The 133,852-nt window shown below is 55.0% G+C and overlaps 8 protein-coding genes across 15 annotated transcripts in view; 4 read left to right on the top strand and 4 right to left on the bottom strand.

Annotated features, from left to right (window-relative positions):
• The window catches only part of VPS52 (VPS52 subunit of GARP complex), a 13,552-nt gene extending 2,706 nt beyond the window's left edge, over nucleotides 1–10,846 (top strand). Inside the window, exons 6-20 of the mRNA XM_062185938.1 lie at nucleotides 1–120; nucleotides 757–907; nucleotides 1,135–1,235; nucleotides 1,343–1,475; nucleotides 1,604–1,661; nucleotides 2,036–2,169; nucleotides 2,621–2,776; nucleotides 3,206–3,324; nucleotides 3,573–3,696; nucleotides 3,952–4,047; nucleotides 4,134–4,241; nucleotides 4,396–4,461; nucleotides 9,627–9,738; nucleotides 9,930–10,048; nucleotides 10,223–10,846. The exon at nucleotides 1–120 is cut by the window's left edge and continues 56 nt beyond it. Coding sequence (XP_062041922.1) covers nucleotides 1–120; nucleotides 757–907; nucleotides 1,135–1,235; nucleotides 1,343–1,475; nucleotides 1,604–1,661; nucleotides 2,036–2,169; nucleotides 2,621–2,776; nucleotides 3,206–3,324; nucleotides 3,573–3,696; nucleotides 3,952–4,047; nucleotides 4,134–4,241; nucleotides 4,396–4,461; nucleotides 9,627–9,738; nucleotides 9,930–10,048; nucleotides 10,223–10,369 — 1,744 coding nt within the window. The 3' untranslated portion in view covers nucleotides 10,370–10,846. The remainder of the gene's footprint in view (nucleotides 121–756; nucleotides 908–1,134; nucleotides 1,236–1,342; nucleotides 1,476–1,603; nucleotides 1,662–2,035; nucleotides 2,170–2,620; nucleotides 2,777–3,205; nucleotides 3,325–3,572; nucleotides 3,697–3,951; nucleotides 4,048–4,133; nucleotides 4,242–4,395; nucleotides 4,462–9,626; nucleotides 9,739–9,929; nucleotides 10,049–10,222) is intronic.
• A 30,328-nt stretch (nucleotides 10,847–41,174) lies between these two features.
• Nucleotides 41,175–45,626, bottom strand: RING1 (ring finger protein 1). Its single transcript, XM_062185936.1, has 7 exons — nucleotides 45,489–45,626; nucleotides 45,249–45,378; nucleotides 43,997–44,157; nucleotides 43,696–43,911; nucleotides 42,256–42,645; nucleotides 41,815–42,088; nucleotides 41,175–41,555 (listed from the first exon to the last, which is right to left on the bottom strand). The coding sequence occupies exons 2-7, from the start codon at nucleotides 45,324–45,326 to the stop codon at nucleotides 41,454–41,456; spliced, it is 1,221 nt and encodes a 406-aa protein (XP_062041920.1). The 5' UTR covers nucleotides 45,327–45,378; nucleotides 45,489–45,626; the 3' UTR covers nucleotides 41,175–41,453.
• A 1,649-nt stretch (nucleotides 45,627–47,275) lies between these two features.
• Nucleotides 47,276–49,398, bottom strand: HSD17B8 (hydroxysteroid 17-beta dehydrogenase 8). Its single transcript, XM_062187439.1, has 9 exons — nucleotides 49,325–49,398; nucleotides 48,936–49,153; nucleotides 48,720–48,836; nucleotides 48,536–48,628; nucleotides 48,347–48,432; nucleotides 48,150–48,234; nucleotides 47,906–47,948; nucleotides 47,652–47,726; nucleotides 47,276–47,468 (listed from the first exon to the last, which is right to left on the bottom strand). The coding sequence occupies exons 1-9, from the start codon at nucleotides 49,368–49,370 to the stop codon at nucleotides 47,452–47,454; spliced, it is 780 nt and encodes a 259-aa protein (XP_062043423.1). The 5' UTR covers nucleotides 49,371–49,398; the 3' UTR covers nucleotides 47,276–47,451.
• Nucleotides 49,399–49,601: 203 nt separating this feature from the next.
• SLC39A7 (solute carrier family 39 member 7) lies at nucleotides 49,602–53,194 on the bottom strand. 2 transcript variants are annotated; one of them, XM_062185934.1, is made up of 8 exons: nucleotides 53,063–53,194; nucleotides 52,341–52,767; nucleotides 52,083–52,251; nucleotides 51,882–51,935; nucleotides 51,603–51,761; nucleotides 51,344–51,484; nucleotides 50,894–51,090; nucleotides 49,602–50,457 (listed from the first exon to the last, which is right to left on the bottom strand). In XM_062185934.1, the coding sequence occupies exons 2-8, from the start codon at nucleotides 52,761–52,763 to the stop codon at nucleotides 50,185–50,187; spliced, it is 1,416 nt and encodes a 471-aa protein (XP_062041918.1). In that variant the 5' UTR covers nucleotides 52,764–52,767; nucleotides 53,063–53,194; the 3' UTR covers nucleotides 49,602–50,184. The 2 variants fall into 2 exon arrangements, with proteins under 2 accessions (XP_062041918.1, XP_062041919.1); XM_062185935.1 differs by lacking the exon at nucleotides 53,063–53,194 and having other exon boundaries at nucleotides 52,083–52,235; nucleotides 52,621–52,672.
• A 115-nt stretch (nucleotides 53,195–53,309) lies between these two features.
• Nucleotides 53,310–59,401, top strand: RXRB (retinoid X receptor beta). Of its 3 annotated transcripts, none has more exons than XM_062185931.1 (10): nucleotides 53,310–53,756; nucleotides 54,365–54,612; nucleotides 55,071–55,227; nucleotides 55,517–55,696; nucleotides 56,627–56,799; nucleotides 57,142–57,271; nucleotides 57,454–57,586; nucleotides 57,690–57,793; nucleotides 58,093–58,198; nucleotides 58,291–59,401. In XM_062185931.1, the coding sequence occupies exons 1-10, from the start codon at nucleotides 53,525–53,527 to the stop codon at nucleotides 58,436–58,438; spliced, it is 1,611 nt and encodes a 536-aa protein (XP_062041915.1). In that variant the 5' UTR covers nucleotides 53,310–53,524; the 3' UTR covers nucleotides 58,439–59,401. The 3 variants fall into 3 exon arrangements, with proteins under 3 accessions (XP_062041915.1, XP_062041916.1, XP_062041917.1); XM_062185932.1 differs by having other exon boundaries at nucleotides 53,311–53,756; nucleotides 57,702–57,793; XM_062185933.1 differs by lacking the exon at nucleotides 53,310–53,756 and adding an exon at nucleotides 54,054–54,133.
• A 1,190-nt stretch (nucleotides 59,402–60,591) lies between these two features.
• COL11A2 (collagen type XI alpha 2 chain) lies at nucleotides 60,592–87,627 on the top strand. The gene is made up of 66 exons (XM_062185930.1): nucleotides 60,592–60,819; nucleotides 63,271–63,420; nucleotides 63,538–63,748; nucleotides 64,574–64,736; nucleotides 66,694–66,876; nucleotides 67,729–67,806; nucleotides 68,410–68,472; nucleotides 69,111–69,290; nucleotides 71,182–71,241; nucleotides 71,348–71,389; nucleotides 71,577–71,639; nucleotides 71,969–72,043; nucleotides 72,543–72,629; nucleotides 72,880–72,936; nucleotides 73,088–73,141; nucleotides 73,228–73,281; nucleotides 73,388–73,441; nucleotides 73,627–73,680; nucleotides 73,825–73,878; nucleotides 73,960–74,004; nucleotides 74,120–74,173; nucleotides 74,542–74,586; nucleotides 74,761–74,814; nucleotides 75,006–75,050; nucleotides 75,179–75,232; nucleotides 75,394–75,438; nucleotides 75,656–75,709; nucleotides 75,837–75,881; nucleotides 76,034–76,087; nucleotides 76,383–76,490; nucleotides 77,335–77,388; nucleotides 77,670–77,723; nucleotides 77,831–77,875; nucleotides 77,967–78,020; nucleotides 78,139–78,183; nucleotides 78,289–78,342; nucleotides 78,445–78,498; nucleotides 78,691–78,744; nucleotides 79,122–79,229; nucleotides 79,338–79,427; nucleotides 79,567–79,620; nucleotides 79,786–79,893; nucleotides 80,009–80,116; nucleotides 80,211–80,264; nucleotides 80,367–80,420; nucleotides 80,555–80,662; nucleotides 80,831–80,884; nucleotides 81,091–81,144; nucleotides 81,322–81,375; nucleotides 81,533–81,586; nucleotides 81,871–81,978; nucleotides 82,254–82,307; nucleotides 82,475–82,528; nucleotides 82,628–82,681; nucleotides 83,150–83,203; nucleotides 83,441–83,548; nucleotides 83,634–83,687; nucleotides 83,811–83,864; nucleotides 84,016–84,123; nucleotides 84,230–84,283; nucleotides 84,563–84,598; nucleotides 84,766–84,819; nucleotides 84,921–85,188; nucleotides 85,697–85,809; nucleotides 86,175–86,381; nucleotides 86,641–87,627. The coding sequence occupies exons 1-66, from the start codon at nucleotides 60,738–60,740 to the stop codon at nucleotides 86,779–86,781; spliced, it is 5,202 nt and encodes a 1,733-aa protein (XP_062041914.1). The 5' UTR covers nucleotides 60,592–60,737; the 3' UTR covers nucleotides 86,782–87,627.
• A 25,120-nt stretch (nucleotides 87,628–112,747) lies between these two features.
• LOC133756838 (RLA class II histocompatibility antigen, DP beta chain) lies at nucleotides 112,748–120,963 on the bottom strand. 2 transcript variants are annotated; one of them, XM_062187438.1, is made up of 5 exons: nucleotides 120,836–120,963; nucleotides 118,577–118,834; nucleotides 115,711–115,992; nucleotides 114,212–114,322; nucleotides 112,748–113,291 (listed from the first exon to the last, which is right to left on the bottom strand). In XM_062187438.1, the coding sequence occupies exons 1-5, from the start codon at nucleotides 120,924–120,926 to the stop codon at nucleotides 113,284–113,286; spliced, it is 750 nt and encodes a 249-aa protein (XP_062043422.1). In that variant the 5' UTR covers nucleotides 120,927–120,963; the 3' UTR covers nucleotides 112,748–113,283. The 2 variants fall into 2 exon arrangements, with proteins under 2 accessions (XP_062043422.1, XP_062043421.1); XM_062187437.1 differs by lacking the exon at nucleotides 112,748–113,291 and adding an exon at nucleotides 113,879–113,917.
• Nucleotides 120,964–124,690: 3,727 nt separating this feature from the next.
• The window catches only part of LOC133756837 (RLA class II histocompatibility antigen, DP alpha-1 chain), a 12,745-nt gene continuing 3,583 nt past the window's right edge, over nucleotides 124,691–133,852 (top strand). For 2 of the 4 annotated variants that reach the window (XM_062187433.1, XM_062187435.1), the window contains exons 1-4: nucleotides 124,691–124,812; nucleotides 130,966–131,211; nucleotides 131,519–131,800; nucleotides 132,017–132,183. In XM_062187433.1, coding sequence (XP_062043417.1) covers nucleotides 124,731–124,812; nucleotides 130,966–131,211; nucleotides 131,519–131,800; nucleotides 132,017–132,171 — 765 coding nt within the window. In that variant the 5' untranslated portion in view covers nucleotides 124,691–124,730 and the 3' untranslated portion in view covers nucleotides 132,172–132,183. Of the gene's footprint in view, nucleotides 124,813–130,965; nucleotides 131,212–131,518; nucleotides 131,801–132,016; nucleotides 132,184–132,448; nucleotides 132,674–133,852 lie in introns of those variants that run through there. The other 2 variants (XM_062187436.1, XM_062187434.1) reach the window with 2 other exon arrangements.

The following is a 133,852-nucleotide window of genomic DNA, read 5'->3' as shown; positions in this document are numbered from 1 at the left end:
GATTCGGACACTGCAGGAACAGTCAGGAGCCATGAACATTCGCCTTCGTAACCGCCAGGCAGTGCGGGGGAAGCTCGGGGAGCTGGTGGATGGGCTGGTGGTGCCCTCTGCTCTGGTCACGTGAGTCACTGGTTGGAAGGGTTACAATGTCCCCAGCAGGTGGACGGCTGGGTGACCTACCCTGTTTACCTCGTGGGTCTCCTGGCTCCAGGTCATCTGGAGTGGGTGGGTTGACAGCCATTTTCTTTCTTTTTTTTGATAGGCAGAAAGACAGAAGAGACAGAAATACAGACAGAGAGATCTTGTGTCTACTGGTTTATGTCCCAAGTGCCTGCAACAGCAGAGGCTGTTCCAGGCTGGAGCCACAAACTCCATGTGGGTCTCCCACATGGGTGTTGGGGACCCAAGCACTTGAGCCATCATCTGCTGCCTCCCAGGGTGTTCATTAGCAAGAAGTTAGACTTGGAAGTGGAACCAGGACTTGAACCCAGGATGTGGGCGTTCCGAGAGGCATCTTAGCTGTTGCATCAAATACCCGCTCTGTTGACAGCTGTTCTAACCTTGGTGTATGCTTCAGGTATCCCAGGTTAGGTACCTAGGAAGGGGATCTAGGACTAGAAGCTGTACGTACGTCCTGACTGAATGGTGCAGGGTAAGGAGGTAGAGGTGACAGGCCAGAGGTAAGGGCTGTGGTTCGGGTCGGGTTTAGGGATGTCGGTCTCGCTTCTAATCCAGCCCGCACCTGCCTGCTAACAGGGCGATTCTGGAGGCTCCAGTGACGGAGCCCAGGTTCCTAGAGCAGCTGCAGGAGTTGGATGCCAAGGCAGCCGCAGTCCGAGAGCAGGAGGCCAGAGGCACCGCAGCCTGTGCAGACGTCAGAGGCGTGCTTGACCGGCTCCGGGTCAAGGTAGGCAGAAGTGGGGGTGGAGACCCTGGAGACCCCTGGAGCTGGCCTTTCTAGAATCTTCCCTCTGGACTTTCCTGGCAGGTCTCATTGCAGCCTGTCTCCAGGAACCTCACCCCTGCCCCCTCCTGGCAGGGCTCAGCCCTGTTCTCGAGCTTCGCTGAAAATCTTAAGGAAAACTGGAGAGCTGCTCTCTACCCTTCCTCCTGCGCTTGCTTCCCCACATCTAGGCAGTGACGAAGATCCGAGAGTTCATCCTGCAGAAGATTTATTCCTTCAGAAAACCGATGACCAACTATCAGATCCCTCAGACGGCACTGCTGAAGTACAGGTCACCTTCGCGAGGAAGGGGATGGTGCCCTAGGCTTCAGAACAGCGCGCAGTGAGTGGCTTGTTTCTTGGCAGTCAGGAGGACTGACTTATCCTCGGCTCCTCCAGGTTCTTCTATCAGTTCCTGCTGGGTAACGAGCGAGCGACAGCAAAGGAGATCAGGGATGAATATGTGGAGACGCTGAGCAAGATCTACCTTTCTTACTACCGCTCTTACTTGGGGCGGCTCATGAAGGTGCAGGTGAGGCCAAGGACAGAGGCGTTCCTGGGCCCGTGGAGCAGGGGACAACCCCGGGCAAGGAAGGAGTGGGATTTTCTGTTGTGCTGTGGGAAGAGATGGCCACCAGTTCTCTTTTCTCTTTTCCCTAGTATGAGGAAGTTGCTGAGAAGGATGACCTAATGGGTGTGGAAGATACAGCGAAGAAAGATATCCTGGAGCGGGGGGACCCTCAAGCCAGGCCTTCAGAGTGGGGGACCCCTGGTGCCAGTCTCTAAGGTCCTGCTTCTTACCTCTTTCTGTCTCCAAGATCTACTTCTTGCCTTTTTCTGTCCCCAAAACTTTGGAGAATGCGGTGAAAGCTGTGGACCCTCTTCCCAGATAAAGGCTCATGTCATCTAAACATGGTTTGTCACATGATCTCCTGGAGTATGGACTCCCTAGTGCCCATTCACAGATGTCAGGTGAAGTGGGGCCCTGTCATTAGAAAGAGCGATAGTCCCGAGGTGCTAAGTCCCCCGAGGTGCTAAGTCCCCGGGTCCAGTTGTGTTCTCATTGGTTTCCCTGACTTGGGCCGTTCCCACGATTCTTCTCGAAGCCGTCGCTCCGCAGCAGGAACACCATCTTCACCCTGGGGACCCGTGGCTCTGTCATCTCCCCCACTGAACTTGAGGCCCCCATCTTGGTGCCTCACACAGCCCAGCGGGGAGAGCAAAGGGTACGTATGAAGAAGAAGATGCTCTGTCGCTGTGGGACTCCAAGTGTGGGGCAGGAGGGAGAGATCACTGGGCAGTTTCCCAGCTTGCAGGCTCCAGCATCAGTACCCTGAGCCTTGGGAGCGCCTTCTGCACTCGCTGCAGCCTGCCATGATGTGATGGGGCTGGGAACCAGTGAACGAAGGGCATGCCGAGGGGAGGGGAGGGGAGGTGGGCTGGTGTTGCGGTGGGTGCAGGAGTGCAACCCTGGCTGGGGGATAGGCTCTTCCTCTCGGGCCCCTCGTGCTCCCCCACTTTTTCAGTGCCAATTCAGGGTGCTCTTTTAGCCTGGACTGAGATGGTATGGGAAGGGTCTGCCGAGCTCTTGTTACCGGGGTTGCTGGTTTTCCAGTCATATGCACGGAGGGGTCAGTGTGGGGGCCACCCCTTTGCCTCTCTTTACTCCTCCTCTAGTATCCATTTGAGGCCCTGTTCCGCAGCCAGCACTATGCCCTCCTGGACAATTCCTGCCGTGAATATCTTTTCATCTGTGAATTTTTTGTCGTGTCTGGCCCAGCCGCCCACGACCTATTCCACGCTGTCATGGGCCGTACACTCACCATGACCCTGGTAAGATCCCTGTGCTCAGTCCTAATGCGCACCACAGCAGGGCCATAACTCCTGCAGTACTGCACTAGGACCTGCCTCCCCTGCATTCTAGAATGCCTGAGCCTCGAGCTCGCGGTACGACTCCCCAAGAAACCCTCAAGACCTGAGGTCCACAGAGACTGCTCCTGTTTCTGATTCTCAAACCAGGCAGTAGCTCCTGAAGACTGAGGGACCCCTAAACCTTGGCACTGCAGCTCAGCCCTGAATTCCGCTGGGATAGAGCCTGCTGGGCAGGGCACTCGAGCGGCCAGTGCCCAGGGAAGAGGGGCATTTCCCTTCTACATATCGTCCTTCCCTGCTGCCTCATCCCCAGAGGAGCCCATGCACTTATCCGGAGGCACTGGGATGCCAGACTAACGCTCTTGCCATCTGCGTGTTCCCAAATCACAGAAACATCTGGAGTCTTACCTAGCTGACTGCTACGATGCCATTGCCGTTTTCCTCTGTATCCACATCGTTCTCCGGTTCCGCAACATCGCAGCGAAGAGGGATGTTCCTGCCCTGGACAGGTCACTGAGTTCTGGTCCTTGATGCCCTGCAGGCCTTGGATTCTTGGTCTTAACGCAACTCTACCCTCATCAGAAGGGGCCCCTGCTGACCTGACAGCTTTGGCCCTTCCTCCCTGTCACCTGTTCAGAGGCCAGCTCACCCTTCATACACCCCTACCCTCGGTCAGCCATCAGCCAGTAACCTCAGGTCGGCCGCCCCCGCTCCCCATTCCTTGCCAGCCGACCTCCGATTCTGATTGAGCCCACAGGTACTGGGAGCAGGTGCTCGCCCTTCTGTGGCCGCGGTTTGAGATGATCCTGGAGATGAACGTCCAGAGCGTCCGAAGCACTGACCCTCAGCGCCTGGGCGGGCTGGACACTCGGCCCCACTACGTGAGGAGGGGCAGGGGTAACCAAGGGCTTCCTGAAGGCAGGGCTCCCAGCTGCACCGAGGGGCTGGCCAAGGTCACACTTGTGTTTTGGGCCCCACTGTGAGGGGCAGTCTAGGTGTGTGGTAAAACTCATCCTGGGTTGGTCGGAGAGAGTAAAGGCGGGAGTCGCGTGGAGGGTGGTTGGCCAAAGGAGTTGGGAGTGGCGTTGATTGGACCAGGAGGGTGGTGTGATTTTCTTCCTGCCTCTTGCTCCTAGATCACACGCCGGTATGCTGAGTTCTCCTCTGCTCTTGTCAGCATCAACCAGACAATTCCCAATGAGCGGACCATGCAGCTGCTGGGACAGCTACAGGTGAGGGCAGGCCTGCTGCAGGCGGCCGTGAGGAGGGGCGGGGGCCCTTGCTTCCCCTTGTCACCGCCTCCTGTCCGTGCTTGCAGGTGGAGGTGGAGAATTTTGTCCTGCGGGTGGCAGCTGAGTTCTCGTCAAGGAAGGAGCAGCTGGTGTTTCTGATCAACAACTACGACATGATGCTGGGCGTGCTGATGGTAACAGACGCGGTTTCCCCGGGGCGCTCTGTCAGTTCCGCGAGGGCAGAGTTTTGTTCAGTGTTAACTTTTGAGTCAGGCAGAGCCTGGCCGTGTCCAGTAAGTAGAGGACTGCTGTGCCCTGACGTGGTGTTCCGCGCCTGCCTTCCCTCAGGAGCGGGCTGCAGACGACAGCAAGGAGGTGGAGAGCTTCCAGCAGCTGCTCAGTGCGCGGACTCAGGTAGGAGGGGCGGGGCGGGGGTGTGGGCTTGTGTCACCGGGGCGTGAGGGGCCTCCTGGACACAGCTCTTAGTTCACAACATGCTGTCGTTGGTATATTAGTTTTTATTTTATTTTATTTTATTTATTTATTTATTTATTTATTTATTTATTTTGACAGGCAGAGTGGACAGTGAGAGAGAGAGAGACAGAGAGAAAGGTCTTCCTTTTTGCCATTGGTTCACCCTCCAATGGCCGCCGCGGTTGGCGCGCTGCAGCCAGCGCACCGCGCTGATCCGATGGCAGGAGCCAGGTGCTTCTCCTGGTCTCCCATGGGGTGCAGGACCCAAGCACCTGGGCCATCCTCCACTGCACTCCCTGGCCACAGCAGAGAGCTGGCCTGGAAGAGGGGCAACCGGGACAGAATCCGGTGCCCCGACCGGGACTAGAACCCGGTGTGCCGGCGCTACAAGGCGGAGGATTAGCCTGTTGAGCCGTGGTGCCGGCCGGTATATTAGTTTTTTTAAAAAATGTCTGGTTTTTTTTGAAAGTCAGAGTTGTAGAGAGAGGGTGAGATAGAGGCAGAGAGAGAGAGAGATCTTCCGTCTGCTGGCTCACTCTCCAGATGGCTACAGTTCCCAGGGACAGGCAGGCCAAACCTAGGAGCCAGGAGCTTCTTCCAGGTCTCCCACAAGGTCGGCAGAGGCTCAAGGACTTGGCCATCTTCTGCTGCTTTCCCAGGCCATAGCAGGGAGTTGGATCAGAAGGGAGCAGCCAGAATTTAACTGGAACCTGTATGGAATGGTGGCTTAACCCACCTGCCACAACACCAGCCCAATTAATTTTTAAGTGATATGAACACCTATGGTCCTACTGTACAAGCCAAGAACTAGCATCTTGACAAAAACCAACATCAAACTGTGAAGTCCTCCCCGGCCACTGTGTCCCTCATGCACCAGCACTGATTGACCTAAATGTTATGTTTATCATGTTCTTGCTTTCCAGAATTTAAGTATGCCAAAACCATGATTGGTTCTGTTTTCAGTGTTGTAAAAACAGAATCATAGGATTTTTTTCATATATAATTTGTGTAATATTGTCACAATACCGCATGTGGGCTCTAGCTCACTCTCTGTCATTGCCATGTCATCTTACATGTGTGAACATGAATATTCCCCGTAAGTGGATGTTAGGATTGCTTCCAGTTGTTTGTTCTGAGAACATTGTTTTATGAACAATCTTAGATATTGATAAGCTTTATTAGAAGTTTCTCTTGGAGACAGCGTTTGGCTTAGTAGTTAAGACGATGGTTAAGAGGCCTCCGTCCCACACTGGAGTACTGGGCTGAGTTCTCGGTTCCTGCTAATGTCGCTCTCAGGAAGCAGCAGTGATGGCACAGGTAATTGGCTTCTTACCATCCACCTGCAAGACCTGAGCCAGGTTCCTGGCTCCCAGTGCTGGCCTAGCAACAGTGTTGCAGGCATTTGGGGTGTGAACCAACGAATGGAAGCTTGCTCTCTGTCTCTCTATATCTGCCTCTCAAACTAATTAAATTTTTAAAGATTTATTTATTTGAAAGGCAGAGCAACAGAGACAGGACGGGGGTCTTCCATCTGCTGGCTCACTTTCCAAATGACTGCAACAGCCGAGTGTGGGCCAGGCCAAAGCCAGGAGCCAGGAACTCAACCGTAGTCTCTCACATAGGCGGCAGGGGTGAGGTCCTTGGGTCGTCATCTGCTGCCCTCCCAGGGGTATCAACAGGGAGCTGACCGGAAATGGAGCATCAGGGACTGAAATCGGCACGCTGGGACGGGACATCAGTGTCACGCAGCAGCGTAACCCTCTGTGCCACAGTGCTGTTCCCCTTTTTTGGTTTCTTCATTTTTAATTTTCCTCTTCTTTTTTTAAAATTTTATTATTTTTCTTTGAAAATTCTAATTAAATTTTTTTTCAATTTTCATTGTATTTGAAGGGCAAAGAGAGAGAGGCCCAGACAGAGCTCTCCCATCTGCGAGTTCACTCCCCAAATGCCCACAGTAGCCTGGGTTGAGTCAAAGACAGGGGTGCGGAGCTCAATCTGGGCTTCCCACATGGCTGGCAGGGACCCCAGTACTAGAGCCACCTCCTGCCACCCCCCCAGTCTGTGTTAGCAGGGAGGTGGAATCTGGGCCTCAAACCCCAGGCGCTCCCAGTATGGGATTCGGGTGTCACAAGCCTGTCTGAAATGCTGAGCCAAACATCTGCCCCAAATTCAACTTTTTATTGTGGAAAATTTCAAATTGGGTGAGCCCAAGGTACCATCACTGATCTCCTCACCAGTAACAATGTACAATTTTGTTTTGTGTGCAGCGTTACTCATTCTCTTCCCAGAACAACCCCCCCCCCCAGTTATTCTGAATGAAATCTTACGCATCATTATCACTACAGCTGAATCTGTGTTTTATAAAACACAATACATTATCAGACTTTATAATTTTTAATTTTCTCATTTCAAATAGCTAATAGGCAAATGTCTTCAGTTACCTCGTGTTATATGGTTCAAATGAGGATTGATATAGGGTCCATACGTGTCTTTTTACAAAAGATTGGTTTATTTGAAAAGCAGAGTGACAGGTACAGAGAGAGAGAGCACTGCCATCCACTGGTTCACTCTTCAAAAGGCCACCAGGGGCTGTGCTGTGCTGCAGTAGGTTAATCCTCCTGTGGCGCTGGCATCCCATATGGTCGCGAGTTTTAGTCTCGGCTGCTCCTCTTCTGACCCAGCTCTCTACTGTGGCCTGGGAAAGTCCTTGAAGATGGCCCCTGTACCCGCATGGGAGACCCAGAAGAAGCTCCTGGCTCCTGGCTTTGGATTAGTGCAGCTTTGGTCATTGCAGCCATTTAGAGAGTGAACCAGCGGATGGAAGATCTTTCTCTCTGTCTCTCCCTCTCACTGTATGTAACTCTACCTCTCATATAAATAAAATTCTTAAAAAAAAAAAAAAAAGCCACCAAAAGATAGGGCTGGGCCAGACTGAAGTGAGGAACTTCATCTGGATCTCCTACATGAGTTGCAGGGACCCACATACTTGTGCCCTCCTCTGCTGCCTTCCCGGGTGCATTAGCAGGGGGGAGCTTGATCAGAAGTGGAGCAGCCAGGACACGAACCGGCACCCATATGGGATGCCGGCACCGCAGGTGTGGCTTTAACCACCCAGCGCAGCTCTGGCCCCCACATATCTTTTTTAAATCTGCAGGCTTTCTTTCCTTCTTTCCCCCACTACTCTGCAATTTGTCAGAGAAACTGAGTCATTGAGTCATTTGTCAGGCAGAATGATGGACAGTCTAGGTCTTGCTCATTGTAATTGCATGGTGTGGCTAAACTGTTCCTGTCTAGAGTATTTCCCATGAATGTCTAGTAAGATGGAAAGACTTGATCAATTTCTAACTAGATTTTTTTTAACTAACTAGATTTTAAGAATAGGGGCCTGCGCCGTGGCTCACTTGGTTAATCCTCCGCCTACGGCACCAGCATCCCATATGGGTGCTGGGTTCTAGTCCCGGTTGCTCCTCTTCCAGTCTAGCTCTCTGCTGTGGCCCGGGAGGGCAATGGAGGATGGCCCAAGTGCTTGGGCCCCTGCACCCGCATGGGAGACCAGGAAGAAGCACCTGGCTCCTTGCTTCGGATCCACACAGCGCCAGCCGTAGCAGCCATTTGGGGAGTGAACTAACGGAAGGAAGACCTTTCTCTCTGTCTCTCTCCCTCACTGTCTATAACTCTACCTGTCAAATGAATTTAAAAAAAATTAAAAATAGGCCGGCGCCGTGGCTCACTAGGCTAATCCTCCGCCTTGCAGCGCCGGCACACCGGGTTCTAGTCCCGGTCGAGGCACCGATCCTGTCCCGGTTGCCCCTCTTCCAGGCCAGCTCTCTGCTGTGGCCAGGGAGTGCAGTGGAGGATGGCCCAAGTCCTTGGGCCCTGCACCCCATGAGAGACCAGGAGAAGCACCTGGCTCCTGCCATCACATCAGCGCGGTGTGCCGGCCACAGCGCGCCAACCGCGGCGGCCATTGGAGGGTGAACCAACGGCAAAAGGAAGACCTTTCTCTCTGTCTGTCTCTCACTGTCCACTCTGCCTGTCAAAAAAAAAAAATTAAAAATAAATAAAAATAAACCTTAAAAAAAGAGTAATTAATTTGAAAGGGAGAGAAAGAGAGCTGCCATCCACTGTGCACGCCCAAATACCCACCACAACCCATGCTAGGCTGAGCTAACCTGGGAGCCAGGAGCTCAGTCCAGGTCTCCCACGTGGGTGGCAGGGACCCAGCCACCTGAATCATCACTTTCTGCCTTCTAGGGGGCACATCAGCAGGAAGCTGGTATCAGAGCCAGAACCAGGGGGGCTGGTGCTGTGACGTAGTGGGTAAAGTGCTGGCATCCCATTTGGGTGCCAGTTTGAGTCCCGGCTGCTCCACTTCCAATCCAGCTCTCTGCAACAGCCTGGGAAAGCAGTGGAAGATGACCTAAGTGCTTGGGCCCCTGCACCCACGTGGGAAACCCAGAAGAAGCTCCTGGCTTCAGATTGGCCCACTCTGGCCATTTCAGCCATTTGGATAGTGAGCCAGCAGATGGAAGATATCTCTCTCTGCCTCTGCCTCTCTAACTTTGCCTTTCAAATAAATAAATATATCTTTAAAAGAAAAAAAAAAAAAGAACCATGACACAAACCCAGGCACTCTGATAATGAGATATTAGCATCCCAACCAGTGTTTTTTAATTACTAGGCCAAATATTCACCCCTACATTGGTGCCTCTTTGAGGCTCTCAGAAGACACCGAGCCTTGGTTTCTCCACCCAAGACGGGCATCAGACTCAGTTTCGAGATATCAGAGTTGTCAAGTTATTTGCCTTGGTAGCCCTGCTGCTCCCACCCCCTGGGCTCCAGCTCTGATCCCAATTCCCTGTTTCTGTGCTCCCAGCTCAAGTGTAGTTTTTTTGTTTTGAAAGAGGGAGATCCTTGGAGATTTCTGCTATCTGTTATGAAACCAGCGATGCCTTAAAGTGTATATGACCTTCTCAGAGATGCGCTGTTCTGCTGTGGGCGTGTACTGAGCACCTACCTGGTCAGTCACGACGGCAGAATTGCGGAAGTCTGCTGACTGGGACACTTGCCCGTGTGTGTGTGTGTGTGTGCGCGCTTCTCTCCAGGAATTTATTGAAGAGTTGCTGTCTCCCCCTTTTGGGGGTCTGGTGGCATTTGTGAAGGAGGCCGAAGCTTTGATCGAGCGTGGACAGGCTGAGCGACTCCGAGGGGAAGAAGGTGTGGACGCAGTGTGGTAATGGGGTGAATGGAAAAGAAAAATGACAGGACGCAGGTTACTTGGGGAGGAGGTGAGGCAGGAAAGACGGGCTTGATAGGGCGGATGGCTGTGCCTTGGGGAGGGCTTAGTGGGCTCCGTGGTCACCTGACCTAGTCCCTTTTTGTTACTCTCCTTTTCCTCCTGCTGCCAGCCCGGGTGACTCAGCTGATCCGCGGTTTTGGCAGTTCCTGGAAGTCATCAGTGGAGTCTCTGAGTCAGGACGTAATGCGGAGTTTCACCAACTTCAGAAATGGAACCAGTATCATCCAGGTGACCTGCGGCTCCCGTGTGTCCCCATGGCTGCTTACTGCCCTTTCCCCTGGGCTCGGCGTCAGCCCAGCGACCCTCGCTCTTCACCACCAGCGGTGCTGGACGATTCCTAATCATCCTCCCTAGCACCACCCCACTCCCCAGTCTGACCCCTCGGTGGCTTTCTCTGACCAGGGGGCGTTGACCCAGCTGATCCAGCTCTACCATCGCTTCCACCGGGTGCTGTCCCAGCCCCAGCTCCGCGCCCTCCCTGCCCGGGCTGAGCTCATCAACATTCACCACCTCATGGTGGAGCTCAAGAAGCACAAACCCAACTTCTGAGGCGCCGGGACCTCTCCAGGGACTCCGCACCCCAGCTCCTGCCCTTCTCCTGGGTGTCCCCTTCCTGTTGGCCCCGGCCCCCCAGGCCTTTGATATGCCTCAGTCTGCCCTCGCTCCCGGGACCCTGCCTCTGCAGGGTGAGCTGGAGCCCCTGGCCTGTGAATCTCCCAGTGTCTTCAGGCTGCCCAGGACTCCTGGGTTTTCCAAATGACCTTTCTCTTCTTCCCAATTTTGTCAGCCTCTTCCTCTGCCCCCACACACCCCAGGCTCTCCCCCAGTGAAAACCTTTGCTGCCTCGGTCTCTCACTCAGCTCTTGGCGGGGGAGACTGCCTCCAGCAAAGTGATGCGTTTCCGGGAGCTTCCTGACCTGAGATCTCAGCAGTGTGGACACTAACCCATTCCCTCCTGGCTGGAGGATCAGGCCAAGGCCAGTCTGCAGAAAACAATAAATATTTAATACGACTTGATACTCTTCACCCACTTCCTTGCTCCTGCCTCCTGGGGCCTCCAAGCGGCCATCTCATCTCCAGAGTCCGTTCCTTCTCTGACCACTTCCTGGGCTCACAGCCTTTTGGGGGCTATCTCTAAGGAGGGGGCAGGGGTAGTAACGTCTGACCTCTAGTGGCCTCAGGGAGGAGACTAGTTCGTGAGTAACCAAGCTACTGGAGGATGGCGGCTTCTGGTTAAAACGGCAGATGTGGGCAGGCACTGTGGCACAGCAGGTTAAGTTTCCATGTAAGATGCCCATGTCCCACATGAGAGTTCTGACTTCAGTCTCAGCTGCTCTCTCCTTATTCCAGCTTCCTCTAATGCCTGGGAGGCAGCAGGTGGTGGCCCAGTACCTGGGTCCCTGCCACTCACCTGGGAGACCAATGTAGTTCCTGGCTCCTGGCTTTGGCCTGGATCAGCCCTGGCTGCTTAGAGTATTTGGGGAATGAACCAGAAGATAGAAGACCTGTCTGTCTCTGCCATTCTGCCTTTTGAATAATTTTTTAAAGATATTTATTTATTGGCCGGCGCCTTGGCTCAACAGGCTAATCCTCCGCCTAGTGGCGCCGGCACACTGGGTTCTAGTCCCGGTTGGGGCGCCGGATTCTGTCCCGGTTGCCACTCTTCCAGGCCAGCTCTCTGCTGTGGCCCAGGAGTGCAGTGGAGGATGGCCCAAGTGGTTGGGTCCTGCACCCCATGGGAGACCAGGATAAGCAACTGGCTCCTGCCTTCGGAACAGCGCGGTGCGCCGGCCGCAGCGCACCAGCGGTGGCGGCCATTTGAGGGTGAACCAATGGCAAAAGGAAGACCTTTCTCTCTGCCTCTCTCTCTCACTAGCCACTCTGCCTGTCAAAAAGTTTAAAAAAAAAATTATTTATTTGAAAGCATCACAGAGAGAGCTTTCATCTGCTGGTTCACTCCTCAAATGGCTGCAACGGCTGGAACTCGGCTGATCTGAAGTCTAGAGCCAGGAGCTTCTTCCAGTCTCCCCACATGGGTGCAGGGGCCCAAGCACTTGGGTCGCCTTCCACTGCTTTCCCAAGAGCATTAGCAGGGCGCTAGATCGGAAGTGGAGCACCCAGGTCTCAACCCGGTGCCCATACAAGATGCTGGCAACGCAGGTTACCCGCTACACAACAGCACTGGAAATGCTTTTCAAATGAATTGTTTAAAACATACATAACATATATTTAAATGGCAGGTACCTCTGTGCGCGAGGCACAGCTGTGCAGCCCCAGCACTGTCCCTAGTTACCTGTGATGATTCGATTGTCTCCCTGACTCCCCTAGCGGCAGACACAGCCTCTAGCTGGAAGTGTAGCACCCACGCGCACCCTGTAGCGTGCGGCAGGGCCGGAGCAGCTTCCCGATTTGTCTCATCCGTTTGTGTGTTTGACGTGGAGCCTGCTTGCTGCCTTCCCTCCCCCCACACACCTCATTGGAACCGAGGCTCTCGCTGGAGAGACGCAGGGGCGCCTCTACGTGCTCAGGGGAAGGGAAAGTGGGAATTCAGGGATGTTTCCTCCATTCCTATGGCCTAGCCTCCCTCCCAGGGTCCCGGGCGAGTGGGGGAGGAAGGCGGTTTCTGCTCTTCCCTTGGCCCCCGGGTTGCGGGCGGCCGAGCCGCTGGGACGGGAGGCCTGAGCCGCGGAGTCCCGGGCGTGGCAGCGCGACAGTACTCCGCTCCCGCCTTCCAGGGCTCCGGCCCATCTCCGAGTGAAGCTCTCTGATTGGCTTTGGAAACAGCGTTTCGGCCTATCCGCTTTGAGAGTCTGAGGCCGAATCGCAGAGGAGGGCGGGGACCTGGCGGCTCCCGACTGGTCCGAGTCATCGGGGGGCGGGGTCACGGTTGTCTTTCACCGATCTCGCCCCGCCCACGGCCACTTTCCCCGCCCCTTGGCGTAGTTCCAGCTCTCACGCTGAACGCTCCCCACACACGTTCCTTTGGGCCTCCTGGTGCTGCGTTAGGCTTTGCGGGCCCACGAGCTTTCCCCAGACGCCGGGCCCGGGGATCCTCGGTCTCTACTCTTCCTGCTCTCACTCTTCGCCCTACTCCACTCCCCTTTCCATGACTAACCAGACGTTCAGCGCCAGGAGGACGGCGCAAGACCAAGGTTTGGGATTCGGGACTGGAGAGGCGTAAGCTGTTTTGACAGAGGGTGGGTTCCAATAGAAAGTGCTCCCGGATACCCTTTGGGAGGCGTGCAGGTGGCTCGTGGCTCGCCACAACTCTGATCTTTCCTTCCCCTGCCATGCAGTCCGGACCGGTAATTGCATGCCTCTGCAGACCTCACTGAGGGACAGTGCTGGAATGACAGCCGTGGGGCTAAGGGATAGCTGTGGAGGCTCTGGTTCTGGAAGCCGGTGGAGCACACAGTTTTCGGAGACATCTAACTCCCGCGGGGGTCCTCAGATCCCTGGTCCAGAACTGGGAACCTGGAAAGCACGGCGCGAAGAGAAGCCGCGACTCACACACTGACCTGCAGGGGGCAGCACGCACCGGGGCTGGAGCTCTTTGACGGCTCGCATCCCCAGCGGTCCACTGTGGTCCACCGTGGTCCACCTGCTCACCCGGGCGGCGAGCCTCTCAGGGGCTTTTCCATCAGCTCTCCCAATATCTATTCTGTGGCTTAGATAGGACCTTGTGACCCTTAGGCGGAACATCACACCCCTCAAATTTCTCCCTCCCTTCTTTCGCTGACCGAAAACACAATGGCCTCCCGGATCCCACATCTGGGGTCACTGTGTCCGACAGAGCCGTGTGAATTTGCTGCTTCTCTCTAATCCCTGAGGCCAGTATCTGGTACAGAGGGCCCTAGTGTCATCCAAGAGGGGCCCCATCACTGTTCCTGGACCCCTGTCCTGTGAAGAGGCACCATTTCCCCTGGGTTTCCCTACTTTGTGCCTCACATTGCCCTGCTGCTTTGCTGCGCTCCCTGGGAAATGTTGACTCTGTTTTCCACAGCGCTGTCTCCACATAAGGGGGACGCCCACCTTGGCTCAGTTTCAGAGCTGTTGAATGTGGACATGTGCCTTGAGGACCAGAAGAAAGTGGGAGGACATTCCCCTGTCTTCTCAGTCAATAAATAGGGAACCTCACAAGAATGGTAGATTTTTTTATTTTCTGGCACTATGGGGGAGAAGACAAATTGGCTGAGTTCCAAAGTAAACTAGATTTGTTATAACGACTCAAGGAAAGAAAGGCAAAGCAAGACCAGGATATAACTGAGACGGAGAAGTCAGCTCTCTCCTGCCAGGCATAGTGGACACAGCCATCCATGTCACCTGCTAGACAAATCACGCGTTTTTGGATGCAATAGTCATAAAGCCAGCACATTTACTGATGCCCTTTCTGGGCTCTGTGACAGACATGTGGGTTCAGCAGAGAGTGAATCGAATCCCTAATCTCACAGAGGACATATTTCATCTCTCTGAGTGTAGGGACCAGTCCTGTGAGGTCTTTTGCCTGTTTCACGTAATGAAATTGAATTTCAAATAATGAGCTCAAAATCATACAGCCATGTACTGGGTGGAAACTTCTGTGTCCACATTCACCTCTCTCCTGAGTCCATAGGGAGTCATGGGACGGAGGACGCAGCCAGTGATAGAGAAGCAATAGATTAAGAGGTAAAAGTGAATGATTGGAAGGATGTTTGTGGGACTGAAGGGAAGCTGGACCGGAGTCTTTGGAGAGGAAAGGAGTCAGGAGACTCTGGCATGCAGGCGGCCAGGGTCAGAGCTCCTGCCCGGCTCCACGGAGAGCACTCTGGGTTGGCTGAGTCGGGGGCCTTGGCTGAGGGCTGCAGGGTCCTTTGATTAACAGTGCCGCCAGACTGTTCCATGAGGGGGAGCAGTGGCCCCGAAGCAAAACTGGGAGCCCGCTAGGGAATAGATGCTAGGTGGCCAAATCCAACAGATGTCCCTTTGTTCAAATACTGATTCCAGCATCACAGACATGCATCCCTCGAGTGCCCGTTAGATGACTGTCAGATCTCTTTTCCCCTCACCACTGGTACACACAGTAGTCACCATTCCTCTTCACCCTGTCTCCCCACGAGATTCGTAAGATCAAGCAGGTTTTTTTTTTTTTTGACAGGCAGGGTTAGACAGTGAGAGAAAGAGACAGAGAGAAAGGTCTTCCTTCCATTGGTTCACCCCCCAAATGGCTGCTACGGCCGGTACTGCGCCGATCTGAAGCCAAGAGCCAGGTGCTTCCTCCTGGTCTCCCATGCGGGTGCAGGGCCCAAGCACTTGGGCCATCCTCCACTGCCCTCCCAGGCCACAGCAGAGAGCTGGACTGGAAGAGGAGCAACTGGGACAGAACCAGCGCCCCAACTGGGACTAGAACCTGGAGTGCCGGCACCATAGGCGGAGGATTAGCCTAGTGAGCCGCGGCGCCTGCCAAGATCAAGCAGTTTTTAATAAAAGAATGAAAGCAGAGGGGCTGGCCCTGTGGCATAGCCAGTAATGCTGCCTCCTGCAGTGCCGGCATCCCATATGAGTGCCGGTTCAAGTTCCGGCTGCTCCACTTCCAATCCAGCTGTCTGCTATGACCTGGGAAAGCAGTGGAAGATGGCCCAAGCCCGAAAGAAGCCCCTGACTCCTGATCAGTACAGCTCCAGACATTGCAGCCATCAGGAGAGTGAACCATCGGATGGAAGATTTCTCTCTCTCTCTCTCTCTCTCTCTCTCTCTCTCTCTCTCTCTCTCTGCCTCACCTCTTTCTGTGTGACTCTTTCAATAAATAAATATTTTTAAAAAAGAATAAAAGCAGAACTATTTATTGTCTTAGCCAATTCAAATGTACACTAGTAATGGTAAGTGTAACTCAAAGAGGGTTCATTGGAGAAGGACCAAGAGCAACTTGGAAGGAGCAGCACTCAACGCTGTGTATCTGATGGAGAAAGTGTTTGTTCTGGCCCAGGTACAAGTCATGTCCAAGCCTCCCTCAACAGAAGCTCACCTCCATCTCCTTTGGAAGAAGTTTATTTAAAATGCTGCTTTAGGGACCAGCACTGTGGCATAGCTCATAGCTGGTAAAGTTGCCTCCTGCGATGCCGGCATCACATATGGGTGCAAGAGACCTGGCTGCTCCACTTCCAATCCAACTCCCTGCTAATGCGCCTGGGAAAGTGGTGGAAGATGGCCCAAGTGCTTGGGTCCCTGCACCCATGTGGGAGACCTGGAAGAAGCTCCTGGCTTTGGATCTGTGCAGCTCTGGCTATTGTGGCTATCTGAGGAGTGAACCAATGGATGGAAAACTTCTCTCTGTGTGTGTATGTGTGTGTGTTCCTGTGTGTGTCTCTCTCTGTAATCTTTTCAAATAAATAAATAAATAATCTTTTTAAAAAATAAATAAAATAAGGGGCCAGCACTGTGGCTCAGTGGGTTAATGCCCTGGCCTGAAGCGCCGGCATTTCATATGGGTGCCCGTTCTAGTCACGGCTGCTCCTCTTCCGATCCAGCTCTCTGCTATGGCCTGGGAAAAAAGTGGAAGATGGCCCGGATCCTTGGGGCCCTGCACCCACGTGGGAGACCTGGGGGAGGCTCCTGCCTCCTGGCTTCAGATTGGCTCAGTTCTGGCCATTGAGGCCATCTGGGGAGTGAACCAGCGGATGGAAGACCTCTCTCTCTGTCTCTACCTCTCTCTGTAACTCTGCCTGTCAAATAAATAAAATAAATATTTAAATAAATAAATAAATAAAATTAAAATAAATAAAAGGCTGCTTTAGGGGTCAGTGCTGTGGTGTTGCAGGTCAAGCCACTGCCTGCAACTCTGCATCCCTTATGGGCACCAATTCATGTCCCAGGTGCTTCACTTCTGCCCTGGAAAAGCAGTGGAAGATGGCCCAGGTATTTGGGACCCTGCCACCCATGTGGAGACCCAGAAGAAGCTCCTGACTCCTGGCTTCAAATTGACTGGGCCCTGGCCACTGGGCCATTTGGGGAGAGAACCAGCTTATGGAAGGTCTCTCTCTCTCTCTCTCTCTCTCTCTCTCTCTCTCCCTCTCTCTGGAACTGACTTTTAAATAAATAATCTTTAAAAAATGAAAAGAAAGCAAAACAAAGCACGTGCTTTATGAAGGAATAGTGATGATGAATATGAGATCCAAAATGTGCTGGGCTCTGGTACAAAGCAGATCCTTGGGAAGTGTTAGTTCGCCAGGAGCTTCCGCTGGGTCTCCCATGCGAGTGCAGGGGCTACTGCTTTCCCAGGTCATAGCAGAGAGCTGCATCAAGAGTGGAGCAGCTGGGACTTGAACCGGCACCCATATGGGATGCTGGCACTGTAGGCGGCAGCTTTACCCATATGCCACAGCCCTAGTCTCCATTATCTCCCTCTCTTTTTTTTTTTTTAAGATTTATTTTATTTACTTGAAAGACAGAATTACAGAAAGAGGTAGAGCCAGAGAGAGAGAGAGAGAGAGGTCTTCCATTCCTATGGTTCACTCCCCAAATGACAGCAATGGCCGGAGCTGCACCGATCCGAAGCCAGGAGCCAGGAGCTTCCTCCAGTTCTCCCACACAGGTGCAGGGACCCAAAGACTTGGGCTATCTTCTGCTGCTTTCCCAGGCCATAGCAGAGAGCTGGATTGGAAGTGGAGCAACAGGGCTCAAATCAGCACCCATATGGGATGCCAGCATTGCAGGCTGGGGCTTTAACCTGCTGCACCACAACTCTGGCCTCCGGATATTTTTATATCAGCTTCTGGTTGATAAAAAAATTTCAGAACTGTCGTGCATGCTCATCGTCACTATGCAGATGATAATAGTTGTTAGATCCACAACCAGTTCTTATTAGTAGAATTTTTAATTTTAATAACTGCTTCAATATTGTCATTCTCCTTTGTCGTCCCATTGTTTCATTGTACGCCGCTGAAGGCTAATCTGATGCTCCCTGCTTCGCCAGGCTGCCAAGGCAGGTCTGAGGCATGCAGTTAAGAAGCCCCAGATGTCTAATGAGATGGTGTAGTTTCCTGTTTTTCATCACTTTACGACCATGGTGCTTGGGAAGTCTTCTTCGTGTTTATACTAAATGCTTCTGTAATTTCTCCTCCTATTTTCTTGGCTCCATTTTTACTCAAATCCATTATTGATTAATTCACCAAATATTTAGAAAGCAACTCTCTTACACAAAACCATGGTCCCATGGACAACATAAACGCCACTCACACGCGGGCCCTTGCTGCCCAATCTGGGTGAGGAGCCGGCCTCTGCTCACACAGCCACTCAGGCTGCAGCGCACCGGCGAGGGCACGGGAGGAGGGCTGCCCCGGATGTGGTGAGGAGAGGCTGTGCTGCTTGTAGAGAATTTTTTTTTTTTTGACAGGCAGAGTGGACAGTGAGAGAGAGAGACAGAGAGAAAGGTCTTCCTTTGCCATTGGTTCACCCTCCAATGGCCGCTGCGGCCAGCGCACCGCGCTGATCCAATGGCAGGAGCCAGGTGCTTCTCCTGGTCTCCCATGGGGTGCAGGGCCCAAGCACTTGGGCCATCCTCCACTGCACTCCCTGGCCACAGCAGAGAGCTGGCCTGGAAGAGGGGCAACCGGGACAGGATCGGTGCCCCGACCGGGACTAGAACCCGGTGTGCCGGCGCCGCAAGGCGGAGGATTAGCCTAGTGAGCCACGGCGCTGGCCTGGAATTTAAGACTAATTCTAAAACCAACTTTGTATTGTTCCCATGCACTGGCAATGACTAAGAAATGGTAACAAAATAGTTCTCCCTGCCGCCCAGCCTCCCCCTCCCACCGTGCCTGGTGTGCCACTACCCATGGGCAAGCTTAACCAGTTCTCTCTTTCTCACACACACATGTACACACATACGGACACATGCACGACACGCACGTGCACACACACACACGCAGCCTTCGGAGGCTTCCTTTCCCCCTTGCTCTCTCCTCCAGACCAGTTCTCACCTCTCTCTGTTCAGGGTGCGATGTGCAGAGCTGCTGGGCCGTCTGCCCGACGTGAGGCTCCGAGGCCCCAGCGGTAGCCCCTTGGCCTTGGGTGTCCTGATTCAGCGGTAGCCCAGTGTAGTCCTGCACACCGCTCTCCACTCTTCGTCACACCCCTGTGCTGCATGCGACAGCTCAGATTCCTGTTCTCACTCTGCAAGCAAACGCTGGCTTTCCCAGTCGCCGCTGGGCTTAACCAGCTGGCCTGTAGGTGGCTCTGGTCTCTAGGACTTCTGGGAGTTGGGAGTTTTACTTGGAAGTGTCACTGATTCCTGCACTTTCTGCAGTTCTTTTTTTTTTTTTTTCCCCTGCAGGCCCAGCACCTTCTCCAGGCCTGCAGAGAGCTGACGCTGAGTGGATCCGATTGAGGCAAGGAGGCCCCTGAGAATAGAAATGTTTTCTCCTCTCCGGCCACTACTAAAGGCCTTGAGCACCAGGTGGGTCAGACCTTCCCCCAAGCAATCTCCCTTTGGATGAAGTAAAAATGAACCAATTTGTGTCTGCAAAATCCCTTCCTGGCAGCAGCTGGACTAAGACATGATTGTCAGAGAGGGTGTGTTAGCCAGGAGCCAGGGGCTCGATCCCATCAGTCCCTGCGCCCCACACTCCCAACTGCAAGACGTCAAGTTGTGAAGGTCCTGCCGAGGAGCTCTCCTTCCACGTTCATCACCGGCGTTGATGTAAATGAATCCAGCCATGTCCTTTGCAGCTGGCGTCTGAGGAGCGTGGCTGTGGCTCGGGCGCAGTGGTCTGAATGGAGGCTCAGTCCTGTCTCTGTTGCTGTGACCAAACACCTGTAGCTGGTACTTAGCAGGAGAAGGAGGTTACGTAGCTCTCAGTTTTGGGAGCTGAGGGCCCAAGACTGAGTGGCCCCGTCTGTTCTCGCGAGGGCCCCTTGGCCTTGTGGCAGAGAATCTGGAAATGGAATGTGAGCAGAAGGGACTGAGGGTGAGTGTGGGGGTGGGGAGCACTCACTTTACGACAACCACTGTCTTGGGAGCTAACTCAGTGAGGCCAGCCTTAGACCCTCCCAAGACTTAATGGCTTTGCACCAGGCCCTACTTCTCTGGGGTTCCGGCCCCTCCCAGTGTGGCCACACTGAGGACCCGGCCTCCCGCGCATGAGCTCTGGGGGTGCTGGAAGAGACCAGGTGTCAGCTGGTTGAGGGTGAAGAGGTAACCAACGGCTTGTCCTTTCCTCTCAGCCTTGCTCCCCTTCTCCTGCAGCCTCCTCAACCTGCTGGTCTATAACCCCACCCCCCACCCCAGCCCCACCATGCCTGGGCCACCAAACCACCTTCCGTGGAGGATTTGAACACAACAGTCTGGGGCACAGCCTCCATGCTGTCTCCACGCCCTTTTAAAGACAAGAGTCCTCACTTGTTCCCACTTTTTTTTGAGTGTTCAATATTTTTTTTTTTTTTTTATTTTTGACAGGCAGAGTGGACAGTGAGAGAGAGACAGAGAGAAAGGTCTTCCTTTTGCCGTTGGTTCACCCTCCAATGGCCGCCGCGGTAGCGCGCTGCGGCCGGCGCACCGTGCTGATCCGATGGCAGGAGCCAGGTGCTTCTCCTGGTCTCCCATGGGGTGCAGGGCCCAAGCACTTGGGCCATCCTCCACTGCACTCCCTGGCCACAGCAGAGAGCTGGCCTGGAAGAGGGGCAACCGGGACAGGATCCGTGCCCCGACCGGGACTAGAACCCGGTGTGCCGGCGCCGCAAGGCGGAGGATTAGCCTAGTGAGCCGCGGCGCCGGCGAGTGTTCAATATTTTAAAAATATTTATTTAGCTATTCGAAAGTCAGAGTTACACAGAAAGAGAAGGAGAGGCTGAGAGAGAGAGAGGTCTTCCATCCGTTATTCTCTCCCCAGTTGGCCGCAGTGGCTGGAGCTGTGCCAATCCAGAGCCAGGAGCCTCCTCCAGGTCTCCCATGAAGATGCAGGGGCCCAAGCACTTGGGCCATCTTTCACTGCTTTCCCAGGCCATAGCAGAGAGCTAGATTGGAAGAGGAGCAGCCAGGACTCGAACCAGCGCCCATAAGGAATGCTGGCACTACAGGCAGCGGCTTTATCCATTATGTCACAGTGCTGGCCCCTTAATACTTTTTTTTTGGAAAAGAAGATTTACTTACTTATTTGAAAGGCAGTGTTACAAAGAGGGAGGGGCAGAGAGAGAGAGAGAGAGAGAGAGAGAGAGAGAGAGAGAGAGAGTCTTCCATCCGATGCTTCACTTCCCAAATGGCTGCATTGCCTGGGGCTGGGAGTCAGAAGCCAGGAGCCAGGAACTTCTTCCGGGTCTCCTACATGGGGGCAGGGGCCCAGGGACTTGAGCCATTTTTCTCTTCTTTCTCAGGTGCATTAGCAGAGAGCTGGATCAGAAGTGGAGCAGCCAGGACTTGAACCTGTGTCCATATGGGATGCCGGTGTCTCAGGCAGCAGCTTACCCCACTGTGCCACAACAGTGACCCCCCTGTTTCCACTTTAAACATTCAACTCAGAGGTTGTCTCTGACCTCATTTATCACCCATGGTTATCTTTAAAATCACAGGATGGAGCATTTTTTGTGACTATAACTTGCTCATGTCACATTGTGGATGGCCCAGCTCTTTTCTCAGGTCTCCAATCAAATGACTTTTTTTTTTTTAAGAGATAGGGATGTGGATTTGGATTCCAGCCTGCTACTTCCCAGAGTTCTTTCCATCTGCTTATTTTTTTAAGATTTACTTTTTTTTTTTTTTTTTGGACAGGCAGAGTGGATAGTGAGAGAGAGAGAGAGAAAGGTCTTCCTTTTTGCCGCTGGTTCACCCTCCAATGGTCGCTGCGGCTGGCTCATCGCGCTGATCCGAAGCCAGGAGCCAGGTGCTTCTCCTGGTCTCCCATGCGGGTGCAGGGCCCAAGCACCTGGGCCATCCTCCACTGGCTTCCCGGGCCACAGCAGAGAGCTGGCCTGGAAGAGGGGCAACTGGGACAGAATCCGGCGCCCCAACCGGGACTAGAACCCGGTGTGCCGGCGCCACAAGGCGGAGGATTAGCCTGTTAAGCCACGGCGCCAGCTGATTTACTTTATTTATTTATTTGAAAAGCCAAGAGTTACAGAGAGGCAGAGGCAGAGAGAGAGACATCTTCCATCCACATTCCATTCAGTCTCCAGATGGCCAGAATGGCCGGAGCTGCACCAGTCCAGAACCAGGAGCTTCTTCCAGGTCTCCCACATGGGTACAGGGGCCCAAGTACTTGGGCCACCATCCACGGCTTTCCCAGACCCATTATCAGGGAGCTGGGTGGATCGGTAGTGGAGCAGACAGGACTCAAACTGGCATTCTGGTATGGGATGCTGGTGTCACAAGCAGCAGGTTCATTGGCCCCAAAAGCAAACCTTTCTGTCCAGACCCCAGTTTCAGGGGGTGTCAGCCCTCTGTTACCTGAAAGAATCCATTTTTTCTCCCCACAGGGGCATTCCTGAATGTCACTATCCTTGACATCTCCATGTGCAATCACAAGTCAATCACACATCACTTAATGGTGGGGATATATTCTGAGAAACGGGTTGCTAGGCCATTTCAATGTTATGCAAACATCATAGAATGTACTAACTCAAATCAAGATACTAGAAGCTGCTGTATGCACAGACTACACGGCATATATATAGCTGTGTGGTGTGCTTATGGTGTGATACATAAAGGCCTCAGTAAGCATGAGATGGAAGGGGCTGTGGCCAATGTAACAGGAGGTATCATTTCAAAAGAAAGTTCATTATAAGTTGAAGGTGCATACTCTATTGAAAAAAGTATAGTGTAGTGAATATATAAACCAGTAACAGTCTTTTTTTTTAAAGATGTATTTATTTATTTGAAAGGCAGAGCTACAGAGAGGCAGAGGCAGAGAGAGAGAGAGAGAGAGAGAGGTCTTCCATCCACTAGTTCATTCCCCAGATGGCCCCAATGGCCAGAGCTGTGGTGATCCTAAGCCAGGAGCCAGAAGTTTCCTCTGGGTCCCCCATGATGGTACAGGGGCCCAAGGACTTGGGCCATCTTCTACTGCTTTCCCAGGCCATAGCAGAGAGCTGGATCGGAAGTGGAGCAGCCGGGTCTCGAACAAGTGCCTATATGGGATGCAGGCACTGCAGGTAGCAGCTTTACCCACTACACCACAGAGCCAGCCCCTAACAGTCTTTTATTATCACTATCAAGTGTCATGTGCTGTATGTAATTGTATGTCTGTGCTGTTATAGGCCCAGTGGTGATATTGGAATAGGCCCCCTAAAATATGATATTGGAATATGACCTTCTAAGAGTCTCCCAAAGGTCCCATCTGGGTTGCCATAGGAAATCGGAATATGGGTGCCATAGGATATCACCTTATGCTTATTAATAAATTCCCAATATTAATAAGCCCGTGTGGGTTCTTGCCTAATATTCAGAGAATACTGGCATAAATGAATGAGGCAGCATGATATGTTTTAAGCTTTTATTCAGCAGAAAAGATGCATAGGAGAGGGAGGGCCCTGTCTAAAGGAGAGAGGTAAATCTGGGTTCATCCTGAGTACCAGGAGCCAGCCACGTGGAGCATCTAGGCCAGGAAATATGGGGGGGGTGGCCCATAGGCCACATGCCCTGGAGGCGCAGGGCCACAGGAAACCCAGCACTGGCAAAAGGCCAAATAAAAGAAAGGGGTGAGCCAAGGTGTCCCAGGCTTTTAATCCACTTCCAAAGGGGAGTGGTTAATTAACCTGATTGGCTGGTGGGTGCACAAGGTGTGGCCAGGTAGGGGCATGAGGTCACACAGGGGCGTGGTGAAGGCATGGTCTTCCAGCTCACAAACCTAATCAATGTTAACCTGAATGCCTGCCTATAACAGTGGTCCAGCATGCTCGTTTACATCAGCACCACTACAGACACCTTTTGCTACATATAATGCACCTAGGCCGCCCATTGTCAACTGCAAGGCTGTACTTTTTCTTTTTAAGATTTATTTGAAGCCGGCACCGCGGCTCACTAGGCTAATCCTCTGCCTTGGGGCACCGGCACACCAGGTTCTAGTCCTGGTCGGGGCACCGATCCTGTCCCGGTTGCCCCTCTTCCAGGCCAGCTCTCTGCTGTGGCCAGGGAGTGCAGTGGAGGATGGCCCAAATGCTTGGGCCCTGCACCCCATGGGAGACCAGGAGAAGCAGCTGGCTCCTGCCTTCGGATCAGTGCAGTGTGCTGGCTGCAGCGTGCCGGCCGTGCCGGCCATTGGAGGGTGAACCAACGGCAAAGGAAGACCTTTCTCTCTGTCTCTGTCTCACTGTCCACTCTGCCTGTCAAAAATAAAAAATAAAAAAATAAAAAAAAAAGATTTATTTGAAAGGCAGAGTAACAGGGAGGCAGAGGCAGAGAGCGAGAGAGACAAAGAGAGAGAGAAAGAGAGAAAGAGAGAGAGAGAGAGAGAGAGGTCTTCCATCCGCTAGCTCACTCCCCAGATGGCCCCAAGGGCCAGAGTTGTGCCAGGAGCCAGGAGCTCTTCCAGGTCTCCCACGTGGGTGCAGGGGCCCAAGGACTTGGGCCATCTTCTACTGCTTTCCCAGGCCATAGTAGAGAGCTGAATTGGAAGTGGAGCAGCCAGGACTCGAACGACGAACGGCGCCCATATGGGATGCCGCTGGCACTGCAGGCAATGGCTTTACGGGCTATGCCACAGCTGCCCCAGGACTGTAAATCTTGAATTCACACCTGCTCGTCAAGTTTGTTGTTCCTGTTCAAATTGTTGCTGCTCCTGTTTCTTACCTTGTCAAAGGTAGGTGCCAGGTAAACAAGGAGACTGCACTGCCAGACCTGGGTGCACCTCCCTCCACCTCCCACTGGGGTATTTAACATGCAAGGTCTTTGAATCGCCACAGCGCCCCTAGGAGGCGGATACTATTGTCATCCCCACTTCACAAAAGGGGACACTGAGGTCTCAAGACTTGTCTAAGGCCTAAGCCTCAGCAAGGCTGCGATTTAGATCTGGGTGGGGCTGCTTTGGCGGCCACAGCCTTAACTGCCACTTTCTCCGAGACCACCGGGTGGCGTCCCGCCTGCCTCCCATCCTTGTTTTTAGCTCTGGATATTGAACACGTGAGCTCCCCTGCCCTCTCCATTGCACCGCTGTCTGCACCGTTCTCTCTACCGCTCTCTCTCTGCATCTTCTGGCTGCAGCCTGGCTCTCCCCTTGCCCCCTCCCTAACCTGCCCTCCTCGCTAGGGTACTGCAGCCCTTCCATACCCTTCACGTCTCAGGGCGTTCCCTGCGCTTCCTGGCTCTAGCTGAAATTTCACTCTCCCTCGAGATCACTGCCTCCTCTGCCGCCTTCTGAAAGGAGAGCTGTTTATGTCTCGAGGGTGAGGGTGCTTTCCCCGCTCCGCGCGCTGCCTCCAGACTACCCAGACGACTCCTCCTCCAGCCTCCAGTTCCAGTTTAAAATAATGGCTGCCTCTGAGGCTCAGCCAGTGTGCTAATCTGCCCTCTGCCACTTGGCGGACCCCTCTACCTGCCCCACCCCCACCCCCGGAATGCTGGTCCCCGACTGTGTCTTCCCACTGAGTCTTCCCCTGGGGGACTTCATCGTCCACAGGGAAGGGCCAAAGGAGCTTCTCCACTCCACAGAGCCACTCATTCTCACCATCACCCCCGGACCTTGTCACCGGAAGCAGCCCCTCGCTGGGAGTCACTCCAGCTGCCTGCTTTCGGCCCCAGCGCCCACCCTTCCTTTCGTCAGCTTTCGCCCCCTCTCGTCCCAGCGTCCTGGACCCTCCAGGTCAAGGGTGGCTCCCTTCCTCCGACTTCCCAGCCTCAGCTCCAGCGCCCTTCGTTCCAACAACTCTCAGTGACAGCCTCAATTCCCTCGCCCCTCTATGTTTCCATGCTTCGCACCAACCTGGAAAAAGCCCGGTCCTGGATGAATCCCCTGTTTCTGTCAGGACTTGATGCTGGTAGTTAAAAAGTGCTGAGAGAAACCCCACAGCCAGGAAATGGTCACCGGTCCTCAACCACATCATCACGGCTAAGGAGGTGGCCAGCATCACTTTGGTGAGGTGATCCTCACTCCGATCACTGGCTGCTTTCAACCTGGTCTTGAACCTGTGAAGCTTTGCTCTCTGTCTCTCATCTCACTCCCCCTGGATGATCTTGGGTTTTTTGTACAATTTTATTTTAAAGTGGGGAGGGGAAAAGAGAGAGAGAGAGAGGTATCTTCCATCCACTGAGTCACTCCCCAAATGGCCACAACAGCCAGGGCTGGGCCAAGCTGAAGCCAGGAGCCAGGAGCTTTTTCCGGGTCTCTCATGTGGAGGCAGGGGCCCAAGGACTTAAGCCAGCCTCTGCTGTTTTTCCAGGCATGTTAGCAGGAAACTGTATTGGAAGTGGAACAGCTGGGACACCCATATGGAATGCCAGTATCATTGGCAGTGGCTTTACCTGTTATACCAAAATGCCAGCCCTGATTTGATTTCTATATTATTAATAAGGTTGAAGTTCTTTTCATATGTTTATTGGCCTTTTGGGTTTTCTGTTTTATGACTTGCCTGTTCCTGGCTTTTACTCATTTTCTCTTGCTTTTTCTTTTGCTTATTGATCTGCAAGAGTCCTTTATAAATCCTGAATATAAGTCCTTTGTAAATCCTTGGTTGGTTATTTTGTAAACATTCTCCAAATCTGTGGCTTATCTTTTTACCTTATTAATATGTCCCTGGGCCGGCGCCGTGGCTCAACAGGCTAATCCTCCGCCTTGCGGCGCCGGCACACCGGGTTCTAGTCCCGGTTGGGGCGCCGGATTCTGTCTCAGTTGCCACTCTTCCAGGCCAGCTCTCTGCTGTGGCCCAGGAGTGCAGTGGAGGATGGCCCAAGTGGTTGGGTCCTGCACCCCATGGGAGACCAGGATAAGCACTTGGCTCCTGCCTTTGGAACAGCGCGGTGCGCCGGCCACAGTGCGCCAGCCGCAGCGGCCATTGGAGGGTGAACCAATGGCAAAAGGAAGACCTTTCTCTCTGCCTCTCTCTCTCACTAGCCACACTCTGCCTGTCAAAAAGTAAAAAAATAAAAATAAATAAAATAAAAATGTCCCTGGGCTTATCCAAGGTACCAAAATGTTTAATGTGGACATAGTGTTAGATCTTTATTCTAGTGTTAATACTTTTTAAGAAGAGTTAGTTATTTGAAAGGCAGAGTTACAGAGAGGCAGAGGCAGAAGCAGAGAGAGGTCTCCTATCTGCTGGTTCATGCCCCAAATGGCAGCAGTGGCCAGAGATGGGCTGATCTGAAGCCAGGAGCTTTTTCTGGGTCTCCCACATGAATTCAGGGGCCTAGCCTCTTGGGCCATCCTCTACTGCTTTCCCAGGCCACAGCAGAGAGCTGGCTCAGAAGTGGAACAGCTGGGACTCAAACTGGTGCCCATATGGGATGTCAGCACTGCAAGTATGGCTTTACCCGCTATGCCACAGTGCTGGCCACTATTGTTTATACTTTTTAAAAAAATTATTTTTATTTTTGTTTATTTGAAAAACAGAGTTACAGAGAAAGAAGGAGAGAGAGAGAGAGAGAGATCTTCCATCTGCTTGTTCAGTTCCTAAATGGCTGCAATGACCAGGGCTGGGCCAGGAGCCTGGAATTCCATCTAGGTCTCCCACATTGGCCCTTGTATTTTTATTTATTTGTTTATAATTGACAAATAAGAGTTATATATGTTTGTGGCATACAACATAATATTTTGATAAATGTATATATTGTGGAATGATTAAATAAAAATAAATTGCATATCCATTTCTTCACATACTTAAAACTCTAAGTGTGACAGCATATAAAATATACCCCCTCCTCAATTTTCTTTTCCTTTTATTATTTTCATTTTTAAAGGGATTCATTTATTTCCTTTGAAAGAATTACAGAGAGGAGAGGGAGGGAGGGAGGCAGGGAGAGAGAGAGAGAGAGGGAGAGAGAGAGATCTATCCTCCATTCACTGGTTCACTCCTCAGATGGCTGCAACGGCCAGGACTGGGTCAGGCTGAAGCCAGCAGCTTCATCCATGTCTCCAGTGTGGGTGGTAGGGGCCCAGATACTTGGATCATCTGCTGCTTTCCCAGACTGTTAGCAGGGAACTGGATTGGAAGTGGAGCAGTCACTTAGGATGTGGCTCCTGCTATGGCACAACGCTGGCCCCTTCTTTTAAAAAAAAGTTTATTTATTTGAAAGGCAGAGTAACAGAGAGAGGGAGAGATAGATAGATAGATAGATAGATAGATAGATAGAGATAGGTAGACCTATTTGCTCATTCACTCCCCAATTAGCCATGCTGGTGGAGGCTGGGCCAGGCTGAAGGCAGAAGCCTGGAACTCCATCTGAATCTCCCTTGTGGGTGCAGGGGCCCAAGCACTGCTGCTTTCCCAATCTCGTAGCCAGGAGTGACATGAGAAGTGGAGCAGCCGGGACTCTAACCAGCGCTCACAGGGGATGCTGGTGTTGCAAAGGGCAGTTTCACCTGCTGGGCCACAACCTGTCCTTCACAATTTTCAGGATTAGAGTTAATACATTGTTGTTAACTCTGGCCACTATGTTACACAATAGAGCTCCTGAGTTTTTCTACTTGTCTAAATGAAAGTTTGTTTCCTGTGACTAACATCTCCCCAGCTGCCTCCCCCAGCCCCTGGTAACAAACACTCTTTTGCCTGTGTGAGTTCCACTTCTTAGATTCTACATGTAAATGGTATCATGCAGCACTATTGTTTCTGTGCCTAGCTCATGTCATTTGGCATAATGTCCTCCGGATTCATCCACGTTGTCAGGAGTGACAGGATATGGACTGGTGTTGTGGCACAGCAGGTTAAGCTGCCACCTGCAATATTGGCAACCCAAGTGGGTGCATTGCTAATGCACCTGGGAAAGCAGCAGGAAGATGGCTCAAGGTCTTGGGCCCCTGCACCCATGTGGAAGACCTGGAAGAAGCTCCTGTTCCTGGTTTCAGGATGACCCAGGCCCAGCTGCAGCCGTTTGGTTGTGAACCAGCAGAAGGAAGATCCCTATGTATCTCTCCTTCTCTCTCTCAATAACTCTGTCTTTCAAACAAATACATAAAATCTTAAAAATTAAATTTAAAATTAAAATGACAAGACATCTTTCTTTTTAGTGTTCAAATTGTATTCCATTATGAATACAGCATATACAATACTGCTTAAGAAGATTTATTTATTTATTTATTTATTTAAAAGGAATAAGAGAGAGAGAGCACTCTTCTATCCCTGGTTCACTCTCTAAATGACCACAATAGCCAGGGCTGGGCCAGGCCAAATCCAGGAGCCTGGATCTCCATCCTGGTCTCCCATGTGGGTACCAGAGGCCCAAGCACTTGGGCCATCCTCCACTTCCTTCCCAGGTACATTAACAGAGAGCTCGATCTGAAGAGGAGCAGCCAGAACTCAAACTGGCACCCATATGGGATGCTGGTGCTGCAGGCCAGGGCTCTAACCTGCTGTACCACAGCACCAACCCCTCAGATCTTGATTGAAGCCTTTATTCAATTTAGAGTTAATTTTTGGACATAAGGGTTCAATCTAATTCTTCTCCATGTGGGTATCCAGCTTATTTTTTTTTAAAAGATTTATTAATTTATTTGAAAGACACAATTACAGAGAGGCAGAGGCAGAGAGAGAGAGAGAGAGAGAGAGGTCTTCCATCTGCGGGTTCACTCCCCAAAATGGCTACAACAGCCAGAGCTGAGTCAATCTGAAGCCAGGAGCCAGGAGCTTCTTCTGGGTCTCCCCCATGGGTGCAGGGGCCTAAAGGCTTAAGCCATCTTCTACTGCTTTCCCAGGCCATAGCAGAGAGCTGGATCGGAAGTGGAGCGGCAGGGACTCAAACCAGCACCCACATGGGATGCTGGTGCCACAGATAGAAGCTTAGCTTAGCCACACTGCCTGCCAACATACTTCGGGTTTACTTTGTAATCACAGGCTCAGTGTGCCTCTAAACACCGTGAGCTACAAGTAAAAGGTAGACAGAGCACTGTCCCACAGGTGGATAGACAAGGGTTATATACAACAATCACATCATAAGATGTCAGTTTAGCTTGATAAACCTCTTTTTATGCTATGCATTAGCTACAACCTCTCAGAGAAAATATATTTTATTTGTCTTTTTGGGTCTGGCTTATTTTACTTAATATAATGGTCTCCAGTTGTGTCCATTTTGTGGCCAAAGGCAGGACTTCATTTTTTATGGCTGAGTAGTATTCCATAGTGCATATATTCCACATAGTCTTTATCCAGTCGTCACTTGATGGGCATCTGGGTTGATTCCATATCTTAGCAATTGTGAATTGAGCTTCTGTAAACGTGGGAGTACAGGGAATTGCTTTCTTGATTTTTTTCTGTTAATTCATTATTTTTTTAAACTTTTTTTGTTTGTTTGACAGATAGAGTTAGACAGTGAGAGAGACAGAGAGAAAGGTCTTCCTTCCATTGGTTCACTCCCCTAATGGCTGCTATGGCCAGAACTACGCCGATCTGAAGCCAGGAGCCAGGTGCTTCCTCCTGGTCTCCCATGTGGGTGCAGGGCCCAAGCACTTGGGCCATCCTCCACTGCCCTCCCAGGCCACAGCAGAGAGCTGGACTGGAAGAGGAGCAACTGGGACAGAATCCGGCACCCCAACTGGACTAGAACCTGGTGTGCCGCAGGCAGAGGATTAACCAAGTGAGCCATGGCGCCGGCCCTGTTAATTCATTATTAGTACATAGAAGAAACACTTTTGGGTTTTGTTTCTTGATTTTGTATCCTGCAACTTTATTGAATTTGTTTATTAGTTCCAAAATTGTTTTGATAGAGTCTCTTTTTTAAAGATTTATTCATTTGAAAGGCAGAACATGCACAAGAGAAAGAGAGGAGAGAGAGGGAGAGAGAGAGAGAAAGGAGAGGAGCTCTTCCATCTGCTGGCTCACTTCACAAATGCCTCAGCAGCCAGGTCTGAGCCAGGCTGAAGCCAGGTGCCAAGAGCCAGGAACTCCATCCTCGTGGCCCAGGGGGTGGCAGGGGCCCAAGTTCTTGGGGGCCATCTTCCAGTGCTTTCCCAGGTGCATTAGCAGGGAGCTGGGTCAGAAGGAGTGCAGCTGGCAATCCAATGTACGACGCTGGCCTTACAAACAGTAGCTTAGCTCCCTGCATCACAGGCTGGCTTCTTGGCAGGGCTTTGGGGTTTTGTATTTTTAAGACCATGTTGTCTACAAACTGTGACAATTTAACTTCTTCATTTCCAATTTGGATGCTTTTTTCCCCCTTTTCTTACTTCCTCTGACTAGGGCTTCTGGGACTTTGTTGAAAAGAAACAGGGAGCAAGCATGTCCTTGTCCCATTTCTTTTTTTTTTTTTTTTTTTTTACAGGCAGAGTGGACAGTGAGAGAGAGAGAGACAGAGAGAAAGGTCTTCCTTTTTGCCGCTGGTTCACCCTCCAATGGCCGCCGCGGTAGCGCGCTGCGGCCGGCGCACCGCGCTGATCCGATGGCAGGAGCCAGGTGCTTCTCCTGGTCTCCCATGGGGTGCAGGGCCCAAGCACTTGGGCCATCCTCCACTGCACTCCCTGGCCACAGCAGAGAGCTGGCCTGGAAGAGGGGCAACCGGGACAGGATCCGTGCCCCGACCGGGACTAGAACCCGGTGTGCCGGCGCCGCAAGGCGGAGGATTAGCCTGTTGAGCCACGGCGCCGGCCCTTGTCCCATTTCTAATCCTGGAGCAAGAGCTTCCCACTTTCTCCACCAGCGTGACACTGACCGTGAGCTTGTGGATGGCTCACATTGTGCTGAGGCGTAGGTACATAGTCTTTCCACATCTCACTTCCTGAGAACTTTTATCATGGAAGATGCAGAATTTCATTTCTTGTGCCTCTATTGATAGTCATATGGTTTGTGTCCTTTTGTTTGTGAATTGTTTTATTTATTTAAGATTTATTTATTTGCTTGAAAGGCAGAGTTAGAGAGAGGCAGGGGCAGAGACAGAGAGAGAGAGAGAGAGAGAGAGAGAGAGAGAGGTCTTCCATCCACTGGTTCATTCCCTAGATGGCCACAACAGCCGGAGCTGAGCCAATCCAAAGCCAGGAGCCAGGAGCTTCTTCCAGGTCTCCCATGCAGGTGCAGGGGCCCAAGCACTTGGGCCATCTTCTACTGCTTTCCCAGGCCATAGCAGAGAGCTGGGTCAGAAGTGGAGCAGCCAGGACTCGAACTGGTGCCCATATGGGATGTTGGCCTTACCCCCTTCAACACAGTGCCAGCCCTGAATTGTTTATTCTTATTTTGTATCTTGTTTAAGAAATTCTTCCCTACTCTGATATCAGAAACCTTATATTTTCTTTGAAAAGTTTTAAGTCTTGCTTTTCTCATATTTAAGCTATCTGAAATTTGTTCCATTGGTTTATGTCATTTTTATCATACATCAAGTCTCCTGGCTCCTAGCTTCTGATCCGCCCAGCCCTGGCCATTGTGGCCATTTGTGGAGTGAACCAGTGGATGGAAGATCTCTCTCTGTCTCTCTCCCTCCCTCTCTTTTTTTGTAATTCTGCCTTTCAAATAAATAAATAAATCTTTTCTTTAAAAATTAATTTATTAGTGGTAACTTTATCCAATGGGTTCTCCATACCTACTGATACATTCATATCTTTTTCCTTTTTCTTTTTTTAAGATTTAATTTATTGACTATGACCCTATCGGAATAAGATCAAAGTCAGCGAACTCTAAAGGCTTCCATAGCCCTGGCAACTCATGACTAGAGCCTAGGGAGATTACTGACGCCATGAACAGGTGTGTCAAATTGTTAAGTCAGCAACAGAAGTCACTGTGTACTTACATCCCATGTGGGATCTGTCCTTAATGTGTTGTCTAATGTGCAGTGATGCTATGACTGGTACGGAAACAGTATTTTTACACTTTGTGTTTCTGCGTGGGTGCAAACTGATGAGATCTTTACTAATTATGTGCTGAATCGATCTTCTGTATATAAAGATAATTGGAAATGAAAAACAAACCAAAAAAAAGATTTAATTTATTTATTTGAAAGACAGAATTACAGAGAGAGGTAGAGCTGAGCCAGAGGCCTGAGCTGAGCCAATCCAAAGTCAGGAACCAGGAGCTTCTTCCAGGTCTCCCCTGTGGGTACAGAGGCCCAAGGACTTGAGCCATCTTCTACTGCTTTCCCAGGTGCATCAGCACGTCAGAAGTGGAGCAGCCCATCCTTGAACCAGTGTCCATTCAGGATGCTGGTGCTACAGGCTGGAGCTTTAATGCACTACACCACAGAGTCTTCCCCTCCTTGTTTCTTTTTTAAAGAGTTATTTATTTGAAAGGCAAATTTACAGGAGGGAGGGGGAGAGAGAGAGACAGAGAGAGAGAGAAGGGGAGGGAAAGGAAGGGAAAAGGAAGGGAAAGAAGAGGAGAGGAGGAGAGGAAAGCAGAGGGGAGGGGAGGGAAGGGGACAGGAGGGGAGGGAAGGGATGGGGAGGGAAGGGAAGGAAAGCAGAGGGGAGAGGAGGGGAGAGAAGAGGACAGGAGGGGAGGGGAGGAAAGCAGAGGGGAGAGAAGGGGACAGGAGGGGAGAGAAGGGGACAGGAGGGGAGGGAAGGGATGGGGAGAGAAGGGGAGGGAAAGGGAAGGGAGGGAAGGGAAGGGAAGGGAAGGGAGATCTTTCATCCGCTGGTTCACTCCTCAAATGGCCACAGTGACCAGGGCTGCGCCAGGCCAAAGCCAAAAGCCAGTGGCTTCTTCTAGGTCTCCTACATGGGTGCAGGGGCCCAAATACTTGAGACATCCTCCACTGCTTTCCCAGACAAATTAGCAGGGAACTAAATCAGAAGTGGAGCAGTCAAGACTCAAACCGGTGCCCATATAAGATGCTAGCGCTGCAGACAGCAGCTTAACCTGCTATACCACAGTGCCGGCCCTATCTTTTTTTCCTTTTAACATGTCAATGTTGTAAATATTATTAATAGATTTTAAAGTAGGATATCCTTGTGCTCTTAGAATAAACTCTGCTTGGTCATTCACTAAATATAGACATACATAAACATATTATATAAACTCCCCTGGATTCAATTTGTTATTTTATTCAGGATCTTTAAGCTTGTTTCGTTGCCTTTTTTTCCCTGCCTGTTGTCTGAAACAGTTTATATAAATAAATAACAGGGTTTTTTTTTTTAGAATTATTTTATTTATTTGAAAGAGTTACAGAGAGAGGTAGAGCCAGAGAGAGAGAGAGGTCCTCCATTCCGCTGTTTCACTCTCCAAATGACTGTAATGGCCAGAGCTGAGCGGAAGCCAGGAGTCAGGAGCTTCCTCTGGGTCCCCCATGCAGTCCCGGAGGCCCAAGGACTTGGGCCATCTTCCACTGCTTTTCCAGGACATTGCAGAGAGCTGGATCGGAAGTGGAGCAGCCAGGACTTGAACCAGAACCAATATGGGATGCTGGTGCTGCAGGCTGGGGCTTTAACCTGTTGCACCACAGCGCCAGCCCGTTTTTTTTTTTGTTTTTGTTTTTTAACTATTTGAGAATACATATGTAGAACCATCTGAATACTGATGTGGCTTTTTTTTTTTTAAGTTTATTTGTTTATTTGAAAGGTGGGGTGGGGGGAGAGGGAGAGGGAGAGAAAGAGGGAGAGGGAGAGAGAGAGAGAGAGATCTTCCACTCATTGGTTGACTCCACAAATACATGCAACAGCTAGAGCTGGGCTAGACTGAAGCCAGGAGCCAGAACTGCATCCAGGTCTCCCACAGGGGTGGCAGAGACCCAAATACCAAAGCCATCACCTGCATTAGCAGGAAACTGGAATGGAGAGTGGAACCAGGACTTGAACTCAAGCCCTCAGATATGGGTGCACGCGTCCCAGGCAGGGGCATAGCCACTGTGCCAAATGCCCCTTGCTGCTTCTTTGCATCAGCTCTGGCCAGCTGTGCTCTGGTTTCTTCACTGCTTCTGGACCAGACCCTCCTCCCCTGCTCGTGGGCAGCCGGCAACAATCAAGCCCTTGGTTCCCAGAACCCGTTCCCCCATCCATCTCAGCCCAGGGCTTTTGGTTTTCACTCTGCTGCTAGTATCTGGGGTTTTCCTTTCCTGCTAAGAACTCAATCATATGCTTGTTTTTTTCTTATTTTGTTCAGTATTTCCACATGATGGAGGAGGAGTGCTTGGAGATGTTCTAATGATCCCATCATTTTTGATTCTGAAGTTCTTCCCATTTTCAGACAGGAAAGTCAGGGTCCAGATCGGTTTAATACCCTACTGGACCGTCATCAATACCTTTAACATAATTACTGAGCCAGATTTTCTGGTTCTGAATCCTGTACTGTGACCACCTTAGTTCATGTGGCAGAACCAGAAAGGGCACCAAAAGTTCAAGGGGAAGGGGACCTCAAGGCAAGATGCAAGAGGACCAGCATGAAGACAGGGCTGTGGAACCAGGTGATGCTAGGCACAGCATGGAAGTGACGGTGTTAAGGAAATGGCAGGTGTGTGGCACCCCTGGGCTGCAGCTGCTGGAGGGAAAGTGATGGCACCTGGAGTCCTCAAGTACCCAGCCCCTTGCTCCAGCTTCTGCCGCACAGGCAAACAATCCAACCAATGCCGGGCGTCGACTGCTGGGTGCAGGGAAGAGCGAGCAGCACGAGCCTCTGCAGCCCAGGTCCCTGCCCTCGCAGAGCTCACATTCCGGGGGATTGAGCTCGATCAGATAATCACCAACACAGCAGGACTCCAACAGTGCCAGTGTCTCCCTGGGAAGGTGCAGCGCTCAGAAGGGACCTGAGGGGAAGGTGCGGGAAACTTCCCTGGGGATACAGACAGGGAGGAGGGAGGAGCGTTGAGGCAGAGGGTCTCGCCCACCCAAAGTTCTCAGCAGGAGGAAGCAAGATGCGGTCAGAAATTGGCACCGACGAAGGGAGGCGAGGCGGAGAGTGCGGGGTGGGAGATGAGGCTGGAGAGGCGGGACTGCACCTGTCCGGGCCTCAGAGGTCGGGTTAACAACTCGGGTCTTTAACCTAAGATTAATGGGAACCATTGAAAGAGCTGAAGCTGGGTCACCCAAACAATCTAATTTGCATTTGAACAAGTTCCTGCCAGTCCCCGCTGTGGCTCTGAGGCTACTCCAAAACACTCAGGGAAAATGGAATTAAAAGGTCTGTTTGGCTCATAGGTTAAAACCCGGGTTAGGCTGCCAGGATGTGATGCCACCTCTGACTCCTGGCTCCAGCTTCCAACTAACGCAGACCCTGGGAGGCAGTGGTGACGGTGATTGGGTTCCTGCCACCACAAGAGAGACTGGCTTCTGGCTTTAGACTCCCCACCCCCACCCACTCTGGCCATTGTGGGTATTTGGGGAGTGAACCAGTAAGATGGGATCTCTCTCTCTCTCTCTCTCCCCTTTAAAAAAAAAAAAAAAAGCATTGAAAAATAGCTAAGTTTACTTTGGTGCAAAAAAAATGACATCCATGCACTGTTTTCATAATACACATTTTCCACAAACTTTTTGATGTACTTCATATCACCGTGACTCAGAGCGGAGCTCAATGGTCTAGACAGCGGCAGGACCGGGGAGGTGGAGGGATGGAGGCCCGGGCAGACTCAGACATAGTACCACTGATAGAGCTGCCAGGACCAGACGCGGGGTTCAGCACTGAGATGTTCACCCCACAGCCCCTAGGTTAAAACTTCTGAAGGAAGAGGGCTACCTCCTGTGCCGGTCTGTGATTTCCAGATCCCTCCACGGTCCCTCACACTTGGTACAGTCCATGCACGTTTCCTGAAAGGGTGGAACTGCTTTTAGCAGTCTGCCAAGTGATCCTTTTATCTGTAGGGGATAATCTGTCAATCAACTTCTCCCACACATCATAGGGAGAAATGTTGCCAAGTCCAAAAAGTAGACTTGGGGCAATTAGTACAAGAATCAAGACCTCACCTAGGCTGGGACAGTACACTTGCTCCAAGCGTGGCCCAAGACAGTAACTCCCCCAAAGGAACCTTCCATAAGGGTAAAGGCAGCTCAGCACTGGGCTGGTGGAGGGCTGTCTGTGTCGCTCTGGAGGGGTCACTTCCCTGGGACTCCTGGCTGAGGCTTTGTCCAGAACCAGTTGCCTAGCACACGAAGAGAAGTTTGTAAAAGTACAGATGGCAGGGTCCATGGTGTTTGTGGTGGTAGTTGTCTTGGCGGTGCTGGGGGAAAGATGGACAGTAAAGAGGAGGATGGCTGGATGGAGAAAGGTGTCTCTAAGTCTTTGTGAGATGTTTTCTGTCGCACACAGCCTTGTCTTCCCTTCTCCCTCTGTCCCCCAACCTCTCCCGGCTCCTTCCTCTGTTTGCTCTCCCCGCCACTTCCCTGCCTTCTTTCCTTGGATGGTTGTGCTTTTGTCCGTGTTCACCTGTCAGTAAGAGGCCATCTACGCAGTTGGAAAAGGCAGTCTCCAGCTGGGAACTCTTCTTAGTGTTAGGCACAACAAAGGTTTTAGGGAGTCCTAGGGTCCTGGGAACAGGGCCTGGTGAGGCCAGGAGTGGGCACTAGGAAGTGGTGCTGGGTGTAGCTCTAGCACCTGCGGCAAGAGGGGCCCAGCAGCCTCCTGGGGAATTGGTGCAGTTGGGTGGGATTCATGGGGGAGAGGCTGGGATTGGATGGTGGGAGCTGTCTGGGGACCCTGTCATCTCTTTAAAATGATCCCAGCAGGAAAGTGTTAGGAATCCAATCCATCCGTGGCAACAGCAATTTAACAGCCTGGTTAAATTTCTTGGGTGAGGGACCAGAGAGGGGGAAGTGCCCAGGCATTATCTATGCATGTAGTTATTTTAACTGCAAAGTCTTGGGCTCCCTCAGAGATCTCCCTGTGGACCTCACCATTCCAGCTTCAACTCTGACCACCCCCGTGATGACTGAAGGTGGAGTGGGAGCTGTGCTGGTCCCACGGGTCACCAAGGCCTCTGCCCTCCCTGAACGTAACAGCATTGAGGGGATGGCACTGCCACAGGGGCCCTGGCCCCTGGCCCTTCTCACTCTGTGTGGCCTGGGTGCTCAGGGTGAAGCCACAGCCCAGAGAACAGAGCAGCAGAGCCTGTTCCCAACATGGCCTGGGGGTGCTATATGAACCTCATGCCTGCAGTTGCACCCCTGCTGGCTCACGGCACTGCGGCGTCCCCCTCTGTGTGGGCCACGGTGGTCCTGCCGCCGGCGTTGCAGCTTGAGTAGTGGTGAGGCTGCCACCACACACGGGGTACAGGAAAGGCTTCTCACTGTGTGCCAGGCTACACTGCAGGGAGCCAGTGCCAGCACCTGAAGGCAGAACAGACCAGAGTCGTAGCACATGTGGCTGATGGGGATTGCCGGGAAGCAGTGGGGTGGACACGCTGGTGGATCCCGAGCCTGTCACCACACAGGCGGGGCACCCCTCCTGTGGGAACGCATAGTGGCCAGGCCACGTTGGCATTCTGGGTAAAGTGGGGGTGCTGAGTGGTCCTTTCTGTGGTGAATGAGGCCAGAGTGGCACCTACAACCCCACCCACAGGTGGCACAGGTGTAAGGCTGCTCACCAGTGTGTACGGTGGCACCGCAGCAGGCTGGAGCTCATAGGAGAAGCCCTTGCCACGCTGGCTGCCGTGAACAAGACTTGGGCAGGCATGTGCCGTGGCATGCTCGCTTCAGGAGCAGGGCTGTCCCCAAGCTGTGCTGGGAGAGGTGGGAGCAGTGGGAGGAGGCTCCCCATGCCAGGCAGAAAATAGGCTTTCTGGGTAGATGGGAGCCTGGTAGGAAGAGGGGGGAGGGCAGGGCGATGGCTGAGGAGTTGGGGGCTGCCGCAGTAGGCAGGGGTAGGCAGCCTGCTCTGCCTCCTCCTCCTGTGGCAGAGGGGACACAGCACGGGGAGGGGCGGAGCAGAGCATAGAGGTGGGTGGGCAGAAGCTAAGTGCCGCTCTCTCCTCAATGGAAGACAGAAGGGACTGGGGGCTTTGATGACTCTGCCCTCCTCCCAGAGCTCAAGGCCACAGCAAGCAGCTCATCAGGGTTTGCTGGCTACCAGGCAGGGCCAGGGCCTCAGAGCCAGGACTCACCTGGGTCTCCCAGAGAGCGCTTTAGCTCTGCTTGGCTGTGGGAACTGAGAGAGGTAAGATGTTGGGGTTGGGGGTGGTGGTAAGGGAGGCCCCATCACAGAAAGCTTGCTGTGTTCTGTTCCCCTCCCCAGCCCAGTCCCCCGGGACCTCCTCCATGAGGTCCTTCCTGACCACCCCGCCGCCCGAGTAATCACCCTGCTCCAGAGTAGAGCCCCTCCCTCACAGAATATTTGCTGGCTGCATTGCACTGGGCATCTCCCTGTGCCTTCGCTGTCATGGTCTCGCGTGCACATCGGAGCCCCAGGGAGCAGGGCCCGCCCCCAGAGTTTCCAAAACTGCGGGTCTGGGGTGGGCACTCTACATCCTGGTGTCCCTTGTCCACCTTGACACTCTGACAAGCCTTCCCTGCCATTGTGCCTGCTTGGGGAGCCCCATCCCTGCCGCACACTTCCTGCGTGTGCCTGGCAGGGAATGCACCACCTCACTTCCCAACGTGGCCCTCTCCACGAGCTCCTGGTGCCCCTTGTCCCCACAGACCCCTAGGGTTCATGGGGGAAGGGCTTCTGGGGGCTCCCCGTGTCATAAACGAATACGGTTTCTCCCTCACAAGAAAGGAAGATCTGCGTTAAACTTTTTAACCAGCTCGCGGGTAACTCTGGCTGTGGGTGCAGGATCCACGCAGATGGCTCCCTGTCCCTGTGGCACCTGCTAAGTCCTCACAGCAACCTGTTACTCTGCTCAGTTTGTAAGGGGCAGCGGGAAGGCGCGAACCCGGGCGTGCATCCATCTCCACTCTCCTTTGCTCGGTTAAGCTATTCTGCAGGAGGATCTTAGTCCTCAACAAAATCCTCAAGCTCTCTTTAGTAAACTCTGTATCTCTCACCTTGCCTAACCCCGTGCCCAGTGTGGCAGGCCTGAGGGGCTGAAGCACCGCCAGGAGGCTCCCCAGGGGAACCCACGCGCAGGTCTCCTCTGGCCCTGGCCAAGGAGGCTGCCGGCCAGGCAGGGGGATTTTATCCTTGGGGACTGGCATGGAGACTTGCCTGGGGCCCGCGTTCTCCTGTGTTTCCCCCATGTCACAGAGACGTGGAGGATGAGTGCGACATTGCACAAGGGGAAATTCGAGAAGGGGCGAGCGGAGGGAGAGGGGGCGACTGGCTGTTCCAGGGAAGCGGAGAGGGAGGGCAGCGTCTGCAACCAGAAGAGAAGCCGGGTTTCCATTCCACCTCGGAGTCTCAGTCGGCTTCTCCCTGATTCTCCACCTGGACGTTCCAGGAGCAACGCCCACCTGCCTCCCGCCCCCACATCCAGGGAGCGCACCCCCCACCTCCAACCCCGGGTCCTCCGGATCTCGGGTTCCAGGAAAGCAGGTCTCCCAAGGGGCCCGACGAGGGAGAAGTGGGTGCTGCCTGTTTTGCAGGCGAGGGTTCCCCGGGGTGGGGAGTGGGGAGCACAGGCCACCAGTGTGCGGTTCTGATGCCCACCTGCGTGTGCAGGGCCGAGGCGGAATAGGATACCATCGGGCCGGTGCGCAGGCTGCTTCTGCGGAACCGGGAAGGCAAAGCAGGCTTTACCACGTGCTTGGCTCCTCCGCCAGACAGACCTGAGCGAGTGGGCGTGCCCGGGACAGAGGAAACGGGAAGTGAGGGGCCGAGAGGCGGGGGCGGGCTTGCGGTGGAGGGAGCATTGGTCCCTCGAGAGGCAGCTGGTCACACACGGACCCGGTGTGCCCTGGACCCGGCGCGTGCTCCTGCACCTCGGTTCCTCCGCCTCAGGCTTGGGGCCCCGCCCTTGGAACCCCCTTCACGCCCCTCCCCATCTGCCCTCTGCGGGCCGGAGGCCCTCCCTCGGCTCAGCGCCGCCGCGTGGCCGGCCGGGCTGCACTGCAAGCTCTTGGGAACTGTAGTCCCCAGCTCTGCCCGCCCTTTCGGGATGTGGAGCGAGGAACTTCTGGCAGTTCTCCCCGCTTTCTTTCCAGCGAGAGAAACCAGCTGCTCGCAACTCTCAAGACTTGTTTCCCTTCCAAACCATCCCGCTCTGTCCGAGCCGCAGCCCGGCTTTCCCTCTGTGCTTCCGCCTGGGCGAGTCAGGTTTCAGGGGGCAAGCCTGGGGTCTGAGCTCAGGCCTCTCCCGCATCACAGCTCTTCCCTGCTTCCCACATATTTGCCGACTGGGAGGTTTAGGAGAAGGGGAATCACACCCGGAAGCAGCTCCGCTGAGCCCATTCCATTTCGGAGGCTGAACGGACATGTCTAGGCATCCCTCCCCAGACACCGAGAAAGACACACCACTGCAGGTTTCAAAGAGAAAAAAAGCAAATTTGTTGTGGGTCAGAGGGTATGAAGGGGAGGGTTCTTCACCTGCCCCATCATCTTGACTAATGGGAAGTGGGAAGGCATAGAAAAGGCAGTAGATGGGGGCGCATGCCCCGCTCTGAACAATAGAGAATCTGATATAGATACTTTGTATAAAAGCCACTTGTCCTCATTTGTGTCCTCTTGCTGGCTGCGCGGCATTGGGAGCAAAGAAGCTAGGGTGGTGGGCCACGACACGGGGGCTCTCCCTGGCTACCCCGTAGAGTCACTTTGGATCCTTGGTGGGGGCATAGCAGAGCTCTAGTGGCCGGGACACCTTCCAGAACTTCTCATTGACCAGCTCCAGGGTCAGCGAACCATTCAGCGTCTAGGGAGGGGTAGCAGAGAGAGGCGGGGGGAGGGGGAGAGAGGGGGAGAGGAGGGACAAGGAGATGAGTGAGCGGTGACAGGTGAGCCGGGAGCAGGAGAGCGAGCAGGAGGAGGAGGAGAGGGATGAGGGGAGCAGCAGCACAGGCAGTGACAGGAAGAGGGGAGAGGAGAGGGCCGTGGGTTGGGAGGTCAGGCCAGGGCTCCATGTGGCTCCAGGCCCCCCCCCACCCTGGACCACGGCCCTCGGGGGCTCTCACCGTGAATGCTCCACCTCCGGGCGCAATGTAGATGGTGTACTGCTTTTCACTGACACCCTCCAGGCTGGGCAAGGCAGGCTCCTCAGGACTGTCACCTCCTCCGGCACCCCCACCCTCCCCACCACCCCCATCAGGTCCCCCAGTGTCAGATGAACCCCCTCCGGGCCCTCCTGGCTCCCCAGCCTCTTGCTGCTGCCTCCGTTCTAGGGCAATGCGCAGGGCCAAGTACTTGGAGAGATGGTCCACTGTGGCATTCCCAGTTGTCTTCACATACCTGGAGCGGGAAAGAGTGTGGGGTTAGGGCCCTCGAAGACTCAACTGCGGGAGGGATCTTTCCAGAGGGCCTCAGGGTTAGGGTTTCTTTTTGGGGTTGGGCAGAGGCGACTTCTGATGGAAATCTGCAGGATTTCCAGTGGTCTGGGGAAAGACAGGGCTCCTCACCTAGTCTGGCAGTATTCTCCCTTCTCCACGAGCAGGGGGTGGGGCCGGAACACGAGTTCAATTTCTCCACCTGGCTCTGGCGGACTGGGAGCCCCAGGAGGGCTTGGGGGCCCCAGAGTCCCCCCTCCCAAGGTGCCTCCCCGGTCACCAGAGTCCTCAGAACCGGCACCCCCACCTACCCCACCAGTTCCGCCTCCCCCTGTCCCCACACTGCTCCCCCCTGCGCCCCCTCCACGGGGTCGCTTGGGAGCAGGGCCTGGGGCAGAGTCAGGAGCGGAGTCTGAGCTCACGTCCTCTCCGTCCCCTTCCCCCTCCCCAGGCTCTCCTTCCCCCCCACTCATCGTTGTGGTCTGGTCTGACCCCGGCATCGGCCGCCTCACACGCTGGGCCCTGTGGAAGCAAGTGGCTGGGGTTAGAAAGCACCGGGGACAGAGGGCTTAGAGTTTACACTTCAGAGAACTAAGAGGGCAGGGAACTCTTACTGGTGACGCCTAATGTGTGCGAAATGCTGTGAGCCAAGCCCCCTACCAAGCATTCCTCTTGCTCTTATGCCTGGGGAAACAGAAACAGGCTCAGAGCGGTTTAGCAGCCTGTTAGAGACCACAGGCCGGCACCTGTCTGCGGTCCAAGAATCAGTAGCTCCACATCACCTGGGAGCTTGTAGGACGCAGACTCAGGTCCAACTCTGGACCTACTGACCCAGAGTTCTGCAGTTTTAACAACTCGCGGGTCATCTGTGTCCACAACAAAGGCCGAGGCGAGCCCCGGCGCAGGTGGGGATTCCATCCCTGAAGCTTGAATCTGAAGCTGTGCTCGAGGCCGCCCTACTGTCCTAGTGTCTGGAAAACCCGCTTTCTAAGGAACAGCAGTTCCAGCTGTACAGTAGGAAACTGCAATGTAACCCATGATTTCTAGGCCTCCCAGGCTGCGGTCAGCTCTCAGGATGCGAAGGTTAGAAGCTGGCAGGCAGCAAAGACAGCATCAGGAGTCTGACCCGGGCACCCACCCCACCGGCCCTGCTGCAGCCCCTCTCTCACCCTCTCTCTCCCTCCCCTCCCCCCACCTGGGCAAGGCCTGCATGTGCAGCCCCCCTCCTCCCATACCTGTGCATGGCTACATACGTAGCCCCTCTCTCTCTCCCTCCCCCCACCTGTGCAAGGCCTGCATGTGCAACCCCTCTCCCCCCCCACCTGTGCATGGCCTGCATGCACAGCCCCTCTCCCCCCCCACCTGTGCATGGCCTGCATGCGCAGCCCCTCTCCCTCCTCCCATACCTGTGCATGACTACATGTGCAGCCCCTCTCCCTCTCCCTCCCCCCCACCTGTGCATGGCCTGCATGCACAGCCCCTCCCCCCCACCTGTGCATGGCCTGCATGTGCAGCCCCTCTCTCCCCCCCACCTGTGCATGGCCTGCATGCGCAGCCCCTCTCCCCCCCCACCTGTGCATGGCCTGCATGCGCAGCCCCTCCTCGATGCTGGAGCTCAGCGCCTGCTGATTGTGCAGGCGGCTGAGGCGGATGAGCACTCGGTCTTGGTGGGCCTCGTACTCCTCACGGCTGGGGTAGATCTTAGAGATCAGGGCATCAAAGTTGGGGTCTGGCCGCAGAGATCGCTTGGATACCAGCTTCTTGCGGCAGGTCGGGCACTCCTTGTTCCTGGGATGGGGGAAGGGAAGCCTTGAGGGCGCTGAGCCAGGACCAGCGAGGGGGCCTAATCCCCGGCCTCTCCATCTCCCCTTACCCGCTCCGCAGGGCTGTGACGATGCAGTCGGAGCAGAACCGGTGGAGGCACTCCTTGGTGGTCATGGTGTTCTTCAGCATGTCCAGGCAGATGGGGCACATGAGTTCCGAATGCAGCGAGCGAGGGGAAACAGCAATCTCCGTGCCATCCATGATGGCTTCCTGGAGGCACCAGTGCGAGGAAAGGTGGAGGTGAGTGGGGGGATGAGGGGTTTTAGGAACAAGCAATTCAAGAACAGGAGTCTCGAGAAGCACAGTACGATGGTGTGGTTCCCGGTCTGCCACCGGAGGATGATGGGAACTCTGAGACAGGGAGGCTACAGACTGCAACAGAGTGGGAACAGAAAGGGCTAGGGCCCACTGATTAAGAGTAGCTTTGGGGGGCCGGCGCTGTGGAGTAGCGGGTAAAGCCGCCACCTGCAGTACCCACGTCCCATATGGGCACCGGTGCGAGTCCCAGCTGCTCTACTTCTGATCCAGCTCTCTGCTCTGGCCTGGGAAAGCAGTGGAAGATGGCCCAAGTCCTTGGGCTCTTGCAGCCGCATGGGAGACCCGGAAGAAGCTCCTGGCTCCTGGCTTCAGATCAGCGCAGCTTCAGCTGTTGCGGCCAATTAGGGAGTGAACCATCAGATGGAAGACTTTCTCTCTCTCTCTCTCTAGCTCTCCTTTTCTGTGTAACTCTGACTTTCAAGTAAATAAATAAATCTTAAAAAAAAAAAAAAAGTAGTTTTGGAGTCTGAGGTTCGGTGAGAGGCCCTTAGGGGTGGGAGTGGCAGACACATCTCTGGTTCAGAGAAAGCTTACTCTTACTCGGCAGGATTTCAGAAAGTGTGATCCTGGCACTATCTACCTCAGAAACTCCCGCGGCGCCTGTTGGACATGCAGATTCTGAGGCCGATGGCACCACGGAATCAGAATCGGGGGCCGGGGGGCTTCATGAAGCTCCAGGGTTAATCTCCCAAGGTGGGTCTTACATGCGCTACCCTATGACAGTGACCTGGGGGACCGGGGAGGTAATTTCGGTGTGGCTTCACTCTCTCAAATGAAGGCAGTCATACTTGCCCTGCCTCGCCTGTTTGGAGGCTTCCATGAGATAAACGCGCAAAGGCTCTTGAAAGATCCCGGTGATTCACAGGTAGGGTAAGGCGGTCGGCAGAACAGGCATAGCACGGAAAAGGGGCCGGGCAGTGGGGGGTCTGCGCACTGAGGGGGTTGAGGGAGCGGGTAAACTGGGGAGGGGCGATCTCTGTCACCTGCGGGGTCCGGTGCAGCTCATACAGACTGAGTTCCCACGTCTTGCTGGCATTCTGGGCATTCGCCGGCGTCGTCATGGTGACCGGGCGCAGACCCCCCACCAGGACCCGGCAGCCGAGGAGAAGAAGGCTGGGGAGGGGGAAGGGGAGGCGGTGTTGGGGGGGCCGCCCCTCGCGCAGACCCCGCCCCTCCAGAGGCGCCCCTCTTCGCCCCCGCCCCGCGCGGGCGCGGTCCCTCACCCGGCTTCGGCCGTCCGCGCTCCCGCCGCCGCCGCGCCTCTCCGGAGGTCCGGGCTCGTGGGTCGAATTCGCTCGGCCCGCAGCCGCCTCTCAGACAGCAGCTCCCGCCGCCGCCGCCGCCATGGCCCGGGCGCTGGGCCCTACGTCACTTCCGCCTGTCCCTGCGCTTCACTCCACCTCCCCCCGCCCGCGGAGACGTCACCCGCCACTCAGGTCGCGAGTGGGACGCGACGTGGACGCCGGGGTTCCCCTACCCGCGCCACGCGCCAGCCCCGCAGGAGGAGCCGGCGTCCCAGGAGTCCCACGCCACGTGGGGACCACGGTCTCCGGCTCCCGCGCGGCCGACCCGGGCCACACCGTTCCCTTCCCGCTGTCCCCACTCGGGGCCTCCGCCCCGGGGGGCGGGGCCTGGGTTCGCTTGGACCCCAGGAGGGGACCGGGGACTCGGGAAAGGGCCCACCTCCCCCACTCCGCGTTCCCCTGCGGCCCTGGGGGTGTCCCCAGCCCCACACACGCCCCACTTCTTCGTCACCCCTCGCCGGGGGGTCCTGGGGAAAAAAGCTGCCGCCTTAGCCAAGTGTTGTAGGTCCGAGGGGCTCGGGACTCCCCTGACCACCCTGGGGACTTGCTCCAGCCTCCGCCCTGGCTCCCCCTGGGCCCTCCGACCCGCTCTCCCCCTCGAGGTCTGGGGGCAGCGGCTCGGGACGTCCAAACCCAACTCTCGGCCGGAGCCATAGACTCGAGAATTGCGTTTGGACAATCAGGAGCCGCGGCCCGCGGCGGGAGGGAGCGCACGGGAGGAATGGGGAGGTGGGGGGGGGGGGGATGGAGACACCACGCGGAAGCTGGGGCGCACAGATGGGGCTCCCACTGGGGAGGGGGAGTGCGCGCGGGGCAGGGGCACAAGGGCCTTTATATCTGGAGTGCGGGGGAAGTGGGCAGAGGACTTTGCTAGCATCCTAGTCAAGGAAGGGGGTCGGCGGTGAGGAAGAGAAGAGGAAGGGACAGAGCGATCCCCATTGAGGGCAGGGTGATAAGAGGGATACCGGAGAGAGACCAAGAGACCCTGGCCGGGGTCCTAACCCCTCCAGCCTGAGCTGGGGCTCCCAGACTGGGGGCTGCGGCTGCCAGGGGGTGGCCTGTCTCTGGGACAAGGCAGCAGTGGGTCCCCTTGCCCCCCACCCCAGTTCCCCCTACTTCCCTGTCCTCTCCTTCTGTCCGTGGCCAGTCCTTATGTGGGCGCCAGAGTCGATTAGCGCAGACCCCCTCCCCTTCCTCCTCCTTCTCCCAGCCCCCTCCCTTCTGCTCTCCTCCAGCCCCTTTCATCGTCTGGTCCATTCCCCTAATCCTGGCCCCCTCCCCTAATCCCCCCCATCCGACCCCAGGCCGGCTGCAGCTATTGTAAGGTGGAGAGAAAGGGGAGGGGGGGCTTCAGAGAAAAGAGAAGGGTGGGGGAGGGCCACCTGTTCCAAGACCCTCTCCCACAGCCGGACTGGACACCAGGAAGGGGCCGTGAACAGTTCACCCCTGGGGACCATAAGGACCCAGGGTGTTGGGGGGAGGGCCTGGTGCTGCAGAACCAGTGGCAGGGGGTGGGGTGGAAACCGCTCCCTCCAAAAAGACTCGGAGTGTCACACAGACACAGTGACACACACTCCTTCCTCTCACACCCGGCGGCGGGGGTTGCCCTGGGAGACCAGGCAGTGAAAGGGAACAATCCTTGGGGAAAGGGAAAGAGGGGGAGGTGGGGAAGGGTCTGAGGGCTTGGGCACAAGAAGAACCGGAGGTGGCAGGGAAGAGGATTTGGAATTTATTAGGGTCACAAGCACCCCTGCCTCCCATATTCAGCATTCCTGAGCCAGACACTGCCACCCCTTTTGTAGCCTGGGAACTGGAGTCCTCATCAGCAGGAGGCCGGGCGGAGTGGTGGGGGCGCCAGCAGAGCCCAGGGTCCTTGAGGCAGCTACATGAAAAGACCTCCTGGGAGGAGCAGAAACATTTGGACAGAGCATGGGTGGAGAGACAAATGGGCTGGGGGGTGCCCACTTCTGTCCCTGGCCCCAGGAGCCTCTGCCCTTCCCACAGAGGCTCCACACTCCCCATGCTTTTGATATAATCTGGTTCCACTTCTCTGCCCTCTCCCTCCCCATGTCGGCCTTGTACCAGTGACTTCCACTGAGGCCCCTGTGATGTATCCACTGTCTTCCGATGCCAGGAACGCGACCGCATTGGCCACATCTATGGGAGAGGGAGGAAGAGGGCAGGTCCTGCTCACGCCCACATACGCAAATTAGCCAGCATCTCCACCAAATACACCCCTCCCCCAAACACACATCAACTAGCAATCTGGGTGGGACCCTCTAAAAATACCATAAAACTTGGGGTCCTTCCAGGCCTCCTCCCCACTCAGTGCTCACCCTCGGGGCTCCCCATGTGTCCCATCGGGATCATTCCGGTCACCTGTAGGGAAACACTCATATGTGAGTGAAAGTCTCTTTTATGGAAGTTTTGGGAGACTGAGTCTGTACTCCTTTGCCTTTTGATTTCTTATGCGTTTATTGAATATTGTTTGCCAGGCACTGTGTCCAGCATTCTCTCTCTCTGAGGCCCAAATAGATTGTGTGGATGCTTCTGTCTTCCCCCTCCCCCCCAGCCTCCTACCTTGTCTATCACTTTCTGCGGCACTTTCTGTGTCATGGGTGTTGTAATGAACCCTGGGAGGACAGAGTTACAGCGGATCCCGTGTCTGTGGAAGGCAGGGTGGCCGTTAACTCTGCAGAGGCCAGCACGCTGACCCCTCCCGCAGGCCCACTCATGGCCTCAGCAAACCCCCCAGGACCACCAGGTATCTGACCTACCGTCCAAGCTCTTTGGCTACTGTCTGGGTCAGCCCAATCACTCCGGCCTTGGATGCAGCATAGTTTGTCTGCCCCAAGTTCCCCACCTACAAGTGAATCCCAGGCGAGGGATGAGTTGGGCATCCCGAGGAGGGGGCTCTTCTCTGTACACCCCCTTGGCTGGCTGACCTCACCCTAACTCAGCCTGACCTTTCCAATGATGCTACTGATGTTGATGATGGAGCCGTGACGACCACTGGCCACCAGGGCTTGGGCGGCAGCCTGAGTGACCAGGAAGATGCCCTGGCAGGAGAGATCAGCGGCAGTGAGAGCCCTCCTCCAGCTCCCTCCCCAAGCAAGAGGAGCGAGAGATCACAGGCGCAGAGGTCACCACCTTGAGGTTGACAGCCACGACTCTGTCCCAGTCCTCCTCAGACATGTGGAGCAGAAACTCATCCCTGGTGATGCCGGCGCAGGACACCACGACAGATGGCGGGCGAGAAAAGCGGGCCTATGGGACAGGGTGGTCACACACCAAAAGCCCACCCAAAGCTGGGCGCAGTGCAGACAACTGTAGAGCTTTAACGGGGCGAGGTGGCCTGGCGTTCACCTGCACTTGCTCCAGCAGGCGCCCCACGGCCCTGGCCTCTGACACGTCAGCCTGGAAGACAGCGTGCTTCCCGCCGGGTGCCCCTTCCTCACTCTCGGGGCCGCCTAGCAGCCGCACCGTCTCCCGTGCCGCGGCCGCGTCCAAGTCGCAGGCGGCCACACTGGCCCCCTCGCGGGCCAGGCGCTCACAGACCGCGCGGCCGATGCCACTACCTGCACCTGAGGTGGATGGAACACGTTGGGGAGGGGCAAGGGTCAGAGGTCACAGGGCGCAGTTAGTAAGATTTCGACCAGGGACCAGAGGTCACAGGGGTCGCGGAGTTGAGAACGCACCCTGCTATCACTCCGACAACCCCTACCCGCCCAGGGAGAGCACCCCCCAGCCCCGACCTGTGACCAGGGCCAGCGCGGAGCGGAGCCGGAGCTGAGACGCCATGGCGGGTGGCGGGTGGGCGGCCACCAGAGCGCCGAGCCAATCCGAGCACAGAGAGGGCGTGGCGAGGGCAAAGGCGGGGCCAATCGACTCTGGCCATCAGCGGCCGCCAGCGCGGGCAGACCTCCCACTGCGGAGGCGTGGCCACACAGCCTCGCTGGGGGACTTGGGGTGCCGGGAAGATTAGGGGCCTTCTCCCCACCAAAGAAAAGACAAAGACTGCATGTGAGGCGGAATATCCAAAGACTTTATTTCAGGTCACCACCCCTCCCCCTCGATTCAAACACAGTGATACAAAATGAATACAAACAAGCCAACAAAAAAATCAGGCGAGATTACCAACTGACCCTCTCCCCACCCCCAGCCCCCAATCACTCCCAAATCAGGACACGATTGATGTTTATCCCCTTGCTCCTCTGGTTCCTCCCTCTGTCCAGGGTTCTGGTCTTCCTTTGAAGCCTCCAGAAACCGGTGGGAGAGGGAGATGGACCTTGGAGAACTCCTACGTGTGGCAGCTTGGTCCTCTGAGAACTAGTGGGGTAGGGGACACCGCCATCAGCTGCCATCATCGCCTCCCTGCCAGCCTTCTTCATGGCCCCATTCAGTACCCAACACAATGGTCCCTCTGGCCGAGCTTTCTGACCTCTAGAGCCCCCAGCCAAATTTTAAAGGCCCAAATGCCGAAGTCTCCATTCTCTGAGACTGCAATGCCTTCCTCTGGCAGATGCCCCTGGCCAGACCCCCGGTCTCCAGAGCTCTGACCTGGAGTTAGGGGAAGAGGTTTAGAGCAGGGGGTGGGGGCAGTTCATCTCACCTCTCACTCAAGGTGGGCAATCAGCACCATCATGACAACACCACCCAGCAGCCCTAGCACCTCCAGAAGTGACTGTAATGGTGACGCCTCCCTCAACAGCTCAGGCAACACGGACACTGTTGCTACGTAGATGAAACCACCTGCGGTGAACGGCAGAATCCAGCCAGGACCAGCGCCCCCCGCACCATCACTGCCCACTGCCCCTCCTTCGGTTAGAAGGGCACAGGCTGTGCCTGCCAGTGCCCCCACTGCTGTCAGTAGTTGTAGACGCATCGCCTGGTGGAAAGGAGAGAGAGGCACTTATCAATAACTAAAGGTTATAGCGGTTTCAATATACGGCTGTTGAACTATAGGGGTAGGAAACCAAAAGTCAAAGAAAAAAGGGGTGTGTGTGGTTTGTCTAGAATAAATATTTCCTCAGAGATCTTAAAAGTTGAAAGAGGTTCTTTCCACAGACTTTCTAAGGTCTGATTCAGCAGCAGTGAGTGTGTATGTGTGTGTGTGTTTGTTACGTCTCCATAAATCATCTGACAGTTCAAGAAATACTGAGGCATAGGACAAAGAAAACAGAGCTTTTCTCCCCTCAACTCTAGCAGATCTGTTGATGACAGTACAATTTGTTTGGAACTAATGAGAGGGAGTCCGGGTCGGGAGTGAACGAGCAGTGATAAAGGATTTGAGACAACTGTCTTTGATGGACATCACCACCAACCTGCTTTTTGCTGCAGCCAGACTGGACCAAGATGGCAAAATCCCCAACCTCATGGGGCACTTCATGCAGCAGGACGGTCATTGTGGTCAGAATCCCCAGCCCCTGGCCCCCTCGAAAGGAAGCACCAATGGCCAGACCATCTGTGAAGTTGTGTGCCAAGTCGGCAGCCAGATTCAAGTACCCGGACACACGCAGATCTGTACAGGAGAGGAAGACAAAATGACCAGAACATCCATCACCCCTGTCCTAGTCAGACTTCTCACACCACAGCTCAGAGACCACTTCACCCCTTGGGGTTTCCCCGACACCTGTCACCACCTGCACGTGTATTCTGTGCGACCCACTGCCAACCCCTTGGTGTTTCCTGACATCTGTCATCACCCACACGCACATTCTGTGTGAGCCACGATGGTCCCCCTGCCCAGGCTTCTCCCCGACCCCGACCCTCACCTGAGCCTGTTTTTTCTTCCTCAGGGTTCTGAGCTCCCACCGACCCATCTTTGGGCCCCGTGCTTCCTCCTTTCCTCTTCCGCAACACCCCTCCTTCCTTTTCTTCTTCCTCTGAGCTCTGCTTCTCCTTTGGAGGGCACTCTGAGGGAGGAGGGAGTTGGTCAGGGTCTCCTGGCGCGTCCTCCCGCCTGACAGCCATAACGTGCGAGGACGCTCAGGCAGGCAGGGTAGCTTTAAGGAAAGCTGGCCCAGGGCTCACCCTGCCTCGCACGTCCATGACTCCCGTGGCCGTGAGTGTGTCCATGTCCATGGCTGTGTCCATGCCCTCCTTTCACATGCCTCACGAACTTCTCCACCACAAGGAAGGCGACAATTCCGCTGAGAACCCACAGTCCCACAGAAAGGATGGGGCCTTGGCCTGGGAAGGAAGCATTGGGACATGAAGGGAGACGCAGATTCCAGACATCTCCTCCTCAAGTCCAGGTGCAGAGGAGGGAGACCCTCCCCAGCACTCCAACCCCGGCAGTCTCTTTCTCACCACTGTGTGAGTGTCCATGGCCGCGCTGCTCCACCGTGTGGTGAGAGTGAGGTTCTGGAGGAAGGCGGGGGACGAGGCCGGCAAAAAAAAACAACAACAGATGAGGGGGCACCTGACTCAAAGAGGGAATACTGGAAGGTCACTCTTTTCCCCAAAGGATGGAATAGGTTAATATTTAAGGTAAAATCAGAGGTAACTTACCCAAGGCATGAGGGATGAGGTGCAGGAAGGCATCTCCCAGGAGTCCGCCAGAAGCAAAGCTTAACAAGATTTGGAGCAGTGAGCTATGGCGGGGGGAGTTTGACTCCACAGGGATAAGGAAGAGGAAGAAAAACGGCGCTGCAGATATCAGCACTGTGGCCCCCAGTGCCTGGTGAGGAAGAATCAGGTGGTCAAGCGCTGGGTGGTTTCCCAACAAGCAAGACCAGCCCCTCTCTCCCCCGGCCCCTGGGGACTCACATAGGCCCAGAGAGTGACAGTGTCCAGGTCCTGCTTGATGCCTGGAGCCCCAGACTCCCCATAGCCTCCACGGCTATGCTCATGGTCATGTCCATGTCCTCTGTGGTAGAGGCTCTCATGGGAGTGGCCATGGGAATGGCTATGGCCATGGTGCAAATCCTCATGTGAATGTCCATGGTCGTGACCGTGGGTATGCCCATGCCAGATGCTTTCGTGAGTGTGGCCGTGGCCATGGCCATGGGCATGGCTGTGTCCATGGTGGAAATCCTCATGTGAATGCCTGTGGCTGTGGCCATGGAAGTCCTCTTGCAGGTCCTCGTGCTGGTCGCCATGACCCCCGTGTCCAGCCACCAGCAGCCCCAAGGCTGCCCAGGTCAGCAGCCCCATGGCCACCCAGTGGGGGGCCCCCAGGCCTCTGGCCATCACGCTGACCAGAGGGACAGAGACAGTGACTTCACTCGACCTACTGGGGTCCGTTTTATTCCGCTCGCGCCCTCCGTCCACCTCTATGGGCCGCTCCCCCACTCCATTCTGCCCCCACCCCACAGTACTCCCAAGGCTCGTTCTTCTTTATATTCCGACACCACTCCCGGCTGGAGGGCCCCCCAGGACACCGCTCTAGGCTTTCACGTGTCACGTTACAGTCTCTGGGCCCTCCTCTCTGACTCACTAGAGGGGGAAAAGGCCTGAAAGGGACGACAGAGAAAGGCAGGAGTTCTCACCGGCTGCGGAGTCCTCTCCTTTCGCGGCTTGCTCGGACGTGGCAGTCACGCCTCCAGCTCCCGCGAGAAGAGGGACGCTCCCCCGATACCTTTACCAATATGGCGGCACCCGGCACCCCGGCAGCCCCGAAGCCGCCCAGCCTGACGCGCACGCGCACGCGCACGAGTGGAGGTTCTTCGCGGGGAGGGCGGGCGAGGAGTGTTAACCCGTCAGAGGAGCCCGCCTCCTCCGTTTCCAACTAGACGAGGGGGCGGGAACTAGCGACGAGACTTCCCGTTCGTACAAAGATGGCTGCCGCATCGGCGCTGTCATTTTGGTACACAGAAGAGGGAAGCGCCTAATCCGATCCAGCTCAGGCCAGAGTCTTTTTCCTCTGGGACTTACTCGTGCTCAGTTAGTCCCTCGACCACACCTGGGGAGCCCCTGGCACCTCCTCTCATCCCTACACTCAGCCGGGGACCATGTCTTGGGCCGCTCGCCCGCCCTTCCTCCCCGAGCGGCATGCCGCAGGGCAGTGTGGGCCGGTGGGGGTGCGAAAAGAAATGCATTGTGGGGTCGCGTCCCGGTGGCGGCGGCGACGGCCCTGGCTGGATCCCGCGGCGGCGGCGGCGGCGGCGGCAGCCGGAGAACAACAAACCCCGGAGCCGGAGCCGGGGGAGGCTGGACGGGACGGGATGGGCGACAGCGGGCGGGGTGAGTGTCCTAGCGGACGGGCGGGCGAGCCAGTGGCCGCGTTATCTGCAACCCCACCCCACCCCCTCCTCCGGCGCCCGTTCCCCGGCGCTCCCGCCCCCTTGTTTGTAAACACGCGTCCTCTCCCCGCCGAAGGCCTCAGCGCCCTCCCCCCGGGGCGGGGCGGGGAGGGGGAGCTTCCGCCCTTCTGGCCGCGGCCGCTCGAGGCCCAGCACGCCGGCGGGCCCGGGCGCGGGCAGAACGCGCTTGGCCCTGGGCTTGAGAACCCTGGGCGAACGTGTAAAGGCAGATCCTGCGTCCCGGAAGGGTCTCTTCCGCCTGTGTCTTTCCCCCGCTCGCTGTGGCCGCTCCACGTGCTGCCCCCACCCGCGAGACAGGTCTGGCTTGGGTGACCTGGTTTTCATTCAGATGCATTGATTGGATTTTCCCCCCTCTCTGCTCATCACAGATAGGGCGTGTGGAGCGGGGTGGGGTGGGTTGGGTGCGATGCGGGATTAGAGAATTAAAGTCTTCAGTTGGATGATGGAACACTCATTCTCTCTCTCTCTCTCTCTCTTTTTTTTTTTATCTCTCCTGTCTGTGTGTGTCTGTCTGTGCCCCTCCCTCAGACTCCCGAAGCCCAGACAGCTCCTCCCCAGCCCCCCTTACACAGGGGCTCTCTCCCCCTTCTCCGCCTGGACCACCCCTCCCTGCTTCAGCGGCCCCATCCCTTGGAGGCTCTGGGGCCCCACCCCCACCCCCGATGCCACCTCCTCCACTGGGCTCCCCCTTCCCCGTCATCAGTTCTTCCATGGGGTCCCCTGGCCTGCCCCCTCCAGCTCCCCCAGGATTCTCCGGGCCTGTCAGCAGCCCCCAGGTGAGAGGTTGTGACCCACCTACTGCCTCTCCACTTGCATTTCCTTGGAATCCCAGATGCTTGGGTGGAGTTCCCTGTGGGCCACTGACCTCCCAGCCCGCTAACACTGGCAGGCCTGTGGTCCTTGGGAGACCCCTTGCCCTTCTGAGGTGACTGATCTTTCAGCATGTTTGCGCCCCACCCCTGTCAAAGAACCCTGATGTTCTCCACGCCCCTTCCTCCCAAATGGCCTTCCTGGACACATGCCCTTCAGGGCCGCTGTGCTGCGCCATCTTGGTGGTGGGGGTGGGGGTGCTGTCCCTACCTCTTTGGGGTTGTGCGCTGGGGATGGCCCTTCTGGCGGGCTGCAGTGTAAATATTGTCTTCCGGAATGTGCAGCGTGGGCCCTGCCTAGTGGTGGGGAGCGATTTCCTTCCCAGTGAGTCTCCCTGTGACTTCCCTGTCTCCCCCCATCCCAGATAAACTCAACAGTGTCGCTCCCTGGGGGTGGGGCTGGCCCCCCTGAAGATGTGAAGCCACCCGTCTTAGGGGTCCGGGGCCTGCACTGTCCACCCCCTCCAGGTGGCCCTGGAGCTGGCAAACGGCTGTGTGCAATCTGCGGGGACAGAAGTTCAGGTATGGCCTGCAGGAGGAAGAGCGGCTGCACCTGTACCCTCCTGTCGGGCGGGGGTCTCGGACTGGGGTGGAGGCCTGATGAGAGCTCAGATGTGGGGTGCTCAGAGGAGAAGGGGCACTGCTGTAGGGGGGTCGCTGGATAGCCACTCACTTCTTCGCTCCGCATCTCCATGTGAGGATTTGGCAAACACAGGGGAGACTTACAGCTGAGTTTTGCTGGAGACTGGCAAGAGACTTCCCTGTGAGGTCTCCACGCAGCCTCCTGATTGCTGTGCCCCTGCCCCTGCAGGCAAACACTACGGGGTCTACAGCTGTGAGGGCTGCAAGGGCTTCTTCAAGCGCACCATCCGCAAGGACCTCACCTACTCGTGCCGCGACAACAAGGACTGCACGGTGGACAAGCGCCAGCGGAACCGCTGTCAGTACTGCCGCTACCAGAAATGCCTGGCCACGGGCATGAAGAGGGAGGGTAAGGACTCCGGGAGGGGAGGGCAGCCTCAGCCTGTGCGCCTCCCGGGAGCGGGACTGCGCGCTCTCTCCTCCAGAGGGCGACATTGGACTTCTCTGGCCCTCTCAGCTCTTCCCCCAGCACCCTGCTCTGTTGCTTGAGTTTCCTTAGTGCTTCTGCCCCGTGACCTGTCCCAGTGCCCCAGGGTAGGACAGCTTTGCTTGCGGTGGGCGGTGGGCCTCTGCCCGCCCTCCTTCCGCCTCGCGCTCCTGCTCTGTTTCCTCCCTCAGCCCTGGCTCTGTCCTCCCAGGCCGCAGGCCTCAGGGCCTGCCTCCCCTCTCCTCCGTCTCGTTTCCTGACTCCTAGAATTTTGAGAGCGGCTTGGCCCGGTCTCTCATTTTAGAGAAGTCGGACCAGCGGCCTGGCTTTCCCAAGGTCACACACATCACGAAAGAGTGGTGGGGCCGGGCTCAGAACCCACAACTCCGAAGACCCAGGCCAGTCCTCCTTTTACTGGCTGTTTATTGGGTCAGAAGAATACAAGGTTTGAAGTCAGGCGCACTTGAATTCAAACGTGTGGCCTGCCAGGTGGTGTGTGAACTTAGGGAAGCTCTGTAACGTCTCTGAGCCCTCAGTTCTTCATCTTTGAGAAGAGAAACAAGTGCTCCCAGTTGTTCCGATACATGAGTGAGTGTTAAACGTGCTGACCGTGTTTCTAACGTAGTGGGCCCACTTTAAGTACAGGCTTCCTCCCCAGTCCTCCCCTCCTCTTCCCTTCCTCTTATTTCTCTGTCCTTTTACAACTTCTGCTTCCAGACTGTCCCCAGCCCAGCACTTCCTATAACTGTGTGCCCAGGGACGGAGACCCTGCTAAGGCCCTGTGGTATTTCGGGATCCCTTCTCGGCTGGCTGCTGACTTCCATTTTCCTTCCTCTCCCTCCCCCTCCACAGCAGTACAGGAGGAGCGCCAGCGGGGCAAGGACAAGGATGGCGATGGGGAGGGGGCTGGGGGAGCCCCCGAGGAGATGCCCGTGGACAGGATCCTGGAGGCAGAGCTTGCTGTGGAGCAGAAGAGTGACCAGGGCGTTGAGGGCCCTGGGGGAACCGGGGGGAGCGGCAGCAGTGTGAGTGATGGGGTCAATTCACCTGTCTTCGTGTTGGGGGCGGGGGGCGGGGAGTCTAGGCCTGGTCCCCCCCCTTCCCCCTCCCTCCCCCGACAACCCTTGTAACTGCTAAACAAGGTGGCTCAGACATCCGAGGTGGCTGTGCCAGCTCCCGCCTTGCCCACTCCCCACACAACCCAGTGGCAGGACCACAGGCAAGTCCCAGACAGATGGCCATTTACACCAGTAACAGTCGAGAAGCCTGACTGGTTTAGAGGGGCTGGAGGAAGACTAGCTCGGAGGAGGGGGCTCCCAGTGCACTGTTAAACCTCCCGTGACTCTTTCCTCCCCTGTCTCTTGTAGCCAAATGACCCCGTGACTAACATCTGCCAGGCAGCTGACAAACAGCTGTTCACGCTGGTTGAATGGGCGAAGAGGATCCCACACTTTTCCTCCTTGCCTCTGGATGACCAGGTCATACTGCTGCGGGCAGGTCAGTGACCTTGGACCCCTGACCTCTTGACATCTGATCTGCTGACCTTCAGTGACCCCAGTGGCCTCACCTCCCATACTCAGGGAGCCCAGTTTTCTGACCTCCCCACCCTCTGCGTTCTGCTCTGGACCTGGAGTCCCACGGCCTGACCTCTGCCTCCGACCTTTGCCACCCCCACCCAGGCTGGAACGAGCTCCTCATTGCTTCTTTCTCCCACCGGTCCATTGACGTCCGAGACGGCATCCTCCTCGCCACAGGTCTTCACGTGCATCGCAACTCAGCCCATTCCGCAGGCGTGGGAGCCATCTTTGATCGGTCAGTGGCCTTCGACTGGGCTGACCTTCAGGAAGAGGGGGTGGGGCTATAGGCTGGTCCGTGTCCAAGGCTGGCTGAGCTGTGACCTTTGAGTGACCTGCAGGTCCCTCTCCAGGGTGCTGACAGAGCTAGTGTCCAAAATGCGTGACATGAGGATGGACAAGACAGAGCTTGGCTGCCTGAGGGCAATCATTCTGTTTAATCCAGGTAAGAGGAGCATGCCCTCTGTCTTCCAAGACCAAGGCAACCTTGGAGCCTCCTCTTCTGCGGAGACTCCTAAATTACCCAGCCAGCCCCCTCAGTAAGACTCAGCCCGGAAACCTCCCTGCTGACCCAGGGAAAGCCCAGGGATACGTTCCAGTTGTGACCCCCATCCCACGGACCGCACGGGCCCTGCCTCTGCTGTCTGATAGAGGCCAAGCGGGGGCGGGGGCCCCTGGAGGGGCATCCTGTGGCCACGGCTCCATGTCTGTCCTGATTGGAGTTGTCTTCTTTCCTCTTTCCAGATGCCAAGGGCCTCTCCAACCCCAGCGAGGTGGAGGTCCTGAGGGAGAAGGTGTACGCCTCCTTGGAGACCTACTGCAAACAGAAGTACCCTGAGCAGCAGGGACGGTGAGCCGCGGCGGTGGGGCTGAGAGCCACGAGGGCTGACGCGAGGCCTGGTGCTTCTAGCCCTCACTCCCCTCCTCTCACCTCCACCTCAGGTTTGCCAAGCTGCTGCTACGTCTTCCTGCTCTCCGGTCCATCGGCCTTAAGTGTCTAGAACATCTGTTTTTCTTCAAGCTCATTGGCGACACTCCCATCGACACCTTCCTCATGGAGATGCTCGAAGCTCCCCACCAGCTGGCCTGAGCCCAGACCCAGACCCAGACCCAGTGCTCCTCGCCTGCGGCGTGTGCCGGGGGTGGGGCCATGTTCCCAGACGGAACCTCAGAGGGGTGAGGGGTGCTGAGCAGAACGAGACCTGCGACAGGATCCATAAACCCTGCGAGGGTTTCCTTGGTGTCCCATCGGAGGGGACCCCAGCTCCCTGTGGGGACTGGACGTCTCCCTTCAATGGCCTTGAGTCTTCGAAGTTGTTAGGGTCTGCCATGATTTGGGGTGATTTCTCACCCCCATGTTCCCCAGCACAAAGCACTGGCCCTGCTCCTAGGACTCTGTCTCCTTGTCCCCTTGCCTCACTTTGTTCCCCGTGTGAAGAGTGGAAATGGGGGTTGGGGGGCAGGCCCCCCAAGCTGAAGGGCATGAGAGTAGGGCTGCGTCAGGCCTTCCTCTTCCCGGAGCTGCAGGTGGGGGCCTCTCTGGAAGAGGACGAGGGCCTGTCACAGATCTGCCTAGAGCCCCTTTCACACTTCAGCTCCTGAAGTCAGACTGAAAAATCCGAAAGGTGGTGGTGGTTAAGGGGTTGGTGGAGATGCAGAAGCCGGTCTATTTTTAATTTCCTCTGAGGACAGAGACTTGCAGTCAGATTCAAAGAAGTACTGTACTTGCCCAGGTTGACTAAGAAATGCCAGTGGTGGCGGCGGGTGTTGGGGTCTGTGTCCTGGACTCCCCTGCCCCACGTCTGTCAGGCTAACTTGGGGAAGCGGCCTGGGCCAGCGGGGATGGTTTGAGTGTGGTGCCTGGGCCCTTCTCTGCGGCTGTCCGGCCTGGGGCGACACTCCCAGGCTCCCTGAGGGGAGGTGGGCAGCCTGCAGAGAGGGGGTGCTGGGGCCGCATGACGCTTCGCCCTGCATTTCATCTCTTTGGGGTTCCTTTCCCCTCTTTCACTCACACATAAAATCGCTTTCAAATTAAAAATGCCGTTTTCTTGGACTGAGGTGACTGACTGGGGTGGGCCTCGGTGTGTAGTGGGGGGTGCCCAGTTTGGAGTGCAAGACGGGCTCCTTTTCCCTTGCCGCCCCGAGGTTCCCTGGGGCCCCGAGAGGCAGGCGCAGGGTGGGGGACACAAGGCGCGCTTTGTCGGGGAGGGGGGAGAAGGTGTGCCAGGCTGGGGGCGGGGCCGGCCGGAGGAGGGAGGGGGGCGGCCGTTCTCAAAGGCGCCTTGTTCGCCGGTGCCCTCCCAGCGCCAGCGGGCGGCGGCGCCGAGGCTCGCCCAGGCCTTCCCTCCGGCCGCGCCGCGGGCTCCGGGCAGACCCGGCGCTGTGCCCGTTCGTGGGGGCGCGCTGGACGCCGAGCGCGGCCGCCGCAGCTCGCCTGAAGACGGGCCCGCGTCCCCGGGTGACCCCGTTGCCCGATCCTCCCGGCGGCGCTGACGACCCCCAGTCCACCTGGGGCCCGCACTCCCCTTACCTCGTTGCCCTATCTCCATTCCCTCGGAGCTGACCCGCCTGTTTGTCCCAGTCTCTGGCCTCTCTCTGCCTCCAGCCGGCACCCCCCAGCCCCCGACTGGCAGCCCCCAAAACCAGTTAGTTGCTATCTATAGCCTGGTCTATAAATACCCCACCCCAGGCCTGCTCTGTAATTACACGGGGCGGGCCGAGGGAGGTAATTACGGAGACCTGATTACGGGTCGCGTGGGGGGTGGGGTGGCGACCCCCAGGCCCGCCTCTCCCCTCCCACCGTACCCTAGGTTCCGCCCAGGCTTCTGCTGAGAAGGGGGCTCTGGGCTGTCGGGGCGAGGGGGCTGGGGAAGGGGTGTGACTGGACGTTTGGGTCTGTGAAAGGCAAGGGGCTGAGGGTAGATAGTCCTATTTGGGATTACCGAAGAGGGAGATTTAGGATACTTGAGGAGCAGGGCTGAGCGGTCCGAGGGTCGCCCGAGAAAGAGGGAGGGAAGGAGGGAGAGTGTTCCCGCCCCCGCACCCCAGGTGTAGCGCGGGGGTGGGGTTTCCCCTCTGGCTGTGGGCGGGCAGCTGCGGCCGGGGGCCGGGCCGGGGGCGGGGGCGGAGTGGGGGCTGTGGGCCGTAGGGGTGGCCGGGGACACACAGGAGCGGCGGCCACCGAGGAGGGAGCAGCGCCCGAGCCCCGACGGCGCCTGGCTGCATGGAGCTGGTCCCCTGAAAGCTGTCGCCGCCGGACAGTCTCTGACCTCCCTGGGACGCCTGGGTCGAGGCTAACAGCGGGCTCACTGTCCCCTGTCAGCCACTGGGCGTCCAGCGCCTCCGGCCGGCCCTGGGTCCCTGGGACCTGGCCTTCGGGTGGCCGGGCCATGGAGCCGTGCAACCGCTGCCATCACTTCTTCTTGCTCCTACCTCTGGTGCTGGGGCTGAGCGCCCTCCCAGCCTGGGCAGGTAAGATGAGTCAGCAGCCTGGTGGTGGGAGTCAGGCTGGGGCCCCGAGGGTTCCAGGAGAGTGGTCGGCTGATGCCTGCCTGCATCAGGAGCTTGGGAGCCTAGAAAGGGGGTTTGGGCATCAGAGGTGTGGGCTGGAGTGCAAGACTTTTGGTTCCTTAGAGCCAGGGCAGGGATTGAAGTATCTGGCAGAGGGCAGGTAAGGCGGAAAGGTGGAGGTCCACCCTGCAGGGTTGGTGAGCCGCACGCCTGTCCTGGGTCCTGGGGAGGAGCTGAGATGGCCAAGGCCAGTCTGGTCCAGGCGTTGCTGCTGTCCAGGGGTTGTGTTGTGTTGATGGGTGATGAAGTGTTCCCCAGGGAGCTTTCCAGCTACGGGATGCCAGGGAGCATCGGTGGGTCAGAGTGGAGCACAGGGATGCCTCAACTGTCTGTCCCATTGGTTTCCCGGACAGGGCCCCCCTTCCTGTGCCCTCGATGCTGCCACGCGGCTGGCTCTGGGGAGCACTGGGGCCGGCTGCCAACAGGACGGCAGCCGGACAGGCTGGGATCAGGTGTCTGAGGCCAGAGCCAGGGCTTTGCATTCCTGCCCCTCCCCTCCCCCTCTGGCCAGCCTGGCTCCCCCGGGACCCTGGTGTCCATAACCTCAATCTTTTCCTTCTCTTTCCCAGGGCTGCGAAGTCCTGACTCCTAGGCAAGGGGATTTGATGTCAGAGAGGAGGGACTGAGAGCATTGGGTCCCTGGCCAGCTGGAGCAAGCCTCCCACCCCAACTCCTGGAAATGATTTGACTATTCATTTCTGCTTTGCCCTGCAGAGACAATGGTCCGAATGGCTGCATAAATGATTTAGATTAAACTAGAGAAGGAGGATCTTCCAAGATGTGACAAGTGCGAGCCTCAGGGACAGGGGGCTGAAGTGTATGAGGTCTGGGAACCCCCTGGTGTGGAGGCTGGGGGATGGCCAAGATGACCATCTGTTATTTCAGGGTGAATGGGTTGAGGTGCGCCTCTGAGGAAATAGGTTCCTGTGGAATTCCTAACATCACAGAATAGGGCGATGTGTGTGTGTGTGTGTGGGGGGCAGAGGTCAAGTGGTGAAGGGCAGGCGAGGCCCAGGCCCGGGGCAGAGACGGGGCCGAGGCTGGGAGATGGCGGGCAGGCATATGGGTAGGTTGTCCTTAGGATCCAGCTGTGCTGTCCTGGGTTTTGGTGGTTGAGGGGTGGGGGGGCAGCTCTGAGGTCTCTTTGGCCTGGGGTCTCTGTGAGTCTCTGTGTCTCTGTCTCACTCACCCTCCATCTCTCAAAGCGGCCCTTGTGTGACGGTGTTTGCGGAGCTGCCACCCGCGCCGGGGCCAGGCTTGGGCGGGAGGTGTGGGAGGGGGCAAGGCCGTGGTTTCCCGGCTCCTGGACTCAAAGGGCCTTTTCTCTGCCTGCCCGCCCCACCTCACCCACCCCACCCAGCTCTGCTCTCCTGATCGCCCTGCCCCACACTTCTCTGAAAGTTTTGCTGGAGCCCTCCTTGGGATTTTTCCAGCCTGGAGCTGAGGGGGTGAGGAGTATGTTGGGGAGCGAGTGAGGGCATTTGGGGCCTAGAAGCTGACCTCGAGGTAGACAGGGCTGGTGGCCAGGTCTGCACTCTCTGGATGCTGCGTGGTGGGGGTGTCGGGGCAGGGTCAAAGTTCCAGGTGTGGGGAGCTTGCCCGGGCTTTGGGTGAGGACTCTGATGTGATCCACAGATGTGTGGCTCGGGGCCCTGGACCTGCTCTGGCTCTGCGTGGCAGCTTCAGCCCCCCCACTCCCACTGCTCAGCCCCTCTCCTAAGTCAGGGGCCACAGGCTCCCGGGGCGGCTCTTTTTTGTATCTCCTTCCTCAGCACTTGCAGGATTCTGTCCTCCCTCCCTGCCCCCCTCCCCACAAAGCCTGGCATCCGTAGCAGCTTCGAAGCCCCCTCCCAAGGAGCCTGCTTTCTACTCTCTTCCTGGTGGCTCCCTGCCCCTGCCGTGCCCAGGGTGATCTATTGCCCAGATGTTGTTTGTGCTGGAGACGGGACAGATGCCAGAGACTGGGAGATACAGAAAAGGGAGTGAGGGAGAGGGGAACAGACAAAGAAGAAGATGGATAGAATGTGAGGGCCGTGGAAGAAGAAAGATGGGGAAGACAGAAAGACCAACATGTACAGATACAGAGAGAGAGGGGAGGAGAGCAGATGGAGAGTTGAGAGAGATTCAGAGACATGATAGAAAGAGACAGGTTCACAGGCTGCAAGGCAGAGGTGCAGGGGGAGCGGGAGAGGGGCAGGAGTGGGCGTGCAGTTGGACACCAGGCTGGTGCTGCCCTTCCCTGCGGGCGACTTTGCGTCTCCCAACCAGTCAGGAGCTGTAGAGAGCCGAATCCCCTGTGTAGGTCTCCTGCGCAGGGCTTATCCCTCCCCTGCACCTCACGGTCTCTCCCAGGTGCACCGCCTGTGGACGTGCTCCGAGCCCTGAGGTTCCCCTCACTCCCTGATGGTGTCCGGAGGACAAGAGGCATCTGTCCGGCAGATGTGGCCTACCGAGTGTCCCGGCCTGCCCAGCTTAGCGCGCCCACCCGCCAGCTCTTCCCAGGTATGGGTGATGAGGTGGGGGAGGGGGCTGTGGGTCCAGGATCAGACTCCAGAAGGGAAGGGCGTGTGGCTCTTCTGGCCTCTCACTCCATTTTCGTGTGTCTTTCTCGGGTACCAGGAGGCTTTCCCAAAGATTTCTCTCTGCTGACTGTTGTCCGGACCCGCCCTGGTCTCCAGGCTGCCCTGCTCACTCTCTATAGTGCCCAGGGCACTCGACAGCTGGGCCTGGAGCTGGGCCGACCCGTCCGCTTTCTCTATGAGGACCAGACTGGACGGCCGCAACCGCCGGCTCAGCCGGTCTTCCGAGGCCTCAGCCTAGCAGATGGCAAGTAAGTCAGCTTGCTTGGTCTCTGGCCTGCCTGAGCCACACCTCAGGAGAGAGTGCCCCAGAACCCCCACTGCTTAAACCGGGGAACCCTGCCGATCCTTCTGGCCACACCGCGCCTACCCCCTTCCCCAATTCGGTCCCTTCCAGCCCACAATTTGTGCTTTAGAGTTGCATCCCAGCTCTTCATGTAATCCTAGCCTGTACCCTGGAAAAATCACTTACATTTTTTGAACTTCTCTCTTTCTCTTCTTCTTTATTTTTTTCTTTCTTTCTTTCTTTTTTTTTTAAAGATTTATTTACTTGAAGGGCAGAATGGCAGGAGGGAGAGATGAAGGGAGAGAGATTCACTGGTTCACTCTCCAAATGCCTTTAATAGCCAGGGCCAGGCCACGCCAGAGTCAGGAGCCAAGAGCTCCATCCAGGTCTCCCACGTGGGTGGCAGGGACCCAAGCACTTGGACTACCACCACCTGCCTTCCAGGTCCATTAGCAGGAAGCTGGACCAGAAGCAATGGAGTAGCTGGGACTCGAACCAGGCACTCTGATATGGGCTGTGGTTATCCCAGGCAGAGGCTTAGCCTGCTGTGGTACAACATACACCCTGAGCCTCAGTTTCTATGTCTGTAAAGTAAAGACAATAGAATCGTCACAGTCTAATGAGAGAGCAAGGACGTGGTGGTGCCCGGCGCCTTGTAAGCGCTTGGTAAATGCCAGCCACTGCCCTGATGACTGTTGTCACTGGTTTACCTTTTCCACCCGCATCCTTGGCCCACTTGATTTCCTGCCCACCGCCCATCAGTCACTTGAGCCTCTCCTTTCGCGACCAGGTGGCATCGTGTGGCTGTGGCAGTGAAAGGCCAGTCTGTCACCCTCATTGTTGACTGCAAGAAGCGAGTTACCCGGCCCCTCCCCCGCAGCGCTCGGCCAGTGCTGGACACCCGTGGAGTAGTAATCTTTGGTGCCCGTATCCTGGATGAAGAAGTCTTTGAGGTAACCACAGTAATCAGAGAAAGGAGTGAACTCTGTCCCTTGTCTGTGCCGGTTCTCCTTCTGGCCCCAGGGCTCCACCTTCCTGTCCCTAGGCCTTGGTTTCCCTCTCCTGGATCCATGTTCCCAGAACTAATTTTCTTGTAGAACTAGCTGCCTCTTCTGTGGCAGGGCTGTCCACACCACTTATTTTGACATTTAGTCTTCACCAGTCTACTCATCCGTCCATCCCTTCAACCAGTCCATTGATCTGCCCTCTCTCAGCCCCCGACCTCTCGATGCAAACACGGCTGTATTTACCATTCACTCACCTGTCCATTCACTTACGCACCTACTCATGCGTTGTATCCACACTCCAGCCTGTCCCCACCCCAGCTCAGTCGCTCCCTCCTTCCTGCCATCCCCCACCCTCCCACCCATCCCTCAGCCACCCACTCACCCCAGCTGCCCAAGCAGCCATCTGTTCTTCCACCTCCCTCCCTATTGTTCCTCCACCTCAACCATTCCCTCCTTCAGTACACTCACGCACGCGCTGCACTCACACTGTCCGTCCACTTATGCACCCACATGTTCAGTTCCATCCATCACAAACCCACGTGTACACTCATTCATGAACACTCCATGAAGTCACACTTTTGAGCCCCATTCGCTCATCTACCCATCCATCCACTCACTCAGCCAGTCAACATTTTCTGATACCTGGGGATCACAGGAGACACAGAACAATAATAAGAGTCCTTCAACAAGTTCATTGAACATGCCCTTATCTTTTAAAACTTCTTCTATTTATCAGAAAGGCAGGGAGACAGACAGGCACAGAGATGTCTCCTACCTGCTAATTTACTCCCCAAATGCCCACAACAGCCAGGGCTAGGCCAGGCTGAAGCTAGGAGCCCAGAACTCAATCCAGGTCTCCCACAGGTAGCACATTAGCAGGAACCTAGAGTGGAGAGTGCAGTCAAGACTCAAACCCAGTCTCTCTGATGGGGCTTTGCAATAGCTTAAGTGCCGTACCAAATGTCCGCCCCTCTTTTCTGAACAAAAAATTTGTGCTTATTTTTATTTATTTGAGATGGAGCGAGTGAGCGAGCGAGAGAGAGAGAAAACCCACTCTATTGGTTTACATCCCAAATGCTTGCAACAAGAACTGGGCCAGGCTGAAGTTGGGAGTCGGGAGTTCAATCTGGGGACCCAGCTACTTGGGGCTGCCTCCCAGGGTCTGCATTAACAGGAAAGTGGAATTAGTAGAGTTGGGATTCGAACCCAGGCACTATGATACGGGATGCCGGCATCCTACGTGGCAGATCAACTGGTATGCCAGACACCTGCCCTTCTATTATCGTTTGACTCAGTTCTTCCACATGTGTTTTGAAGTACCCTCAGATAAAGTTTCTGTCATCCCAAGGAGTTCCCAGTTTGGTCCTGGACATCAGGTAATGTCCCTAAACCATAGTGCCAGGCAGGGTGTGCTAAGCAGCACATGTGCACACACATGAATGCCACTGCCATGCAGAAGGGGACTCCCCGCCCCCATTCCTAGGGGTCCTGAGAAGAGGGCCAAAGCACCCAGAGCTGAACTCGTCTCTCCGGAAGCCACCTGAGCAGGCTCCAGCACTGCCGCAGGGCAGGGAGTCGGCAGAGTGAGCTGGACTTGGAGTTGGAAGGCTCGAGTACCAGTGTCGATTCTGCTGTTCTGAGTACCTTTGGCCAGTTACTGCCTTGCTGAGCTTTTCTGAATGGAGTAGTTCTGACAAATGGGCATTAAGGTGGTTGTCCTGCCGACTTTTCCAGAGATCTGTTGGAAAGAGAACGGGGCCATGCCCAGGGCGGGACTGATAACGGTCTCCTCCAGCTGTCTAGGTTCACCTGGGATCGGCCTCCTGCCTGGGGTCTGCTCCCTCTGCCCCTCTGAGTGTCCCCAGCCTCCCTGCCTTGACCTTCTTTCTTCGTTTCTCTGTAGGGTGATGTCCAGGAGCTCGCCATTGTTCCAGGCGTGCAAGCGGCCTACGAGTCCTGTGAACAGAAGGAGCTGGAATGTGAGAGGGAGAGATCTCCCCACCAACCATCTCACAGGGCCCAGAGATCCCCAAAGCAGCAGCCTTCAAGACTGCAGAGGCCCCAAAACCAGGAACCCCAGCGACAGGTGAGGGGCCGGGCAAAGTCCCAACTGCAGAGCACCCCAGGAAGGGAACAACTCAGCCATACCCCCAGGACTGCCCCCCATCCCCCAGAGCCCCCCATCCCATCTGGGGCTCCTGTTCTAGCCCCTCCTTAGTTCCCATCCCCAACCACGCCTGCCTATTCCCATCACGCCCTTCCTCCCAGTCCTCATTCATCAACCTTTTTATTTTCATTTAAAAATAAAAAGAGTCATTATGAGGACTCCGTGGCTGGGAGCTGTGTTCCCTGCTTGTGTCTCCTCCTCTGCCAGTCTTCCTGGAACTTTGCCCTTGGGCGTCCCATCGCTTCCTTGAATTAAGAGATTGGGAGGCAGAGGGGGTAGGAGGGAGGAGAGCAGAGTAGGGGAGACAGAAGCAGGGAGGAAGATCGAGAGGGTAGGCCCAAAGAGGAGCAGTGGGAAGGAGGAGGGATAGAGAGGAAACTGAGGAGTGGTGGTCTGGGGGGGAGGGGGCGGGGAGCCCAGTCCCTGGCCCCCTGCACATGAAGGTACAGGGTTAGGGGCTGTGGGGGCAGAAGGGAGGTTGGATTGGGTGGGGGCTGCGTGGTTAGGATGATACATATGATCTGGGGTCTGAAGATTGGAGGGCCAATCTCTTAATCATGTCTGCTTCTGTCCCACACGGGGGACCATCTCCCCTCTCTTCCCCCCTCCACCTCTCCCCAACCCTCTCCTCATCTCTCTATTTCTCAATACCATGCCTCCTGTTTCCAACCCCCCACGCCATCTCCTTATCCCCTCTCTGCATCGCTCCCCACCCCCACCATGACCCGATCACTTTCCTACCTCTTCCCATCACCCCCTCCTCCATCCCAGTCCCCTGAGTCTCTCTACTATGACTACGAGCCCCTCTATTATGATGTGATGACTGCGGGGACCACCCCTGATTATCAGGTAAACTTGAGGGACCCCTGCTCTCTCCCCTTCCTCCAGCCCCCCTTGCACACGTGTCCCATGACCCCTTCCTCCCCAGTCTGTTTAGATTACCAGGGTTTCCTTACTCCCTTCCCTCTCCCGTGTCTCTCTGTGCAGCGGGCTCCCCCTTCCCCTAGGGGGCGTCGGACCCCTTCCCGAAAGCCTGCCCAACCTGCCAAGCGGTCAGCGGCCCGGCAGGCGTCCTCCTCACCTGGCCGGGGGTCTTTTCCAACCAGAGGCTCTGGCCCTGCACGCAGCCAGCCCCCCCTCTCCCGACGCCCAGCTCGGCAGGCAGCTCCCCCCACTGCCCGAGCCCCCCCCAGGACCAGAGGCAGCGGCTACCGGCAGGTAGAGCCGGGGCATCCAGATCTGTGCCCCCAAACCTCTGTGCATTCGGAGATTTACTCTCCCTGAAATCCCCCTCCAAAGGGGCTGCAAGATCTGAGATTGCCCCCACCCCCCAGCACAGACACGGCCCGGGCGGGACACGTGCTGCTTTGCTTCCCCCTCACTAACCGCCCCTCTCCTTCCTCCCACCTCGTGCTCCTCCCCCCTCCTCCCCTCCCCCGCGCCCCGGGTTAGGACCCTACCCCAGGAGAAGAGGAAGGAATCCTGGAATCCAGCCCCTTGCCACCCCCTGAGGAGGTAACTCCACACCCTGCCCCTGCCCCAGCCAGGCAGGGATGGGGAACCCCCTAGGACCCCCTCCCCTTGCCCTGTGTCTTCTTGGTGAACTAGAGCCTCCTCTGGCCGGAGGGCTTTGTCCTGTGTACTTGTGGTCTCTGTCCCCTGGTCACTCTGAGTTGAGCCATTGTCTTCTGAGTCCTTGCGTCCTTCCGTTTTTCTGTGAGTCCAGAGTAATCGTCTCTCTGCGTTGGTGTTGAACGGTCTTACTTGTTATGTCAGTCATATTTCCATCCAGGAGCCATGTTTTCGGTCCATCGCTATCACCCTTTTTCTTTCCCCATCTTGCTCTCCATCTTTTTGGGTCATTCCTTGAATTCCTGTGTCTCATTGTGTTCACTGATTGTCCACTGCGTTCAGCCCTCCGGCCGCCCTTCTTATGGGATGATCTTCTGGACGTTTCACCCCGTGGTTGGCCTTTGGTGACCAGCCGCTCTCTGTATGCCCATGCCCCGCGCTCCTCTTGGGAGGAAAACTCCAGTCCCGCTTACCCTCAGAATCCTTTGGGCTAAAAGTTGTCACAGTCTGGGGGCCCAGGGAAAACCTCCTCTCAGCCCTAATGCCCCCGTCTACCCCTCTCCCTCCCCATCCCCGGGAAGGAGCAGACAGATCTCCAGGTCCCCCCCACAGCATACAGGTTCCAGGCAGAGGAATATGGGGAGGGTGGCACGGACGCCCCGGCAGGGCCCTACGATTACTCCTATGGCTATGGGGACGATTACCGCGAGGAGACCGAGCTCGGCCCTGCCCTCTCTGCGGAGACAGCCCACTCGGGAGCCGTAAGTGCAAGGAGCTCCTCTTTGTCTTGACCCCCAGCGTGAGCTCTGAGAACTGCTTCCTGTTGTTTTGATCCTTGCCTGTTGGCTGTGAGCTACTTCCCAGCCGTGGTTTGAGATGCATATGTTGCTTGAAAAGATTACTCCCTGCCTCTTCTTGCTGAGTGTCGTGGAGCCTTCTACCCAGGGCAAGTGGGATTTTTTTTTCTTTACTCCTATGGCTACTTCCTGTCCTTCTTGGTCACTTCCTGCCTAAATGGAGCTGGATTTTATAAAGCTTTTTATCAGTAAGCCTTAACTCGTAACATCTGTTTCCATCATTTCTTTGTGGTCAAAACATTTCTTGTCCGTGTTGCTGCTGAGGGATCTAACTCCTGTGTTACCATCTCTAACCTACAGGCGGCTTCTTGTCTGTCCCCGGCTTTCTCCAGCCATGGTGTTCATCTTGGTCACTGTGTCAGATTGGACTGAAAGGGGTTTATTATTTGTGTTCTGGCTGTTGTTTTTCATGCTATTTTGTGACAGTTTCCTTGGACAGTAACCCACTTCCTGTGTGTCTTAGGTCATCTAAATCACAGAGCTTCTATTGTGGGCCTAGATGTTTATCATAGCCAGTTTCTGTATGTCTAGACTTGATGTTTGTGTTATTATCATTCCCTTTGTAAGAGCTACTTTCTGTCTTGTGAGTTTCTTCTCTCTCAGTCAGGGCAGCCATTTTGGAGTTGAAGATCCACTTCCTGGATCCTCTTTTCTTGGCTGCTTCCTGTCTGTCCAGCCACTTCCTGTTTGTCCACTTTGTTTTCTAGTTGTCTTGGCTGTGTTTAATTTTTCTTGGCCCTGATACCATTCTTGCTTCCAAGTGTTTGTCCCTTGGTTGTCTCCCTTAATTGTTTACCATGCCTTCAGACACTCCCTGGCAGCTGGAATATTTCCTGTCTATTCCACTTCATCTTTTGCCTGCCTTGCAATTAATGGCTGCCGCCTCACCCCTGCTGCCTCACCCCACGCCTCCCTTCTCTAATATCCCCACCCTTGACCCTTGGCTGCCTTCCCCTGAGACTGCATTGTCGATATTTGGGTTTGATGTGGGATTTGGTCAGGATGGAGGTGGGGGGGCATTCTGGGGATCTTTGTTGGTGGCGGGGGGGAGAGGGGGGCTGTCTTCCATTCCCTGTGCTGATCCTGGTTCTGACCCTAGAACTGAGGACAGGCAACAGAGTGGAAGTGTGGGAGGGAGGGAACTGGTGGGCTTGGAGTACAGGTGGGGGCCGGAGGAAGAGTGTTGTATAATTGGAGCTTGAGTAACTGAGACCAAGAGCTGTATTTTCCCAAAGGCCAGTTACCAGGTTTGAGTTTGGAATATCAGTGGGGACTGTGCTCCACGAACCCCTTGATTTTCTAAACAGATTTCCATGGGTAAAGGTGTTTCTTTTTTCTTTTCTACAGAAAGACTCATAGCTTTCCTCAGATCCTCACATGGGTCCATGCCCTCCTCCTACCCTCAAATAAAAATCTATCTCAGTCTTAGATTTTTGTTTGATGGACAGGGGTAAGGGCGAGGAGGCAGTGGATGATTTCTTAAGGCTCCAAGGATTTCTGGGGCCTGAGGGAGTTTGGAGGGCAGGATGGGGTCCTCCAGAAGAAGGTTCTGGAAGGCTGGGGTTGGACCTCTGGGACACGGGAGGTTGTGTTTGCTGAGGTGGGGTTGGGGCCCTGGGGGTCGGGAAGCCTGGGAGGTCTGTGAAGAGGGTGTCTTGGGATGGGGTGGGGGATTTGGGGGTGGGGTCAAGAAAGTCTGCAGGCACTGAGCTTGAAGCTGTAGTCGGGAGGGGGACGTTCTGGTGTCTTGGCTGCTCACAGACCCCACTGGGGGTTACATGTGTGTCTCCCTCAGACTGCCCATGGACCCCGGGGCCTGAAGGGAGAGAAGGGAGAGCCTGCGGTGCTGGAACCCGTAAGTCACACTGCTATCGGAGCTGAGCGTGGTGGAGAGAAGAGCAGGAAGCAGAAGTGGGGGTGCTAGCCTTGTAGCCTCTGATTTTTAACCTTTGGCCCTACAGGGTATGCTTGTGGAGGGGCCTCCTGGCCCAGAAGGCCCCGCGGTGAGTTTAGTTGTGACCCTCCCTGGACACCCTTCTGTGCTTTCCCTGCAAATTCCTCCCTCTCAGAGGCTCCCAGAGTCCCTGCAGCCAGGGACTCCAGATCTCTTCCATAGAACCCGCATCCTCGGTCACCTGCTGCTCTTCCGTCTGATGCACTCACCTGTCCCCCTCCCCTTGTGCCCCTCAGGGACTGACTGGTCCCCGTGGCATCCAGGGGAACCCAGGCCCAGTTGGAGATCCTGGCGAGCGGGTAAGGGAGTGTGTGTGTGTGTGTGTGTGTAGGGGGTTGCAGAGAACACAGTTGTACCCGGCGATGGTAGCCATGCTCAGTAATTCAGTTGGCTGATTCCTGAGTGAGGGGCCTGTGCTCTCCCCAGCACCCAGAAAGGAGCGCAGACTCTGATCGCAAGGGGAGGAATTGGTGCTTCATATTCGTTTTCCTCCATGGGGTGGTAGGGTTCAGGAAAGCTAGAGGGAAGTCTGCAATGATTCTGTCTAGAAGAGTTTCAAATCGATGCCAAGACACTAGCACCTCCTGTCTGTTCTCCCCCTATTTTTCTGTTTCTCTCCCCTCTCCAGGGTCCCCCTGGCCGAGCTGGGCTCCCTGGATCAGATGGGGCCCCTGGCCCTCCTGGTACATCCCTCATGCTCCCAGTGAGTTGCCTTCTGGGTGTGGAATGGGTTGGTGGGGAAGGCAGGGGAGTTGTGTTGTGTCCCCAAGAAACAGAAGGCCCGGAAGGCTATGGTGGAGGCTCTAACCACCCTCAACCTGTGGGTGTTGGTCTTTAGGGTAGAGGTATCAGAGCCTCATCAGACGACCAAAAGTTGGGTCATCTAGAACAAAAGTTGGGTTATCTAGAACCAAACTTGGGTCATCTAGAACCAGGCAGAAAATCCTGCATTTCCACAGGTCTAGAGCCCAATGAGAGTCTCTGGGGAAGAAGAGACTAGAGGGGAGGGAGGAGGGGAGGCTGCTGAGTTTCTGAAAACCTGAGTGGTTATCTGGGACCCACGGGAGATGTGGAGGGGTGGGGGAGGGCATGGGGAGTGTCTCAGCACAGAAACAGTAATGCTGGATGAAGCCTCTGCCCCGGAGGGAGGTTTTCATGAATTTCTTGGGGGAGAACTTGGACCCTTTTTCCTTGCCCCTCAGTTCCGGTTTGGCAGTGGTGCGGGTGACAAGGGCCCTGTGGTGGCAGCCCAGGAGGCTCAGGCCCAGGCGATTCTGCAGCAGGCACGGGTGAGGAGGGGGTCCCGGTGGGGGGAGGGGTGTGATGGCGAAGGGAAGACTCCCGGAGAGGGCTGGAAGAAGAGGTGGGAATGGGTGGAGGTCTTGGAAGAGTCTGGGCTGGTCTGGGCCTGGAAGGGAGCTTGGGGAGCACACAGGGCGGGGGGGGGATGAGGGTGTGGCATGGGGAGTTTGGAGCATGTGCTGGGGTTGGGGGTTCTCCACTGCCGCCCCCACAGTCCTGTCTCCCCTACTCCCCTAGCTGGCGCTCCGTGGACCTCCTGGCCCCATGGGATACACTGGCCGCCCTGGACCCCTGGTGAGTGAGTGGGGGGTTGGGGTAGAGGACCCTTTATTTGTGTGTGGGGGGTATGGATAGTTCTGGAGAGAAAGCACATTGAAAGTTGTTTGGCTTCTTTCGGGACCACTGTGTGTCCTTCAACATGGCCATCCCCTGTTGTCACTCGCAGGGACAGCCTGGGAGCCCTGGCCTGAAAGGAGAATCTGGAGACCTGGGACCTCAGGTGACCTTCCTGCATCTGATCCCCAACCCAGGGCTGGCCCCTCTGCCTCAGCTCAATAACCCTTCCCCCATCTTTCCCCACCCCAGGGCCCCAGAGGACCGCAGGGCCTCACTGGTCCTCCCGGCAAGGCTGGGCGAAGGGTGAGTGCCCCACGGAGGGTGAGAGAGGTGTTGGTGGGAGGCAGGGCTTGGATCCTGGGAACTGTACCCTCCCTGGCTTGCTCCGACACTCCCTCTGCATCTCCAGGGCAGAGCAGGTGCCGACGGAGCCCGTGGGATGCCTGGAGAACCTGGAGTGAAGGTAGCAGCCCAGGGTCCCCCTCTACCAGCTGTAGCTCCCGCCCCACCTGGGCTCATTGTTTTCTGGATATGACTTACTTTCCCAGGTTTCCCCAGGATGTAGCCCCTCCCAACTCGGGATACAGCAGGGAGGGATGGGCTGGCAAAGGGGTTGGTCCTCACTGTGGCTGCTTCTCTTTCTCCTAGGGTGACCGAGGTTTTGACGGACTCCCAGGGCTGCCTGGGGAGAAGGGGCACAGGGTGAGTGTATTGGGGGGAGGGTGTTGTGGTGGGGGAGTAGAGGCTGGGAAGAAGGCAGGCCTGGGGGGAGCTCACTGGGGTGGGTTGGGGTCTGCCTGGGCTTGGGGCTCTCAGGACCCTCTGACCTGCTGCCCTGTTTTCCAGGGTGATACTGGTGCTCAGGGCCTTCCTGGGCCCCCTGGTGAGGACGGAGAGCGGGTGAGTGTGTGGCAAGGGCAGGGCTGGGTGCAGGGGGGGGTCCAGAAGGCGAGGGTGCCCTCACCGTATCCCCTCCTGTAGGGAGATGATGGCGAGATTGGGCCTCGGGGACTGCCTGGAGAGTCGGTGAGTGTGCACTGGGCCGGGCCGGGTTCCAGAGAGGCCAGGGGAGGTGCATGGGCATGGAGGGGACACATTTTCCTCTTGTTTATACTGTCTTGTTTCCCAATCCTGAATGTAGGGGCCTCGTGGTCTCCTTGGCCCCAAAGGCCCACCTGGTATTCCTGGACCCCCGGTGAGTGACTACCTGGCTTTTGATCCTGACCTTGCCCCTTTACCTCTCGACCTCCTCACCCTTCCTAACTGCCTCTCCCTCCTCCCCCCTGCCCCGCCTCCCCTGCTCTGTGGCCCAGCCCTGCTTTAGCCTTTACCCATGAGGCATTTGGAGGGCCATATGGGGCAGGGCACCAAGGGCTCTAAGCAGAGCAAAAAAAAAAAAAAAAAAAAAGAAAGAAAAAGCCTCCCTGTGGTCTGGGCCCACGTGTCCTTGCTGAGGTTTGGGGAAGACCTGGAATCTGAGCGTCCGCTGCGTGGCCCCTCAGAAACCACAGGGCCCTGCCTGCCTCCTGCCCTCCAGCCTGGTCACGCCCTCTCTCATTGCAGGGAGTCCGGGGCATGGACGGTCCCCACGGCCCCAAAGGGAGCTTGGTGAGTGATGGGCATGGCGACCTCAGCCTACCCCCAGAGTCCCTGCTGGGGTCCTGTTTGCCCCTGGCCTGCTTCCCTCTCCTGCCTGGGCTGCTGTCCCTGCTGGGACTTGGCTGTGTGCCCTGTTCCTCCTGACCGCCTCCTTCTCACCCCTGCCTGGTCATCTGTTTCTAGGGACCCCAGGGAGAGCCAGGACCTCCTGGACAGCAGGGCACTCCAGGGACCCAGGTGAGTGGTTCTGCTCATCCCTCTGCCTCTTCAGCCACTTTAGCCCTGGGCATCCCCTGGTCAGACCTGGATGAAGACAGGAAACTCAGGGTCCCAGGCCTCTGTTTTGTGGCCCATGCTCTGAGTGGAGGGCTGCCAGAGGAGCATGGCCACCCCAGCAGCCCCCATGACCCCTCTCTCCCTGCGTGCAGGGTCTCCCCGGGCCCCAGGGTGCCATCGGCCCTCATGGAGAGAAGGTGAGTGACAAGTGATCTGGGGTGGGTAGGGCTTCCGAGGGAGGTCAGGGAGCCCTTCACGCCTGTTGAGCTCTGGCTGGGTTCACACCTGCCCCTCTAGTGCCCCTGAGCCACCTCTCTTCCTGCAGGGTCCTCGAGGGAAACCAGGGCTCCCTGGCATGCCTGGCTCCGACGGACCCCCGGTGAGTGGGCCCCACCTCTTGGTCCTGCACCTGTGCACTGTATCACGTGCTCTGCTGGTGCCTGCCCATGGTCACAGGGGGCATTTGTGTTAGAACAGTAGGGAGGGATGTAGGGAAGTGCCAGGGGTCAGCTGTCACATTCCCTATCTCCTGTTCCCCAGGGTCACCCAGGGAAGGAAGGTCCCCCTGGAACCAAAGGAAACCAGGTAAGATCTCCCATTTCTCCTCTCCCCCCTCCAAAGGCATCTCCCCCAGACCCTGAGGCCTCAAAGTCCTTGGGACTTCCTTGTCTTGGTCCTGTGCCTCTCACTGTACCCTCAGTCCCTGTGCTCTGCACCCCTGCCCACAGCCCACTTCTCCCACCCCTGAGGCACCCACAGCACACCCAGGCCCCTGGGTAAAGGCTTCTCTTGCTTCTTCCAGGGTCCCTCTGGGCCTCAGGGTCCTCTCGGATACCCAGGACCGCGAGGTGTCAAGGTAACGGGCCCCCAGGCTGGGACGTAGAGGACTGTGGTCAGGGCAGTGACATGCGGTCTTGGGAACTCGGTCCTTCCAACCCAGCCTCATGCCTGTTCGCTCTGTCTCTCTCCCCTTCTAATTCCAGGGTGTGGATGGAATTCGGGGTCTGAAGGGTCATAAGGGCGAAAAGGTGAGCACAGTTCCCAGCGCTCGGTTCTGCCCCCCACACCCCTGCTGCCCATCTCCTTTCTCCACCCCCTCCCCCGCAGCCTGCCCTGAAATCCACCCCCCACCCCGTGTTCCCTGAAATCCTCCACTTTAAGCCCCCCCTCCCTTTCTCAGGGCGAGGACGGCTTTCCTGGGTTCAAAGGTGACATAGGAGTGAAAGGTGACAGGGTGAGTAGAAGCCCTGCCTGCAGTGCCCCTCCACTGCGTGTCCTGGGGATCCTCCCCCACCAGCTCTGGGCTGCGCTCCCTCTGAGCCTGAGCCCCGTGCAGTGGCAGTGCTATGGTCTGGGCCACACAGGCCCTCCAGCCTCACCCCCCTGCCCTGTGGGCTCCTTGTCCTGCAGTATAGCTGGGACCTCGGCCAGACCCAGTCAGCCTCCCTTGCTGGTGTTCACCTCTCCTTTTGGGGGGCCCAGACCCTGCCTCCAGCCCCTGACACGCCCCTCCCAACCCTGTCACACAGGGCGAGGTTGGAGTCCCTGGTTCCAGGGGAGAGGATGGTCCCGAGGGGCCGAAGGGACGCACTGGACCCACAGGAGACCCTGGGCCTCCCGGACTCATGGGCGAGAAGGTGATGGGGATGAAGGACCTGTGCCTGGGTGCTCTAGTGGGGGGGGGGTTGGTGACATGGGCAGGGGGTGCCAGCAGCTCAGGTCAGTGAGTCAGTCGGAGATGGCCGTGCATTTATTCTGCCCAGCACCTGATGGATTGAGGGGGAGTGTGTGAGTGAAGGAAAAGCCCCTGTCATGACGAGTTTGGGAGCAAGGCGTAGAGAGCGCCTGCCAGGGCGAGGGAGTGAGGCTGCGGCAGGTGCGAGAGGGGCCCAGGGGAGGGCAGCTCCTGCTGTGTACCTAGTGTGTGCCAGGCCCCGTGTTAACCTGTCCTGGCAGTCCTGGGAGGTGAGCAGATGCCAGCCTGTTGTGCAGGTGAGGTGCGGCAGAGGCACGAGGATGTTAAGTGCTTGCTGCTCACATGGCCAGGGCAGAGCCAGGGTTTGAACCCAGGCCATCTGGCTGCAGAATCAGTGCCTGCTCCCACCCACGGCCCTGCAGCTGCCTCTGGGGCACTAGCCTGGGAGCCTCAGCGGAAAGAAGGTGGGGGTGTGTGTACCACCTGAGCAAAGGGGCGGAGCCTTCAGGAGGCGTGGCCTTGGTGGAGCCGGAGCAGGTGCTTGGGAAGATGGAGCAGAGGCTGACAGTGGCCAGGGGCAGCATCACAGACACGGGGCAGGCAAGGGCCGGGCTCTGGAGTTGAGGGAAATCCACTCTCAGGAAGGCAAGGTTGCAAAAGTCAGGCAGCCAATGAAGCAGGGCTTTGGGGAGTGTTGTGGGCTCTGCTCTTGGAGGCCTGAGGTCCCTGGGCTGGAGCAGTGTCTGGGCTCCTCCCCTAATTGCTTCCTGTCTCTCTCTCCACAGGGCAAGCTGGGTGTTCCTGGTCTGCCTGGCTACCCTGGACGCCAGGGCCCCAAGGTGATGTGAAGTCCCTGGTTGCTTGTCCTGACCCCCGATTTTAGGAAGCAGAGACTAGCAGAGCAGAGTGGGGGGACCCTAGAGAGAATGTAGCCAATGCTTGTTCTGCAGGACATAGAGGCCCAGGCGGCGGCAGGAGTGGTCCAAGGCCACCTAGTTAATGGCAGGGCCCAGATCTCCCACACTGTGGCCTCTTTTGGCCCCTTTGCCCTTCCCGAAACTTCCCCATGCTCCCCATGTTCCCTGTGACTTAACTCCCCCCCATCTCTTATCCTGCACAGGGTTCCTTGGGATTTCCTGGTTTTCCTGGAGCCAGTGGAGAGAAGGGAGCCCGGGTAAGCAGGGGGAAGGGAAGGGGTGCTGAGGGAGGGGCGAGGAGGGTGGGAGGGGTCTTCAGGGAGTCCTGCCCTGGCTGATGGTCTCTCTGCTTCCTCCCCACCAGGGCCTGTCGGGAAAGTCAGGGCCTCGAGGAGAGCGGGGCCCCACGGTGAGTGCAGCGGGGAGAGACCTGGCTTGCTCAAGGTGCACAGGATGCAACCGGCGTCTCTGACTGCTCCCCTCCCCTCCCCTCTCTCTAGGGTCCGCGGGGCCAGCGGGGACCCCGGGGTGCCACTGGGAAGTCTGGAGCTAAGGTGCGTGCTCTCTGCAGGCTCTGTCTGCCCCCTGCAGCTGAGGCCCAGCGCTCCCTCGAGCCCTCTGCGCTTGGGGATTGTTGGGAAGCAGCTGCCCCACTCTGTGTCTCCCCCGCAGGGGACATCGGGCGGTGATGGCCCCCATGGGCCCCCTGGAGAGAGGGTGAGTGTGGCTCTGTCTCTTGCCCCCAGTGCTCTGCAGCAGGGAAGCTGTTTCCTGCCCAGCATCCTCCTCCACTCCCCTGACTCAATCCCTCTCTGTCTCTAGGGTCTCCCTGGACCTCAGGGCCCCAATGGATTTCCTGGTCCCAAAGGACCCCCGGTAAGATGGCCACTGACCTCTGACCCACTTGGGGCCTCTGAGTCCTTCTTCTCCATCCCCCCTCCCAGCCTAGGGTACACCTGACACCTGAACCCCTTCCAGGGTCCCCCAGGGAAGGACGGGCTGCCGGGACACCCTGGCCCAAGAGGAGAAGTGGTAAGTGATGCCCCAGTCACCCCTGCCCCAGGGCTGTGTAGAAGGGCCTGGTCTCACCAAGCACATGCTGGCATGGCTCAGACCCACGGCCCAAGGCTCGGTGTGGGCGTGCCCCTGCCTGTGAGTGCCTGGAGCTCTGCCCCACAAGATCCATGCCTGCTGTGACCATGCGGTCCTCTCTTCCTCTCACAGGGCTTCCAAGGAAAGACGGGCCCCCCTGGACCCCCCGGAGTGGTGGGACCTCAGGTGGGTTGGTCCCCGGGGAAGAGTGGGCCTAAGACCCTGAAGTGGGTGCATCTACTCCTGTTCCTCCACCACTCCTCCCTGGCCCTTGTTTGCCTGAGATGAACCCCTGGGGCTAGGACCAGTGGTGGGGGCTGGGGTTGGGGGGCAAGGGCCCTGAACTCCCTGGTGTCCCTGGGCCCTCTCATCGCCTCGAAAAGGAGGCAGTTCCCCAGCAGGGACACAAGGTGGTGCAGTTGCTCCACGCTGGAGAAGAGTGAGCCCCCAGGCCAGGGGGGTTTCCCAGTGGCTTTGGTGCCTGACCAGGGACATTTTCAGGGTGGACTCTCTGGACAGTGGGGGGAAGTGCCTGAGAATGGGGACCTTCTGCCTTTCCCTAGGGAGCAGCAGGAGAAAGTGGCCCAATGGGGGAGAGGGGTCACCCAGGCCCCCCAGGACCTCCTGGAGAGCAGGGACTGACGGGGACAGCTGGAAAAGAAGGCACAAAGGTCAGTGGGGGCTGGGGCTGAAGGGACACGGAATGGGACTCTGGGGGGCAGAGCACTCTGCCCACTGGGGGGCCTGGCTGTGGCTCATCACCCCTCCTTTTCTTCTAGGGTGACCCTGGTCCTCCTGGGGCCCCAGGGAAGGATGGTCCTGCTGGCCTAAGGGGCTTCCCAGGGGAGCGAGGCCTCCCGGGCACTGCTGTGAGTGTGACCCCAAAGTCACGGCATCCTGACGCTCTCTGTGTCACCCCCACTCCTGGCCTCTCCCCCACCCCCCGCATGGAGCCCTGTTCCTGCGAGCTTCCATCTCCCCATCTCACTAGGAATCTCTGGTTTGTAGGGCGGTCCTGGTTTGAAGGGGAATGAGGGTCCCGCTGGTCCCCCTGGCCCTGCGGTGAGTCTGGGTTCCGGGGTGGGGTGGTGGGAAGGGGAAGGAAGTGGGGGAGGGTGGCGGGGAAGCATGAGGAGCAGCCCCTGGTGGGGGTTGAGGGTCTGGGCAGAGGGCATCCAGGGTCAGCCATGGGGTCTTCTTGGGGTCTGACTCCATTTTCTCCCTCAGGGCTCTCCTGGGGAGCGAGGTGCAGCCGGATCTGGGGGACCCATCGGCCCTCCAGGGCGCCCAGGCCCGCAGGGTCCCCCTGGAGCAGCAGGCGAGAAAGGCGTCCCGGTGCGTGGGGGGGCCCAGGGGCGGGTTCTGTGAGCACGGAGGGTTCCCGGGGTGGGGGTGGCTTTAAGGGTGAGGGCCGCCTCCAGGCCATGACTCCCTTCTTCATTTCTTGCAGGGTGAGAAGGGGCCAATTGGCCCGACTGGCCGTGATGGGGTGCAGGGCCCTGTGGGGCTTCCAGGTCCTGCTGGACCCCCGGGTGTGGCTGGCGAGGATGGAGACAAGGTGGGGAGCGCAGTGGCCTCCTTGCCCCCTGAACTGCATCTCCCTACTCCGCGCACCTGCTCTCTCTAACCTCCCCTCTGCCTTCCCCTCCCAGGGTGAGGTGGGAGATCCTGGACAGAAAGGCAGCAAAGGGAACAAGGGCGAACACGTAAGTGTCCCTGACCTGGATCGCTGCCCGCTGGCCTTTAATCCCAGTCCCTCCTGGCCTCTCTTCCTGTCTTGGTGTCTCTGACTCTCTTTTCCCCTCCAGGGTCCCCCTGGACCTCCTGGGCCCATTGGTCCTGTGGGGCAGCCTGGAGCCGCGGTGAGTGGTCCCTGGGGTTGGAGGAGGGAATGGGGGGCTTGGGGTCTGGGGCCCAGCTGTATGTGGGCTTGTGAATACAGAACGCCTGACTCACGCCGCATCTTTGTGTCTTTGTCCCTGCCCCCTCCCCCCAGGGAGCAGATGGGGAGCCTGGAGCGCGGGGACCCCAAGGACACTTTGGAGCCAAAGGCGATGAAGGAACAAGAGGATTCAATGGGCCCCCAGGACCCATCGGCTTGCAGGTGAGTTGGGGGGGGGGTGAGAGATGGGGTAAGAATGGGGTTGTCTGTCCCAGACCCTTGCCAGCAGCGGGGAGGTGGAGTCAGAGGCCTGATGGGCATGTGAGGTCCAAGAGGGCAGAGCCGTGGCTGGGGTGGTCACTTGGGTGTGTGCTTTGTACACCTGCACAGGGTTTGCCAGGTCCCTCTGGAGAGAAGGGAGAAACAGGAGATGTGGGTCCTATGGTGAGTGTGACCCCTACTGACCCCAGCCCCACCGACTAGGCACCCCCTGCCCAGCCAGCCCCCACCCAGTTCCCCACTGCCAGTCCTGCTGCCTGCACCAGTGCCCCAGCCTGATGGCCCTGCGTCCTCCTCTGGCCACCTCCACCCTTCGTGCCCATCCACTGCCCTGTCTCTCACTCCCCTTCGGCATATCTGTTTCTCCCCAGGGACCACCTGGCCCCCCAGGACCTCGAGGCCCGGCCGGACCCAACGGTGCTGACGTGAGTCCCTCGGGATCAGTGCGGCCGTCCCCTGCCTCCCTCTCCCCAGACTGAGACTCCGGTCTCTGCTCTGGTGCCTGGGAGGCCTGCTGCTGTCCACCGCAGTGACCTGGGACCCTCTTCCAAGCCTCTGCCCACCCCGCTAAGCATCGGCCTCTCTTTCTGTTTGTCTTACAGGGCCCGCAGGGCCCCCCAGGAGGTGTTGGGAACCTGGGTCCCCCTGGAGAGAAGGTAACTGGCAAGGGGGTAAATGGGGCAGTCTTGGGGTGGGAGCTGAGCCCATTTTCTGCGCATTTTGGATGGGCTGGGAGAGATGAGCGAGAATGAGATGTAGGAATATTGGGATTTTTTTGGGGGAAGGAGGTTTCTGACCCCAGTTTCTTTGCAGGGGGATCCGGGAGAGTCAGGATCTCCAGGGGTCCAGGGTGAACCAGGTGTCAAGGTGAGTGCTAGCTCTGAGCTGAGCCCCTCAGTGCCCTTTACCCACTCCGTGCCAGCTCCTTCCCCACTCCTCCCTTGGGCTGGAACTGCTCAGCCCCCCACCCCCGTCCCTGTTTCCCACCATGCTTTGCGAGGCCTGTCCTCTGGGCCCGAGTGAGCCCTCCTGCCCTTGCCTTGAATGGACGAGGGGGTGGGGAGACGCTGAGGGTGTCTTGGAAGCTGGGGCTGCACCCCTGATTCTCAGGATGCCCTCACAACCTTCGGTGCCCTCTGCTGCTTCTCTAGGGTCCACGTGGGGAGCGTGGCGAGAAAGGAGAATCGGGGCAGCCAGGAGAGGCGGGACCACCAGGGCCTAAGGGCCCCACAGGCGACGATGGCCCCAAAGGGAACCCCGTGAGTCTGGGGAGGTGCTGAGAGGAGGGCTGTGTGCGTGAGAGATGGGTGGGGGTGGTGCTTGGGAGGAGGCTCTGGGAATGGGGTCTCCTGGGGGCATGCATGGGAGGCGCCCTCTGGGTTGTCCTCTGAAAGCGTTAGGTGGCCTGCCATGCTCAGCTGGGTCGGAGGGGACATGGGAGACCCTGTTCGTGCAGCGCAGCCTGTGGAGAGGGAGGGAGTGGCATGTGTTGCTGGGTGCTGTAACCCTGACCTTCATTCTCCCTCTGCATTAGGGGCCTGTTGGTTTTCCTGGTGACCCCGGCCCCCCTGGAGAAGTTGGCCCTCGGGTGAGTCTTAGCCAGGGCGGGGAAGGGGTGAGGAAGGTGGGACTTCCGTGGAGGGCCTGCCGTGGCTGATGGGCCTGGGCATTGGGAAGCCAGGGGGAGGCAGGGCAGGAGGAAGGGTGATGACTGCCAGGTCAGGGGCCCACTCTGACCTGGCTGCTTCTTTGCAGGGCCAGGATGGTGCTAAGGGTGACCGCGGGGAGGACGGCGAGCCAGGACAGCCTGTGAGTGACCAGTGCTCCCGCCTCCCCACCGAGCTTCAGACCCCTACCCCTCTTCTAAAGCCCACTCACACTCACCTACCTCAATTCCTCCCTCCCTAGGGATCCCCTGGTCCCACTGGGGAGAACGGACCCCCTGGACCACTTGGAAAGCGGGTAAGCAAGGCAGACACCCAGGACCCTGGATGGCTGTCCTTGGGTGGGTGGATGCAGGATGGAGCAGTGGTAGTGGCGGCAGGGAGATGCTCGTGTGTGTGTGTGTGTACCAGCGCGTGGGCTTCTGTGTGTCCCGTGTGCCCTGGGCATGCTTGCTCCTGGGTTTTGGTACTAAGTTCTTGCCAGGGCCGGTGGTGTTTGCTGAGGAGGGGGCTGGTTTTTCTGGAGGGCCCCTGCTGGGCTAGGCTTCATCTTGTAGCAGCTGGGGTAGGAGGCGGGCCCCAGGTGGGCTGTGGGCAAGTGGATCTTTACCAAGGCATGGAAGGGCCCACCCTGTGCCCTCGGGTCTAGCCATGACTGTTCTCACCATCCGGGAATTGGCCCGCTGCGTGTGTGCCCAGGAGGACAGCAGCGGCGAAGGCCAGGCCTGGCTCTGCACTGACCTGCCCGCCTCCTCTCCTCCTGCAGGGTCCTGCCGGCACGCCCGGTCCAGAGGGGCGCCAAGGAGAGAAGGGCGCTAAGGTGAGGGCAGGGCCACCATGCACTAGAACATTCCTGCCGTGTTCCTGCACTCAGTCCTGTCTGCAGATGCCTGCCCGCGCCCACCTCTCCCATGCTGAATGCTTCGGGGCCAGGGCTCCCCTGGACTTGCTCTTGCCCCAGGGGCTGCTGTCATTTGGTGCCTCCTCCCTGTCTCATCCCTGCCTCCTTGGACCCCCTGCTGTCCCCACACCCCCCTCCTTTGCCCTTGTGTTTCAGGGGGATCCCGGGGCCGTGGGTGCCCCAGGGAAGACAGGCCCTGTGGGTCCTGCTGGCCCAGCGGGAAAGCCTGGCCCCGATGGCCTGAGGGGGCTCCCGGGCTCAGTGGTGAGTGTGACGGGCATGGCGGGCCGAGGGACGGGTGCCGTGTGGGGATGCTCCTCCTGACCCCGCTGCCCCCTGGAATCTGCAGGGCCAGCAAGGCCGTCCTGGAGCCACAGGCCAGGCTGGACCTCCAGGCCCTGTGGTGAGTGACGGGGCTGGGGCTGGTGGAGGTGAGGTGAGGGCCAGTGGAGGAAGAGGGAGGCGGTGGTGGTGCGGAACAGTCCCCTCCTTTTCCTGGAGACCACGACTTCCTGTCTCCCCACAGGGACCCCCAGGGCTTCCTGGCCTCCGGGGCGATGCTGGAGCCAAAGGAGAGAAGGTGAGTGACAGACACACAGCCATCACCTTCACCCCTCAAGCCCAGGGCACCCCGAGTGCTGCCGCTGCGCCAGTGCCCCGTGCTGTTCTGCCCTTTTCCGCCATCGTGTGAGTCCTCCCGTAACCTCCTCACCTCCTGTCCCCTTCTCCAGGGTCACCCAGGTCTCATTGGCCTGATTGGGCCCCCTGGGGAGCAAGGAGAGAAGGGTGATCGGGGGCTCCCTGGGCCTCAGGGCTCCCCAGGACAGAAGGGAGAGACGGTGAGTAGTGGGTGCGATCCTGGGCTGGCGGGGACACTTGGGAGGGGGAGCGATGGGGCGGGGCTGGGGATGAGGGCCCAGTTGAACGAGGCCCCTCCCTTCCTAGGGCATCCCAGGAGCATCCGGCCCCATTGGTCCTGGAGGACTCCCCGGCCTCCCTGTGAGTACCCCATGTGTCCCTCTGCTGGGTCCCCTAAACCCCAGCGCTTCCTCCCATGACCTCCCAGTGACTTCCGGCCACTGCCAGCCTAACTTGGCCTCAGGGGCCCCCATCTGTCCTCACAGCCCCAGAGCTGCCTCCCCCATCCCCACCTTCCCTCAGGCCTTCCCCTCCTGAAGCAACCAAGGGTCCCGTGGACTCGTGCCTGGGCATCTCCATTCCTCTGAGTCCCACCCTTGCCCTGCGGTGACTGTCCTTTCTTTGCTCCTCATTTCACAGGGACCTGCTGGCCCCAAAGGAGCCAAAGGAGCCACAGTGAGTGACCCCTGTCTGCTCTGACCACTGCTCCCCGCTGCTAGACTTGAGCCTGTCTCCCAGGCAGACATAACCCCCCGCGGGGAGAGGGATTTGACCCTTCTGTGACCTTGATCCTACCCTTGCCCTCCTGGCTGCCCCATGACCTCAGTTGCTCTTTTTGTCAGGGCCCCGCTGGACCCAAGGGAGAGAAGGGCGTCCAGGGCCCTCCGGGACACCCGGTGAGTTAGAGCCCAGGCCCGCTTCTCTGAGCATCCCTCTGTCCCAGCCTCACGCTCACAGCCACCTTGCCTCTCACCCTCTCCACCTGTCCTTTCCCTAGGGCCCCCCGGGTGAGGTGATCCAGCCACTGCCCATCCAGATGCCCAAGAAGACGCGCCGTTCGGTGGACGGGAGCCGCCTGATGCAGGAAGATGAGGCTGAGCCCACCGGCGGGGCCCCGGGCAGCCCCGGGGGGCTGGAGGAGATCTTCGGCTCACTCGACTCCCTGCGCGAGGAGATCGAGCAGATGAGGCGGCCGACCGGGACCCAGGACAGCCCCGCTCGCACCTGCCAGGACCTGAAGCTGTGCCACCCGGAGCTGCCGGACGGTCAGTGTCGCTCAGGGAGCAGATGTGAACAGGGTAGTGGGAGGGGGTGCTGAATGAGCAGCGTGGGTGTGTGGAGCCGAGGGGAGGGGCTTGGAGTGGTGGCTTTTCACCGACCAGGGCAGACACATTTCAGTGTGTCAGTTGTCAGCCAGCGAGAGGGTCCTGCCTGATGTTGGTGTGGACCGGCTCATCCTCTGCCTGCGTCTGCAGATACACACTTGGGCTTGTGTGTACACCAGTGGTTGTATCTGAGTAGCCACCTCCACACGGGGCACCTGCTCAGGGAGCTTGGGACAGTGCCGGGGGCAGGGAGAGGGGGCACGGAAGGCCACTGCAGGAGGATGGATGTATTAGGGGCTCTGGGTGGGAAGTAGGGGGAGGGGCCGGGAGAGAGCACTGTGGAGGGTTAGGGGAGTTGAGCCGCGGGAGGGAAGAGGGGATGTAGGGGCAGAGGGCATCTTGGAGCTCAGGACCTTGGCCCTGACCGCCCTGCCCCCTCGCCCCACAGGAGAGTACTGGGTCGATCCCAACCAGGGCTGTGCTCGGGATGCCTTCCGAGTTTTCTGCAACTTCACAGCAGGAGGGGAAACGTGTGTGACGCCCAGGGATGACGTCACACAGGTGACAGCTGGCCCACGACCGACCACCCCTCCCCTGCCACCCGTGCATCCACTCGGTGTCTCATGGATTCTGTGTTTCCACGATGGGCTCCTTGGCTGTTGCCACCCCAGAACCTGCAGGCCCTCCCCTTCCTGTCACTGCCCCCAGGCCTCTGATGCTCACTTTGCTGTCCTCTTCTCTTGATGACCCAAGACAAAGCTTGCCTTCTGTTTCTCCCTACTCCCTGGCTCCCGGGCCACCTGCTTCTCTCCTGGCCCTTTGCTGGAGCCCACTGCCCGCTCACGCTCCTGGCCCAGCTCCCCTGGTTCTGTAGATGCTCCGTGGCTCGTCTCTACCTGCCCTGACCCCGTGCCTGTCTCCTGCAGTTCTCCTACGTGGACTCCGAGGGCTCCCCGGTAGGCGTGGTCCAGCTCACCTTCCTGCGGCTGCTCAGTGTCTCAGCTCACCAGGATGTCTCCTACCCATGCTCTGGAGAAGCCCGTGAGGGTCCCCTGAGACTCCGAGGGGCCAACGAGGACGAGCTGAGCCCGGAGACCAGCCCTTACGTCAAGGAATTCAGAGACGGCTGTCAGGTGGGAACCGGGAAGAGCTGGTGGGAGACAGATCCCAGACTCAGGCTGGGAGAAGCGGGTGGAGGGACCCGGTCAGGAGGGCGTGCCGGTGTCAGAGAGACCGGAGGGAGCTCGGACAGGACGAGGAGGGTAGGAGAGGTGGAAGCCCACCTCCGTGAGCCGAGCTCACCTGGCGCACGCACCAGCGTCACAGCGCACAGGCCTGAAGTTGGGGGGCTTCCTCCGTGCCCACTGCTCATTCTCCGCTTTCTCCCTCAAGACACAGCAAGGCCGCACGGTGGTGGAGGTGCGGACGCCTGTGCTGGAGCAGCTGCCGGTGCTGGATGCCTCCTTCTCAGACCTGGGGGCCCCCCCGAGACGGGGAGGGGTGCTGCTGGGGCCTGTGTGCTTCATGGGCTAGGACTTCTGTCGTCGGAACCAGGCCCACCTGGAATCCCGCAGCAGCAGCTCCGTGCCTCTCCCGAGAAGGCTCTTCCTTACCTGGGATCCTGGGCCTGGGTCCTGGGAGCCCCCTGCAGGGCCCGTCCTGGGAGGAGTGAAGTCCATGCCGGGGCGCGCCAGGGAGGGCTGGCACCGGGGCTCTCGGCCCTCCCGCCTGGAGCCTGTGACCTGTTAGAGAGCTGAGGCCCTTATTTAAAACTGACCTCCCCATCACCCCAAACACGTGGAAGAGAAAGGACACTGTGTATTTTGTATTTAAAAGTAATTATATTAATTATTTAAAGAGTGGAAAGCAAAATAACAAAAAAGATAAAGTGAGAAACACCAACAAAAACCAGCACACATTGGAGACGGGGCGTCCAGGGGTGGGCCCGGCACCCTCTCCTTGCCTCAGGGCTTTCCTTGATGAACTCCACCCCCCCACACTCCACCAGCTGCACCCACTGTGAGCACCGGAGCAGATGGTCTCCTCTGCCTCAGGGCTCTGCCTCTCTCTCCCCAGGGAGGGGCTCCCTGGCCCACGCACCTGCCGCTGCCTTTGGCTTGCTCTGGTGTGGCAGCCTGCTGTTCGGCCAGGGCAGGAGGCAGTGAGGGACAACACAGGGCCTGTGCTCAGCAGGTGGTTGAAATATGGAAATTCTCCCCCCTCTTGGCCCTGGAGCCCTCCCTGCCATCCTGGCCACCCAGCCCCTCCCCTTCTCAGATCCTGCGACTGAAGGGTTCCTGTCTGGCGGGGATGGAAGGGGCTCCGCCTGTCCAGCCCGGTGTCCCTTCTGACTGATGGTGAAATAATGTGATTGTCTCCTCCCGGGAGTGTGTCGGTGCCTGTGTTTATTTCCGTCTCCCCTGAGCCCGTGAGGAATGGAAGGCTCCATCCCTACTCCCCCAGGGCCCCGTCCGGCTGGACTGCCAGGGTGGAGATGAACAAAGCACAGACAGATGCCCCTGACGTCCTATGGGGGCACGGAGGCCCTGGCCCAGGACTTTGTCAAGGGGCTGGGCCAGAGGGGGATTGTTCCTGGGTGTGCCTCTCCTCCCTAATGTCCTCCCCACTCAGATCGTCAGGGACTTCACAGCCCAGCCTAAACTCTGCAAATGAGACTGAGGCCAGCTCCCCAGGCAAGGTCCGCTACAGCCGCCTGCTCTGTGGGCACCGCTTCCTCCCTTGGTGGGCTCCCGATGTCCTGCCTGACCCGCCAGCCCTGCATACCTGCCCGTGTAGCCCCTCCCTGGGTTTGCCACGGACATTGGTGTTCATTGCCCTTTTCACCTAAGCCGAAGGGGAAAACTCTCAGGGCTTATTAAGATAAAGATCTACAATGGAGATGCCTGGCCCCACTCTGGGCTGTCCCCACCCCCTGCTGTCCCTGCTGCCCTTCCTGGGCCTCACGCAGCGGGTCCGGGTCCGGTGTCCGGGTCAGCCCCTCTGTCCAGGGCTGGCCTCCCGCCCCTCCCAGGGCTTCCCGGACACCCAGCGCTGCCAGGCTCCCGCCTGCGCCTGCAGTAGATGGATTCCTTTCAGGGCTCCTCCCCGCCGGCGTGCCCTCCCCCGCTGGACGCCGGGCGGCCCACCCGTGGGTCCGCAGCTCCGGGGCTGGGCCCAGGGGGCGGGGCCGCCGGAGGTGGTGCCCAAGCGCCTCGTAGCTCTTTCTCCCCTACCGCCTGGATCCTTCCACGGGACCCAGGCCGACCTCCTGAGGGCGTCTGGAAGCCCAGCCTCGCCTCGAGGGGTGGGCAGGAAGACCCCTGGCAGGGGCCAGCGCCGCGGGCCCCGCGCGGCCCTCCGCCTCTGCTGCCCCCTGGTGCGGGCGCCCACACCTCGCCCTCGACCTGCTACTCGGCCTGCCGGCTAATCCCGGTCCCTACACCTCTGTCCCGCATGGCCGCCCGCCCGCCCGCCCAGCCCTTGACCTCTGCGAACCGGCAGGGGACCTCCCCCTCTCCTCTCTTCTGTCCGGGGTCACCCAGGAGACAGGGTGTCCCTCCAGGCGCCCTCCTTCCCGTCCTCCCAGGGCCTCGGATCAAGAGATCAGACCCAAGCGGACGCTCCCACCCTCCTCGCCCACACCCACTCTGCCAAGCCGGGCCGGAGCTTAGATTTCCCTGGCGCTGGCTCTGCAGTTGGTGCCAACCCCACAGAGCTGGCCCCTGGAGCGCAAAGACAGCTCTGCCAAGGTCACCGCGGTCGGATGCTCCGCGCTCCGCATGGAAACACCATACAGTCACTCGAATAACATTGGAGGCGCGGCCGGGTCCCCAGGCCAATCCACAACAGCCACCCCCTCGAACTCTGTGTTGGATGAGTGACTCTGTGCCAAGCTGCCGCTCAGGGCACACACCGCCCGCTCCTGGCAGCCGCCGTCTCCCTCCCTCCCCACAGCCGCCCGGGCTCTAAGGAGCCACGGGAGGGGCTTCAGGGCAGAGCTCCAGGGCTGGGGGAGGGGTGGGGCTGGGTGTGGGGGTGCAGCTGCCCCGGCATCTGGGCAGGTGGGTGCTGGCAGTGCCTCCCGCACGGGGTGGGAGGAGAGAACGGAGAGCAAGGTAGCGGCTTTGGGGGCAGAATGTAGGCGGGATGGGATTCTGAGAAGTTCTGACTGCTTCTCAAAGGAGTTCCTGTTGAACCCGAAAGCGAAAGGGCGCCTTGGGTGGCATTTGGAAAGGAACTGTAGGATGGAATTGTGCGCTGGCCAGACCCCAGGGCGGAGTGGGGTGGGGTGTGCGGGGGTGGGCCACAGCGTCCCAGCCCGCTGAGTAAGAGGGCTGTGACATTATGGCGGGGGAGTGCGAGGGGATGGGAGGGTTCTTAGGCCTGTCACACCCTTGAAGCGGCCTCCCAGCTTTGGGCTTTTATTTTTGGCATCTGTGACACATAGTAAAAAACAACTATTGGTAAAAGAGGAACCGCTTAAAGTACAGTACCTGGGAGCACTACATATCCCAGAGGGCCAAGGGCTACGTATCTGTGTTCTCGCCCTCTCTTGGCTGTGTTGCATCCTGGGGTTTGTAGTTTTGAATGGGTCAGGGCAGGGGCTGGGTGGAGAAGAGCTAGGGACGCGAATGGGTCAAAACTTGCCTCTAGCAGCCGCCAAGAGGTTGCGGTGCAGCAGGCGCCGGTCCGCCAGTTTGGTGGCAGGTTTGGTGTGGTAGCTGGGAGTGGCCGGCCACATCTCAGCGACTTCCCAGCCAGTGGTGCCCTCTGTGGAGAGGTTCTGAGCACATTCGATGGTCCTGTTTCACAGCCCACGTGCTGCCGGGACTCTGCGTGGCTCAGAGGTGAGCAGCAGTCCTGGGTGCTTGCAGTCAGCCTCCTGATCCCGGTCTTCTCAGCTTCGGGCTAGTTTCCTGGGATTGGCCCGGGCTGCAGACTGCCCACTTGGAAGAGAGGACCTGTCCCTCTGTGCCAGAATGCAGACTAGAGACATCCACAGGGGCACCTGTGTCAGGGCCGCCCCCAAGCAGCCGGGACAGTAGGATGGAGGCAGTGTTTAGCCTTGGCGTGAGCCAGCACACCCACTGGGAGTGCATCCATCCATTTTGTTCACAGAGCTCTGGCCTCATTTTCCATCAGGGATGTCGTCCTTCTAGGCCAAAGGTCGTTTGATTCCCATGACACAGATAGACGGCTGCATCGGCCGTTGTGACACCCCCTGCTCCAGGTCTCACAGCCTCACTGCTAGAGGACTGGGACTTCAGCTCGTGTTGTCGTGATGCAGTGGTTTTTTTGTTTTTTGTTTTTTTTTTGTTTTTTTAAGATTTATTTATTTGAAATGCAGAGCCAGAGACTAAAAGGTCTTACATTTATTGACTCACTCCCTAAATGCCGTAACAACCAGGGCTGGGCTAGGCCAAAGCCAGGAGCCAGGAACTCCGTCCAGGTTTCCCATACGCATGGCAGGAACCCAAGTATGAAGGCCATCACCTGCTGCCTCCCAGGGTGTGCGTTAGCAGGAGCTGGGTTGGAAGCAGAGGAGCCAGAGCTCCTACCTGCACTCTGATACAGGACACAGGCGTCCCACAGGGTAGCTTACCCACTGACCCGCTAGGATACCCACTGAACCACGGGATAGCTTGCCCACTGAGCTGCTAACCCACCCCCCGTGAGCTTTTGAGGTGCCCTGGTATTTGCTGGTACACCAACACCTGCAAACAAAAACGTGGTCACATCAGCCCTGGCTGTTCTGGGTATTTGGGGAGTGAATGAGCAAATGGAAGATTTGTCACTGTCTCTCCCTCTCCCTGTCACTCTGCTTTTAAAATAACTAAATAAACCTTAAAAAACAAAACAAAACTCAAAACCTCCCAAATACCTCTTGGAAAAATGGAGCTAAAGATAAATTTATCTTAGTGCAAAAATTTTTGAAATCCATGCATGGCTTTTTCATAATACTTGTCCATAGACTTTTGAAGACTCGTCATGCATAAATATCTATTAAGATATTTTCTTCAGCCTAAAAACTACTTGTTTTTCTGTTTTGAAAAAAATGTAAACATTTTTCAGGGGTCCCACAACATGTGGTGGATTCTTGTCCACTGTGTATAATGAATAAGTGGAAATTCATTGTGTCTTCATTAAATATTTTACCTTTTATTAATAAAAAAGATTACCTTTGCTGCTTAATGAATTTTGATTTATCTATTTTATTTAATGTTCCAAAATGGTTTTCTCATTTCCTTTATCTGGTTCATCTATGCCAATTTATTTATTTTAGAACCTTTTGTTAAGGAAAATCTCAAACATACAAAAGTATAGATAAAACTAAAAATGACTCTTCCAGTTTCCTTCAGCAGTGAGTTGTTAAAGATCTTCAGCTCAGGGCTGGTGCTGTGTTGCAGCAGGATTAGCCGCCGCTTGCAGCACCAGCATCCCACGTTGGAGTGCCCATTCCAGGCCCAGATGCACGCTTCTGATGCAGCTCCCTGCTGACATACCTTGGAAGGCAGCGGAAGATGATTCAAGTGTTTGGACTCTGGCCACTCATGTAGGAGACCCGGATGGAGTTCTTGGCTCTTTGGCTGTTGAGGCCATTTGGGGAATGAACCAGTGGATGGAAGATTCTATCTGCCTGTCACTGTCTCTCCCTCTTTCTTTGTCACTCTGCCTTTCAATTAAATAAATAAATGTTTTAAAAAATTTCTCAACTTTCTGTCTCGTTGATGAAAGCCATTCTGACAGGGGGAGGTGACATCCCACATGGGTGCTGGTTTGAGTCCCTGTTGCTCCACTTCCAATCCAGCTTCCTGCTAATGGCCTGAGGAAGTAGCAGAGGATGATCCAAGTTTTTGGGCCCCTGCACCTGCGTGGGAGACCTGGAAGAAGCTCCTGGCTCCTGGCTTAAGATCAGCCCTGCTCCAGCCATTGTGGCCATTGTGGGGAGTGAACCAGCAGATGGAAGATCTCCCTCTCTGTAGCTCTGCCAATCTTGTTCTCTGTCTACCTTACCTCCTCGTGCCCCATCATCTGGATTACTTTGAAGCAATCCCAAATATCATGTGATTTCATGTGTAAGCTTTTCAGTATGTATCATGGAAAGGTGGAAACTCTTAAAAATATGAACATAATTCTATTATCACAGCTGAAAATGCAGCTATTCCTTTTATCACCAACTGTCCGGTCAGCATTCAGATTTCCCAGATTTTTTTGATGGTTTTGTTCATTTCCTGTTCTTGGTGTGTGTGTTTGAATCATGACCCAAACAAAGAGGATAAAGTTTTTTTTAAATAAATTGATTGTTTATGAGGGAGAGAGCGAGTGAGTGTGTGTGAGATAGAGCACTCTATCTGGTCATTTGCTTCCCAAGTACTGGCAATGTCTGGCTGGGGCTGGGCCAGGCTGAAGCTGGGAGCTGGGAACCTCAAGCTAGCTCTCCCACATGGGTAGCAGAGACCCCATGATCCCATTTCCTAGGGTCTACATTAACAGGAAGCTGGAGTCGGGAGCCGGAGTCAAACCAGGTAACACAAACCCAGGTGCTCCCCTGTGGGCTGTGGGCGTCTCAACCAGTGCTGTGACCCCTAGGTCAAACGCTCTCTCCCCAGGCAAAGTTCTTCAAACTCAGAGGTGGCCAAGGGAGGCGTTGCAGTGCCCTGTCTGCGCTGAGAGAAATCTGTGCCTGACGGTCCTGAGTTTCTGGCTTTGCCCTTTGGCCTGTTCCTGGCGCTCGCACAGTGCACGACGAGTTGGGCCTTGTCCGAGGTCGCTTCTCTGGCTGCGGCTTCTGTATCATCTAGAGCTGAACTCTCTGGCTTCTTTAACCTCATTTGTGGCATTTTCTGGCCAGTGGCCTGTTGTGCTCGCAGGACTCTGACATCCTCAAAGCTGCGAAGCCACGATTTCCACCCCACCCAGCTTCTCAAATGTTTTTCCATTTCCCCATTCTCTAGCACTTTCTCTCACAGAAGGTCTCCCCTCCACGAAAAGCTACTCAGAGGGCACCTCCTTCTTTTTCCTTTTTTTTCTTTTTTTCTAAGAAAAAGAGTGTACAGGGCCAGCGCCATGGTGCAGTAGGTTAATCCTCCGCCTGAGGCGCCAGCATCCCATATGGGCACTGGTTCTAGTCCTGGCTGCTCCTCTTCCGATCCAGCTCTCTGCTGTGGCCTGGGAAAGCAGTAGAAGATAGCCCAGGTCCTTGGGCTCCTGTACCCGCGTGGGAGACCAGGAAGAAGATCCTGGCTCCTGGCTTTAGATCGGCGAAACTCTGGCTGTTGCGGCCATTTGGAGAGTGAACCAATAGAGGGAAGACTGTTCTCTCTGTTTCTCTTTCACTGTCTGTAACTTTACCTCTCAAATATATGAATAAAATCTTAAAAAGAAAAAAGAAAAAGAGTATACACTCTTCTCTGCTTGTCTATTATGGTAGGTCACTTGTGGCTACAATTTAAATATAAATATATTTTTAAAAGGGGGGCTGGTGCTGTGTCATAGGTAAAGCTGCCACCTGCAGTGCCGGCATCCCATGGGGGCACGAGTGCGAGTTCCAGCTGCTCCACTTCCCATCCAGCTCTCTGCTGTGGCCTGAAAAGCAGTAGAGGATGGCCCAAGTCCTTGGGCCCTGCACCTGCGTGGGAGACTTGGAAGAAGCTCCTGGCTTCAGATCGGCCCAGCTCCAGCCATTGCAGCCATTTAGGGAGTGAACCAGTGGATGGAAGACCTCTCTCTACCTCTCTGTAATTCTGTCTTTCAAATAAATAAATACATCTTAAAAATATATAAATAATTTAAAATTAAATAAATATGCCAGCTCCTTATTTGCATCAGCCACTAGCATTTTTCCCACTAGCATTAAAAAAGATTTGTTTATTTATTTTGAAAGGCAGTGTACAGAGAGATAGGGACACACACACACACACACACAGAGAGAGAGAGAGAGAGAGAGAGATCTTCCATCTGCTGGTTCTCTCTTTAGAAGCTGTAACCTCAGTGTTAAGCGGGGCTGAAGCCAGGAGCCAGAGGCTTCACCTGGGTCTCCCACGTGGGTATGGGGGCCCAAACACTTGCGCCATCTTTCACTGCTTTCCCAGGCCCATTAGCAGGGAGTTGGATTGGAAGTGGAGCAGCTGGGACCTGAACTGGGGTGGCGTTGATGCAGGCAGCGACTTTACCTGTTGCACCACAGTGCCGGCCCCTCCCTATCTTGGGATGAAAACGGTGGAGCACGTATCTCTGGTCTGATGACTTCCTGTCTTTGGATTTATGCCCATTGCTGGATCATATGCAGTCCTATTTCTGGTTTTCTAAAGAATCTCCACCCTGCTTCCCACAACGGCTGCACTAATTTACATTCCCACTAACAGTGTAGAAGAGTTCTCTTTTCTCCACATCCTGGTCAGCATTTGTTACTTTCTGTCTCATTGATGAAAGCCATTCTGACAGGGGGAGGTGACATCCCACATGGGTGCTGGTTTGAGTCCCTGTTGCTCCACTTCCAATCCAACTTCCTGCTAATGGCCTGGGGAAGTAGCGGAGGATGACCCAAGTTTTTGGGCCCCTGGACCCACGTGGGAGACCTGGAAGAAGCTCCTGGCTCCTGGCTTAAGATCAGCCCTGCTCCAGCCATTGTGGCCATTTGGGAAGTGAACTAGCAGATGGAAGATCTCCCTCTCCGTAGCTCTGTCTTTCAAATAAAATAAATCAATATTTTAAAAAATCCTTCTTTGTGGATAAGTAACTTGCAAATACCTTCTCCCGCTGTCAGATGCCCCTAACTCTAGCACTGTTTCTTTGCTGTGGAGAGCTTTTGAGATTGACACAGTCCCATTCGTCCAGTTTTGCTTTTGTTGCCGCACTTTTGTGATCTTACCCAAAAAATCATTTCCTACCCCAATGTCATGAAGTGTTTCCCCTGTGTCTTCCTCTAGGAATTTCTTAGCGTCAGATCTATATTCAGGCCCTTGGCCCATCCTGAGCTGACTTCTGTACCTGCTGAGAGGCAGACACTATCATTCTTGCACACTGTGTGTCCAGTTCTCCATGGCCGTACACTGAGACTGCCCTTCCTCCAATGTGTGCTCTTGGCACCTGTGTCAAAAGTCAGTTTGCTGTAAAGCAGGGGTTAATTTCTGGGCATTCTACTCTGTTCCATGGATCTGTGTGTCAGTTTTTTGGCAACAGAACAATGCGTAGCGTGTTTTCACAGCCCTGTTAAAAGAGCAGCAAGACCACAGAAGCCCTGGTGCTTCAAAGCCTATCTATGTGGTCATACTTACTTTGACTCATGCTGTTTTGCCTGCCTAACTTCTTTACAGACTGTTGGAGGAGTCCCAAATTGCTGACAAATTCCCTTATTCTTGTTCCAAGTCTAGATTTCATTTTTGGCCACTAGGTGGAGTCAGAATCTCATTTAATATTCTCTAACAGCATTTTACATTTTGATTCTTTGGGATGGATAATCTGGCCTTTTCCTAAAAAACTTTAGAATATTTCTCATGAGAATTAAAAACAACCCATCGTTTTAATTCACTGAAGCTGAAGCTGTCCAATGGGAATGGGGGGGGGGAACGTACCACATGATTTACTCACCTTGTTTCACAGGAGAATCCGCCAGCCCCACCAAGGGTAAGCTTCACAGCCACACTTAATGGAGAGAGTTTTTTAAAAATATTTATTTATTTATTTAAAAGGCAGAATTACAGAGAGGCAGAAGCAGAGAGAAAGAGAGAGAGAGAGAGAGAGAGACAGGGATAGAGAGGTCTTCCATCCACTGGTTCACTCCCCAGATGGCTGCAATGGCTGGAGCTGTGCCGATCCGAAGCCAGGAGCCAGGAGCTTCTTCCAGGTCTCCCACGTGGGTGGAGGGTCCCAAGCACTTGGGCCATCTTCTGCTGCTTTTTCAGGCCATAGCAGAGAGCTGGATGGGAAGTGGAGCAGCCGGGACTCGAACTGGCACCCATGTGGGATGCTGGCACTGCTTTACCTGCTATGCCGCAGTACAGGCCCCAGTGGTGAGAATTCCCAGCTTCATGCCTGTGCTTTGATGACTCCGTGTTAGGAGCTCTCAATCAAACAGAAAGTTAAGGGAGACGTCCTTCTCGTCAAACTCTATAACTCTTGTTAATCCATAGATCCATGGGTTCTTCCCACAAAACTGAGGGACTCTGAGCCGGATATCAGTCAAAATGGTTTTAAAATGAGATCACTTTAAATTAGGACTCAAGATAATATATGTTTGCAGTGTTTATTTATGTCTTCTCATCTACTTGAAAGGCACAACAAGTGGTGGGGAGGGGAGGGATATATCACCCACCTGCTGGTTTGCTCCCCAAATGCCTGCAACAGCCAGGCCTGGACCAGGTTGCAACAGGAGCCAGGGACTCCACTTGGGTCTTTCACTTGGGTGCCAGGAGCCTAAGCACTCGTATCATCATCTACTGCCTCTTGAGAAGCATTGGCAGGGAACTGGATCGGAAGAGGAGGAGCTGGGACTTGAACCAGACACTCTGATATGGGATGCGGGCATCCCAAGTGGAGGCCTAACCCTCTGTGCCACACCTGTCCCTCAAGACAATATTAAATAATCATCATGTATCAGAAACACCAGTTTCTCAGCCTTCTGCTGATGAAGCTTGTTTGTGTTTGCATTTCTTCCTTCTCAAAATCCCTCTCTCAGGCAATGCAGCAATCAGAGGGTTGTTCATAGCCAAACTTCCTGGCTGTGAAGTTTTTGGGGGCAAAGTAAACGGCTTCTCTCTCTGGGTTTTTTTAACCAAGATGATTGAAAGTGGTTATATCTGATTTTAACTCGTTTCTCTCATTTGGGAAACTGAGGGGTGGGCTGCCCCTATTACAACAAATATCATAGATTAGAAAGCTCAGGCAATGTCTCAAGGCATTGGGTCAAACTCAGAAAGTTCCCAGAACACTCTCGTTTGCATCCGTGGCTTCTAACTTGGTTTTGAAAACTTTGCTTAATTGCTAATAGGCTTCACAAAACATTTATCATAATAATTTTAGAATTGAAGATAATTCTATGAGTTGAGCCCTATATGATAACCAGTGTTTCCAGAAAAGTAAGATTTAAGAGTGTCTTCTGTACCAATATAGGACTTTCTTTAATAAAAATGGGCACTGTTATTTTTTAATAAAAGATTTATTTATTTATTTGAAAAGCAGAGTTACAGAGAGGCAGAGGCAGAGAGAGAGAGAGAAGTCTTCTACACGCTGGCTGCAACGGCCAGAGCGGGGCTGATCTGAAGCCAGGAACCAGGAGCTTATTCCAGGCCTCCCACATGGTACAAGAACTTGAGCCATCTTCTATTGCTTTCCCAGGCCATAGCAGAGAGCTGGAGCAGAAGTGGAGCAGCCGGGACTTGAACCAGTGCCCATATGGGATGCCGGCATTACAGGTGGAGGCTTAGTCCACTGCACCACAGGGTTGGCCCCAGCACTGTGTTATTTAAAAATTCTCCTGGTGATGGACAGCTTGGCCCAGTGCAGGAGAGTTAGTTCATGGGCCTGACGCTGTCCTTTGTAGGGTCTGCTTATGGCATGGGCCCTGACCAGCATCGGGGTGGGGGTCTCTCACCCCTCCCAGAGCTGCCAGGAACGGCTCACCATGTCTGAGCTGTTTGTCCAAATGACGTGGTTTATGCTGAACACCCGCTTTCCCTCTGGGCGTCTGTAACTTTGACACGTTCTCGGCACAGGGTGCCCCCGGCATGAGCCCTGGGAGGGTTAATCTTTGGTGTCACCTTGGCTGGATTAAGTGATACCCGATAGCTGGTAAAGCATCGTCTCTGGGTTCATTCGGATGGCGTTTCCAGAGAAGACTGGCATTTGAATGAGGGGCTGAGCAAGGAAGCTCTGCCCTGGGCCAGTGTGAGCAGGCGCTCCCCAGTCCGCGAGGACACAGACGGAGCAAAGAGGCGCAGGAGAGGCGCTCTCTCCCCTAGCGCTGGGACTCCCCTTCTCCTGCTCCTGGACGCCAGAACGCCAGGTCCTCTGCTACCTGCACCAGATTCTCAGATCTTTTCTCTCCCTGACTCACAGACTCGGCCTGAGCTGTGCTGCCGACTTCCGGGCTGCCCGGCGTGCGGTGTTACATCGGGATCTTTCATCCTGTGCACCTGAGCAAGCAGATCCCCACAATACAACCTGCCCCGCCGCACCTGGTTTCCTTTCCCTGGGGAATGCTACCATGAGCCCCCAGCTCCTGGGGCCGGTTGTGCCTACGTTTTGCAGGTAGATCCTACTTCGCATCTCTCTTCACAGCTGGCTGCTGGAGCAATTACGTGTGTATTGCTCGATTCCGAGGGGACAGGATCCGCAGAAGCTTGCACTTGGACCCTGTCCCTTTGCTGACTTTGGCTTGTATCCTTTTACTGTAATAAACGCTGCCCTGAGCGTGACTAGGCGTCCTCGGGGGCAGGTGGTGAGGAGCAGCGGGTTCAGCCGGGGTTCATGTCCTAGATCCTCTTTTCTGATCCCGTTTCACACTGATGTACACTCTTGGAGGTGGCAGGTGACGGTTCCAGGACTGCCACCCATATGGGATTGAATTGAATTCCAGGCTCATGGCTTCAGGCAGGCCCATCCCTGGATGTTTGTGGGTATTTGAGGAGTGAGCCAGTGGATGGGGGATCTCTCTCTCTGCCTTTTAAATAAAATGAAAATAAATACATTTTTATAAATTAAAAAATTAAACCATCAAAAGCTGGCATCAGAATTTATAAAGATATTTTATCAAAATGATTTTCTGTAGTCAAATCCACGAGTGTTAATTAAGGAAGGAAAAAAATCTAAAATTTTTTGAGGCCCTGATTTTTTTTTTTTTTTGCTATTGTTTTTAATTAATTTATTTGAGAGGCAGAGTTACAGAGAGGCAGAAGAGTTCTGTTGGTTCACTCCTCAGTTGGCCACAATGGCTGGAGTTGCGCCGATCTGAAGCCAGGAGTCAGGAGCTTCTTCCAGGTCCCCCACACTGTACAGGGTCCCAAGGACTTGGGCCATTCTCCACTGCTTTCCCAGGCCATAGCAGAGAGCTGGATCGGAAGTGGAGCAGCCAGGACTTGAAGCAGCGCCCATATGGGATGCCGGCGCTGCAGGTGGTGGCTTTACCTGCTACACCAAAACAGTGGCTCCAAGGCCCTGCTATTTTTTGAAAACTGGTATTTATTTATGAATATTATAGCAGTTAGACGTTTCTCTAAATACTCTTAGACAAAATTTGGAGTTAAGCAGCATTCCACACCATGAAGTGATCAGAGCAAACATGACTTCTGTCTTGGTCTCAAACACCAGTCAACGTGATTTTTAAAAAATAGACGTGTGAGGAGGAGCCGCATTGCCAGTGGGTGGCAGCCGCAGCCGCTGCCCACGAGGGGACGTAGGCGGCCCCGGCCACATCCCGTGCGAGAGCCCACAGGCTCCGGGAAAGTCCCGGTCGGTCGCGGTTAGGCGGTCACAGTCGCCGCCAATCGCAGCACGGAAGTCGCTCCAGATCTCCAAGACACAGACCCACATCTCCTTCCCCTTCTCGAAAGAAAGAAGAGGTGAGGAAAAGAAGGAAACAAAGCAAAGAAGGCCAGGCGCCGCCCGGAGGGAGAGGTGATGGCGTCAGCGGGGCTGGCGAGCTTCCATCCAGCAAAGGGCGAAAGTGGAGGTTCTGCAGGTGCGGCGGTCATCGTGGGTTCTCAGGGAGGAGGCACAGGCAGGACACAGACCGAAAAGGCGCATTCAGCAGACCTCTGGGCGTCATTGCATGGGAAGTGAAAATTGGAGCGATTTTTTTCCTCATGCATTTAATATGCATTAAAAAGATCTCATTTCTCCCTTGTAAAGTAAGCAAATCTTATTTAAGATCTGTGTAGCTCCTGTGGAAACTGTATGTACTTTCTTTTTGAATGTTCTTCGGGACTTTTTTTTTTTTTAAAACATGATAGAAATTTGGATGTAAGTTTCTCCAGTAAAGTACTATTTCTACCCTTTAAAAAATAAAAATAGAAATTGTAATGGGGGCAAGTGTTTAGCCTATTAGTGAAGATGCTGGTTGACTCCAGCTGAGCTGATCCGAAGCCAGAGCCAGGAGCTTCTTCTGGGTCTCCCACGTGGGTGCAGGGGCCCAAGGACTTGGGCCATCTTCTACTGCTTTCCCAGGCCATAGCAGAGAGCTGGATGGGAAGTGGAATAGCCGGGACTCAAACCGGCGCCCATATGAGATGCCGGCACTGAAGGAGCAGCTTTACCTGCTATGCCACAGTGCCGGCCCTGGTTTTTACACTGGGCAAGCACATTCTTAAAAAAACCGACGGGCTTCCTCAGCCCCGTGTGACTTCAGTGGCCAAGGACAGGCTCAGGGTCTGCTCCACCTGGGCTATCAGGAGCAGTGGCCTCCCTCTTCGTTGCTGGTGAGGGCACAGCACGGCTTCTGGCATCTACAGTGCAACTGAGCCAGTCTTAGGAGTCCTCTATCAGCTGCCATCCTACTCAGGAAGGAGAATTGGTCACCGTCAGGAAGGTCATTGCTCCACGCCTGGGTGAGACAGTAACGATTTCACGCAGGCTCTTCACGGGACCCAGCGATCAGCACACTCTCAGCATCACCATGGCCACCTCCTTCCTCTGCAGGAGAAAAGCAGACGACACTGAATCCAGAGACGCTGGTGTCGGGAACGCCGTCCGGTTGTGGCGTCCCTGCTGGGGGCTGCAGGTGGCTGGGCACCAGGAGAACCAGACTCACGCTGACAAACACGTGGTGTCTGAGGCCCATTGAGGAGCCCTGTGAAGGATGGGGGAAAAGGAGGATGGAAAAGCCAAACCAAAACCAGCCGGGCCTCGGAGGCTGTCTCTCCATTCCCTCGGGATTCCCAGGAAAGAAGAAAGGAGCACGCTGGCCCTGGACGCTGGGCTGGTCTCTCCGGGGTTTCCCTCCACCCTAGGACAGCTCCAGCTCACACCCACCAAAGATGAAAGCGCGTGGCAGAGGGGGCAGTTCTGCTCAACTGGAAACAAAGGGACGGCCTCCCAGAGCTTCTCCGGTCCTCAGGTGCATCCCATAATACCCCAAGAACGGCACATTCGCTAGAGGCCCCCTAAGTCCTGTTGCTGTGGAAGCAGCAGTATCTCCTTGGGGCAGGTGTTGGCTAACGGGTAAGATGCTGGTTCAGATAGCCGTGTCCTGTCATGGAGTCCCTGGGTTCATCGCTGCCTCCAGCTCTTGCCTCGAACTTCCTGCTTATGTTCACCCCAGGAGGCAGCGGCGCTGGCTCAGGCAATTGGGTTCCTGCCACCCAAGTGATTGAGTTCCTGGCTCCTGGCTTTGGATTCAGCCTGGCTCAGAGCCACTGTGTGCCTTTGAGGGAGTGAACCAAGGGCTGGGAGCTCTCTCTTTCTCTATCTTTTTCTTTCAAATTAAAAAGAAAAAGAAAAAAAAGAAGGAGGAGGAAGAGGAGGAGAAAGAAAGAAACAAGTATCACCTGTTGGCTGAAGTCCTTGTCGTGTAACAAAAGCAAAAGGCAAGGTGTATTCCGTCATTGAAAAAATAAGGATAATAGGATCCTAGCAAGTTATATGGGTTGAATATCATTTATCCAAAATGGTTAGGATTTAGGATTTTTAAGGCTGTGGAATGCTTGTGTACCCATAATGAGATGTTCTAGAGGGGACCCAAATTTATACCTTGCCTATGGAGCTTGAAGGTAATGTTATACAATGTTTTCAATACTTTTGTGCAGGAAACGAAGTCTCAGATGTGGAATTTTCCACTTGTGTCAGTCCTGCCCTGCTCAAAAGGTTTCAGATTCTGGAGCATTCTGGAGTTCGTGTTTTTGGGTTGGGTTCGCATAACCTGGAGAAACATTTGCCTGGACTCCCCCTCTGCGTCACCAGGGATGAAGGCAGGGTGCAATCTAGTAGCAAGCCTCCCTTCCCCCGGGCTGGAAAGCGCATCGCACAGGACGCACAGGAATCCCGCTGGGCCGGCTCTCACTCAGCGCCTCTCCCCTGCTGAGCTGCGCCAGGCTTATCAGTACCGGACTTCGGGGGTCTGCTGGGCTCTGTGGTTTCAGTTTTCCTGTCCTGCTTTCATCACAGGGGAACAGGAGAGAAAGACGGTTTTCTTACCTTGCTGGCTTCTGCAGACGAGCCCTGCCACAAAGCCCTGACTGCAGCCAGCACCTTGCTCTGAGCGGACTCTGCCTGTGCTCTGAAATGCACAGACTCAGGCTCAGTCACCTCTGCCCACCACAGCCCCGGGGCCCTGACTTCGCGGAAGTAAGAGGGTGTGGGCAGTAGGTGAGGGCCTGGGTCTCCGGGTGGCGACTGTCTTGGGGGCCAAACGCAGGCTTTAGCCACTGCCCCCTCAGATCAGTCTCCTTAGTCCCAGCTCGGGCTGAACGGAGAGGCCAGGTCCCATGTTCTGTGGTCGCTGGGGAACCTGCTTGCCTTCCTTATATTTCCTGAGGAGGAGAGATTCTTTAGGATCCCCCAGACAGGGACACGTGCCTGAGACAGAATCACCGGATCTGCCCTGCTCCCAGCTCAGCTGCAGCAGGGGCGTCCATCAGGAGACGTTTACCCAGGGTGGTGTGATCCCAGGGGCCAGCGATTGGACAGAATATGCGGACCCTGGAGCCTGGGGTTTGGAGGATCATCGGGGTGTCACTCACTCCACTCCACAGAGACAGGACTGTCCAGGCTGGGGTGCTCCACGTGGCAGGGGTGGACGTCTCCCTGGCAGGGGGCCATTTCCAGCATCACCAGAATCTAGAAGGTCCAGTCTCCATTATGGATCGGGTGGGTGGACACAACCCCCGCTGTTTCCTCCCATCCATCCAGGAACCACTGGACTTCAACATGGCCTGGATAGAAATCTGTCACGTGGCAGACGAGCAGGTTGTGGTGCTGCAGGGACTCCTTCTTGGAGAGGGAGATGCTCACTCGGGGCTGGGCTGGGAGTGGGGGACATAAACTTGTTATGACAACCAGGACAGCCAAGGCTATGTACTTAGCTATTGCCCCAGCAAGTGGATTCCTGGAGGTAAAGCGTTTTTATTATCTTTTATGCCATCTGGAAGAAGAGGATGGTTTGTCGTACTGGTGAGGAAAGAGTCTAGACAAACAGGAGGCGTCCGAACCAGCCCTTTGTAACCCTTTCACCAGAAATGTAGGTTCCTAACTAGCATCCTCCAACAGAAATGAGCACACAGCTGCAAAGCTATGACTCTGCATTTCCCCATCTTGTTCAGAAGGCTGCGCAGTCCTGCCAAGGTGGTCTTGTGTACCAGTCAGTACAATCCCTGCCACCTAATGGTCCAAAGTCCTCATTTAGAAGAGAACCAGGGCTGATGGTGTGGCGTAGGTGGTTAAGCCACCGCCTGCAGCACCAGCATCCCATCTGGGCATCTGTTCAAGACCCGGCTGCTCTGCTTCCGACCCAGCTCTCTCTGCTAACGCACCTGGGAAAGCAGCAGAGGATGGCCCAAGTGCTTGGGCCCCTGCGTGCATGTGGGAGACCTGGAAGACGCTCCTGGCTCCTGGCTTTGGATCTGCGCAGCTCTGGCTGTTGCGGTCATTTGGGAGTAAACCAGCAGATGGAAAACCTTTTTCTCTGTAACTTTACCTCTCAAATAGATAAATAAAATTTTATTAAAAAAATCTTACTATACACATTTAGTTTTCTTTGCTTATTCCCAAGCCCCACAGTAGTCATGGCTTTCTGGGCCATATCAGTCCCTGACGATTTTCCTGCCTTCCTTCAGTAGTTCTAGAATCTTCTTCAGCCAGCCACGGGGGTGCCCCTGCAGACGTCTTGTGGTGGGCTGAGCCCCGTTAAGCTGTTCCATCTCCACCGGTCCTCCTGGGCCAGGGGTACAAATCCTGGATTCAGAGCTCCTCCCTGCCTGCTCCGCCTCCTTCTCTCCTCACCGTCAGGCTCAAGGGCTCACAGTGGCCCTTGCTAATGCACTTGGAGACTTAAGGGGCCAGACCAGAGCCATGATCCTGTGGGCCATTGCCCTGGCTGCCCTGCTGAGCCCCCGTGGAACTGAAGCCATTGGGGTGAAAGAGGGTGGGGGCTCTGGGCGAGTCTGGAGCCCATAGGTGCTGTTTTTTCTGCTGTTCTTCTTCTCTCCTTTATTCTCTTGTGTGAGGTTCTCTTTTGCCTCCTCTCATTCTAATGACAACGACTGTTTATTGAACTCCTGTTGAGAGCCAAGCCTCATGCCATTCATAGCACACTCATCACACACAGGAAGACATGCATTTTTAAAAAAACAAAAATCTATTTTATTTATTTGAAAGGCAAAGTTAAAAAAGTAGAGATAGAGAGAGGGAGAGAGATCTTCCATCCACTGATTCACTCCCCAGTTGGCCACGATGGCTGGGGCTGTGCCAGGCTGAAACCAGGAGACAGGAACTCCACCTGAATCTCCCTCATGGGTGGCAGGGATCAAGTACTTGGGTCATCATCCCAGACACAATAACAGGGAGCTGGATTGGAAGCAGAGCAGCTGGGACTCAAACTCCAACATGGGATGCCAGTGTTGCAAGTGCGGCTTAACCGCCTGTGCCACCACGCTTATGCAGGAAGGCGTGTATCAACCCAATTTTAGAAGTGGGAAGACTGTGACCCAAGGAGATTCAGGAACATCTCACCATCTCCATGTGACAGCACTGGGGGAACCCTGGAGCTCAGCCTCTTCTGGAGATTCTGTCTCCCTCTCACACCTTGGAGGTAACCCCTGGGAACAGGCCCACAGCGCGTGTTTTCCCTTGCTCACACGTCATGCAGTCCTCAGCCCATGCGCCTCCCTTTGCCTCCTCTGTCTCTGGGGCTGCCTTCTGGGTGGCAAACAATGACTGTTGCACAACCCAGAGCTGTCACTTCTCCATCTATATTTGATCTGTGTCATTAGCAATATTTGGGATGTGACCACTTCCTCCTTTCTGGAATCTTCTCTTGCCCTTTGTCTCACATGAGCACACTTCCTCATGTATTCCTCTCGCTTCTCGATCTTCTTTTCAGCTTCTTCTTTTTTTTTTTTTAAGATTTATTTATTTGGAAGGCAGAGTTACAGAGAGAGGGAGGGGGAGAGAGACAGAGCATCACCAGGGACACCACCAGGAGCCCATCTGCGTGCTTGAGACCAGGGAGGATGTGGTCTGTGCCCTGGGCCTGGTGGTGGGCCTGGTAGTTGTCCTCATGGGCACCGTCATCCTGAAGACCAAGTGATCCAGCAGCACCCCTGGGTTCAGGGGACCCCTGAGGCGTCCCAGAGGTGTGGAGGTACTTGTGTGAGGGGACAGGGAACAGGGAGGTCACTGGGAATGGACAGTGTTCAGGAAGGAGAAACCCCCCCCCCCAAGAGATCCTTGAGAGCTTTTTATTTGGAGGTCCTGAGCTTGATGCAGGCATCTTTGTTGCCCAAAGGTTAACTTGGCTGAGTTGCTCACTACATTCCAGCGCTGTTCTGAGTGCTTCCTACGTGGTCACATGTCTATGTCTGGAGGTTGGGATCTGTTATTTCCCCTCGTTACCAAGGGGGACACAGACACAGGAGAGGCGAAGGTCACACAGCTTCACAGAGCAGAGCTCAGATTTGAACCCAGGCACGGGGGCTGCAGAGGCTGCTGTCTTGCCCAGGGTGTGGATTATCTTATCTGTTGCCAGTGGGTCTCCCCTTCATGGACTTCATGGCCTTGACTTTCTCCTGTCCTCACAGTGATGTCCAGAACCTCCAATACTAAGTTAAACATCTGCAGCTACTAAGGGCATCGTTCCTGTTGCACAGTTTCAAAGGGAATGTACCTAAATTTTCTAGAAATATAACTTAACAGTTTTTTGGCTTTCTATCTTTTTTTTTTAAAGATTTATTTATTTATTTGAAAGGCAGAATGAGAGAGAGAGAGAGAGAGAGAGAGAGAGAGAGGTCTTCCACTTATTGGTTTGCTCCCCAAATGGCCACGACAGTCAGAGCTGAAACAATCAGAAGCCAGGAGCCAAGAGCTTTTTCTGGGTCTCCCACATGGATGCAGGGGCCCAAGGAATTGGGCCATCTACTACTGCCATCTCAGGCCATAGCAGGGAGTGGCATCAGAAATGGAGCAGCAGGGACTCGAACCAGCATCCAAATGGGATGCCGGCACTGCAGGTGGCGGTTTTACCTGCTATACCCCAACACCAGCCCCCTTGGCTTACTGTCTTTATCCATTCTGTTTATGGCACGGGTCAAATTTACTTGACATTAATATGAATTTTCTTGCTTAGGTGGTGTGTTAATCTAATTGTAGACTTTCTGACACTGAATTATTGTATTCTCAGGAGAAAGTATATTTGAACAAAATGAATTATTTTGGTAACACGCTGAGGATTAGGTGAAACAGAGGAGATTAGTGCTTAATTTCCTTTTCTTGTACTATCCTTAGATTGTTCTGGAAATAAAGATGCACCAGTCTTCATAGAGCCCTCGGGAAGGCTTTTGCTCTTTTCTGTGTTCTAGAAGTGGGCACATGAGGGAGGTGAGCTGTCTTGTGGGAGGACTCGCCCAGCTGTGGGGCTGTCAGGACAGGCAAAGCTATGTTTTGCTTCTCGTTCCAACTTGTTTGATGTTAATGACTCCTTTTTTTATTTTTCTATTTTTTTCCGGTAGTTGTAACCATTATACCTTTTTAGAAATGTACCCATTTTATCTAACTTTTCATTTTATTTGAAAGATAGAGAGAGACAGATCTTTCGTCTACTGGTTCACTCCGCCAAATGCCCACAGCATTAAGCCAGAAACCAGGAACTCCATCCGGGCCTCCCACAGGGGTGGCAGGAGTCCAGGGACTTGAGCCATCATTTGCTGCCTCCCAGGGTGCGGATTAGTAGGAAGCTGGATCAGAAGCAGAGGGGCCACGACTGGAACCAGGCACTTGGCTATGGGATGTGGCGTACCAAGTGGAGATTTAAGCCATTGCACCAAACACCTGCCTTCATCGTATCTAAAACCTACAATTTCTAGACAGAGAATTGGTCCTAAGTTTTTCATCTTAAAGTGTCTGTGTTTGTAGTCACCTCCCCTTCTAGTCCGAGTGTCCTGTATCTGGCTTAGCAGTCTTGCTGGAGGGCCATGAGCCTCATCACACTCTTTATTGATTCAAATAAAATAATATTTGTTTATCTTCTCTGTTTTTGTCTTTTCTGCTTCATTGAGTTCTGTCAGTGTCTTTATTTGTTTACTTTCTTTGGGTGTTGTTGTTTTTCTTATTTTCTTTCATTTTCATTGAAATGATCAGTTCCTTTGTGTTCAGGTTCCCTTTTTCTGATGCATTTCTTTGCAAACTCTCCGCATTCCTCCAGGCCTGCTTTTGGTGCACAAGTTTTCACTGGGGGCAGTGGGGTGTGTGTGTGTGTGTGTGCACTGGTGCTGTGGCATAGTGTGTAAAGCCGCTGGCTTTACAGGGCCAGCATCCCTTATGGGCACTGGTTCTAGTACTGCTCTCTGCTGTGGCCAGGGATAGCAGTAGAAGATGGCCCAAGTCCTTGGGCCCCTGCACCCACGTAGGAGACCCGGAGGAAGCTCCTGGCTCCTGGCTTCAGATCAACACAGCTCTAGCCATTGCGACCATCTGGGGAGTGATATCTGCCTCTGCCTCTCTGTAACTTTGCCTTTCAAATAAATAAATAAATAAATCTTTGAAACAAACAAAAAACATTAAGAACAGTAACAACAAAAAGTTTTCACTGGGTGCTAAGTCTTCTGTCGCTTATGCTTTCAATCCCGTGGTTACTTAAGTGCACATTTTATGTATGTGAAATTCATTTACTTTTTTTTTTTTTTTTTTTGACAGGCAGAGTGGATAGTGAGAGAGAGAAACAGAGAGAAAGGTCTTCCTTTTTCCGTTGGTTCACCCTCCAATAGCCGCTGCGGCCGGCGCATCGTGCTGATCTGAAGCCAGGAGCCAGGTGCTTCTCCTGGTCTCCCATGCGGGTGCAGGGCCCAAGGACTTGGGCCATCCTCCACTGCCTTCCCGGGCCATAGCAGAGAGCTGGCCTGGAAGAGGGGCAACCGGGATAGAATCCGGTGCCCCGACAGGGACTAGAACCCGGTGTGCTGGCGCCGCAAGGCACAGGATTAGCCTGTTAAGCCACGGCTCCGGCCACTTGTTTTTTTTAAAACTGATTTAGAGTATTAAAATTTATTTGTTTATTTATTAATTAATTTATTTGAAAGGCAGAGAGACAGGGAGGCAGAGAGATGGAGAGACAGAGAGAGATCTTCCATCCACTGATTTTACTTCTCAAATGACCATAACAGTCAGGGCTGGGCCAGGCCAAAGCCAGGAGCCCAGAACTCCATCCGGGTCTCCTACATGGTGGCAGGGTCCCAACTACCGGGGCCATCACCCGCTGCCTCCCAGGGTGCACATCAGCAGGAAGCTGGATTTGTTAGGTGTAAATTTCAAGACTGAAAGTTGTTTTTCTTGAGTTCTATGGAAGCAGCTCCCGCTGTTGTCTGGCCGAAGTGCTGCTGTCTGCAGGAACAAGGTGCCCCGATCCGTGTTCTCTCACAGAACGGCTTCCTCCTCGTTCGTTAGAGGAGGGACGGCGCTGTGTGCAGAGGCTCAGAATCTTCTCTTTGTCGCTGAAATTCTTGCAGTTTGGGATTCATTTATTTATTTTAAGACTTATTCATTTTATTTGAAAGCAAAAGTTACAGGGGGTGAGGAGAGAGAGAGAGAGAGAATCTTCTACCTAATGGTTTACTCCCCAGATGACTGCAACAGCTGGGGATAGGCCAAACAAGCCAAGAGCCAGGAACTCCATCGAGGTCTCTTACGTGGATGCAGGGCCCCAAGCACTTGGGCCTTCATCTGCTGCCTTCCCAGGCATATTTGCAGGGGACTGAGTCAGAAGTAGAACAGCAAGGACTGGAACCAGCGCTCAGATGGGATGCTGGCATAGGCAGTATCTTAACCCGCTGTGCCACAATGCCAGCCCCCTTAACAATTTATTTATAATATATCTAGATGTGTTGTTAGGTGTGTGGTTTTCTTTTTTTTTTTCTTTTTTTAAAATTTTATTTTATTTATTTATTTATTGACAGGCACAGAGTATGTGGTTTTAAAAATCCATTTTTCAGGGCAGGCATTTAGACTAGCAATCAACACACCATTACGGAGCCTGCATTCCCACATCAGAGTATCTGGATTTGATGCTTGGCTCGGCTCCTGATTCTGCCAGTGCAGATCCTTGGAGGCAGAGGTGATGGCTCAAGTGGCTGAGTTCCTGGCTCCCAGCTGTGGGCATCTGGGGAGTGAACCAGTGGATGGGAGATCTGTCTCTCTTGATCTGCTTCTCAAATTTAAAAAAATAAATAAACAAATAAAACAACAGAAACTAAAAAAATCTATTTGTCATTCTTTGTACCATTTTGCACTAAATTACTTTATATTTTTAAAAGAGAAGTAATCTATTATTTTTTCAGTTATTTTGTGGCCAGCAGCTGGTCTGTAAACTTTGCAGGAGGTAGATGCTTTTTTTTTTAATCCCTAATGTCTAGCATAGTTCCTGGTACGTAGTAGGTCCCCAGCAAATGTCCCTTGTAGATGTCTTTTATTTATTCCATAGGTGCTTACTGCACACTTTCCACTTTCAAGGCTTTTCACAGATTTAAAGCCAGACTTGCTTTGGATAACAAAACGTGGGAAGTGACTTGCGTTCTTCCCAGGGAGACCGTTCGGTGCCACTCCATGGTTTGCTAGGCTCCCTTCTCTCAGCTTGGGGACCCCGGGGACAGATGTGAAGGCGAAGATCTGTCAGCCTGGCTCCCCGACCTGCCCTGGACATCCAGCACGAGCAAACGCTAGATCTTGGGGTATCTGTTACTTCAGCACAGAGAAGCAGAGAGGCAGGGGAGTTAGAACAAGGTGTATCACATCAACCCGGGGATCAGACTTTAGAGAGGGGCCGGCGTTGTGGCGCAGCAGGTTAAGCTGTTCTCTGTGATGCTGGCATCCCGTTTCAGAGCGTTGGTTCAAGTCCCATGCTGCTCTGCTTCCCATCCACCTCCCTGCTAATGCACCCGGGGAAGGCAGCAGAAGATGGCCCAAGTGCTTGGGACTTTGCCACACTAATGGGAGACCTGGATGGAGTTCCTGGCTCCTGGCTTTGGCTTGGCCTGGCCTCAGCTATTTTAGCCATTTAGGAAGTGGACCAGTGGATAGAAATCCTCTCTCCCTTTTTTAAATAAATAAATCTCTTTCTTAAAAGATTTATTTATTTATTTGAAAGGCAGAGGCAGAGAGAGAGAGAGAGAGAGAGAGAGAGAATCTTCCATCTGCTGGTTCACTTCCCGGATGGCCGCAACGGCCAGAGCTGCACTGATCCGAAGTCAGGAGCCAGGAGTTTCCTCTGGGTCTTCCACATGGGTGCAGGGGCCCAAGGACTTGGGCTACCTTCTACTGCTTTCCCAGGCCATAGCAGAGAGGTGGATCGGAAGTGGAGCAGCCGGGACTAGAACTGGCGCCCATATGGGATACCAGTAGTGCAGCTGGCGGCTTCACCTGCTGCCGCGGACCGGCTCTCGCGTAGACACCAGACCCGAGGGAGAACGGGGGACGAAAGCACAGGAGGAACAGAAATCGGCTAGGGGAATGACAGACAGACACACACACTTTTTGAGTATGCTGTTGCTGCAGTTGTCTGCCTGCAGTTGTCTGTCTGCAGTTTATTGGCGGGAAAACCAGAGTTTATATAGGGAAGCTTACATTGCTGAAGACAAAAGAAATTCCAAGATTACAAAAACTTGTTAAGGCTAATGGGGTTACATGATTAACTTTACAAGGGACACAGGGAGACATTGTGGTGATGATTCGCAGTCCTACTTTTAAGAAAAGGTAAAGGTCAGGTTACTAGTTAACCTCTCATTAGGAGAACCTGGGACAGGGGAGTTATCAGATGGTGGTGCTTGTTAGCCCAAGTCCCATATATCACCTATGTAAGATTGAATGTAGCTTTCTCATCCCCATGCTGCTTGAACCTGATAACCCGGGACCTAAATCACACCTCAGCTCTCTAAAGCTAACACCTCAGCTCCTTTTGTTTTATCTTGTCTAGGGTGTGCTGTTTCTTGTCAGTGTTTAATGCCTCCTCGTAAATTGCCCTAATGACTGGTGGGCCAAAGTCTAAAGTGCTTTTTGTTGATTTTTGTGAAATGCTTATTGGCACTACTTGACTCCTTTGTCTCTAATCATGGTGCACTTGTCCTAACGCACTACGTGGCATAACTACTAAATACAAAATCACTATTAATGTTGAGGCACATTGCCTTATTAACCAGCAGTAATTAGGCCTTTCACTTCTCATTACGTGCACCGAAAGTTTTTTACAACCTTGGGCTGCACAGGAACAGCTTTGAGGCCACGCTCCGTAAAAAAGCTCTCACCTCGTCCCTGCAGCGTGGACTTCCAATGTAACATTTTGCTACATGGGTGTCACAACAGCTGCTGGGCCCAGCAACCTGCTATGCCACAGTGCTGGCCCCAATAAATCTTTTAAGAAAGAAGACATTTCAAGAAGGAGGGGCTAGCTGATTGTGCTAGATGTTCACAAGGCACCAGACAGGACGAGCGTGCCCATGTTGCTGATCTTCTGTGAAGTTCTTGCAGCCCCAGCTTCGTGCACTGTGCCTGGCTCCTGCTTCCTGCAACCTCCAGCGCCTCATGGCTGGGCCTCAGTGTTCCCGGAGGCTCACAACACGTGAACAGATGGGGAGCTGGGGAGGGAGGAGAGCCACCTCCCCTTGACTTCTCAGTGATCTTTCTCCAGGGCAGCAACACCACCTGCAGCACCAGCATCCCATATGGGCGCCGGTTCGAGTCCCTGCTGCTGCACTTCCGATCCAGCTCCCTGCTAATGCTCTGGGTCTGAGGACTTCCTCTTGATTTTAACCCTTTGTAGAATTCTCATGAGCTCTTTCCATCTGTGAATGGCTGGATTCTAATCCAACTGATCTTTTTTTAAGAAACATTTATTTAATTTATTTGAAAGACAATTACAGAGAGAGGTAGAGACAGAGAGAGAGAGGTCTTCCATCCGCTGTTTTACTCTCCAGATGGCTGCAACAGCCGGAGCTGTGCTGATCCAAAGCCAGGAGCCAGAAGCTTCTTCCAGGTCTCCCAGGTGGGTGCAGGGTCTCAAGGACTTGGGCCATCTTCTTCTGCTTGGGCCATCTTCTTCTGCTTTCCCAGCCAAGTTTGGGTTGACAGAGTGCTACCTGTATTCGCGTCAGTGTCTCAAAAAGGGGCTGCATTCCCCACCATATGAATCCCTAGGACGGGTGGTCTGGATGGGCGATGAATACAGATCGGAAGGATGAGCCTGCGTCTTCTATTTGAAGCATTCAACAGGCTAACCCACATTTGGTTAAGGAGAATTTATGAAGGCAAAGAAAATGCTCAAAGTTTATTAGATTACATTTGTAATGTTTAATTCTGATCCTCATTTAATTTCTTTCCTTTTTAAAAATGTATTTATTTATTTGAAAGTCAGAGTTACACAGACAGAGCAGAGGCAGAGGCAGAGACAGCAAGAGAAATCTTCCCTCCGTTGATTCACTCTCCCGATGGCCGCAATGGCTGGAGCTGCGCCAATCTGAAACCAGGAACCAGGAGCTTCTTCCGGGTCTCCCAGGTGGGTGCAGGGGCCCAAGGGCTTGGGCCATCTTCTACTGCTTTCCGAGGCCACAACAGAGAGCTGGATTGCAAGTGCAGCAGCCGGGGCTCAAAACAGCGCCCATAAGGGATGCTGGCACTGCAGGCAGAGGCTTTATGTGCTACACCACAGTCCCGGCCTTGATCCTCATTTAATTTCTTAGTGGTGATGGTAAGACATACTTTTACTAATTTAAACATCAAACCAGTGCCATGTGAATGGGCGCCTTATAACCCAGATCGGAGGGAGAGGGGGAGGGGAGGGCGAGGGCGAAGGTCAGCCATTGGGAGTGAGAAAGAGCACAAAGCTTGTCCCCAAACAGTCTTCAGGTCCGATCAGGGCCCTGTGGGGGTAAAGAGAAGGTTATCCTAGGGTGCCAACTGTTCTTCCTCTAGGTCCCAAGAGCGCAAAGTGAGAGGCTCAGCCTTCGCCTGATAAGACGGTTTACCTAGGGGCTGGCGCTGTGGTTAAGCCACCGCCTGCTACACTGGCATCCCATACTAGAGTGCCAGTTTGAGGCTCGGCTCTGTGCTCTGTTTCCGATGCAGCTCCCTGCTAGTGCACCTGTGAAGGCAGTGGAAGGGCCCTGCCGTCCACATGGGAGGCCAGGATGGAGTTCTAGCTCCTGGCTTCAGCCTGGCTCAGCCCCGGCCACTGCAGCCACTTGGATGGAAGATCTCTCTCTCTCTTTGTCTGTCTGTCTGTCTCTCCCTGTCACTGTGTCTCATAAATAAATAAATCTTTAAAAAAGCCAGTTTCTGTCGGCTTCCTCCGTGCTCCTTCCCCGCAGACACCCAAGGCCCGAGGTTGGACATGTTTGATCTGTGCTGGACAGAGCGCTCTCTGTATTTGCTTTGGTCTCTCAACAAGGGGATGCAAGTTCAGGCCCCCGTGCAGTGCAGCAGCTGCGCCCTCTGCAGCTCAGCCCCTCATGGAAAGCAAGGCAGGAATGTTACCTGCCTTGCTGAACTGAAAAGAAAGAGGGAAAGGAAGGCATTCAGCCATCAGAGCCACCTCCAACAGACCCCGTCCCACCCATTTCCCACTGCCTGTCATCACCGGGAGCCCTGCACGACTCCAGGTGGTGGCAGACCCCGAGATCGGGTTCCGCTTAGACCCCAGCCTAGGGACCCCCCCCCCCCCACAGGCTGCCATTGCTCCCCGCAGCCTGACCCCAGTAGGCACTGTCTGGTGTTACTTATGGAAGACGGGCAGGGAGGCCCGGGGACAAGCAAGTCTCAGTCCCCTGGCATGCATACTTACCTTTCTTGCTCCTCCTGTGCATGAAGACGCCCACTGCCAGGGAGACGAGCCCCAGCACTAAGCCCCCGACGCCAGCAAGCATCTTGCTCCGGGCGGAATCAGACTGTGCCTCTGCAGGAGCAGAGTCCAGGGTCAGTTGTGGCTGCACTCTGCTCAGGTCCTGCCTGATGGACACTGAGGGACACGCCTTGGGGAAGGTGCACATTTAGAAAGGACCTCCATGGGCAAGCATGTGGTACAGTGATTAAGAATGCACAGGGACAGGGCCGGCACTGTGGCACACTAGGTTAATCCTTCGCCTGCAGCGCCAGCATCCCACATGGATGCCAGGTTCTAGTTCCGGTTGCTCCTCTCCCAGTCCAGCTCTCTGCTGTGGCCCAGGAGGGCAGTGGAGGATGGCCCAAGTGCTTGGGCCCTGCACCCGCATGGGAGACCAGGAGGAAGCACCTGGCTCCTGGGTTCAGATCGGCGCAGCACCAGCCGTAGTGGCCATTTGGGGGGGTGACAAATGGAAGGAAGACCCTTCTGTCTGTCTCTCTCTCTCTCTCACTGTCTAACTCTATCTGTCAAATAAATAAATAAATAAAAATGCACAGGGGCTGGCGCTGTGGCACAGTGGGTTAAAGCCCTGGCCTGTGGCGCCGGCAACCCATATGGACATTGGTTTGAGTCCCTGCTGCTCCACTTCTGATCCAGCTCTCTGCTGTGGCCTGGAAAAGCAGTACAAGATGGCCCAGGTCCTTGGGCCCCTGAACCCGTGTGGGAGACCCGGAAGAAGCTCCTGGCTCCTGGCTTCAGATCAGCTCAGCTCTGGCTGTTGGCAGCCATTTGGGGAGTAAACCAGTGGATGGAAGACTCTCTCTCTCTGGTTCTACCTCTCTCTGTAACTGTTTTTCAAATAAATAAAATAAATCTTAAAAAGAGAAAAAACACATCCTGGGTGGCGACAGAGATGGCTTAGCTGCTTGGGTCCCTGCCACCCACATGGGAGACAATGGCTGAGTTCCTGGCTCCTGGATTTTCAGCCTGGCCCAGGGGGCATTTTCAGGCATTTGGGGGGAGTGAGCCAGTGAATGGGAGATCTTGGTTTCTCGATCTCTTCTTTTACAATAATAATAATAATAATAATAATAATGATAATGAAAGAAAAGACTTTTTAGAAAAAAATTAAAAGGATCTCCAAGTTCTGGAGCTTAGGTTGGTGACTGCAACAAAGGGACAAATGCAGAACAGGCTAAAAGCTGAAGACAGAGAAGAGTTCCCGTGTGTGAGGGCAATGTAGGAAACGCCCGATTCCTGGGATTCTCTGACAAAGGGAAGAATCCGAATCCGCAGGATCCCCCAAGGCCAGGGACAGGCAGGTCTCCAAGGTCCCCAGCTCAGAAGCAGCCTCAGGGTCTTGTGCAGGAAAACATGGGGCTGGATACAGCCCGAGTGCATGCGCACATCCCAAGATGGGTGGGCCCCCGCTCTCGAGAATGTCCTGGAAAGTCACTCACTCCACTCCACAGTGACGGGACTGTCCAGGCTTGGGTGCTCCACGTGGCAGGTGTAGACGTCTCCCTGGTGGGGGGTCATTTCCAGCATCACCAGGATCTGGAAGGTCCAGTCTCCATTATGGATTGGGTGGGTGGACACGACCCCGGCTGTTTCCTCCTGTCCATTCAGGAACCATCGGACTTGAATGTGGCCTGGATAGAAATCTGTCACATGGCAGACGAGCAGGTTGTGGTGCTGCAGGGGCCCCTTCTTGGATGGGGAGACGCTCACTCGGGGCTGGGCTGGGAGTGGGGGACAGAAAAGGAATGCCAGTCGGGAGTGTTACTTCTTAGACCTTTTCACTAGGAGGTGTCTTCTAGGTGTTTACAATGTGTCACAATCAGGCAGGTGGAGAAGGGGTAAGTGGAAGAGACAGAACTAGATCCTCAGATGGACCACACATGGCCTGAGTTGCATCCTAAAACCCCGGAGGGGGTGAGACAAGGGCAGCACCTTGTGGCACGTGTAGAGGAAATTCTCACTCTAAGCCATCAATGATTTTTTTGACCAAGAGTTTTTCCTGCACCTGTGAAACTCTCTTCTCTGCCATCTTGATGTAAAGGATGCAGAATTCACTCAAATAGCATTTTTACCTTACTAGATACAAGCAACAGCATCTTCCTGGTCTATCAAGCTAATGGTTTTATATCCTAAAAATTACATAGAGCAAAGTTGACAATGACTTCTTTGTAAAACAATCTACCTACGTTACGGCCTCACCCATCTACAAAAATCCACAATTTTCATGTGTACAGTAATAACCCCAAACCTGCTGGATTGGTAGGGATTTCAGTCAATTTCCCAATATGTCTTCCAGGGTTGTTTAATCAGGTGCATCCTGCCCCTCTGTGTGCTGTGCCTTCCTCTCCGAGCAAGTTCCCCTGCTGCTGCCCACTTCCCGCGGCCTCCCCACACCTGCTGCAGTAACTCTGCCGGCAGTAGTAGCAGGGGGGCCGGAAAGGGTCCACGTGTTTCTAGAGAAAAGCCTATTTAGAGGAATTTCCCACACCGGAGCGCCTCAATAACTTGGCCCTCTCATTCCCAGCGAATACAAGAGCGTGGAGATGGAACCGAGTGTGGTAAAGGCTTATTTCTCAGCGATGTCTCCCTTAGTGACTTGGTCTCGTGCCCAGACTTGTCCGTACTGCCGGCCTCTTCCACTTGACGTGATTTGCTTTTAAGGGACACGCCTTTTCCTTCAACAACTTCTATAAATTCACCTCTCATCAGCAGTTTTCTGTCAATTGTGAATCAGGTTAAATTTCTCTCCCTTATGGCTCCTGGGCCTCAAGCAAATCAGGGGAAGTAGCCGGATGTCTGTCTTAAGACCCCAGAGGTTCCATGGTAAGGAACCTTCCTGCAGTCCACGACGGACAGCCAAGGGGTGCTGGTGCTGTCTGGGGACCCGGAGGTCTCATTTCTGACCCAGCTCAAAACAGGCTTCCCAGGGGCAGAGGACTTCTGCGCATTCTGAGGCAAGCTTGTTGAATGCCCGCAAGACAAGCTAGAATTCTGCTTAGGATTCACACCGGACTTCCCACGGCTCTCCTCTCCCTCTCCTCTGTAACTCAGGCCCTAATCACGATTCCCTGGGCCATCGCAGCCCTGTCTTACTCCACTGCTCTGAGTCCAGCCCCTTTCCTTTCACATTTCACGCCTTCTGCAATCACAGCGCTGACCTTGTCTTTTGCTACCAAACCAAACCAAAGAACCAAGACCCTCTGGTGCGGTGACATTTCGCTGATCCTGTGGTGATCACTAGGGAGCTAGCTGATGGCAAGCATGCGTTCCAGAGCGCACCGCCTACTGAGAGTGCATCTCTGGGCAGCAACTCTGGGATCCCTGCTTTAAAGACGGTCTTCCTGGGATTCTTAGCAGAGCTAGCTCCGGCCCCTCTGGCCTGTAAGATCAACCCCAGCTCCTGAGGCAGCTCCTGAGCAGCCTGTGCTGAGGGCTGCCCTGAGCTCCTCCTAGATGGTCCCTGACCGCCGACTCCACTGTATCAGCTGATGGGGAGAGGCTCTGAAGTCCTCCGGGCTCTGCACATGCCTCCCCGTCTCTTCCCTTCCCGCTCAGACTCCCTGAAAGAACAGTACGGTTCAGCTCCTATTCTCCCTACCAGCAAGGGGGCACCCAAGCCAAACCAACGGCCCCTGCACCAAGAGCTTCACTCAGCCCTATCCCACCCCCTCTTCCCAGCCTACCAGTCTGGCTTCTGCTTCTGCCTTTGGCCCTCCGCCTCTCCCAAGCTTCCCGGGGTTTCCCAGTCCACACTCCCGAAGTGTCCTGTTTCCCCAAGTGCCCGTGCCAGTGTCGCCTGTGCTGTTCAGGTCGCCCTCTCCGCTCAGCTTCTCTGGGCCTCTTGCCAGTTCTCCCTCACTGCTCTTATCTCTAGGCCTCCCGCTGGAGCTACAGAAGTCGGCCTTGTTCCACGGGATCCCTCCTTTGTGCTCGTCCCACTGCACCCCCGCGACCTGGGTCCTAGGTGAGCTAGCGTAGCCCAGATGCCCGGCCGCTCCACACCCTCCATCGCACCTGTCCCTGGTGCCCCCAGCATCCAAGCCCGACTCTCAGCAAAGCCGCTTCCCTGCGAGCCTCGCCTCCCGCCTGCGAGCCGTCCAGGCGCCCGGTCCCTGTCCCCGCCCCCAGTATGCTGCAGGGCGGGACGCGCAATGCTGCGGCTTCTCTCCCGGCGCCGCCATCCTCCTGCATTCCCGCACAGCCTCGGTCAGGTCCTCGCCCTCGCTCTCACGCACCGGCTCCCATCCCCGCCCAGCCGCAATCGCGAAGGGCCCTTCCCGCCCCGACCCAGGGCCGCAGCCTCACCTTGGAGCAGCACGGGGAGACCCTGGACCAACTCGTAGTTGTGTCTGCACACCCTGTCCACCTCGGCCCGCGCCTGCTGCAGGTATTCCCGGTTGCAGAACTCGGCGTCCGGTCGGCCGAGCTCGCTGACGGCGCGGAACTCCCCGACGTCGCTGTCGAAGCGCACGAACTCCTCCCTGTTGTAGGCGAACCTGTCCAGCAAGCGCTGCGTCCCGTTGGAGGCGTAGCATTCGAAGCGTCTCTGCCACAGGTAGTTCTCTGCGGGGGGTGGGGGGGGGAGGGGGGGCTGCGCGGCTGGGCCGGGATCGCCCGCACCCCGGCGACCCCGCACCGGGCGAACTCAGCTCCGGCGCAGGGCCTGAAGCCCCGGGCGCCCACGGCCACGGCGCCACGTTGTGGGCCGTGCGTGCGCTCCTGGGGCTGCGCAGCCCCGCACCCCTCCCTCACACGCAGGCGCCGACCGCCTCTGCGGCTTGCCTGGCTTGTACCCGTGAAGCTGAGAGGACTCAGCGCGTGCAGGGTGACCAGTCTAAGCGAATTCATCTCTCATTCAGAACAATGTTTAATAACAGTGTGTAATAACTTTTGGCTACAGTGTGACATTTCAATACATGGATCATCAGATCAGGGTAACTGCATAGTCATCACCTCAAACACTGATCATTTCTTTGTGTCGGGAGTGTTCAAAATCTTACTAGCTATTTTGAAATGTTATTGTTGTCAGGGCTGGCGCTGTGGCATAGTGGGTAAAGCCGCCACCTGCAGTGCCAACATCCCATGTGGGTGCCAGTTCTAGTCCCGGCTGCTCCACTTCTGCTCCAGCTCTCTGCTATGGCCTGGGAAAGCAATGGAAGATGGCCCAAGTCCTTGGGCCCCTGCACCCACATGGGAGACCCGGAAGAAGCTCCTGGCTCCTGGCTTCGGATTGGGGCAGCTCTGGCCTTTTTGGCCATCTATGGAGTGAACCAGCAGATGGAAGATAGCTCTCTCTCTCTCTCTCTCTCTCTCTCTGCCTCTGCGTCTCTGTAACCCTGCCTTTCATATGAATAAATAAACAAATAAATAAAAAGAAATGTTATTGTCAGCCAGAGTTATCCTAATATTAGATATTATTTCTGTTATCTAACTATACCCCTATATCTGCAGACAAAAAAAAAAAAGTTGCAAGAAGATATAATGGAGGCAAGATGGTATTTAAAAAAAAATGTAACAGGTTTGGGCTCAAATCCCCACACTACAACATATTACTATGTGATTCTGGGTAAGAAATAGCCTTGTAAGTCTCCATTCATGAAAGGTAAAGTATGAAATACATCGGTTGAAGAACTGCTGTGACAACAGAGTAAGTTAACATCTGTGAACTCTACCACATTGCATCTGGCTCTGCTTAACACATGTTTGGTCCCTGCTGCTTTTCAGGGTGGCTTGTCTTAGTAATTGCAAAATTCTAAACAATCTCACAGCAGGGCGGGACCACTGCAGCCCAGGGGCTACTAGGAAATCTTGAAGGGAAGTGCCCTGTGGACCAGACCTCCATGACTGAAACACTTCTGATGCTTATGGGCTGACTGTGTTCCCACCTCTGCTTTCCTGTAGTGATTTTACTTGGAGTATGAAAAAGAAGAGAAAGTCACAAAGACCCAGGTGCCCAGACAGCTTCTGCAAGAGCCCAGTGGGTGTGGCAGGGACAACTTGGCACTGTGGCTGAAAGCTCCCGGGCATGGGCACGGTGAGGGGGGATCTCAGCCAGGAAACGTGCATTTTTAAAAGTGTAGTAGGCTAAGCCTCTGCCTGTGGTGCCCGCATTCCATATGGGCGCTGGTTCAAGTCCCGACTGCTCCTTTTCCAACCCAGCTCCCTGATAATGGGCCTGGGAAAGCAGTGGAAGATGGCCCAAGTGGTTGGGGCCCTGCACCTTTGTGGGAGACTAGGAAGAAGCTCCTAGCTCCTGGGTTTGGACTGGCACAGCTCCGGCTGTTGTGGCCAACTGGAGAGTGAACCAGCGGATGAAAGACTCCTCTCTCTGTAACTCCACCTCCCAAATAAATAAATCTTTTTTTAAAAAAAAAAAAGGAGTCAGAAAGATGCAGCATCCAGAGTGTGGTTTCTCTGAGCCCCATCTCCAGCCTCAAGTCTCGCTGGCTAGGGGTCGTCTCAACCAAGCTTTCCCCTGGGCAGCTCTAAGCCTAAGGCTAGAAGGAAAGACGTCTAGGAACTGTCCCCTGCGTCAGACCCCGCACAATAGCGCTCGGCTCTCACCTGGAGTGGCCCTGCCCAGGGCCACAGGGTGGAGCAGCACCGCCAGTAACACCGCCAGCGCCGCTGTCTTCAGGGACCTGCAGGGCCTCATGGAGCTGCAGAAGGATGGCAAGGTGCAGAAAGCAGCCGTCAAGGAACGAGGGACTCAGCGGAGTGCCCCTCGGAGACGGTGAACCAAAGTCCCTCCCCACGATCTGGGATTGGTCAGACTCCGACAAAAGAACCAATGGGCACCGAGCTTGACGTGAGTCATCACTCGCTGGGCAGACCTTGGGCCCAGAGATGATCCATGAGAGACCGGGCTACTCACGGTTTGCTTCGGCTCTCGGTTACAGATATACAGTTGGCCCATCTACGGGGATTATCATACCTCCCTCCGGGCCGCCCCTCACTCATCCACAGGACGCGGTCGGGGTAGAGCAGGTTTTCTCTCTTCTTAAGATTTATTTATTTGAGGGACCGGCTCCGTGGCACAGTAGGTTAATCCTCTGCCTGCAGCGCCAGCATCCCATATGGGCGCCGGTTCTAGTCCTGGCTGCCCTCTTCCAATCCAGCTCTCTGCTATGGTCTGCGAAAGCAGTACAACCGTTGTGCCCATCTGGAGAGTGAACCAATGGAGGGAAGACCTTTCTCTCTGTCTCTACCTCTCACTGTCTGTAACTCTACCTCTCAAATAAATAAATAAATAAAATCTTCCATCTGCTAGTTCACTCCCCAGCTGGTCGCAACGGCTGGAGCTGCGCCTGTCCGAAGCCAGGAGCCAGGAGCTTCTTTCAGGTCTCCCACACTTGTGCAGGGGCGCAAGCACTTAGGCCATCTCCTGCTGCTTTCCCAGGCCATACCAGAGAGCTGGATTGGAAGTGGAGCAGCCGGGACTTGAACCAATGCCAATATGGGATGCTGGCCCTGCAGGCGGCGGCTTTACCTGCTACACCACAGCACTGGCCCCTATATAGTATTGAGGAGACAAAGATCTCTGAAATAGCTTTGATAAGTAAAGTCCACAAAGAATAAAAATAGATCAGTAAATGAGAAAGAAAATGAAGAAAAATTCAACTAAATATCTTACCTCCTTCAAAACATCTGATTTTGGTGTATTTATAGTGACTATCTCTTCTAAGCTTTCAAATCACATTATTGTCTATTTTACAAGCTTGTAAATGTCCTGTTGGACTACAGATTCTAATAAAGAAAATGTCAAACAGGCATTATTTCCTTACAAAGATATTAAAACATAAACAAAATGCTAGCATCTAAAATGCAAGAGACAAAATTACATAACATAAGAAGTCTATTAAGAATGAAGTCTATGGCTGGCGCCGTGGCTCAACAGGCTAATCCTCCGCCTAGTGGCGCCTGCACACCGGGTTCTAGTCCCGGTCGGGGTGCCGGATTCTGTCCCGGTTGCCCCTCTTCCAGGCCAGCTCTCTGCTATGGCCCGGGGTGCAGTGGAGGATGGCCCAAGTGCTTGGGCCCTGCACCAATAAGCACCTGGCTCCTGCCTTCGGATCAGCTCGGTGCGCCGGCCACGGCAGCCATTGGAGGGTGAACCAATGGCAAAGGAAGACCTTTCTCTCTGTCTCTCTCTCTCTCTCACTGTCCACTCTGCTTGTCAAAAAAAAAAAAAAAAAAAAAAAGAATGAAGGCCAGGCCTGCACCGTGGCTCACTAGGCTAATCCTCCACCTGCAGTGCCGGTAATCTGGGTTCTAGTCCTGGTTGGGGTGCTGGTTCTGTCTGGGTTGCTCCTCTTCCAGTCCAGCTCTCTGCTGTGGCCAAAAAAAAAAAAAGGAATGAGGGCCAAATAAGGATGTACTTTTCTCTGAAGGGAGGAGAGAATTTCCCCTTTGCTTATGGCATTGTCTAAATACTGACATGGACGCAAGAGGCAGCTCATGTCAAGAGCCTTGGGTGATCACTGACATCATACTTCAAGTGTTAATTGTTAAATTAACAGCAGGAGTCACTGTGCACCAACTTCCCATGCAGGACCTCTGTCCTCAAAGAGTTGTACTATGAGATTTAACTGTAAAACTTGCTCTCAAACAGTTTTTATACTTTGTGTGTGCAGGTGTGCAAATAGTTGTAATCTTTACTTAGTATGGAGTTGGTCTTCTGTGTATAAAGTTAGTTGAAAACAAATCTTAATGGAGAAGGGACTGGGAATGGGAGAGGGAGGAGGAGGTGGGGAGGGAGCTGGGAGGAAGGTGGGTATGGTAGGAAAATCACTAAATTCCTAAAGATGTACTCATGAAATTTATATTAATTAAATAAAAAGTTTAAAAAAAAGAATGAAGACTGGTGCTGTGGTATAATAGGTTAAGCTGCCGTCTGCAGTGCCAGCATCCCATATGGGCACTGGTTCGAGTCCAGGCTGCTCCACTTCTGATACAGCACTTGGTTATGGCCTGGGAAAATGGTAAAGGATGGCCCAAGTGCTTGGACCCTTGCCACCAAATAGGAGACCTGGATGAAGTCTAGGCTCCTGGCTTTGGTCTGGCTCAGCCCAGGCTGCTGCAGTCATTTGGGAGTGAACCAGCAGATGGAAGATCTCTCTTTCTCTCTGTCACTCTGCCTGTCACATAAATAAATAGATCCTTTAGAAAATATTCAGGAAAACTCAAATAATAATAAATATGGATAATTAGAATTACCTACAAATTTCCCTAAGAAAGATAAACGGGAATAGAGAAATATTTAAAGACCAACTTTGTTCAAGCTTATTAGAACCTATAAATTTAAGCTATAAAACTTCTATGAAATTTAAATAAAAAGAAGATCTGGGCTGGTGCTGTGGCGTAGCAGGTAAAGCCACAGCCTGCAGTGCCGGTATCCTGTATGGGTGCTGGTTTGAGTCCAGGCTGCTCCACTTCCAATCCAGGTCTCTGCAATGGCCTGGGAAAGCAGTAAAAGATGACCCACGTCCTTGGGCCCCTGCACCCATGTGGGAGACCTGGAAGAAGCTCCTGGCTCCTGACTTCGGATCAGCACAGCTGTGGCCGTTGCGGCCACCTGGAGTGAACCACGGATAGAAGACCTCTCTTTCTCTCTTTAAATTTATTTTTAAATAAATTTAAAAATAAAAAAGAAGATTTAAGGTAAGTGGGCCTTAGGGAATAATGAATTATAGGGGCCTGCGCGGTGGCGCACTAGGTTAATCCTTCGCCTGTGGCGCCGGCATCCTGTATGGGTGCCCGGTTCTAGTCCCAGTTGCTCCTTTCAGTCCAGCTCTCTGCTGTGGCCCAGGAGGGTAGTGGAGGATGGCCCAAGTGCTTGGGCCCTGCACCTGCATGGGAGACCAGGAAAGAAGCTCCTGGCCCCTGGCTTCAGATCGGCGTAGCTCCAGCCATGGCGGCCATTTGGGGAGTGAACCAACGGAAGGAAGACCTTTCTCTCTGTCTCTCTCACTGTCTGTAACTCTAGCTGTCAAAAAAAAAAAAAAAAGAATGATTAATTATATATTTTTATGAGTGCATTTGTTCTAAAATACCAGCAGAATATTTTTGTAAATTTGATCAGCAATTTAAAAAAATCAGTTAGAAAAAGATGGTGGACAAAAACATCAAAGATAATGCGAATGTCTGCGATGGGGAATTTAGGATGGTACCTGTCACATGACTGCGTGAGACCTCCGCGTGGGAGGAAGATGCCACTTTTCCATCTCTAACTCTGAAATGAACCAGGAATTGGAGTTCCCTGGCCAGGCTGCTCCCTGAAAACTGCCCTCTGTGTGCCCCTTCCAGAATCCTCTTTACCCAGCAACAGAGCGTGTCAGCGCTGTCAGTGCAGTGATTGGTCACACCCAGCCAACTTCCATGACAGAGCCCCCAGCCTGCCTCAGCTCCTCCTCGCTGCTCCTGGGCTCCCAGTTGTCAACTGTAGACCCCTGCAAGGAGAATGTTCCAGAACAAAGCTGGGATCCTTATGGCCCTCACCCTGGCTTTCCTGCTCAACCTCCAAGGAGCTGAGGCCATCACGGGTGAGTGCTTGGTGGGGAGGGGCGCAAGGGCTGGGGCGAGAGGTGGGGCGGGCTTCTGGGACCTGGCCCTGTAGGAACTGGAGACTTTGCAGACTCTCTGGTATGCTGGCCTCCTTGGCTTCTCTGCTCCATTCCCCTGGGGACAGCCACCTTTGCCTCTCTAATGGCAGCCACAGAGTACCGGGCTGCTGTCTGGTTTCTTTCTCATTTATATCTCACAGGAACCTTCAATCAAGAAATGGAAAAAAATATGAAGCTCAAAAAGATTAATGAACTTTCTGGGGTGGGCGTTCGGCCTAGCACTTTAGACCACCTTGGACTCACGCATTCCATCTCAGAGTGCTGGAGTCCAAGTCCTGGCTTCCCTTCTGACCCAGCTGCCTGCTAACCCACGTTCTGGGAGGGGGCAGGTTCAAGCAGGTTCTTGGGTCGCTGCTATCCAAATGGGAGAACTGGATGGAGTTCCTGGCTCCTGGCTTTGGCCTGGCCCAGCCCTGGCTGTTGTGGGAACTTGGGAAATGAACCAGTAGATGATAAGATTTCTATCCGTCTTTCTCTCTCCCTTCAAATAACTGAAAACACATTTTAAAGAAAATTAGAAATGTTAGTACATTTTACAAAGTTAAACTCCGAGTCAAAGAGCCATGGTTTAAGCCCAGATCCAGTGGGCAATGATACTCTCAGTCCCCAGACTTCTGCACACAATGGCCGAGTCCAGTCCTGGAACGCTGCAGAGACCTGGTGCCCCGGCTTTCTCCTGGATCCCAGCCCCTTCTTTGTGTGGCTGCCTTGTGGGTGGACGCTGTGTGTCGGGAGCCAGCAGAGAAAGTGCTGAGAGTGTTGCTGTATTCCGTCCCCTCCCCCAGGTCCCTGGGACCCTTCCAAGGTCTCTGTGCGTGGCTCACATGCCTCCTCTCCGGACAGCAGAGTTTCATGTTTCTGTTGACCTTGTGATTCAGGTCCTGAGGGGCCCAGGGGACTCTGGCTGCCTGGGGGGCCTGCATGGTGGGGAACCACAAGGACCCAGGCAAGGGCTGTAAGTTAGGGTGGGTGAGCTTCTTGCCTGCTGCTGCCCCCAGTGAGCACCAAGCCTGTGCTTGATTCTCACCCAAATGGAATGATCTCAAAGGCTAAAGGTAGAGCCCAGCCCCAGAATGTGACTTAAGACAGGGGGAGGGAGAGTGAATAGAATACTACCACCCTGTTGATGGTTACTTGCGTTCTTTCCAATGTTGTGTTATAATAATACCATGTTAGTGTTTCTCTCCCCATTGGTTCCTTCTCCCTTAACATACAAATATGTTCTTTATCTTAAAAACACGATGGGGGGCCGGCGCCGTGGCTTAACAGGCTAATCCTCCGCCTTGCGGCGCCGGCACACCGGGTTCTAGTCCCGGTTGGGGTGCAGGATTCTATCCCGGTTGCCCCTCTTCCAGGCCAGCTCTCTGCTATGGCCCGGGAAGGCAGTGGAGGATGGCCCAAGTCCTTGGGCCCTGCACCCGCATGGGAGATCAGGAGAAGCACCTGGCTCCTGGCTTCGGATCAGCGAGATGCGCCGGCCGCAGCAGCCATTAGAGGGTGAACCAACGGTAAAAAGGAAGACCTTTCTCTCTGTCTGTCTCTCTCTCACTATCCACTCTGCCTGTCAAAAAAACCAAAAAAACAAAAAAACAAAAAAACAAACAAACAAAAAAAAAAACACGATGGGGGATGGGGGGGCTGGCGTTTATGGTGTAACTGGTTAAGCTACTGCTTGCAACACCGGCATCCCATATCAGAGTGTCAATTGGAAACCTGGCTACTCTACTTCTGATCTAGCTTCCTGCTAAAGCACTGGGCAAATAGCAGAAGATGGCCCAAGTCCCTGGGCCCCTGCCTCCCAAATGGCAGACCGAGATGGAGTCCCTGGTTCCTGGCTAGGGCCTGGCCCAGACTTGCCTGTTGTAATCATTAGAAAGTGAATCGGTAGATGAAAGATCTCTCTCTCTCTCTCTCTCACTGTCTCTCCCTTTCTCTCTATTATTCTGTCTTTTAAATGAATGAATGAATGAATGAATGAATCTTTCCAAGTTTTTGCTCCCATACCTAAGCTTCTGACTTTTTTTTTTCTTTAATATTTATTTATTTATTTGAAAGTCAGAGTTACACAGAGAGAAGAGAGGCAGAGAGAGAGAGAGGTCCTCCATCCGATGGTTCACTCCCCAACTGACCGCAACAGCTGGAGCTGCGCTGATCCGAAGCCAGGAGCCAGGAGCTTCCTCCGGATCTCCCACGTGGGTGCAGGGGCCCAAGGACTTGGGCCATTCTCCACTGCTTTCCCAGGCCATAGCAGAGAGCTGGATTGGAAGTGAAACAGCCAGGACTTGAACCAGCACCCGTATGGGATGTTGGTGCCTCAGGCCAGGGCGTTAACCCACTGTGCCACAGTGCCTGCCCCAGCTTCTGACTTTAAACTCCAATGGACTCCTGAGAATATTCTTGTATTAGCCATTAATGACACTGATGTAAGATCAAACCCAGGGGGTACTTTTCAGTGTCTCTGACTGGAGTTCATGATAATATTTACACTCTAATCCACTTTTTTCTGATTTCTTCTTCTTCTTCTTCTTCTTTTTTTTTTTTTAATGTATTCATTTATTTGAAAGGCAGAATTACAGACAGGTAGAGAGAGAGAGAGAAAGAGAGAGAGAGAGAGAGAGAGAGGTCTTCCATCCACTGGTTCGCTCCCCAAATGGCCACAATGGCTGGAACTGTGCTGATCTGAAGCCGGAAACCAAGAGCTTCTTCCCGGGCTCCCATGCAGATGCAGGGGCCCAAGGACTTGGGCCATCTTCCACTGCTTTCCCAGGCCACAGCAGAGAGCTGGATTGGAAGAGGAGCATCCAGGACTCCAATCAGTGCCCATATGGGATGCCGGACTGCAGGCGACGGCTTTACCCTCTACGCCACAGCACCTCTTTCTGATTTCTTATTGAAACTTGTGAAAAATCTCCCTTTAGATTTCCCTGTCCTGATTTTTCTTCTATTTCTCTCTCTTTTTTTTATTTTTATTTTTATTTTTGACAGGCAGAGTGGACAGTGAGAGAGAGACAGAGAGAAAGGTCTTCCTTTGCCGTTGGTTCACCCTCCAATGGCCGCCGCGGTAGCGCGCTGCGGCCGGCTCACTGCGCTGATCCGATGGCAGGAGCCAGGTGTTTATCCTGGTCTCCCATGGGGTGCAGGGCCCAAGGACTTGGTCCATCCTCCACTGCACTCCCTGGCCACAGCAGAGAGCTGGCCTGGAAGAGGGGCAACCGGGACAGGATCGGTGCCCCAACCGGGACTAGAACCCGGTGTGCCGGCGCCGCAAGGCGGAGGATTAGCCTAGTGAGCCGCGGCGCCGGCCTCTATTTCTCTCGATCCTCTTTTGAGATTGCCTCCTAATTATCATGTTCCCCAGAGCTGTACCCTCAGATCTCTGCAGTTCTTCTTCTTTTTAGAGATTTATTTATTTTATTTGAAAGGCAGAGTTACAAAGAGACAGGAAGAGGTCTTCCATCCTCTGGTTTGCTCCCCAAATGACTGCAATGGCTAGAGCTGGGCCAGACCAAAGCCAGGAGCTAGGAGCTTCTTCCAAGTCTCCTACATCAGTGCAGGGGCCCAAGATCATGAACCATCTTCTACTGCTTTCCCAGGTGCATTAGCAGGGAGCGGGATCGAAAGTGGAGTAACCGGGATTCAAACTGGGGCCAATATGGGATGCCTGCACTGCAGGTGGCGACTTTACCCACTATGCCACAGCGCCGGCCCCTGTTGCTCTTATTTTATGCACTCTTCCTGGAAAATATCTTCTTCTTCTTCTTCTTTTTTTTTTTTTTTTTTTTTTTGACAGGCAGAGTGGATAGTGAGAGAGACAGAGAGAAAGGTCTTCTTTGCCGCTGGTTCACCCTCCAATGGCCGCTGCGGCCGGCACATCGTGCTGATCCGAAGCCAGGAGCCAGGTGCTTCTCCTGGGTTCCCATGCGGGTGCAGGGCCATCCTTCACTGCACTCCCGGGCCATAGCAGAGAGCTGGCCTGGAAGAAGGGCAACCGCGATAGAATCCGGCGCCCCAACTGGGACTAGAACCTGGTGTGCCAGCGCCGCAAGGTGGAGGATTAGCCTGTTGAGCCACGGCGCCGGCTGAAAATATCTTCTAACCTTCACCTACCACTGATGCCTGACTTTTAGCTCTCCGACCCAGACTCTGTCCTAAGACAAACATTAGATACAACTGTCTGTGTATCACTTCTGCTTACTATAAATACAATGTGCATCCAACTGAACTCAGGACCTTCTCCCGATTAGTCTGTCTGCCTTCCTTACCTTTTAAATGAAAGGAATACACATGATTGCTTTGGACTGGGGAGATGTTGGTCAAAGAATACAAAATTTCAGTTAGGAGGAGTGATTTTTGTTAAAAAACATTTTATGTATTTATTTGAGAGGCAGATTCACAGACACAGAGAGGGAGAGACACAGAGAGGTCTTCCATCCGCTGGTTCACTCCCCAAATGGCCACAAAGGCCAGAGCTGGGCTGATCCGAAGCCAGGAGCTTCTTCTGGGTCTCCCACGTGGGTGCAGGGGCCCAAGGACTTGGGCCATCTCCTCCTGCTTTCCCAGGCCATAGCAGAGAGCTGGATTGGAAGAGGAGCAGCCGGGACTAGAACCAGCACCCACATGGGATGCTGGCACCACAGGTGGAGGATTAACCTGCGCCACAGCGCCAGCGCGGAGGAGTAATTTCAAGAATTCAATTGCATAGCGTGGTGACTGTAGCTGATAACAATGTATTGTAACTTTGAAAATTGCCAGGAGAACGGATCTTAAATGTTCTTCACCACAAAAAAGAGAAGCATGTGATGCAATGCGTGGTAATTAGCCCTGTTTGGGCATTCCATTATGTATGTGTATTTCAAAACAGCATGTTACACACAATAAAACATGTAATTCTATGTCTGTCAATTAAAAACAATTTAAAAAGTGACTTGCCAATTAGATGATTACATGGCCAGCCTAAGAAAGTTTTCCACCCCCTCTCCTGCCCACATCACTCACCAGTTTCTGAAGAGTCTAATCTCTTTCCTGTCAATCAAAATCCTTCCTCCAGGCCGGCACCGTGTGCAGGGGGTAAAATCTGCCTCTTTCAGCGTCAGTATCCCATATGGGTTCTGGTTCGAGTCCCGGCTGCTCCACTCCTGATCCAGCTCTCTGCTATGGCCTGGGAAAGCTGGAAGATGGCCTAAGTCCTTGGGCCCCTGGACCCACGTAGGGGACCTGGAGGAAGCTCCTGGCTCCCTGCTTCAGATCAGCTCAGCTCTGGCTGTTGCGGCCATTTTGGGGAGTGAACCAGCAGATGGAAGACCTCTCTATCTCTCCGTTGCTACCTCTCTCTGTAATTCTGCCTTTCAAACAAACAGATCTGTAAGCAGAGCAGCTATGAAAGGAAAGGAGGGAGGAGCAAGTGAGGAGAGCCCGGCCAGGAAGTCGGGCTGCTCCCCAGCCTGTGGAAGTCTCGGCACCACGACTCATACAGAGCCGGGTAACATCTGCTGAGCTTCCGATGAACCAGGCGGCACTCTGAAGACTTGGCATAGCTACTCATCCAATCCTCAGGCTAACCCTGTGCTGCAAATGGATGAGAGGTTAAGTAAGTTACTTAAAGTCATGGCTATTGGTGAATTAAGTGGGATTTTTCTCTCCGTGTAAGACCTCAATTCTTCTAGGACCACAGATATAAAATTGTTTTTAGGGTCCTTGGGGGGCAGAGTGGGGATTTTTTTTATTACAGAAAAGGACAAAAAATAGAAATATTAAGAGAAGAAAACACCCCCTTTTCAGTTCTGTCTTAGCTTATGAAGATGAAGCTGCAGTGTGTATAGTGTTGTTCATAACACTTTTCGTTTTAGTCATTTTAAATTCAAAAGTATTGTGCAGTTATTTTGGCATTGGTTCCAAACTTTCTTTTTGAATTTATGTTTTGATTTTTGTTTCAATGGAACCTGATGTGGAATGTGCGCCTCTTACTGCCGGGCAAAATACCTGCTCCCTTTCTGCTTTATTGTTTTAGAAATGTTTGCTCTCTGGCTCTATCACATGCGCTTCGTCATGTTTTCCTCGTCTTTCTTTACACAGCGGAGCATGTGTCAGTGTTTGTCATATTTGCGCAGACGCACGAACCATCAGGGGAGTGTATGGCTGAATTCGATGAGGATGAAATGTTCTACGTGGATCTGGACAAGAAACAGGTGATGTGGCACCTGCCGGAGTTTGGTCGCACCTTTTCCGCGGAGGCTCAGGGCGGCCTGGCCAATATTGCTACAGCCAAGTCAAACTTGAATGCCTATATCCAGCGCTCCAACCACACCCAGGCCCCCAGCGGTACTGCTTTTCTTTGATTCTGCTAGAGCCCAACTGGGAAGGCATGGGAGGGCCCCCCAACCACACACAGGTTAGAGGAGGCCCAGGTGCCCGTGGCTGGGCGATCCTCCCGCAGAGTGCCCATGACACCAGCAATGCCAGGGGCTCCCCTAGAGAAAGGTCGAGGTGAGTGAGAGGGATCAGCAGAATGGGACTGGGCTCTGATCTGGGAGCCCACAGGCACCCCAGGGTTTGAGGTAGATGAGCAGGTGGAGCCTTTGTCGTCTACCCCAGGACTGGGGACTCAGCAGGTGCTGTCTGTCCCCAGAGCCCCCGGAGGTGATCGTGTTTCCCAAGGAGCCAGTGGAGCTGGGCCAGCCCAACACACTCATCTGCCACATAGACAAGTTCTTCCCACCGGTGCTCAACGTCACGTGGCTGCGTAACGGGCAGCCGGTCACCGAGGGGGTCTCTGAGACCGTCTTCCTGGCCAGCACCGAATTCAGATTCCGCAAGTTCCACTACCTGACATTCGTGCCCTCAGCCGATGACGTCTACGACTGCAGGGTGGAGCACTGGGGCCTGGACGCGCCGCTCCTCACGCACTGGGGTACAGAGCCCCTGCCCCTCTGCCTGTTCCCCCCCCGGAGCCCGCTCCTCCTGGCACGCTTTGCCCTCCGTACCAGCTTTCCCCACGCGCTGGGCCTGCCCTCTGCTTCTCCTAACGTGCCGTCAAACGGTCCGTCACCGTCAGCTCCCGCACACGGCCCAGGCCAGCCCGGCCCCTCACCGCACCTCTGACCTCATCTCTGCATTCTTCCCCCAGAGGCCCAGGAGCCGATCCAGATGTCCGAGACAACAGAGACTGTGGTCTGTGCCCTGGGCCTGGTGGTGGGCCTGGCGGGCGTCGTGGTTGGCATCGTCCTCATCGTAAAGGCTCTGCGCTCCAGTCCTGATCCCCGGGCCCGTGGGCCCCTGTGAGTTACTGTGGAGGTGAGGATCTTAGGATATAGTCGCAGCGAAAGAGGAAGGAACGGGGCATCGGTAGGATAAGCAGAAAGGAGCCAGCATTCAGTTTGCTGAGCGTGTTTGGCAATGTGTTTAACAACATCGACAACTTACGAGTGCTTAATATACTCAAGAGCTCTTCTAAACATTTATACTTCCCAACTACGTTTATCCTCACAAACACTGTACGAGGGAGGCTCCAGGATCACAATTTTTCAAGAGAAATTCCTCTGTCTTCTTATATACACAGAGATGTCTAGCAACTTGGTCGGGCAAGCAGCGAGGAAACAGCGCAGCCGGCACGCGAGCACAGGCAGTCTGGGTCCGACACTGTTTGCTTCACCGCTGACCTGTAACCGTATTTTAGGGAGAAAAAGATTGGAACAGTGCTCAGCCAGAAAAGGAACGGAACTCTGCTTTCAACGCAATGGATGCAATTGGAGACCAGTAAAATAAGCCAGACCCCAAAACACAATTATCATGTTCTCTCTGATTGGTTGTAGCTAAAATATAGACTACAAAAAAAAAAATAAATAAATAAATAAAAAATAAAAAAATAAAAACCCTCAATGCATATTGAGCTAAACTGACAACTTTTGCTTTGATGCTTGTCTATAACCCTTGTCTCTACCCCTACAGAACAGTGGTCTCTCTACCTTTTACTTATAGAGCTCTGTTTAGAGGAGCATTGAGCCCGTGATTATGAAGCAAATTGAAAGTGTTTTATCACAAAACAATTCAAAGAGGGGCTGACATTTTATTCTTGGAATTGTATCTATGAAATTTATGAAATCCGTTCTCTATGTACTAATAAATTTAAAAATACATATAGAAAAGATCAAGTCCAACGTCTCCAAGGGCCCAGAGTTGAGTAGTGGAGCTGGCTCATATTTCTCCACATAATTGTAGCACAGTGTGTTGGCGCCTAACACTCTGCTGTCTCTAGTTGTACTCACCAGTGGCAGAGCTCACACAAAAATGTCCTTTCTGGGATTGCATGGGTTCCTAGCTGTCAAATTTAGCATGCTTTATATATCTGTTTTTGTAGTTCCCCTTCCATGGTGATGACCACTTCTAGTTCACTCACTGTATCCTCCATGCCATACCTCCGGTGCACAGAGTTGAGTCAATCACACGCTGGCATCTCCAAGCTCTCCCTCCCTCCCCAGTCCTTACTCCCATACCTAACCTCTTTCCCCACTACCTAGGTGACCATCCTAATGGATTTGATATTTGTGTATATCCTGTATGTTAATATAATATTTTCATTATGCATATTTTATTTATCCAAAATAACATCAAAGATCCAATTGTGTGCAATTAGTTTGTTGTTTTCAATTTTTTTTTTTTTTTTTTTTTTGGACAGGCAAAGTGGTTAGCGAGAGAGACAGGGAGAAAGGTCTTCCTTTACCATTGGTTCACCCCACAGTGGCCACTGCGGCTGGTGCACCACGCTGATCTGAAGCCAGAAACCAGGTGCTTCTCTTGGTCTCCCATGCGGGTGCAGGGCCCAAGGACTTGGGCCATCCTCCACTGCCTTCCCGGGCCACAGCAGAGAGCTGGACTGGAAGAGGGGCAACCGGGACAGAATCCGGCGCCCCGACCGGGACTAGAACCCAGTGTGCCGGCGTCGCAGGCGGAGGATTAGCCTAGT

Source organism: Lepus europaeus, chromosome 3, assembly GCF_033115175.1.
Source record: "Lepus europaeus isolate LE1 chromosome 3, mLepTim1.pri, whole genome shotgun sequence".
In the NCBI taxonomy this organism is placed as follows: domain Eukaryota; kingdom Metazoa; phylum Chordata; class Mammalia; order Lagomorpha; family Leporidae; genus Lepus; species Lepus europaeus.
Note: the sequence above shows the minus strand (reverse complement) of the source record. Positions and strands in the feature narration are given on the sequence as shown.

Bases quoted from the DNA above. Each gene is read 5' to 3' on its own strand.
- HSD17B8 (XM_062187439.1), bottom strand. From the start codon at position 49,370: ATGGCGTCTCAGCTCCGGCTCCGCTCCGCGCTGGCCCTGGTCACAG. The intron at 48,837-48,935 runs GTGAACGCCAGG...CCTGTCCCATAG, and splicing joins GCCTGCTGGAGCAAGTGCAG to GCCCGCTTTTCTCGCCCGCC. The intron at 48,629-48,719 runs GTGGTGACCTCT...CTCTCCTGCCAG, and splicing joins TCGTGGCTGTCAACCTCAAG to GGCATCTTCCTGGTCACTCA.
- RING1 (XM_062185936.1), bottom strand. From the start codon at position 45,326: ATGACGACGCCGGCGAATGCCCAGAATGCCAGCAAGACGTGGGAACTC. The intron at 44,158-45,248 runs GTGACAGAGATC...TGGTGCCTCCAG, and splicing joins AGCTGCACCGGACCCCGCAG to GAAGCCATCATGGATGGCAC. The intron at 43,912-43,996 runs GTAAGGGGAGAT...CCCCCATCCCAG, and splicing joins GTCACAGCCCTGCGGAGCGG to GAACAAGGAGTGCCCGACCT.
- COL11A2 (XM_062185930.1), top strand. From the start codon at position 60,738: ATGGAGCCGTGCAACCGCTGCCATCACTTCTTCTTGCTCCTACCTCTG. The intron at 78,021-78,138 runs GTGCGTGCTCTC...TCTCCCCCGCAG, and splicing joins CTGGGAAGTCTGGAGCTAAG to GGGACATCGGGCGGTGATGG. The intron at 83,865-84,015 runs GTGAGTGACAGA...CCCCTTCTCCAG, and splicing joins CTGGAGCCAAAGGAGAGAAG to GGTCACCCAGGTCTCATTGG.
- SLC39A7 (XM_062185934.1), bottom strand. From the start codon at position 52,763: ATGGCCAGAGGCCTGGGGGCCCCCCACTGGGTGGCCATGGGGCTGCTG. The intron at 51,936-52,082 runs GTAAGTTACCTC...GCCTTCCTCCAG, and splicing joins CCTCATCCCTCATGCCTTGG to AACCTCACTCTCACCACACG. The intron at 51,762-51,881 runs GTGAGAAAGAGA...CTTCCTTCCCAG, and splicing joins CCATGGACACTCACACAGTG to GCCAAGGCCCCATCCTTTCT.
- LOC133756838 (XM_062187437.1), bottom strand. From the start codon at position 120,926: ATGAGGCCCTGCAGGTCCCTGAAGACAGCGGCGCTGGCGGTGTTACTG. The intron at 115,993-118,576 runs GTGAGGCTGCGG...CCCCACTCCCAG, and splicing joins TCTCCCCGTGCTGCTCCAAG to CCCAGCCCCGAGTGAGCGTC. The intron at 114,323-115,710 runs GTGAGTGACTTT...CTGCTCCTGCAG, and splicing joins TCCCGTCACTGTGGAGTGGA to AGGCACAGTCTGATTCCGCC.
- RXRB (XM_062185931.1), top strand. From the start codon at position 53,525: ATGTCTTGGGCCGCTCGCCCGCCCTTCCTCCCCGAGCGGCATGCCGCA. The intron at 53,757-54,364 runs GTGAGTGTCCTA...CCCCTCCCTCAG, and splicing joins GATGGGCGACAGCGGGCGGG to ACTCCCGAAGCCCAGACAGC. The intron at 58,199-58,290 runs GTGAGCCGCGGC...CCTCCACCTCAG, and splicing joins TACCCTGAGCAGCAGGGACG to GTTTGCCAAGCTGCTGCTAC.